The 114,097-nt window shown below is 37.1% G+C and overlaps 3 protein-coding genes, 3 long non-coding RNA genes and 1 pseudogene across 6 annotated transcripts; 2 read left to right on the top strand and 5 right to left on the bottom strand.

The window, feature by feature from the left end:
• Window positions 1-3,446: 3,446 nt before the first annotated feature.
• Window positions 3,447-6,215, bottom strand: LOC131627235 (uncharacterized). The gene is made up of 3 exons (XR_009291411.1): window positions 5,615-6,215; window positions 4,430-4,818; window positions 3,447-4,316 (listed from the first exon to the last, which is right to left on the bottom strand). It is a non-coding gene; the product is annotated as an uncharacterized LOC131627235 (long non-coding RNA).
• A 7,521-nt stretch (window positions 6,216-13,736) lies between these two features.
• Window positions 13,737-16,528, bottom strand: LOC131627234 (uncharacterized). The gene is made up of 3 exons (XR_009291410.1): window positions 15,909-16,528; window positions 14,724-15,112; window positions 13,737-14,610 (listed from the first exon to the last, which is right to left on the bottom strand). It is a non-coding gene; the product is annotated as an uncharacterized LOC131627234 (long non-coding RNA).
• A 7,506-nt stretch (window positions 16,529-24,034) lies between these two features.
• On the bottom strand, window positions 24,035-26,822 carry LOC131627233 (uncharacterized). Its single transcript, XR_009291409.1, has 3 exons — window positions 26,203-26,822; window positions 25,018-25,406; window positions 24,035-24,904 (listed from the first exon to the last, which is right to left on the bottom strand). It is a non-coding gene; the product is annotated as an uncharacterized LOC131627233 (long non-coding RNA).
• Window positions 26,823-28,222: 1,400 nt separating this feature from the next.
• On the top strand, window positions 28,223-28,897 carry LOC131627226 (uncharacterized). Its single transcript, XM_058898071.1, has one exon. The coding sequence runs from the start codon at window positions 28,223-28,225 to the stop codon at window positions 28,895-28,897; it is 675 nt and encodes a 224-aa protein (XP_058754054.1).
• A 153-nt stretch (window positions 28,898-29,050) lies between these two features.
• On the top strand, window positions 29,051-69,633 carry LOC131627225 (uncharacterized). Its single transcript, XM_058898070.1, has 2 exons — window positions 29,051-29,541; window positions 68,349-69,633. Exons 1-2 carry the CDS (start codon window positions 29,051-29,053, stop codon window positions 69,631-69,633), a joined length of 1,776 nt encoding a protein of 591 aa, XP_058754053.1.
• On the bottom strand, window positions 69,361-71,643 carry LOC131627199 (probable E3 ubiquitin-protein ligase RHA4A). The gene is made up of 4 exons (XM_058898039.1): window positions 71,593-71,643; window positions 71,213-71,496; window positions 70,908-70,993; window positions 69,361-70,216 (listed from the first exon to the last, which is right to left on the bottom strand). The coding sequence occupies exons 2-4, from the start codon at window positions 71,477-71,479 to the stop codon at window positions 69,916-69,918; spliced, it is 654 nt and encodes a 217-aa protein (XP_058754022.1). The 5' UTR covers window positions 71,480-71,496; window positions 71,593-71,643; the 3' UTR covers window positions 69,361-69,915.
• A 17,218-nt stretch (window positions 71,644-88,861) lies between these two features.
• LOC131627224 (bidirectional sugar transporter SWEET7-like) lies at window positions 88,862-90,025 on the bottom strand (annotated as a pseudogene).
• Between the last annotated feature and the right edge of the window lie 24,072 nt (window positions 90,026-114,097).

Here is a 114,097-nt window from a genome sequence, read left to right as displayed (position 1 = left end):
GTGCCTTGGAGGTACACCGCCTCCTCCTCTTCATCAACACCATGCAGACATCTCTCGCCCACTTTCTGATTCCAACCAACCTCCAAATCAGTATGTAACTAATTTCTTACAACCAACTAACTACATTCTAACTGAATTTTAAGTTGGTTAGTGATGTATGGATTGGTTATTATCATGTTCAAGGTTGACATGGTTTGTATGGTTCAATATCCCCTCCCAAGGGGAAGGTTGGTAGATGTTATCAACTTCAACTTAACTAACAAGACATGGAATATTTAAGGATGAAGAGATTTGGTGAATAAATATGAAAGTTGATTTTTGGACTTAACATGAAGGAGCTTTAAAATTCATTGGCTTTGCTTCTCACGAACAATGTGGCAATCGATTTCCAAGTGTTTCATGCGTTCATAAAAAACGTGATTTAAAGGAATGTGTAGCATTCTTTAATTATCACAGTGGATGGCAGGAGTCTCAGTACATTTGACATGTAGATTTTTCATGAGGTATAGAAGTTATTGAAGTTCACATGTGGCAGTTGCAAGGGCTCTATACTCAACTTCAGATGAAGAACATGACACATTAAATTACTTCTTTGTTCTCCATGAAATGAGGGGTCGACAAAGGAAGAAACATTGACCAGAAATGGACATGCGTGTATCAATGCACCCTGCCCAGTCAACATTTGAATAACCATGCAACTGTAAAGCTAAGTCTCGAGGAAGAAGGATGCCTCGAGATGGACATGTATTGAGATACTTTAAAACCCTACAAGCAGCTTTGAAGTGTGTAACTGTTGGGTTAGATAGAAAGTTGACTCAATTGTTGTGTACAAAATGTTTGGTCGTGCTGCATTTAAGTAAAACAGTCTCCCTAGGAGTCTTCTATAGGAAGGAATATCATGATAAGGAGTACTTGAATCTTTGTGTAACTTGAGGGTAGGGCCAGATGGTGTTGAAACAGGTTTGGAGTCGAGAAATTCTGAATCATTGAGCGAGTCAAGACAATATTTTCTTTGATAAAGAAGAATGCCTTCTTTGGAATGAGCAACTTCTATACCTAGAAAATATTTTAACTTTTCCATGTCCTTGATTTTGAATGTAGTATCCAAAGCTGCTTTGATCGAATGGAATTCTTTGAGATCATTTCCTGTTAAGATCACATCATCAACACGGACTAGTAATATTGTGATAGAATATGTGGTATTTTTTTTAAGGTGCTAAAATGCAGTTGCTGGGATTCAAAGGCGAGTCCCATGAATAATTTTCCCCTTGCTTGCCAACTCAACCGAGGGAATGTGGGTATTTTTTTGAAAAAAAATAAAATGTGACGCTGTTGCATCCTAAAATTTTCCCTCCTGATTTTACTTTTCTGGCTTAGGCTTTGCATATCATTTGCATACTTCCATTAGGACATTAACACAACTTTGCATTCATTTCCAAAATAAAAAATATATATTAGTAGCATGTTAATTTTACATTTTTATAATTAATAGTATTTTGTTTTTTGCTACTAACATTTTTTATTTATAATTTTAATTTAAAATTCAATTTATTTTTAAGAGCACGTTAAGCATCTGAAAATCATATTGTTAGTCTTATGAGATAAGCAATTGTTTGTAAAGCTCAGTTAGTGCGAGTTCTGGATGTCATAGTTGGAATTCCTCGTCATGCTATATCTCAAGGAGGTGTGGCAATGGATCCTTCGAAGGTGGAAGCTGTAATTGATTGGGAAAGACCTAAGAATGCGTCTAAGGTCAAAAGCTTATTAGGGTTGGCAGGATATTGTCGAAGGTTTATAAAGAGATTTTCCTAATTAACCATGTCGTTGAATAGACTCACTTGTAAGGATGTTCCATTCAGTTGGGATCCTAAGTTGGAACAGAGTTGAAGAAAAAGATAAATGTTGCTCTAATTTTCGTGATTCTTGAACCTAGTCAACCCTATGAGGTGTTTTATGATGCTTTTAAGAAGGGTTAGGGTGATGTGTTAATGCAGAATGATCCAATCGTAGCTTATGCATCTCAGTAGTTGAATTCTCATGAAGAGAATTATCCAACACATGATCTTCAGATAGCTGCTATTGTCTTTACACTCTAAGTGTAGCGGTATTATTTGTATGGTGTCCAGTTTGAGATGTTCATTGACCATACAAGTCTGAAATATCTCTTTGATCAGAAGAAGTTGAATATGCGTCAGCGAAGATGAATGGAGTATTTTAAGGATTATGACTTCGAGCTAAAGTATCATCCTGGAAAAGCTAATAAAGTAGCAGAAGCCCCAAGTAGGCTTGAAGGGCATACAACTGAGCTAATAATGCTTGAGTATGAGTTTAGATCTTTATCTTGCTTATAGTGATTTATCGTATAAGTTTAGGTCTGTGATGGATCTATTTCATTGATTATTCTATTTTTAGATTATGAGTGCATAGACTCAAAACAACAAATAATATATTTTATAACAAGGTTTTTACCTCAGTCAATAACATAACCGAGGTATAATCCTTGGGTGCGCCACGTTATATGGAAAACTACCGATAGCAAAAAGTGATAAGAAAGCACACTTTGAATCTCATTTCATGCAATTTTTGCTTTTGTTTATTTTTCAATTGGTGCATTCCAATTTTTTTCTTTCTCAATAAAAAATAACATATTCCCTCGGTTGTAAGAACTAACAGATAGAAAAGGTGAATCTGGGACTAAACTTCAAATCCCATCTTTTCATTATTGTATTAAACTCTAATTTTAAAAAGAAATTTTTATTAAAATAATTTTAGAAAAACAATATATTCAACCCCGTTCTAAACCATTCAGTGCATATTTTCCACCACAATTTCTACCTGGATTTCTGATTCTCTTCTTGATATGTGGAAGGTAAAAGGAATTATGGTAGGTGAGAGATCGTTGTCGGATCATTGTCCGATTTGGTTGGCGGGTAATTTTGTGGATAGGGGGCCAAAACCTTTTAAGATGTTCAAGTGTTGGTTCGATCATGAGCAGTTTCTTCCTGTCATACCCCAAATTTGTCCTACCCTTTAATTTCTAACTGGCTTAAGCATTGCATTCATCCGCATACCTCCATTAGGTCATCTAACATATCATGCATCATTAATCAATAAAAAAGGTGTGGGAGCAAGGATCTTGGAAGCTAGGGTCTTTGTATGTCGTTCAGGGTGGACTTCTTTCTCCTAAAGCTACAAGGTTTTCCTCCATGAAGATTCATCAGAGGCAAGAAGACTATGGTTCTTATACACAATGTCTACAATCGTCGATTCATCAAAGATTTGTTGGATTTCATGTCGAGGTGTCCTTATGTGCTTCAATACTTTCTTCCTCGAGGATTCTTCGATGTACTTTTGTTATGATGGATTGAAATACCGATGTGAGTCATGGCATGAGAGATGAACTTGTGGATTCATTTTGATCAGAGAAGTTTGGTTCTCATCATTTTTACTTGTTGCTTGCAATACAAGTTAGAGTGGACTTGAGTTTATTCTTAAAGACTTGAAATGGATTTGCATAAAAAAGGAGAGGAGTAATCGAAAGTGCTTGGTATTCCAGTTACAAGACTAAGACGTGCATGATTATTCATCAAAAAGATTTGTTAGGCATTGGTGCAATTCCATTCAAATTCATTCAACCATTCATTCAAGATCTTTACGTTTATGTTCATTATCATCCAAGTTTCAAGCCCAAGTCATGTGAATACCGATCATCATTCAAGCGTTCGATTCAAACTATCAAATTCCAATTCAAAATAACCACGTCAAATTTCAATACACAAGTTCAATTCATGTTACATAATATTCAAAAAGGTCCACATTCAAATTACAAAAGTCAAATACCCAATACAGAAAAATCATACAAAAAGAATATACCATTCAATGCCCTTTTACAAAGTTCTTTCACATTACACTTTCAATCATATCCAAAAAGTCCTATTCTACTCTATGAGTCAAATGAGCACAAGTCATAAACCGTTACAAAAAAAACTTTCATATTACATCACCAAAAAGATTTTACACAAAAAAAACTACATCCTAGTTTGACTATGGACTTGTTTCTCTGCCCGAACTCCAAGCATCTGAACCAAAGCGTAAAACCAGTGGAATTAACATACAGCTCACACTTTCTTCCACATCAAAGGAAAGCCTTGCATTACTCACACAATTGTCAACCTGCTTGCAGTCATATTTCAATTTACCAAACTTGCAGCATAGCCAAACAATTCACATCTAAACCAAAACGAGCTGCTTCCGCCTGAGCAGCAGCAAGGAGGTTAACCCATGTTCATACCATAAAACTTCTCCACATCCTAGACCTGTACAAGGAATAAACACACATCCATCCATTGGAAAATTCAATAAAAGATTTCTAACAATCATGCAACACAAAAACAGTTCCTAACTAACACATTTCAAACCACAAACTTACCAACAGCCTGTTGCACCATTTAACAAACTAACAGTTCCAGTCATACCATGTCCACATTCATATTCAAATAGCAAACTAAAAGAGGAGTGTAAACTAAGTTATAGCTACCATCACCATCATCCCCACTGAGTTATATTCAGAGATCCTTTAAGCAGTTTGGGTTCAATTCAAGTTCAATGGGTCTGAAGCAACGTTAAGTCTGCCACAAAGCTCAGTCTAAGCATAAATGCCCTAAAGGCTACTTACTTTATGCGTACTGATCATGTTCCAAAAGAAAGCGCAGAGAACCTCTATGTGTTCGACAGTCGCTCGTACACAATCCAATTCGTGTTTATGCTCGAGGTTTGATATCAAAATGAATGCTCCATGCTCACTTGAATCAAAATAACCTGCAGAACATAACCACACCTAATATCAGTGACAGTTTTATAACTAACTATTTCTATCAATCATAGCCACCTACATAGCAGCACTAATTGTTCTAATAATCTATTAACAGCTTTTATATAGCAGTAATAACACCTAACATTTTCTACTAATCAATTGTTGACTGACATTTCCCTCTTACTAGCATCTAATTGGTCAAACCAACTTGTAACTGCCCTAACCAATTTGTAACCAATCCAACTGCCATAACTAACCTTCCCTCTCATTTTCCAATTTCAAAAATGACATCTAACCTAAACTTCATCCCAATCTCTAACCATCACCAACAGAAAAACAGAATTAAAACTATCTAACTGATTCAATCTCAGCCCTCCAATCCATAACAGAAAACTCTCATCCTAGGGCTACTAATCACTCTCCTCTAACCGATTCAACCTCCTCTAACTGAATTCATCTTCAGCTCTCCTTATATAAACTACTCTTCACCATCTCATTCAAAACCTTCCACGCCACTTCCTCCATCATCACATTCCACATACATCTTCCACACGCCATTTCACACTCTCTCCAATCCACTCTTCTTCAACCTCTCACCAATTCTCTCTGCACTTTCATTCATCATCATCACCACTCCAACCTCTCAACAGAAACCTTCACTCATCACCGTCTTCAACCACTCTCTCAATCTTCATCATCTCCACAATCTCCAGAACAGAACACAAAAAACGAATTCAGAAGCTACAGATCATAAGAGAAGGAAACAAAAGAGGCGTAACAGAAATTGGAGAGAGAACTCACCGATAATCAAAGCGTAACAAACTTTGGCTCCAATCTTCATCTTCATCTTCATCTTCATCGATCCAGAGTTCTTCATCCTTCAATCACCACAAGAAAATCACACCTCAAGCTTCAAGTCCTCCATCGTTCATCAGAGAAATCACATAACAGAGACTCAACTCGTGACAAACTTTTCTCGATCTTGAATCTTCTTCATCTTTTTCATCATCCTCAACGAACCTCAACATACGCGCAAACATCAACGAACATCGTCGCGCCACTGCAACGAGTCTTCAACGCACGTCTTTGACACCATGACTGCATCATTCAACATTACGATTCGCAATCCATAGCGCATCAGATCAGGAGTCAGAAGTATGAAGAAGTAGACAGGGTCTTCGTCAGAGGAGGTTGAGTTCTCAGGTAGTTGCGGCAAGTGTTGAGTTGATTGGAGATCGTGAGAACGAGGTGCGAGGCGAGCAAAGATAAGAGAAGTGGAACCGGAGACGGAGGGCTCAAGACGGAGAAGCTCCGATCGGAGAAGGACTCGATTCACTGCGCCGTCGTCTATTTGTTCGTGAAGGAGAGGGTGGATTCGCTTGAGTTCAATGTTCATGTAAGCCTTTACCCTAACCCTTTATACATTTCTTTTTTTAATTTTTACTATTAAGAATACTTGAACAAATCTGCATCACAAGAAAAATATGTTGAATAATTCCTCGGGCCATGTACACGAAATTGCTATTGCTCACCCCACTAAGCCCATGCACCCCCATCTGTTTACACTAAAGCTGAAACAAAAATAACTATTGGGCTGAACTCAGACTGGGCCCTGCGCCCTTGCTACTCACCACTTCCATTCCATTTTCACCCCCTGTGTGCTTGGTTTTAGACCTTAGACTTAGTTAATAACTAGTTTGTTTTCTAACATTTTAGTTAATAAAAGCATGGTAAACAATAAAATCCATTAAAATTTGGTTAGATTTTTAGGTAATAAAATTGTAATAAAAATCATCCTTTTTGTTAGATTTTTTGGGTAATTTTTGGCACAAAAACTTTCATAAAAATCATATAAATAATAGTACTTTTAATTCACTTTTGTGCTATATTTTCTACTTGTTCTTTTTCATGCTTTTATGCTATTTTCAATATTCTACTTAGTGCTTTATTTCTCATGTTTCTTTTATTCCTAACCATAGGTAGAAACCATGATAACATTAGTAGAAATTCCCTTCATACTTAGGCTAGTTTCTTTTCTTTTTACAACATAAAACATCTAATAAATACTTGAATAAAATCCCATAAAAGATACAAAGAAAATACTTAAAAAACATTAATAAAAAAGTGAAAATCTTAAAAAGGGAATGGAAGCTTGAACATCCCTTGCTTTAGGGAATGTTCGAGTGCTTGGACCTCCCTTGCTTTAGGGTTCCGTTCGGGCGTAAGTTCCCAAATTCTAAAAAACACAAACCATAGAGTAACTCGAGTTTCCCTTGCTTTAGGGATTTCCTCGAAACACTCAAACTCTCTCTCTTTCTCTCCTTTCTTAAGGGCATTGTTATCTCCGCTCCATTGCATCCTAGGCGATCCCTTATGCAAGAGCGCGAGCGTTAACTCCGCCCAACTAAAAAACACAAAAACAAACAAAACTATGGAGCCGAACTACGGCGCTCTGATTCCTGAAAAGGATACGTAGGCATCAAGTCGCGGGGCTTGAACGAGCACATTTGTAAATATTCCTTCTTTTCCCCGTACTTCTTTTTGCATTCATTCGCATGTAGACATAGACATAGTACACACCCTTTAGATAGAAACAAACATAGGTGGATACCATCGAGTACGATGGGCGTGAGGGGTGCTAGTACCTTCCCCTCGCGTAACCGACTTCCGTACCCTGATTCTCTGGTCGCAAGACCCTGTTCCTTCCTTTGTTAGGTTTTCTGATATTCCTTTCCTTTATGGGATAAATATATTGGTGGCGACTCTGTTCATTTTTCGCGAGCGTGCGACAGCTGGCGACTCTGCTGGGGACTACCTAAGCAAGTCGATCCTAGCCTTTGTTTGTTTTTTTATTGGGTGTTTATTTGTTTTATGTCTATATCTTGTATATATGTTTGCATGTTTATTTTCTGCTTGCATATCATGTTTATTTCTGCTTGCACATCATGCATATGGATTATATTCTGTGTTCCTTGGGGTCTTCTGTTCTGTTTTGCAGGTGGGGGGTTTGTGTGAGGTAAAAGGCCCACTACCCAGGCCAGTGACACATAGGATTAGCGTGGATGCTCGTGTTGACTCCCGTGGCCCTTGCTACGATCGAGTTCAACATGGGGTACCACAACTGGGCGAGGTTCTTTCATGGAACACTGTGTCTGGCACCCTTGCTGCCTCAAACACTTTGTACCCCATGGGAACTGTAGACCCCAGTGACCATTAGGGACCACTTGTCCGTGTCTAGACTACATACCCGTGAGATTGGGGTGGGACAGGAAACCTTGACTCCTACATACCTTTGGCTCTTCATATTTGAGGTCGGACCTTTATTTGGTCTGTTCTCATGGCGCTTAATATTCTGGTATTCAAAAAGGCGTCGAACCTTTGATCCTGTGACACTTGGCCTGTACAGAAGCTTCACATCAGTTATTCAGAGGATTGTGTGGTGGTTACTCAGATCATATGGACCTTGATCCCATGCCTGCATTGCATAACATCATTGTTTTATCCACTTCATTTGTGAGGAATTCTAAAGTCTATTTCCAAAAAAGAAATGAAAAGAAAAAGGAAATAGAAAAGAAGAAGAAAGAAAAGAAAAGATATTCTATAAAAAATAAAGCTTTGGTTTCAAAAAGGATAAAAGAAAAAGTGTGTGAAAAGACTTTAGGATTCCTCGGAAATGAAACATTGCATTCATATCATCATGCATTTCATGGTTCCGTATCAGAAGCTAATTGGGGTCCCTTCAACAGATTTCTGCTTCATCATCAAACTTGACTTCCCTACATCTGTAGCATACGAGGATTAATCAGAAGAGAATCATGGACCGTCTTGAACAGAATCAGGTGGAACTTCGTAAGGACTTGGATACTATGGGGGAAAGGATGACCCAACTCTTTGAGACTCTCCAGATTGTTGTTCAAGGGCAAGAAGAGCTAAGACAAAGTGTTGCTAAATTGGCTAATAGTACTCCGACTACTGTTGCTAATAGAGGATCAAAACCTGTGCCCGTGGAAGTTCCAAATAAGGAGGATTCACATCATGAGAACGATTCTGAACTCGAAGCTTTCAAGTTCCCAATTGAGGAAAATGAGAGGAAATTTCATCTCTTGGAAGAAAGATTGAAGGCTTTAGAAGGTCGAAGCTCCTCAGGATTAAATGCTATTGATTTGTGCCTAGTGCCTGATATCAAGATTCCTGCTAAGTTCAAAGTCCCCAGTTTTGAGAAATACAAGGGTATTACTTGTCCGATGAGTCACATCAAGGCATTCTGCAACAAGATGGCACCGTATGCAGAAAATGATAAGCTTCTAATGCACTTCTTTCAGGATAGCTTAAGTGGGGCATCCCTTGAATGGTATACCCGACTTGAACGAACCCACGTCCGCACATGGGATGAATTGGCAGAGGCTTTTCTCAAGCATTACAAGTATAATAGTGACATGGCTCCTACTAGACTACAACTCCAAAGTTTAACTCAGAAGGTTGATGAGTCTTTTAAAGAGTATGCCCAAAGATGGAGAGAACTAGCTTCCAGAGTCCAACCTCCTCTTTTGGAACGAGAGCTTGTAGACATGTTCATGAATACTTTGAAAGATCCATATCTCAATATGATGGTTGGATGTGCTTCCTCCGAATTCTCAAGTTTGGTTGTCGTAGGGGAACGAATTGAAAACGCCTTAAAGATGGGTAAAATCCAAAATATGGACAATGCTTCTGAATTCACTGAAGAAGAGAAAAGTGAAGCAAACGCAATCTCCGAGATTGAAGAAGAGGAAGTCCCTGCTTATCCTCAGGTTCAGGTTCCTAACTATCAGATGGTCCCAGTTTCTCCTAGTCAGTATATTCCACAAGTCTTTGCCGCCACTATCAACCAACAACCCCAGATGGTCCAACAACAACCAATTCAGTATTTGCCACAAAAGCAATGTGTTCCACATCAACAAAGTCATCCGAATCAACGCCAACCTAGAAGTAATTTGGAACGAAGAAATGCTCCTTTGGACCAGATTCCTATGACATACACTAAACTTCTTCCATATCTAGTTCAAAGCTCATTGGTGGTTCCCAAATCTCTAAAGCCTCCACCACAACCGTTTCCACCTGGGTATGACCCTAATGTGCAATGTGGATATCACGCTGGATCAATGGGGCACTCAACTGAGGACTGCAATGCTTTCAAAGCCAAAGTACAACAGTTGATTGATGGGAGGCATATAACCCTTCAAGAAGGAAACATATGGGTGAATGGAATTCCTTTGCTCGAATAAATGCCTAGATTTCAGAAAGTCTCCAGAATCAACAAATTCTTTCCTCACAACATATAGCTTTTCTAAGTTCGACGGCCATGCAAGGTTCCTCCATGTTTGATGGTGATTACCACTCTAGCAACTATGCTTGGGGCTCCCGCACGAGGGATAAGCAAGACGTACTCTTATCTTGAGCATTGCATCACTCGCATTGCTCGAATCCCTAAAGTAAGACAAAAATTTACAACTCTTTGGTGATTTCGTTGGAGTTTTCTCTGGAAGTAATCTGAAGTGATCGGAAGGAACTACAGAAAGTATTCGAGATCAACAAGTCCAGACGGAGTCAAGCCTCCTCTACTATGGCAATCATCAATTCATTTCTGCATTTTCAATTGTAATTTTCCTTGTTTTGTTAAATGTTTCTTCCATGTAAATCTTGTTTGTTTTTAATAAAAATAAAAATGCATTGCATATGCTAGTTTCGAATCAATCCATTCGTGTTCACTCATATCTTTCTGTCTATCGATATCAAACTCTTGATTAAGAAAAAAATATCAAAAGGAGAATGATGAAAAATAATAAAAACGCAAAATCTCTAATTGTGTGCTTTTGAATAAAACCCCGCTGAGGATGTACAGGCATTGTTTCAAATCCCCAAACACTGGAGATATAAGGGAGATAAACCCTCGTTAACCCCTTTGAGCCTTGAAGTAGGAGTTTCTTTTCTATTCAAAAAACCCTCACATTTAACCCAGGGGCAGGGTAGCGTTCAATTAACCTGATCGAGCAATCAAAATTCATCAGGAGTGTGCATCCAAGGACACAACAATGGTTGTCTTTAAAAAGGTTGAGGAAAGTGAATACCACAATGATAATCCCTCATCAATCAAAGAATGAGGCAGTCACAATTACCTCCAACCAATCAGAGATTCAGGATCACACGACTTGTTCAAAAAAAAAAAAAATAAAGAGTGAATAAAAAAGAGAGCCCGCTAAGTCAACAACTTGAAAACAAGTGACTTAGGCAAAAATTAGGGCATCCCGCTGGACTCCAAAATGAAATTCAAAAGAATTTGTCCAGGCAAAATTTAGGGAAACAAAAAAGGATAAAGCAAAGCAGAAGCGAAAAATGAGGATTACAACATAAAGATCCTCATTAAAAGAACAAAGTCGTGTGATCAGACGCCAAAGAAGAAAGTGAGTGACTGCCATGTCCAAGAACTTCATTTGATTCCTCAATCATCTCAAACTCCTCTTGAAGGATGAACGCTCGTATCAGGTTAAGTTGAACTTAGGACTGGAGAACATCACGAAGAATGGGTGGGTTAGGTTAGACTTTGAGCCTTAAATCCTTTCTTTCTAAAACCGTGAACCAGGCCACATTACAACCCTTAAAAGACCTAATTGAAGCTGGGTTTATTTCAAGAGCATACTATACCAAGTTGCGTAAAGCTGACTCCTAGATGTTTGCTTACCATTTATGTTGATATCGATATGACAAATAATTCAAACACTGAATGTCACAACATCGTTTCAATAACTTTGATTTCGAAGCTAGCATAAACATTGCATCAAGATTATCATCTTCAAAACAAATATCTTTTACTTGTGAATAAAGACTTGACATCAAGGAAGATCGAACAATGAACAACTGCAGAAAAAGTTGATCGATTCCATGAGCCATTCACTTCAAAAGCTGATTACTCCAAGGGGCAAGTTGTGTGAAGATTCTGTCAACTGAGGCATCCATTCAAGCTTCCATCAATCTGGGGCAATCAAGTCGAGGAATCTCTCTTGGGTTCAACCAATCTGGGGCAGTTACGTCGAGACTCGACAAATCTCTCCAAAGATCCTATGGGGCAAATTCCTTCGTAGCTCACGAAGCTTGGGGCACAATCTTCTGAGTTTTACTGCCTTCTCCCTGATCATAGAAGTTTATTTCTCCTGGAACTTTGGCCTCTCCACATGAGTTTATTTCTCATGGGAGTTGTTCCGCTCCCCTAACCTGGTCTCCTTGTTTGAATCTCTCATCCTCAACAGGGTGAATCGAGGGAATCTCCTCGAACTCACCATCCCCAAGCAGTTCAAGGTGTAGGGAAGGTCAAATGAAGTCACTTCCTCCCCGACAAAGCTACATTCCAACCCTCAATGCGGTTGCTAAAGATCTTTGGTACTGTAGGGTTTCCAATACCGATTCATATTGATAGCTCAAGACAACAAGCGAGGGACTCCAACAATCATGCTTCTCTATCTCACCAAGGCCTTTATTTGGCACTTTGCATATAGTTTCCATTGCATATAACATTGCATCCTCAAAGGCGTAGCATATCCGTCAAAGCGGATCATTACGCCACAGAAAAATTCAAACATGCATACAAAGCATAAGCCAGATAATACAAATCCGCACCCAATCAAGACAACGATACTTCCCCACCTAAAAAAAATGTCCCTACAAACTCCGATTGATATCTGCTACTGCATTACAAATCTCCTTATGCCACGATGCCGATACCTGGCATCTTTAGTCACCTTTCAAAACCCAGTTCCCGTCCTGATAATCACTCTTCAAAGCCCAATTCCCGCCTTGGCAAACTTTTTCAAAGTCCAGTTCTCGCCCTGGCAAACTTTTTCAAAGTCCAGTTCTCGCCCTGGCAAACTTTTTCAAAGTCCAGTTCTCGCCCTGGCAAACTTTTTCAAAGTCCAATTCCCGCCTTGGCAAACTTTTTTAAAGCCCAATTCCCGCCTTGGCAAACTTTTTTAAAGCCCAATTCCCGCCTTGGCAAACTTTTCCAAAGTCCAATTCCCGCCTTGGCAAACTTTTTCAAAGTCCAGTTCCCGCCTTGGCAAACTTTTTCAAAGTCCAGTTCTCGCCCTGGCAAACTTTTTCAAAGTCCAGTTCTCGCCCTGGCAAACTTTTTCAAGGTCCAGTTCTCGCCCTGGCAAACATTTTCAAATTCCAGTCCCTGCCCTGGCAAATCCTTTCCTTCATTTTCAATCCTCGCCTGATGGTGAAGTCAGTTCCCGCCTGACAACCACCATTCATTCATATTTCTCCACCAGAAAAACCAAAAATATTCTCTTTTCCCCAGCAGATATCAAAACAAAAATAAAGATAACACTTACACCATCCTCTCTTCAGGACAAATTTCGGGTCTTGATATTTAATCTTCTTCTACCTTGAACGTTCGAAAGGCTAACGCCAATCTCACCTTCTGGTTTAAGAAGATTAAATAGGGGCAGCTGTCATACCCCAAATTTGTCCTACCCTTTAATTTCTAACTGGCTTAAGCATTGCATTCATCCGCATACCTCCATTAGGTCATCTAACATATCATGCATCATTAATCAATAAAAAAGGTGTGGGAGCAAGGATCTTGGAAGCTAGGGTCTTTGTATGTCGTTCAGGGTGGACTTCTTTCTCCTAAAGCTACAAGGTTTTCCTCCATGAAGATTCATCAGAGGCAAGAAGACTATGGTTCTTATACACAATGTCTACAATCGTCGATTCATCAAAGATTTGTTGGATTTCATGTCGAGGTGTCCTTATGTGCTTCAATACTTTCTTCCTCGAGGATTCTTCGATGTACTTTTGTTATGATGGATTGAAATACCGATGTGAGTCATGGCATGAGAGATGAACTTGTGGATTCATTTTGATCAGAGAAGTTTGGTTCTCATCATTTTTACTTGTTGCTTGCAATACAAGTTAGAGTGGACTTGAGTTTATTCTTAAAGACTTGAAATGGATTTGCATAAAAAAGGAGAGGAGTAATCGAAAGTGCTTGGTATTCCAGTTACAAGACTAAGACGTGCATGATTATTCATCAAAAAGATTTGTTAGGCATTGGTGCAATTCCATTCAAATTCATTCAACCATTCATTCAAGATCTTTACGTTTATGTTCATTATCATCCAAGTTTCAAGCCCAAGTCATGTGAATACCGATCATCATTCAAGCGTTCGATTCAAACTATCAAATTCCAATTCAAAATAACCACGTCAAATTTCAATACACAAGTTCAATTCATGTTACATAATATTCAAAAAGGTCCACATTCAAATTACAAAAGTCAAATACCCAATACAGAAAAATCATACAAAAAGAATATACCATTCAATGCCCTTTTACAAAGTTCTTTCACATTACACTTTCAATCATATCCAAAAAGTCCTATTCTACTCTATGAGTCAAATGAGCACAAGTCATAAACCGTTACAAAAAAAACTTTCATATTACATCACCAAAAAGATTTTACACAAAAAAAACTACATCCTAGTTTGACTATGGACTTGTTTCTCTGCCCGAACTCCAAGCATCTGAACCAAAGCGTAAAACCAGTGGAATTAACATACAGCTCACACTTTCTTCCACATCAAAGGAAAGCCTTGCATTACTCACACAATTGTCAACCTGCTTGCAGTCATATTTCAATTTACCAAACTTGCAGCATAGCCAAACAATTCACATCTAAACCAAAACGAGCTGCTTCCGCCTGAGCAGCAGCAAGGAGGTTAACCCATGTTCATACCATAAAACTTCTCCACATCCTAGACCTGTACAAGGAATAAACACACATCCATCCATTGGAAAATTCAATAAAAGATTTCTAACAATCATGCAACACAAAAACAGTTCCTAACTAACACATTTCAAACCACAAACTTACCAACAGCCTGTTGCACCATTTAACAAACTAACAGTTCCAGTCATACCATGTCCACATTCATATTCAAATAGCAAACTAAAAGAGGAGTGTAAACTAAGTTATAGCTACCATCACCATCATCCCCACTGAGTTATATTCAGAGATCCTTTAAGCAGTTTGGGTTCAATTCAAGTTCAATGGGTCTGAAGCAACGTTAAGTCTGCCACAAAGCTCAGTCTAAGCATAAATGCCCTAAAGGCTACTTACTTTATGCGTACTGATCATGTTCCAAAAGAAAGCGCAGAGAACCTCTATGTGTTCGACAGTCGCTCGTACACAATCCAATTCGTGTTTATGCTCGAGGTTTGATATCAAAATGAATGCTCCATGCTCACTTGAATCAAAATAACCTGCAGAACATAACCACACCTAATATCAGTGACAGTTTTATAACTAACTATTTCTATCAATCATAGCCACCTACATAGCAGCACTAATTGTTCTAATAATCTATTAACAGCTTTTATATAGCAGTAATAACACCTAACATTTTCTACTAATCAATTGTTGACTGACATTTCCCTCTTACTAGCATCTAATTGGTCAAACCAACTTGTAACTGCCCTAACCAATTTGTAACCAATCCAACTGCCATAACTAACCTTCCCTCTCATTTTCCAATTTCAAAAATGACATCTAACCTAAACTTCATCCCAATCTCTAACCATCACCAACAGAAAAACAGAATTAAAACTATCTAACTGATTCAATCTCAGCCCTCCAATCCATAACAGAAAACTCTCATCCTAGGGCTACTAATCACTCTCCTCTAACCGATTCAACCTCCTCTAACTGAATTCATCTTCAGCTCTCCTTATATAAACTACTCTTCACCATCTCATTCAAAACCTTCCACGCCACTTCCTCCATCATCACATTCCACATACATCTTCCACACGCCATTTCACACTCTCTCCAATCCACTCTTCTTCAACCTCTCACCAATTCTCTCTGCACTTTCATTCATCATCATCACCACTCCAACCTCTCAACAGAAACCTTCACTCATCACCGTCTTCAACCACTCTCTCAATCTTCATCATCTCCACAATCTCCAGAACAGAACACAAAAAACGAATTCAGAAGCTACAGATCATAAGAGAAGGAAACAAAAGAGGCGTAACAGAAATTGGAGAGAGAACTCACCGATAATCAAAGCGTAACAAACTTTGGCTCCAATCTTCATCTTCATCTTCATCTTCATCGATCCAGAGTTCTTCATCCTTCAATCACCACAAGAAAATCACACCTCAAGCTTCAAGTCCTCCATCGTTCATCAGAGAAATCACATAACAGAGACTCAACTCGTGACAAACTTTTCTCGATCTTGAATCTTCTTCATCTTTTTCATCATCCTCAACGAACCTCAACATACGCGCAAACATCAACGAACATCGTCGCGCCACTGCAACGAGTCTTCAACGCACGTCTTTGACACCATGACTGCATCATTCAACATTACGATTCGCAATCCATAGCGCATCAGATCAGGAGTCAGAAGTATGAAGAAGTAGACAGGGTCTTCGTCAGAGGAGGTTGAGTTCTCAGGTAGTTGCGGCAAGTGTTGAGTTGATTGGAGATCGTGAGAACGAGGTGCGAGGCGAGCAAAGATAAGAGAAGTGGAACCGGAGACGGAGGGCTCAAGACGGAGAAGCTCCGATCGGAGAAGGACTCGATTCACTGCGCCGTCGTCTATTTGTTCGTGAAGGAGAGGGTGGATTCGCTTGAGTTCAATGTTCATGTAAGCCTTTACCCTAACCCTTTCTACATTTCTTTTTTTAATTTTTACTATTAAGAATACTTGAACAAATCTGCATCACAAGAAAAATATGTTGAATAATTCCTCGGGCCATGTACACGAAATTGCTATTGCTCACCCCACTAAGCCCATGCACCCCCATCTGTTTACACTAAAGCTGAAACAAAAATAACTATTGGGCTGAACTCAGACTGGGCCCTGCGCCCTTGCTACTCACCACTTCCATTCCATTTTCACCCCCTGTGTGCTTGGTTTTAGACCTTAGACTTAGTTAATAACTAGTTTGTTTTCTAACATTTTAGTTAATAAAAGCATGGTAAACAATAAAATCCATTAAAATTTGGTTAGATTTTTAGGTAATAAAATTGTAATAAAAATCATCCTTTTTGTTAGATTTTTTGGGTAATTTTTGGCACAAAAACTTTCATAAAAATCATATAAATAATAGTACTTTTAATTCACTTTTGTGCTATATTTTCTACTTGTTCTTTTTCATGCTTTTATGCTATTTTCAATATTCTACTTAGTGCTTTATTTCTCATGTTTCTTTTATTCCTAACCATAGGTAGAAACCATGATAACATTAGTAGAAATTCCCTTCATACTTAGGCTAGTTTCTTTTCTTTTTACAACATAAAACATCTAATAAATACTTGAATAAAATCCCATAAAAGATACAAAGAAAATACTTAAAAAACATTAATAAAAAAGTGAAAATCTTAAAAAGGGAATGGAAGCTTGAACATCCCTTGCTTTAGGGAATGTTCGAGTGCTTGGACCTCCCTTGCTTTAGGGTTCCGTTCGGGCGTAAGTTCCCAAATTCTAAAAAACACAAACCATAGAGTAACTCGAGTTTCCCTTGCTTTAGGGATTTCCTCGAAACACTCAAACTCTCTCTCTTTCTCTCCTTTCTTAAGGGCATTGTTATCTCCGCTCCATTGCATCCTAGGCGATCCCTTATGCAAGAGCGCGAGCGTTAACTCCGCCCAACTAAAAAACACAAAAACAAACAAAACTATGGAGCCGAACTACGGCGCTCTGATTCCTGAAAAGGATACGTAGGCATCAAGTCGCGGGGCTTGAACGAGCACATTTGTAAATATTCCTTCTTTTCCCCGTACTTCTTTTTGCATTCATTCGCATGTAGACATAGACATAGTACACACCCTTTAGATAGAAACAAACATAGGTGGATACCATCGAGTACGATGGGCGTGAGGGGTGCTAGTACCTTCCCCTCGCGTAACCGACTTCCGTACCCTGATTCTCTGGTCGCAAGACCCTGTTCCTTCCTTTGTTAGGTTTTCTGATATTCCTTTCCTTTATGGGATAAATATATTGGTGGCGACTCTGTTCATTTTTCGCGAGCGTGCGACAGTTGGCGACTCTGCTGGGGACTACCTAAGCAAGTCGATCCTAGCCTTTGTTTGTTTTTTTATTGGGTGTTTATTTGTTTTATGTCTATATCTTGTATATATGTTTGCATGTTTATTTTCTGCTTGCATATCATGTTTATTTCTGCTTGCACATCATGCATATGGATTATATTCTGTGTTCCTTGGGGTCTTCTGTTCTGTTTTGCAGGTGGGGGGTTTGTGTGAGGTAAAAGGCCCACTACCCAGGCCAGTGACACATAGGATTAGCGTGGATGCTCGTGTTGACTCCCGTGGCCCTTGCTACGATCGAGTTCAACATGGGGTACCACAACTGGGCGAGGTTCTTTCATGGAACACTGTGTCTGGCACCCTTGCTGCCTCAAACACTTTGTACCCCATGGGAACTGTAGACCCCAGTGACCATTAGGGACCACTTGTCCGTGTCTAGACTACATACCCGTGAGATTGGGGTGGGACAGGAAACCTTGACTCCTACATACCTTTGGCTCTTCATATTTGAGGTCGGACCTTTATTTGGTCTGTTCTCATGGCGCTTAATATTCTGGTATTCAAAAAGGCGTCGAACCTTTGATCCTGTGACACTTGGCCTGTACAGAAGCTTCACATCAGTTATTCAGAGGATTGTGTGGTGGTTACTCAGATCATATGGACCTTGATCCCATGCCTGCATTGCATAACATCATTGTTTTATCCACTTCATTTGTGAGGAATTCTAAAGTCTATTTCCAAAAAAGAAATGAAAAGAAAAAGGAAATAGAAAAGAAGAAGAAAGAAAAGAAAAGATATTCTATAAAAAATAAAGCTTTGGTTTCAAAAAGGATAAAAGAAAAAGTGTGTGAAAAGACTTTAGGATTCCTCGGAAATGAAACATTGCATTCATATCATCATGCATTTCATGGTTCCGTATCAGAAGCTAATTGGGGTCCCTTCAACAGATTTCTGCTTCATCATCAAACTTGACTTCCCTACATCTGTAGCATACGAGGATTAATCAGAAGAGAATCATGGACCGTCTTGAACAGAATCAGGTGGAACTTCGTAAGGACTTGGATACTATGGGGGAAAGGATGACCCAACTCTTTGAGACTCTCCAGATTGTTGTTCAAGGGCAAGAAGAGCTAAGACAAAGTGTTGCTAAATTGGCTAATAGTACTCCGACTACTGTTGCTAATAGAGGATCAAAACCTGTGCCCGTGGAAGTTCCAAATAAGGAGGATTCACATCATGAGAACGATTCTGAACTCGAAGCTTTCAAGTTCCCAATTGAGGAAAATGAGAGGAAATTTCATCTCTTGGAAGAAAGATTGAAGGCTTTAGAAGGTCGAAGCTCCTCAGGATTAAATGCTATTGATTTGTGCCTAGTGCCTGATATCAAGATTCCTGCTAAGTTCAAAGTCCCCAGTTTTGAGAAATACAAGGGTATTACTTGTCCGATGAGTCACATCAAGGCATTCTGCAACAAGATGGCACCGTATGCAGAAAATGATAAGCTTCTAATGCACTTCTTTCAGGATAGCTTAAGTGGGGCATCCCTTGAATGGTATACCCGACTTGAACGAACCCACGTCCGCACATGGGATGAATTGGCAGAGGCTTTTCTCAAGCATTACAAGTATAATAGTGACATGGCTCCTACTAGACTACAACTCCAAAGTTTAACTCAGAAGGTTGATGAGTCTTTTAAAGAGTATGCCCAAAGATGGAGAGAACTAGCTTCCAGAGTCCAACCTCCTCTTTTGGAACGAGAGCTTGTAGACATGTTCATGAATACTTTGAAAGATCCATATCTCAATATGATGGTTGGATGTGCTTCCTCCGAATTCTCAAGTTTGGTTGTCGTAGGGGAACGAATTGAAAACGCCTTAAAGATGGGTAAAATCCAAAATATGGACAATGCTTCTGAATTCACTGAAGAAGAGAAAAGTGAAGCAAACGCAATCTCCGAGATTGAAGAAGAGGAAGTCCCTGCTTATCCTCAGGTTCAGGTTCCTAACTATCAGATGGTCCCAGTTTCTCCTAGTCAGTATATTCCACAAGTCTTTGCCGCCACTATCAACCAACAACCCCAGATGGTCCAACAACAACCAATTCAGTATTTGCCACAAAAGCAATGTGTTCCACATCAACAAAGTCATCCGAATCAACGCCAACCTAGAAGTAATTTGGAACGAAGAAATGCTCCTTTGGACCAGATTCCTATGACATACACTAAACTTCTTCCATATCTAGTTCAAAGCTCATTGGTGGTTCCCAAATCTCTAAAGCCTCCACCACAACCGTTTCCACCTGGGTATGACCCTAATGTGCAATGTGGATATCACGCTGGATCAATGGGGCACTCAACTGAGGACTGCAATGCTTTCAAAGCCAAAGTACAACAGTTGATTGATGGGAGGCATATAACCCTTCAAGAAGGAAACATATGGGTGAATGGAATTCCTTTGCTCGAATAAATGCCTAGATTTCAGAAAGTCTCCAGAATCAACAAATTCTTTCCTCACAACATATAGCTTTTCTAAGTTCGACGGCCATGCAAGGTTCCTCCATGTTTGATGGTGATTACCACTCTAGCAACTATGCTTGGGGCTCCCGCACGAGGGATAAGCAAGACGTACTCTTATCTTGAGCATTGCATCACTCGCATTGCTCGAATCCCTAAAGTAAGACAAAAATTTACAACTCTTTGGTGATTTCGTTGGAGTTTTCTCTGGAAGTAATCTGAAGTGATCGGAAGGAACTACAGAAAGTATTCGAGATCAACAAGTCCAGACGGAGTCAAGCCTCCTCTACTATGGCAATCATCAATTCATTTCTGCATTTTCAATTGTAATTTTCCTTGTTTTGTTAAATGTTTCTTCCATGTAAATCTTGTTTGTTTTTAATAAAAATAAAAATGCATTGCATATGCTAGTTTCGAATCAATCCATTCGTGTTCACTCATATCTTTCTGTCTATCGATATCAAACTCTTGATTAAGAAAAAAATATCAAAAGGAGAATGATGAAAAATAATAAAAACGCAAAATCTCTAATTGTGTGCTTTTGAATAAAACCCCGCTGAGGATGTACAGGCATTGTTTCAAATCCCCAAACACTGGAGATATAAGGGAGATAAACCCTCGTTAACCCCTTTGAGCCTTGAAGTAGGAGTTTCTTTTCTATTCAAAAAACCCTCACATTTAACCCAGGGGCAGGGTAGCGTTCAATTAACCTGATCGAGCAATCAAAATTCATCAGGAGTGTGCATCCAAGGACACAACAATGGTTGTCTTTAAAAAGGTTGAGGAAAGTGAATACCACAATGATAATCCCTCATCAATCAAAGAATGAGGCAGTCACAATTACCTCCAACCAATCAGAGATTCAGGATCACACGACTTGTTCAAAAAAAAAAAAAATAAAGAGTGAATAAAAAAGAGAGCCCGCTAAGTCAACAACTTGAAAACAAGTGACTTAGGCAAAAATTAGGGCATCCCGCTGGACTCCAAAATGAAATTCAAAAGAATTTGTCCAGGCAAAATTTAGGGAAACAAAAAAGGATAAAGCAAAGCAGAAGCGAAAAATGAGGATTACAACATAAAGATCCTCATTAAAAGAACAAAGTCGTGTGATCAGACGCCAAAGAAGAAAGTGAGTGACTGCCATGTCCAAGAACTTCATTTGATTCCTCAATCATCTCAAACTCCTCTTGAAGGATGAACGCTCGTATCAGGTTAAGTTGAACTTAGGACTGGAGAACATCACGAAGAATGGGTGGGTTAGGTTAGACTTTGAGCCTTAAATCCTTTCTTTCTAAAACCGTGAACCAGGCCACATTACAACCCTTAAAAGACCTAATTGAAGCTGGGTTTATTTCAAGAGCATACTATACCAAGTTGCGTAAAGCTGACTCCTAGATGTTTGCTTACCATTTATGTTGATATCGATATGACAAATAATTCAAACACTGAATGTCACAACATCGTTTCAATAACTTTGATTTCGAAGCTAGCATAAACATTGCATCAAGATTATCATCTTCAAAACAAATATCTTTTACTTGTGAATAAAGACTTGACATCAAGGAAGATCGAACAATGAACAACTGCAGAAAAAGTTGATCGATTCCATGAGCCATTCACTTCAAAAGCTGATTACTCCAAGGGGCAAGTTGTGTGAAGATTCTGTCAACTGAGGCATCCATTCAAGCTTCCATCAATCTGGGGCAATCAAGTCGAGGAATCTCTCTTGGGTTCAACCAATCTGGGGCAGTTACGTCGAGACTCGACAAATCTCTCCAAAGATCCTATGGGGCAAATTCCTTCGTAGCTCACGAAGCTTGGGGCACAATCTTCTGAGTTTTACTGCCTTCTCCCTGATCATAGAAGTTTATTTCTCCTGGAACTTTGGCCTCTCCACATGAGTTTATTTCTCATGGGAGTTGTTCCGCTCCCCTAACCTGGTCTCCTTGTTTGAATCTCTCATCCTCAACAGGGTGAATCGAGGGAATCTCCTCGAACTCACCATCCCCAAGCAGTTCAAGGTGTAGGGAAGGTCAAATGAAGTCACTTCCTCCCCGACAAAGCTACATTCCAACCCTCAATGCGGTTGCTAAAGATCTTTGGTACTGTAGGGTTTCCAATACCGATTCATATTGATAGCTCAAGACAACAAGCGAGGGACTCCAACAATCATGCTTCTCTATCTCACCAAGGCCTTTATTTGGCACTTTGCATATAGTTTCCATTGCATATAACATTGCATCCTCAAAGGCGTAGCATATCCGTCAAAGCGGATCATTACGCCACAGAAAAATTCAAACATGCATACAAAGCATAAGCCAGATAATACAAATCCGCACCCAATCAAGACAACGATACTTCCCCACCTAAAAAAAATGTCCCTACAAACTCCGATTGATATCTGCTACTGCATTACAAATCTCCTTATGCCACGATGCCGATACCTGGCATCTTTAGTCACCTTTCAAAACCCAGTTCCCGTCCTGATAATCACTCTTCAAAGCCCAATTCCCGCCTTGGCAAACTTTTTCAAAGTCCAGTTCTCGCCCTGGCAAACTTTTTCAAAGTCCAGTTCTCGCCCTGGCAAACTTTTTCAAAGTCCAGTTCTCGCCCTGGCAAACTTTTTCAAAGTCCAATTCCCGCCTTGGCAAACTTTTTTAAAGCCCAATTCCCGCCTTGGCAAACTTTTTTAAAGCCCAATTCCCGCCTTGGCAAACTTTTCCAAAGTCCAATTCCCGCCTTGGCAAACTTTTTCAAAGTCCAGTTCCCGCCTTGGCAAACTTTTTCAAAGTCCAGTTCTCGCCCTGGCAAACTTTTTCAAAGTCCAGTTCTCGCCCTGGCAAACTTTTTCAAGGTCCAGTTCTCGCCCTGGCAAACATTTTCAAATTCCAGTCCCTGCCCTGGCAAATCCTTTCCTTCATTTTCAATCCTCGCCTGATGGTGAAGTCAGTTCCCGCCTGACAACCACCATTCATTCATATTTCTCCACCAGAAAAACCAAAAATATTCTCTTTTCCCCAGCAGATATCAAAACAAAAATAAAGATAACACTTACACCATCCTCTCTTCAGGACAAATTTCGGGTCTTGATATTTAATCTTCTTCTACCTTGAACGTTCGAAAGGCTAACGCCAATCTCACCTTCTGGTTTAAGAAGATTAAATAGGGGCAGCTGTCATACCCCAAATTTGTCCTACCCTTTAATTTCTAACTGGCTTAAGCATTGCATTCATCCGCATACCTCCATTAGGTCATCTAACATATCATGCATCATTAATCAATAAAAAAGGTGTGGGAGCAAGGATCTTGGAAGCTAGGGTCTTTGTATGTCGTTCAGGGTGGACTTCTTTCTCCTAAAGCTACAAGGTTTTCCTCCATGAAGATTCATCAGAGGCAAGAAGACTATGGTTCTTATACACAATGTCTACAATCGTCGATTCATCAAAGATTTGTTGGATTTCATGTCGAGGTGTCCTTATGTGCTTCAATACTTTCTTCCTCGAGGATTCTTCGATGTACTTTTGTTATGATGGATTGAAATACCGATGTGAGTCATGGCATGAGAGATGAACTTGTGGATTCATTTTGATCAGAGAAGTTTGGTTCTCATCATTTTTACTTGTTGCTTGCAATACAAGTTAGAGTGGACTTGAGTTTATTCTTAAAGACTTGAAATGGATTTGCATAAAAAAGGAGAGGAGTAATCGAAAGTGCTTGGTATTCCAGTTACAAGACTAAGACGTGCATGATTATTCATCAAAAAGATTTGTTAGGCATTGGTGCAATTCCATTCAAATTCATTCAACCATTCATTCAAGATCTTTACGTTTATGTTCATTATCATCCAAGTTTCAAGCCCAAGTCATGTGAATACCGATCATCATTCAAGCGTTCGATTCAAACTATCAAATTCCAATTCAAAATAACCACGTCAAATTTCAATACACAAGTTCAATTCATGTTACATAATATTCAAAAAGGTCCACATTCAAATTACAAAAGTCAAATACCCAATACAGAAAAATCATACAAAAAGAATATACCATTCAATGCCCTTTTACAAAGTTCTTTCACATTACACTTTCAATCATATCCAAAAAGTCCTATTCTACTCTATGAGTCAAATGAGCACAAGTCATAAACCGTTACAAAAAAAACTTTCATATTACATCACCAAAAAGATTTTACACAAAAAAAACTACATCCTAGTTTGACTATGGACTTGTTTCTCTGCCCGAACTCCAAGCATCTGAACCAAAGCGTAAAACCAGTGGAATTAACATACAGCTCACACTTTCTTCCACATCAAAGGAAAGCCTTGCATTACTCACACAATTGTCAACCTGCTTGCAGTCATATTTCAATTTACCAAACTTGCAGCATAGCCAAACAATTCACATCTAAACCAAAACGAGCTGCTTCCGCCTGAGCAGCAGCAAGGAGGTTAACCCATGTTCATACCATAAAACTTCTCCACATCCTAGACCTGTACAAGGAATAAACACACATCCATCCATTGGAAAATTCAATAAAAGATTTCTAACAATCATGCAACACAAAAACAGTTCCTAACTAACACATTTCAAACCACAAACTTACCAACAGCCTGTTGCACCATTTAACAAACTAACAGTTCCAGTCATACCATGTCCACATTCATATTCAAATAGCAAACTAAAAGAGGAGTGTAAACTAAGTTATAGCTACCATCACCATCATCCCCACTGAGTTATATTCAGAGATCCTTTAAGCAGTTTGGGTTCAATTCAAGTTCAATGGGTCTGAAGCAACGTTAAGTCTGCCACAAAGCTCAGTCTAAGCATAAATGCCCTAAAGGCTACTTACTTTATGCGTACTGATCATGTTCCAAAAGAAAGCGCAGAGAACCTCTATGTGTTCGACAGTCGCTCGTACACAATCCAATTCGTGTTTATGCTCGAGGTTTGATATCAAAATGAATGCTCCATGCTCACTTGAATCAAAATAACCTGCAGAACATAACCACACCTAATATCAGTGACAGTTTTATAACTAACTATTTCTATCAATCATAGCCACCTACATAGCAGCACTAATTGTTCTAATAATCTATTAACAGCTTTTATATAGCAGTAATAACACCTAACATTTTCTACTAATCAATTGTTGACTGACATTTCCCTCTTACTAGCATCTAATTGGTCAAACCAACTTGTAACTGCCCTAACCAATTTGTAACCAATCCAACTGCCATAACTAACCTTCCCTCTCATTTTCCAATTTCAAAAATGACATCTAACCTAAACTTCATCCCAATCTCTAACCATCACCAACAGAAAAACAGAATTAAAACTATCTAACTGATTCAATCTCAGCCCTCCAATCCATAACAGAAAACTCTCATCCTAGGGCTACTAATCACTCTCCTCTAACCGATTCAACCTCCTCTAACTGAATTCATCTTCAGCTCTCCTTATATAAACTACTCTTCACCATCTCATTCAAAACCTTCCACGCCACTTCCTCCATCATCACATTCCACATACATCTTCCACACGCCATTTCACACTCTCTCCAATCCACTCTTCTTCAACCTCTCACCAATTCTCTCTGCACTTTCATTCATCATCATCACCACTCCAACCTCTCAACAGAAACCTTCACTCATCACCGTCTTCAACCACTCTCTCAATCTTCATCATCTCCACAATCTCCAGAACAGAACACAAAAAACGAATTCAGAAGCTACAGATCATAAGAGAAGGAAACAAAAGAGGCGTAACAGAAATTGGAGAGAGAACTCACCGATAATCAAAGCGTAACAAACTTTGGCTCCAATCTTCATCTTCATCTTCATCTTCATCGATCCAGAGTTCTTCATCCTTCAATCACCACAAGAAAATCACACCTCAAGCTTCAAGTCCTCCATCGTTCATCAGAGAAATCACATAACAGAGACTCAACTCGTGACAAACTTTTCTCGATCTTGAATCTTCTTCATCTTTTTCATCATCCTCAACGAACCTCAACATACGCGCAAACATCAACGAACATCGTCGCGCCACTGCAACGAGTCTTCAACGCACGTCTTTGACACCATGACTGCATCATTCAACATTACGATTCGCAATCCATAGCGCATCAGATCAGGAGTCAGAAGTATGAAGAAGTAGACAGGGTCTTCGTCAGAGGAGGTTGAGTTCTCAGGTAGTTGCGGCAAGTGTTGAGTTGATTGGAGATCGTGAGAACGAGGTGCGAGGCGAGCAAAGATAAGAGAAGTGGAACCGGAGACGGAGGGCTCAAGACGGAGAAGCTCCGATCGGAGAAGGACTCGATTCACTGCGCCGTCGTCTATTTGTTCGTGAAGGAGAGGGTGGATTCGCTTGAGTTCAATGTTCATGTAAGCCTTTACCCTAACCCTTTCTACATTTCTTTTTTTAATTTTTACTATTAAGAATACTTGAACAAATCTGCATCACAAGAAAAATATGTTGAATAATTCCTCGGGCCATGTACACGAAATTGCTATTGCTCACCCCACTAAGCCCATGCACCCCCATCTGTTTACACTAAAGCTGAAACAAAAATAACTATTGGGCTGAACTCAGACTGGGCCCTGCGCCCTTGCTACTCACCACTTCCATTCCATTTTCACCCCCTGTGTGCTTGGTTTTAGACCTTAGACTTAGTTAATAACTAGTTTGTTTTCTAACATTTTAGTTAATAAAAGCATGGTAAACAATAAAATCCATTAAAATTTGGTTAGATTTTTAGGTAATAAAATTGTAATAAAAATCATCCTTTTTGTTAGATTTTTTGGGTAATTTTTGGCACAAAAACTTTCATAAAAATCATATAAATAATAGTACTTTTAATTCACTTTTGTGCTATATTTTCTACTTGTTCTTTTTCATGCTTTTATGCTATTTTCAATATTCTACTTAGTGCTTTATTTCTCATGTTTCTTTTATTCCTAACCATAGGTAGAAACCATGATAACATTAGTAGAAATTCCCTTCATACTTAGGCTAGTTTCTTTTCTTTTTACAACATAAAACATCTAATAAATACTTGAATAAAATCCCATAAAAGATACAAAGAAAATACTTAAAAAACATTAATAAAAAAGTGAAAATCTTAAAAAGGGAATGGAAGCTTGAACATCCCTTGCTTTAGGGAATGTTCGAGTGCTTGGACCTCCCTTGCTTTAGGGTTCCGTTCGGGCGTAAGTTCCCAAATTCTAAAAAACACAAACCATAGAGTAACTCGAGTTTCCCTTGCTTTAGGGATTTCCTCGAAACACTCAAACTCTCTCTCTTTCTCTCCTTTCTTAAGGGCATTGTTATCTCCGCTCCATTGCATCCTAGGCGATCCCTTATGCAAGAGCGCGAGCGTTAACTCCGCCCAACTAAAAAACACAAAAACAAACAAAACTATGGAGCCGAACTACGGCGCTCTGATTCCTGAAAAGGATACGTAGGCATCAAGTCGCGGGGCTTGAACGAGCACATTTGTAAATATTCCTTCTTTTCCCCGTACTTCTTTTTGCATTCATTCGCATGTAGACATAGACATAGTACACACCCTTTAGATAGAAACAAACATAGGTGGATACCATCGAGTACGATGGGCGTGAGGGGTGCTAGTACCTTCCCCTCGCGTAACCGACTTCCGTACCCTGATTCTCTGGTCGCAAGACCCTGTTCCATCCTTTGTTAGGTTTTCTGATATTCCTTTCCTTTATGGGATAAATATATTGGTGGCGACTCTGTTCATTTTTCGCGAGCGTGCGACACTTCCTTTTATGGAGAAATAGTGGAAAGCCATGGACATTCGTGGCAAACATGGGTTCATTCTTAAGGAGAAGCTTCGCATTCTTAAAGTTAAGTTGAAAACTTGGAATAGGGAGGTGTTTGGAGTGCTCGATTTAAAGGTTGATAAAGCGGTAAGTACTCTTAATGATCTTGATTTGTTTGTGGCTAATGCGGGGAGGGGAGATTTTTGGTGTGATACTTTGTCGTCTAATAGAGTGAAGGCTTCTAAGGAAGTGTGGGAGGTGATGTTAAGAAGGGAGAGTATGTTATGTCAAAAGTCTAGATGTCGGTGGATTCAAGAAGGGGATGCTAATTCTAAATTCTTTCATTCTTTTATGCGTGGAAGATTAAGGAGGAATAATATTGTGAGTCTTAATTCGAATGGTGGCCTTTTAGAGGATGTCGAAGCGATCAAAGATGAGGTGTTTGACCATTTTAAACATCGGTTTTCGGAGCTGTGTATGGGTAGACCGGTGTTGGATGAAGTTGGTTTTAACGGTTTGTCGGTGGAGGAAAGTAAGATTCTTGAAGAGCAGTTTTCCATGGAGGAAATAAAGAATATTGTTTGGCTTAGTGATTGTGAGAAAAGTCCGGGTTTGGATGGTTTTCCGTTGGGGTTCTTTAAGAAGTCTTGGAGCTTTGTCAATAAGGAGTTGTTTTGCTTTGTTCAGGAGCTTTATAAGTGAGGTTCTCTTCCTAGAGCGGTTACGGCTTCGTTTTTGGCGCTTATTCCTAAAGTGGATTGTCCTCAAAGAATAGATGAGTTTAGACCGATTTTTTTGGTCGATTGTTTGTATCGGTTAATATCAAAGTTGTTGGCAACTAGATTGAAGGTTGTGATGGGGAAGTTGATCTCTAAGTTTCAATCGGAGTTTATCGAAGGAAGGCAATTGTTTGATGGGGTTTTAGTTCTCAATGAGGTGTTGGATTTTGCTAAGAGGAGTAAGAAGTGTTTGGTGTTGACGGTGGATTTTGAGAAAGCATATGATTGTGTGTCTTGGGGGTTTCTTAGATATGTCTTGAAACGCATAGGGTTTGGTGCTAGGTGGTTATCTTGGATGGAAGGTACAGTTTTTTCTAGTTCTATTTCTATTTTGGTTAATGGATCGCCTACAAGGGAGTTTGAGGCTTCTAGAGGTTTACGTCAAGGGGATCCTCTTTCTCCGTTCCTTTTTTTGTTTGTGGCGGAAGGTGTAGCAGGCATGATGCGTAATGCGGTTGCCGAAGGTAGTTTCAAAGGCTTTCAGCTCTCTTCTGATTTATCTTTTGAGATGCTCCAATTTGCGGATGACACGGTTCTCATTTGCGATGGCTCTAAGGAGAATTTGTGGTGTGTTAAGGCTTTGTTACGAGGGTTTGAGTTGGTATCGGGGTTGTGCATTAATCTGAATAAAAGTAAGCTTTTTGGTGTGCAATTGGAGGAGCAGATTCTTGTAGGGGCTTTGTTATACCCCAAAATTTGCCCACATCTTTTTCAAAAAGAAGGCAACAGACTTCTGTCTAAAAATTGGGAGTTTCATATAATCTTGAATTTTATTTCACAAATATCCTGATTTTTATGAATACTCGGTTTTTAGAATTTTTCTTATACGGTATTTTGGTTCGCTGTTGAATTTATTTTTACGCAAACGCCAAGTACTGTTTATCACTTTACACACGCTATCTATTTGAGATTTATTTACGGATAAATAGTACTAACGCAATTGGTACAGAATTTATTTTGCAGGCGCAGAGTCCGGAGTTTCAGACTGTACTGGTAACAATTAAATTATTATTGTTTCCCACTAATTTTTGTACTATATTCTATTATTTTCAAAATCTCTTTCTTTCAAATCAAATCCTAACTTTATTCTACACATTTCTCTTTTTAAACCCTACCATACACTTTCTTTCAAATCCTACTACCACTCAAATTTTCCTTTTTTGTACGGAATCACTTCATTCCCCAACGTCTCTATCCTTCTTTTCATTCTATAAATACCTCTCATTTTTTCCATAAAATCTCACATCAAATTTCATTCAATCTCTCAAATTTCTACCTCATATCTATTTTCTCTTCTTCCCCGGTAAAAAATGGCAAAGTGGATGGAGACACTTTTTCTTATAGTCATCACCATTGCTACGGTGATCATGTCCTTCTTTTGTCTGCATAGTCCTAAAAAATGTGGACATGCGATGGTTACACTTCCGATCATCTATTTTCTGTTGGTTATAGCATGGATTATTAATCGTCATATGTAAAGTTTGTCGTATCTTCTGTTTTTAGAATGTACCGTTCTTTATATTTACCGTGCTGTTTACTACGTTTTGTTTAGGTAATATTTGTACTGTCAGTATTAAGTATTACACTATCTATTATATCGTCATTTAACTAGTAAGATAATATTATATGTGTTTATTGCTAGTTAAAATATTTATTTTTTCTGTGCATTAAATCCTTTCAGTCTTATTATTGACGGTAATTTTGTTCTCGTACAGTGTACTTTAATTATTTATTATGTTTGTGTTTTTCTAAAAAATCATGTAAATAATTTCTCACCATTAACACAACAAAAACAAAAAGAAAAAGTTAACTTTAACTGTTGAATTATCACTTTAACTGTTACGTTAATATCCGAACAGCCAGTTAACAATCAAACCCGGTGACAGCACGTTTCTCCGTGTTTTGTACCATCAATCAAATCCATCTTTCACATTTCAAAATTCCAAGATTTTTGTCCTAGAAGTCTTCTGACAATCAAAAGATCAGCAAAGACTCAGCACTGCACAAAAATCAGGTACGCTCGACTGTCTCCTACACAAACAGTCCCTAACTAGGGTTTTTGTTTTTTTCAGGAGAACAAGTTTTTGAGACCTCAAATGGATTTCATGGACATCCATATATCTCAAAGTACCCCCATACAAATTTTCAAACTTCAATTCACTCAGACGCACAGTCAGCAGCTCAAATAGTCAACAGACGACCCGTTTGACCAAAAAAAGTCAACAGACAGTCAAAAATGAAATTTTTTGTCAACATCCATATTTTGTCAAAGGATTCATCATTTGACTAGTGGTTGATCAAAATTCATCAAGAAAGGCTCAGAAATCAGCAAAATCCTAAGTTTCAAAATTAGGGTTTTCTCCTAAAAAGTCAACTGAACTTTGACTGGTCATAACTCTCTCATCCTTCATCCAAAAAATTCAAACCAAAGCTGATTTTGAAGGAAATTCCATTATCTTTCAAATTCAATTGGTCCCATGGTCATTAGATTCACCATTTGAAAAATATGAACCAAGACATTACAGGTCATTATCGAAGTCAACAAAAAGTCACTTTTTTCAAAAGGACACACAAGGAGCATGGAAAATCATTTTGATATGAGACCAAAGGCATTGTTTATAGGACATCTTGAGGTTTCCAAAAAGTACAAGAACTCCTTCATATGATAAAAATTGAGGGATTTATGCCTTGTTGAAGTTGGCCATTTTTTGGGAAAATGCATGAAATCAACATTGATCAAAAATGTTTTTTTTCCAAAAGGGGCCAAGTTTTCATGATCCAAACATGTTTCCCATAATGTGAAGGGCCTCCCACGACCAAGACAAAGCCCATAGCATTTTTGTTTCTTTTTTGGTTTAATTTTATCACATTAAAGATTAAATTGAAAAAAGAAATGGAAGGATAATATGTAGCTTGAATCTTAAGCATGAGTCAACAAGAAACATTCAACACTCTGCCACAAGGAGCTAGTACAGCAGAAGAGAGTGGAAAAATCAAGCCATGGTTGCTTGAATTCAAAGCTACATATGTTATAATATTCAAAAATTCAACAAAGCACTTATTGCTTCTTAGCTTAGTTTCTAAGTGCTTCCTTGCCTATAAATGAAGTGCAACACTTCATCAATGAAAGAGAGACAAGATCAGAACCAAAGCTATGCTTAGAACACACTTGTAATCACTTGAAATTTTCAAAGAAATTCAAAATTTGAATTCTGAGTTTAAGCCATTTTCAATACAAAATAAACACTCAAACACAATCCTTGAACATCACTGAATCTATCCAGATCGATTGCAAGCCTTGAAACACTCAGAATCATCCACTTGAGCTCACGGTTTGTTCAAACCAAAACTGACTCGAATTCAACCATACATGCATGATTAGCACGATGTAAATGCATATTTATGTTTAGATAGGTGCTCTGAACGTTTCTGGAAACTTAATTGGCGTTTGGACACATATACGAGCAATTACCATTTTAGGGTTCTTGAACTCTATTTTAGGGTTTTTTGTTAGAGGCAAAATTAGACCAAATTAAAGGCATGGTTGAACTCAGTAGATCATGACGAATCAAATGAACTGGTCGCGAAAAATTTCTATACACGTTTACCCCTATTCGTTATTTTGCAGGATTGATGCTCACATATTACAGTGCTTTTTGAAAATAAACGCTGTTAAAAGAGGAGTCTGGAGGTTGAAGACGAAGACGTGGCTTGCCCTGGTTGGTTGGTTTGCGCGCGCGTGTGTTTTAAAATTCAGACCAATCACATGCGTTGCTTTCCACTATCATATCATGAGCTCTATGATCTCAGTCATTAGATTTCATTAATTCAAGATCCAACGCTCTAGCCTTGCTAGTCCATGCTATAGACTCTCCAATCCACCACACATGATCATATCTTTTTATATTTTCTATTTTATTTTATTTTCTTTACAAAATTAATTTAAAATAGTTTTAAAAATCAAAAAAATATAACAAAAATATTTTTAGGTTTCTAAAATAATCTATTATTTTTTGATATAAAAATATTTTATTTTTCTTAATAATTAAAATATTTTGTATAATTAATTAGTATATATTTATATATTTGCTTTTTAATTATTTCAACCAATCAAAAAATCATAAAAAATTGTTCTTTATATTAAATTTAGTTTATATATTATAGGCTAATTTTGTACATATTTAGAATATTTTTCTCTTTAAGTTTTAATTATTTATGTAATTATTTGCATAATTATGATAATTTAACTTAATAAATTTCAAAATCAATTTCAAAAAATAAAAAAAAATTAGTTTTATTTTAAAATTAATTGACAAGTATTTTGAACATATTTTAAACTTAATTTTTAGGTTTAAATTTTATTTCTACCTTTTTCTCATTTTACTTAAATTAATCATGCATTAATTCTAATTAAAATCAACCATACAAAAAATCCAAAAATATTTCTTTTATCTTATTGCAATTTAAAATTCCTAGATAAGTGTATAGGTTGTCAAATTCATGTAAATAGCGTAGTTTACATTTCCCGCACAATCGATGTAATAGCGTAGATTTATTTTCCGCATTTTATATTTCCGCATTTTAATTTCTGTATATATAAAACTGCGTGTATGTCAAAGCTAAAAAACTGAAGGGTTAGATCACTAACTTCAAAGATAAAATATCTGAATCAAAACACAATCACACTTGCACCTCTTAGGGTAATCCCTCTTTTACTCTTTTCAAAATCAAAATCAAATTCTATTGTTTCAAATGCAAAATCGAACTTTTGTTTACATCTGATAAAAGGAGAATTTTCTAAAGGAAATAGGAAAAGACCTTATAAATGTAGGATAGACCTCCTAATTGCTTGCTCAAATCAAAACAACAAATGTCTCACATATTCACCGTTTTTCAAAATAAAACTTCCAAAAAAGACAATACTTGGTATATATCCAAACAAGGATCATTACGAAGTTAAAGATCTTTTTTCAAAACATCTTTCGAAAAACAAAACACTTTGTATACATCCGCACAAGGATCATTACAAAGTTAATTTGCAAAGGTATTTTAAAACCACATACAAGCATTTAAAGGCAAGACAAACGATTCAAAGAAATGAGCCAAGCAACTAAGAGCCCATGGATAACCATGGATACAAAGGGTGCTAACACCTTCCCTTTGTATAACCTATCCCCTTACCCAGAATTTCTTAAAGGTCTTTTTTCTGTTTCTTTTATAAACCTTTCCTTAATTGGATAAAATAAAAGTCGGTGGCGACTCTCTGATTTTCACAACTCAAAAAGCAAAAAGAAGAGTCAGTTTGCGTCTCACAAAACCGAGTGCATGACAGAACTGGCGACACTGCTGGGGAATTCAAAAACAAAATGTTTTCAAAAAGGGATTACCTTAGAGATTAGGCCATTTCGATGTTTTCAATTGCTTGTCTTGTTTGCTTTATCTTTCAAAGGTTTGTTTGGGTATTTACTTGTGTGAAAGATTTAAACCTGAATCTCGAGATACCTTAAGTATGTGACAATAGACCAAGGAAACTGTACGGCATGTACCGATACGGTTGATCTTGTAGTCACTGTTAGTGCGACACTTTGGTTTATACTGATGTCCCTTGAAAACGATCAAGGAGTATGTTAGGCTTCTGAAATGTCATTAAACACTAATTTGTCTTAGAACCTTTTAGTTGAACTTGACTTGTGGCCTATTAAGTGGCTAGCTTTGAAATTGATCGAAGTTAGTTATCCTCGAGAAATATTTTGATCGGCCGCCCGAGTGCCGTATTAAGATGTTGTCTCCAAGGATCATAAAACCCGAATACTATTCTAAGACAGGTTTTAACCAACTCAACTTCAGTGGGGAGGGTATCACCTATCAAACTCATGCAAGCCTTTGAACCTAAGGCTATTGTTTGATTTGTTTGTGTTTGCCACATGTTTGACATCATGACATCATAAGCATCATAAGCATATCATTTTTCACTAATCATTTCAAGGATCAAAGAGTTTACCTTTGTTGTTGCAGGTAATGGCTCCCGCTACCAGAGATTATGTCCGAATCAACATCTCAACAGTACCATCCGAACTAAAGGACTTAATATCAGAATTTCCCAGGAATGCTCAGTTCACCGAAAAGCACGGTCACCTACTCCATTTGGTTACCTCAAAATTTGAAGAAGACATGATACGGGTCCTGTTCCAGTTCTTTGATCCCGAACATCATTGTTTTACATTTCCTGATTACCAGTTAGTACCCACTTTGGAAGAGTTCTCTGAACTGATTGGGTTACCTGTTCGAGATCGATTACCTTTCACTGGTTTAGAAAAGATTCGAAAGCCAGAAATCATTGTTGCTGCCTTACATTTGCGAAAGTCAGAAATCGAGTCCAATTGGGAAACAAAGAGTGGAGTCGAGGGTTTGCTTGCTAAGTTCTTAATGGAAAAGGCTCGGTTACTACTAAAAACAGAAGTTACCTAGCTATTGAAGATGTTGTGGCTCTTTTGATTTATGGGTTGGTTTTATTCCCTAATCCTGACCATTTCATAAGTGTGCATGCTATCGACATTTTCTTAACCCGCAATCTGGTGCCTACTTTGCTGGGAGACATCCTACATTCTCTACACACTCGTACCATGAAAAAACGAGGAACTCTTATGTGCTGTGTACCACTACTGGCTAGATGGTTTACCTTACACCTTCCCCGATCAGTGTTGAGAAACGAACAAAGGATGCAATGGTCTCGTAGAATCATGTCTTTATCTCATTCAGATGTCCGGTGGAACAACTTCTTTCAAAGAGACATCACTCTCATTGACCATTGTGGGGAGTACCCTAATGTGCCCCTCCTTGGCATTAAGGGAGGCATCACCTACAATCCCTCTTTAGCTTTACGCCAATTCGGATATGCACGAAGTAACGGTCCTCATGACATGATTATCCGTGGCATTGTGTTCGACTACGAAGATGATTCCCAAAGGTATCGACGAAGGTTTATACATGCTTGGGGCAGTGTCTACAAAGTAGAAAGCAAAACTTTAGGGCAATGGAATTCTATTCCTATGGAGCCATACCTGAGATGGGTGCGTACCCGTGCACAAAAGTTAATCATGCCATATCCCGCTATCCTACCTATGACTATTGAACCAGGAGTCGAAGGGAAGGAACCTCGAGTTATTCTACATCCGGACATGCCAACTGACTTGGAAGAGTTGCAGAAATCTTGGGTTCAGCTAAAAGAGGAAAGAAACACCTTCAAAGCACACTGTCAAGCCTATGAGAGGAAAGTGTTGGAACTCACCAGACAACTCCAAGAAGAACAGCAGATCAACACATTCCTGGGTGCAAAGAGAAAGCGTCCATGGGAGACCTGAGGGATCCTTCATTTTCTTTATTTTTCTGTTTTGTAAGCCCGAATGAGGCAAAGAAAAAAGAAAGAAAAAAAAAGAAAAAAATAATAATTGTTTGACTAACAAATGTTTGTTTTTCTTATGTTTTAACAAATCTAAATTCTAAGATCCTTGAAAACATTGCACATACATTTCATTCATAAACATTGCATATACATTTCATTCATAAACATTGCATATACATTTCATTCATAAACATTGCATATACATTTCATTCATAAACATTGCATAACAGGTTCACATGATGGGTTTCTCATCTCCTCGCTGTTTATTTCAGTTAGAAGAGATGGAATCCGAAACAAGCATCAAGAATCTCGAAGCACAGAACGCCCAAGTTCAGGTAGCAATTCTGGAATTAGCAAAGGGACAACAAGAACTGAAAGCCCTGATAATCAAGAAGAAAAAGAAGCCCAAAGGATCTGTAGGCTTGAGTCACCTGAAAAGGAAGATCAAAATCCCAGTCAAAAAGCCCAAAAAGCCACCGATCCCTGAAATAGTCAGTGATGGTGATCAGGAAGACAATCACAGCAACCAGGGTTCTGCCAAACCCTTTCTCTCTCTCTTCTAATGAAGAAGATTATCATTCTAGAGACGAACAGGATGATGACAAATACCAGCAGTTGGAAGAACGCATGAAAGCCATGGAGATACAGAAAATACCTGGTTTAGACTTCGACGACCTTGGACTTGTCTCAGATATTGTTATCCCTCCAAAGTTCAAAGTTCCTGTCTTTGCAAAGTATGATGGAGTCTCTTGCCCAAAGTTGCATCTAAGGTCCTATGTGAGGAAGATATTACCTCATACGACAGATAACAAATTATGGATTCATTTTTTCCAGGAAAGTCTGTCAGGTACTCAACTCGAATGGTACTACCAACTGGAAAGTACAAAAGTTCACACCTGGGGAGACCTGGCTGCTGCTTTCTATAAACAGTATCAATACAATGCTGACCTTGCACCAACTCGTACTCAATTACGAGGCATGACCATGGCACCAAAAGAAAGTTTCAAAGAATATGCGCAAAAGTGGGGAGATCTAGCTGGAAGGGTTCAACCACCCTTATCTGATCGCGAGCTAGTTGACATGTTCATGGGCACTTTAACTGGCCCGTTCTATAGTCATTTGCTGGGAAGCTCATCATCAGGTTTCACTGACCTGATACTGACTGGAGAGCGTGTCGAAAGTGGCATTCGAAATGGAAAAATTCAAGTAGGTTCTTCCTCTGGTACTGCAAAGAGACCCATTGGTGGGAAAATGAGGTCAATACAATGCAAAATCAGAAAAGTCGCAAAAGTGAACATCACCAATCTATAGGGGCTGTCTTGATCTCTGCATCTGCACCTCAAAAAGATCAACCGCCGAAGTATACGCATCGACCCGACGCACCGAGAAGGAATTTCACTAAAATCAATATGCCAATCTCTCAAGCATTGCAACACTTGTTAAAGGCAAATTTGATTATATTGAAAGATCCCCCGAAGAATGTCAACACTTCATCTCCTAGTTACCGCCCTGACGCAACATGTGCATACCATTCCGATTGTCCAGGACATGACGCAGATCACTATTGGGCTCTGAAGAACAAAATCCAAGACATGATAGATGCTGGGGAAATTGAGTTCGATCCTCCATAAACTCCAAATGTCATCACTGCACCTATGCCAAAGCACGACAAGACCGTTAATGCTATCATAGACACTGTTTATATCTATGATGTGAGAGAATTGTCAACTCCGCTCCTTGAAGTTAAAAGAAAGCTAATCCAAGCTGGTTACTTTCCAGGTTGTGACCCTGATTGCTTTTATTGTGCACACCTACCTGTAACTCGGTGAACTGACTTTTATCGATCAAAATGTCGCGGTTAAGCATGAGTCGCCACCGACTTTTATTTTATCCAAACAAATTCGGAAAGGCAAAAAGAAACAGAAAAAAACCTTTTAAAGAAATCTAAGTTCGGGGGGTAATTTATGCAAAGGGAAGGTGTAAGGCACCCTTTGCATCCATGGTTTTCCATGGGCTCTTAATTGCTTTGCTTGCTCGTTTGTCTTTAGAAAAAGTAGATGAAAGAAAAGGAAATGGACTTTAGCTCGTAAATGAGCGTAGCCAATTTTTTTGAAGGATTGTGAGAAAGAATATGGAAAATAGAGCATGGCAAAGCAATTAGGGGCAATTACCTTAAACTCAGATGATAGGTCTCTTTTTAGCCTTTCAGAATGAAAGGGTCAATCCTTGCCATAAGTGGGCAGGAAGCCTTTCGTTTAGAGGTTGAAGGGTCGTCGAGATATCATTCGCCCAAAGACTGACCCATGCCATAGAGAGGCAGGTAGTCTAAAGGGAATGATCAGAATAGCCTTTTTCGTAGGCAACCAGAAGATACCTCAGCCTTTTTCGTGGGCAACTTCCGAGGGTCGAGGTCATGTTAGTGTATCGAAGGCAGCATCATTTTAGGGTCTCATGACCTTTTATCGAGGCAACAGGGCTGAGGTATCTCATATTCGAGGGACTGGCTATTCTGCAAAAACGCAAGGCAACAAGGCAACAGGCAACAAGGCAAAAGAGAGGGTTACCCAAAAGCGTGCGTGTGTGCACCAATCACGTGATTATATTCAATTATATTATCTTGTAAATTAGTGAGGCTAATTCAATTTAATGGTGGTCACTCCCTATTTTACTAACCACGCAGATAATATAAGGCAAGAAACAGTAATATGGGGGAGGGGACAATGAAACCAGTGGATCCCTTAATAGGGTTTGGCATAAGTAATAATAAAACAGGAAAATATAAGGTTAGGGTTTAAGGTTACCAAACTCGTAGCTTTGGCGATCAACAACCCTGAAAATGCAAACCAATAAACAAATAGGGTGAGCGTATGGCTAGTTCGAAGGCGAACGAGATTATCCCTAAAATAAAGAATAGATAAGCTTAAAACAAATGATATAGGCAAAGGTACTTAGCTCTGATTTGATTTGATATGGTTGATAGGGCGCCTTTAAGGTTAACCCTGAAAAGAAACAAGGCAGAGAAAAATGAAGGCGGAACAAACCCTAATTCTAAAAATAAACCAAATAGTATTTAAATTAAATTAAATAGAGTACTTAACTTCGTATTTTGGATCAGGCGCGTAGTCGGAAGGCATTCGAAGAGTCGACCCTAAAAAAACATGAAAGAGAAATTTATCAGTGTAGGGCAGATTCTCGTAAACCCTAATTAGGGTTCGAATTTAAATAAGAAAACACAAACGATTTAATTAATTATTGGTCTCACGACCTAATTAATTAAATCAGTATCAGAAAATTAAATCGAGCGCAGAAATATTTTTTTATGAATTTTTATAGCTTAAATATGAATTATTATGAATTAAATATAATTATTATGAATTAAATCTAATTTACATAATTTAAATAAATACATGAGAAAATAAAATAATTATTAATTATATAAACGATTATATAAATAAATAAATAAATAAGAAAAAATTTAATAAAATATAATATAATAAATGTTATGTATTAATATAAGTAAAGAAAATAAGTATTATAAATATTTAAATAAATAAATAAATAAGGAAAAATATAATAAAATAAAAAGATATTTTTATTGAAAAGAAAGAGAGATAAAAAACAAAATCAAATTGATATATATATATATGTATAAATATAATAAGAAAAATAGAGGTTATGTAATAAAATATATAAAAAATTAAAAAATACTTAACTTTCATCCGGTGTGGCGCTCGCCTGTGGAGCATGATGGACTCGCAGGTTGTGGAGCGTCAGATTGGAGCAGCCAAAGATCCAAGGGTTGCTGTGACGAGTGCGTATGCCATGTGTGAGGCCGCGAAGCACCGGATCCAACGCTGGGATAACAGAACGCGCGCGCAAAGAGGATTCGAATCAGCCAACCGCATGATGACACCTCGTCATCTTCTCCACTCAGACCTGCAACAAGACCTTTTACACCGGTCTTTGCACATACGCTGCAATAGACCCTTACCTTTTACACCTGCCATTCACCAAGATCTCATACGCGCATGAAAAATAACAAATAAAACCACTATTCCGCTTATTTTTTCATCACGAATTCAATGGTACCTGTTTAAGAACCTAATTCCTCCTAAATCAAGGAACCCTAAATCAAAGGTTAAGAACCCTAGAATCGGGAACCATAGCAAACGCACATGAAAATACAATTAAACATCCAGAAACATTGTATGCATCATTATAAACACGATTATGCCATTGAAATATGTTTATGCATCGTGAATTAGAGTAAACGAAGAATTTTAAAGAGATGCAAACCGTGATGAATTGCGTATGTCTCTGGACGTGTTTCTTGCGTACTATGATCGGAAAAGCTTCAGTGAGCACCAAGGAATGCTTTGCAATCAACACAAACTCTTGAATCGTCCTGCAATTAAGAATTGGAACTTTTATTTTTTGAGTTTTTTGCTTCGGGTTCTAGGGTTCTTGGCTGCAGCAAACTCGTGAACCCTCACTTCTAAATGGTTTGTCTACTTATAGAGAGCCTATTAGGTCACTATAACTTGGGCAAATCTTGTTGAATCTTGTGATTGAATTTTTGAGAAATTTGATTGAAAAAATATTATGGAATCCTTCCAAATTTAGCTTAAATGATCCAATAATCAAGTGCACAAAATTTGATTTATTTTGGAGAATATTTGCTTGAATCTTTGGCTCATAATTGAAGAAACAAATCATATATTTTATTTTTAATATTTTCATGATTAAATTATAGTTTTTAATAAATAAAAACCATAAATATCAATAAAAATAATAAAAATATAAGAATATATATTTTGGGGCGTGCATGGGCTTGTAATGAAGATTGGGTGAAGAAGTCATAGGCCCATTTGGAGAATTTTGGATTTTGGACCTTTTCTTTTCACATTTTTTCTCAAAAATAGTCCAACTTTGACATGGTGTATCTCCCTCAATTTTTGAGGTATGGAGTTGTTCTAAGACATTCTAGAAACCTTAGAGTGTCCTCTAACCAGTGTCTTTGGTCTCATATCAAAATTATTTTCCATGCTCATTTTATGTCCTTTTGAAAAAAAGTGTCTTTTTGTTGACTTTTAAAAAGGACCTATAATGTGTGAAGCCATATCTCTTAAACCATTGACCTATGAGCTCTGATTCTTGAACCATTGGATAGAGGAATGAATTCACTTTAAAATGAGCTTTAGTGGGAATTTTTCTGATGAAGTATGAATATTTGATGAATTTTCAAAGTTTGGTTGACTTTTTCAGTTCATGCCCAAAATAGTAACTTTTGACTTTTGACTTTTCTGATCTTTCCTTGCATCATCATGATCAACCTTTGATCAAATGATGATTCTAGGGTTATGAGGATATTGTTGACCAAATATCTTAAATTTTGACTGTGCATTGACTTGAAATGACCATTTTGCCCTTGAGAGTCGACTGTTGACCTAGTCGAGGTTCGAGGGACTCAATTTTCTCTGATCGGCTTGAAACTTTGCATGGAGATTCTTTGGGATGTTTGTGACCCTATGGAACCACCTTGAGTCATTGATTCAGTGATTTTCATTTGAACAAACCAAACCCTAGTTTCTGAGCCTTGTTTAGGAGAGTGTGTCTTGAAGCTTGATTTGAAAGAATAGGAGAAATAATGTGGGCAAATTTTGGGGTATGACACTACCCAATGGTTGTGAGAATTTGAAAATGGGAATTCAAAAATGGATGGATCGTCGTGTCATTATGTTTGAAAGGTTCCCTTATATGGACGATTTATGCGAAGTTTTTGCAAACGGGATGAGAATAGAGGATGTCTCAGTGGTTTCCAACATACCATTGAAAATCCCTATCAAAGTTCCTTTCAAAATTTCTGCTGCACCCAAAGTGGCATCTGTGATCATTACCAATCCAACTCCGTTTCCATACTCCTCAGACAAAGTTGTCCCGTGGAAATATGACACTGAAATTTATGTCCATGGAGTTAAACAAAAGGAGGCCGTAAATCCAACTGTTGACAATATTGTGGGGACTAGTAAGATTACGAGAAGTGGAAGGATCTTTTCTCCAGAAATTTCTCCAAATGTTGCTACTACTCCAGTCCAGGTCCCAGTTTCTAATCAAGATGTCAATGCTCGAGGCAAAGAGCCACTGACCGAACCAGCTCAAGTACCCGTTGAAGTCCTTGTTGAAGATCCTTCGAGGCAAGAAATGGATGAAATATTGAAAATCATCTGCAAAAGTGATTACAATATTGTCGAACAACTGGGGCACACTACTTGAAAGATCTCAACGCTATCTTTGCTAAAGTATTCAGAAGCTCATGCTAAAGCTTTAATGAAATTCTTGAAAGCTGCCCATGTACCACAGGAGATTTCAATCAACCAATTTGAAAATTGCGTTGCTAGTCTTACAGTGCACAACGGTCTCGGTTTCTCCGACGCTGATTTAACCCCTGCTGGGAAAAATCACAACAAAGCCCTGCACATCTCTATTGAATGTAACGGCACCACTTTGTCTCATGTGCTGGTAGACAATGGTTCCTCGTTAAATGTATTACCAAAAGTAGTACTGGAAAAACTTGACTTCGAAGGAGTTATGTTACAACCAAGTGATGTGGTGGTAAGAGCCTTCGATGGGTCGACAAGAACGGTATATGGAGAAATTAGGCTCCCAATCAGAGTGGGCTCTCAGGTCTTTGATTCTACCTTTTCTGTGATGGATATTCATCCAACATACTTCTGTTTACTAGGACGCCCTTGGATACATGGGGCAAACGCTGTAACTTCTACCCTGCACCAGAAGTTAAAGTATCCAGTAAAAGGCAAGATCGTCACAGTCCATGGTGAAGAAGAATATGTGGTTAGCCACCTGAGTAACTCCAAGTATGTTGAGATGGATGGAGAATTCATTGAAACCCCCTGCCAAGCTTTTGAGGTGGTCTCTCCTGATGTCTCTACTGCCAAGCACATTTCTGTTAATCCTGCTATAAAAATAAATCCAACTATGGCTTCTCTCAAAGATGCTAAAGCTGTGATCGAAGAAGGTGGTGGCACAGCATGGGGACAACTCATTGATGTGCCTTACAAATTCGACAAGCTGGGTTTGGGCTATGCTAATGGAACTCAGAAGAACAATCAAAGTCTTCATTCTGGAGGGTTAATGACACATTTCATCAGCCAAGAAGTAAATGCTATTGAAGACGATGGAATGATTCAACAATATCCCAATGGAGTTCCACCTGTATCCATGGAAGTTTGGGACACTTTGGGAGAACCAAGTGGCAAGTATGACTTTATGGTAAAGTATACTGCTCCTTCGAGTTTTTCGATTGCCATCAAAGACATTGTCCCGACTGGATGGGATAATCAGTTCGAGGATCACAAAAGTTTCACAAGTTCCATTACTGAGCAATATCAAAATCCACCTAAAGAAGTTTGGGATACGCTAGGAGAGCCAAGTGGCAAATATGACTTTATGGTGAAATATTCCGCTCCTCCGAGCTCACAAGTCACCATTGAAGACATTGTCCCAACTGAATGGGATGAACATTGCGAAAACAATTTCACTCCTGGAGAAGCCTGGGAGATACCAAATAACGAGGGTTATTTTCTGTCACAGTACACTACTCAGCAGAATGCACAAGTCTCTATCCAAGACGTCATCCCGACTGGATGGGACGGCCTTATCGAGTATCTCTCTCAACCAACAGAGATACCTCAACCTGGATCCTCATATCCAACAGAGCATCTTGCTCATCCTGAAGGATCAACAGCTCATCTTGTCACTAAAGAAGTCAATGTTGTGGGAGACACAGAAGACAACTGCAACTGGGGCAACTGGATATTCCCCGCTCACAACAATGGGTTGAACAACTGGGAAGCTGAAGATGTCATCTCCTTTGATCAGGAGTAAATGCATTTTCCTGTTTTCACTGTCCATATGTTCAAAAATAAAAATGGTTCCTGTACTATCGAACCATGAGCTTGAAAGCCGTGTGCCTTGCCCGAAGCACACTGGTCCTTTTTATAAGGGTTTGTCATATCATGATCATATGTTCATATAATAAAATCATGGGACGTTTGCATGTTCAAATTATTGAGATCCTTTTTATTCATTTCTTCACTTTGTTTTCAAATAGCTATGTGTTCTTACACACCACCCACATAATAAATGCAGATTCACATTCACTCTGGATCCTGTCGATAACGATTCTGCTATTTCCAGTCATGACTTTGAAAATCCGATCTACCAAACTGAGGACGAAAGTGAGGAAGATTGTGAAGTACCTAGGGAACTTGCAAGGCTGTTAGAACAAGAAGAAAAAACTATACAGCCGCATGAAGAGCCAACTGAGGTTATCAACCTGGGCAGTGACGAAGAAAAGAAAGAAGTCAAGATAGGGGCTGATCTAAAAGACAGTGTCAAGCAAAGACTGATTCAAATGTTACAAGACTACGTCGAGATATTCGCTTGGTCTTATGAAGACATGCCTGGTCTCGACACGGATATTGTGGTCCATCGCTTGCCAATCAAAGAAAGTAGCACTCCAGTTAAGCAGAAACTACGGAGAAGTAGGCCTGACATGTCCAAGAAAATCAAAGACGAGGTTGAGAAGCAATTCAATGCTGGCTTTCTGAAAGTTGTAAGTTATCCTCCTTGGATAGCTAACATCGTGCCTGTGCCTAAAAAAGATGGGAAGGTCAGGATGTGTGTAGACTACAGAGATCTGAACCGGGCAAGCCTCAAAGATGATTTCCCTTTACCTCACATCGATGTACTGGTTGATAATACTGCACAATGCAAAGTATTTTCCTTTATGGATGGATTCTCAAGGTACAATCAAATCAAGATGGCACCCGAAGACATGGAAAAAACAACCTTCACAACACCTTGGGGAACCTTTTGTTACAAAGTAATTCCCTTTGGTTTAAAGAATGCGGGAGCAACCTATCAGCGCGCAATGGTAGCTCTGTTCCATGATATGATTCATCAAGAAATAGAGGTTTACGTGGATGATATGATTACAAAGTCCAACACCGAAGAAGAACATCTAGGTCATCTGCACAAACTGTTTGACAGACTCAAGAAGTACAGGTTGCGACTAAATCCGAAAAAGTGTACATTTGGAGTAAGATCCGGTAAACTCTTAGGTTTCATTGTCAGCAGCAAGGGTATTGAGGTTGATCCTGCCAAGGTCCAAGCCATTCAAGAAATGCCTATACCCCGTACCGAGAAACAAGTCAAAGGATTCTTGGGACGTTTGAACTACATAGCCAGATTTATTGCCCATATGACTACTACTTGTGTGCCAATCTTCAAATTGTTGAAGAAAGATCAAGTGGAAAGATGGAATGACAAATGCCAATTAGCCTTTGATAAGATCAAAGAATACCTTCAAAAACCACCAATCTTGTTACCACCAGTGGAAGGAATACCTCTGATAATGTACCTAACGGTGTTAGAAGACTCAATGGGGTGTGTACTGGGGCAACATGACGAGTCTGGCCGAAAGGAGCATGCAATATGCTATCTTAGCAAAAAGTTTACCGATTGTGAAACAAGATACTCACTGCTCGAGAAAACTTGTTGTGCCTTGGCATGGGCGGCTCGCCGACTAAGACAGTATATGCTAAACCATACCACTTTCTTGATCTCCAAAATGGATCCTATCAAGTATGTGTTTGAAAAACCTGCTCTCTCTGGAAGAATAGCAAGATGGCAAATGATCTTAAAGGAGTATGACATCCAGTACACTTCACAAAAAGCGATCAAAGGAAGTGTGGTAGCCAATCATCTGGCTCACCAAGCAGTGGATGATTATCAAGCATTGAACTTTGACTTCCCAGATGAAGATATTATGCTAGTCACTGACTACGAACAACCAGGACCGGAAGAAGGACCCGAGCCAGGATCCCGATGGACTATGGTTTTTGATGGAGCTTCTAATGCACTTGGTAATGGCATCGGAGCTGTGATCATTTCCCCGGTAGGAGGTTATACACCTTTCATTGCCAGATTATGTTTCAACTGCACTAACAATATAGCTGAGTATGAAGCATGTATTCTAGGTCTCAAAGCTGCAATCGATTTAAGAATCAAGGTCCTGGAGGTCTACGGAGACTCGGCCCTGGTAATTTATCAAGTCAAAGAGGAATGGAACACAAAGCACCCGAATCTAATTCCTTACAAAGAATATGTGCTGAGTTTGATTCCTTACTTTGAAGAAATCACTTTTGAACATATCCCGCGAGAAGAAAATCAACTGGCTGATGCTTTAGCTACCATGTCATCTATGTTCAAAGTCAGGTGGGACAATGAGGCGCCGATGATCACCATTTACAGACAGGATGAACTAGCCTATTGCAATGAGATTGATACCGAAGGAATGGAAGAAAAACCATGGTTCCATGAAGTAAAAAGATATCTCGAAGTCCAAGAATACCCTAAAGGGGCATCCATTAACGATAGAAAGTTTCTAAGAAGATTTGCTGCCAAATCCTTTCTAAGTAATGGAATCCTGTACAAACGCAACCATGACTCGACTTTACTTCGTTGTGTAAACAAGAAGGAAGCAGAACAGATTATGGAAGACATACATGATGGTGCTTTTGGTACTCATTCAAATGGACATACAATGGCTAAAAAGATCTTAAGAGCAGGTTATTACTGGTCTACCATGGAGACAGACTGCCATCATCACTCCAAAACCTGTCACAAATGCCAGATATATGCCGACAAAGTACATGTACCTCCAGTCCCGTTGAACGTCCTGACGGCTCCTTGGCCTTTTGCAGTGTGGGTGTAACACGGTGAACTGACTTTTTAATAATCGAAATGTCGCGGTAAGCAAGAGTCGCCACCGACTTTTATTTTATCCAAACAAATTCGGAAAGGCAAAAAGAAACAGAAAAAAAACCTTTTAAGAAAACTGAGTTCGGGGGGTAATTTATGCAAAGGGAAGGTGTAAGGCACCCTTTGCATCCATGGTTTTCCATGGGCTCTTAATTGCTTTGCTTGCTCGTTTGTTTAGAAAATGTAGATGAAAGAGATAGGGACTTTAGCTCGTAAGTGAGCGTTGCCCTTTTGAAAAATTATGAGAAAGAATATAATAAAAAAAAAATTTGAGCATTGCAAGGCAATTAGGGGCAATTACCTTAAACTCAGATGATAGGTCTCTTTTTAGCCTTTCAGAATGAAAGGGTCTATCCTTGCCATAAGAGGGCAGGAAGCCTTTCGTTTGGAGGTTTAAGGGTCATCGAAATATCCTTTGCCATAAGACTGTCCCATGCCATAGAAGGGCAGGTAGTCTAAGGCAAGGATCAGAATAAGCCTTTTCGTAGGCAGCCAGAAGATACCTCAGCCTTTCTTCGTAGGCAACTTCCGAGGGTCGAGGTCATTTTTGTGTATCGAAGGCAGCATCATTTAGGGTCGTATGACCTTTTAATTATCGAGGCAACAGGCTGAGGTATCCTCGTATTCGAGGGACGCGGCTTATTCTGCAAAAACACAAGGCAACAGGCAACAAGGCAACAGGCAACAGGCAACAGGCAACAGGCAACAGGCAACAGAGAGGGTTACCCAAAAAGGGTGCGTGTGTGCAACATTCACGTGATTCAATTCAGATTATATTATCTTGTGTTTAGTTATTCTAATTGATTCAGAGTTGCACTCCCTAAATTACTAACCATGCAGTACATAATAATATAAAGCAATAAAGGGGGCGGGAAATTGTAACCAGCGGAGGAGAGGGGATTTGTAACCAGCGGATCCCTTAATAGGGTTTGATACAAGTAATAATAAACAGAGAAAATATTAAGACAGAGTTACCAGTAACGTAGCTTTGACAATTGATAAACCTGACAAGAAAGAAGAAACAGAAAATTGAAGGTGAGTGCATAATCGGTTCGAGGGCAGACTTTATTAATTAAGAAAAATAAAATAATGAAATAAAGGTAAAACAGAGGGAGTGTACTTAGCTTTGGTGTTTGTCTGACAGGGTTGAGGGCAAGGGTTTGTCAGAAACATTGACTCTGATCATTAGAACAGGCAAGGAAACGGACAAGGCGTGAGTGTATCATTAATTCGAAGATAATCAGGGTTAACATAAATAAAATGAAAGAGAAATAAACTAATAATGAATAAATAGGGAATACTTAGCTTCGATTCGAATTCGATCTGATATGGTTGTTAGACGCCTTTAGGATTGACCCTGAAACAAGGCAGAAAATAGGTGAAGGCAAGGCAAACCCTAACCACAAATCAATTAAAAGAATAAAATTTAAATAAAGCAGCACACTTATCTTCGAGGTTTGTTGAAGGCGCGCGCTCGAGGCGAACCATATGGCTAACCCTGCTTACGCACAAAAGAAGACGAAATCAGTGTAGGAAATGATCGTCGTGAACCCTGATTAGGGTGCCAATTAAGAGGGATAATTTAATTAATTATTGGTCTAATGACCTAATTAATTAAATCGAATTGAAAAATAAAATCGGATACGAAATATATTTTTGGAAATTTTTTAGGAGTTTTAATGAATTAATATGAATTTTGAAAGGCTTTTTAAATAATTAAATCAATTTTAATATTTATTTATAATTAAAATATACAATAAATCCTTTATGAAATAAATAAAAAATATTTTTTATTACAAAAAAAAAAAACATATAATTTATATATAAAAACAAAATTTAATTGGCTGAAAATATATGTAAATATATATATATATATAAATATAAATAAAAGGATTTATGTAATTAAAAGTAAAAAAAAAATAGAAACTTAGCGTGATTATCCAGTGCGGCAAGGCTCTGAGTGTCTATGATGCATATGCAGCTCTGGGCACGTTGGATTGATCTGGGATGGCAACCATCGACTGAGATGAAGAGGGTACATGATATGAACAAAAGCGAGACGCACCGAACCTGGCTGGATTCAAAATCCTGACGCGCGCGCGAATGGCCCAACGAGAAGGCGCCACGTCTCCTTCTTCCTCCTCCATCCGTCGTCTTAGAGGATCGGGACTTTTAGCGACGGCAAGAAAACGTGGCTATTGATCCTGCAATTACGAATACTACAAGAACCCCACAAAAATATTTCGCGACCATGACGACGTGATCGTCCACACGTCCTGAGTCCAGATATACCCTTAAATATGCCTAATTTTGCCTGAAACGAGGAACCCTAATTTGAAGCTCTAAAACCCTAGCAATGGTGTAATGCTCAAATCAACGTATAAATTCAATTAACTCTCCAGAATCAGTTAGAACATCAATATAAACGTGAATATGCATTAAGAATACGCTAAATATACGTTTATGATCGAATCCGATTCAAAGTTCAAAGGGCTCGAAACATGACTTACAGTGGGATGTTCTTGATGCTTCAAGGTATGGGAATGATCTGGAATCCTTCAGTGGAACCCCTGGAACGTGTTTGAATCTCTAAGATTCTTTGAATCCACCTCGAATTCCAGAATTGATGTTGAAATTTCTTGAACCTTTATGAACTCGAATATGGTTCTTGGAGGCCAAATTTCGTGAACCCTTACACTCTGAATGTGTTTGGCATTTATAGGAGATGGATTAGGGTTGATAAAAATAAACCAAATCCTTTTGAATCTTTGATTGGAAGTTTTGCAAATTTGATTGAAATATTTCATTAAAACTTCTAAATTTGGCCAATGTCAACCTTTTGTTTTTCTCATCTTATTTTGCACGAAATTGTATGGATATTTTGATATAAATGTAAATTGGATTTGATTTCAATAAGATCTTTAAGTGAATATTTGAATTCCATATGATTTATATAAACTAATTATCATTTTTAAATGATAAAAAATTCATAAAAAATCAAATATTATTCAAAAATTCGTGGTAATTAAATATGAGATCTTGGATAACTTGTGGACCAAGATTGGGCCAAAAGAACTTGGATTTGTTTGAAACAAAATCCATTTTGAACCACTTTTCTTCACATTTTTCTCTTCAAAATTAGTCATCTTTGACAAGGCCTATCTCCCTCAATTTTTGAGGTATGGAAGTGTTCTAAGACATTTTAGAAACCTTAGAGAGTCCTTTATCCAATGCCTTTGGTCTCATATCAAAATCATTTTCCATTCTTATTTTATGACCTTTTGAAAAACATGTCTTTTTGTTGACTTTTGAAAAGGACCTGTAATGTATGAGGCCATAATTCTTAAACCATTGACCTATGAGCTTTGATTCTTGTACCATTGGATAGAGGAGTGAATTCCCTTCAAAATGAGCTTTGGTGGGAATTTTTCTGATGAAGTATGAATTTTTGGTGAATTTTCAAAGTTTGGTTGACTTTTTCAGTTCATGCCAAAAATAGTAACTTTTGACTTTTGACTTCTCTGATCTTTCCTTGCATCATCATGATCAAACCTTGATCAAATGATGATTTTAGGGTTATGAGGATGTTGTTGACCAAGTATCTTGAACATTGACTGTATTTGGACTTGAAATGACTATTTTGCCCTTGGGGATCAACTGTTGACCTAATCATGATTTGAGGGACCAACTTGTTCTGTCTGACTTGAAACTTTACATGGAGATACTTTGGGATATTAGGGACCTTATTGAACCACCTTGAGCCATTGATTCAATGATTTTCCCTTGAATCAGTCAAACCCTAGTTTAGAGTTTCTGTGTAGGAGACTGTGTTTTGGAGCTTTGTGTATTGATTAGCATGGGCAAATTTTGGGGTATGACAGCTGCCCCTGTTCAATTATCTTAGACCTGAAGATGTAGAGTGGTCTGCATGCCAGTCGGTATCTGAAGGTGGAAGATGATTGAACACTAGAATACCAAGAAATTTGCCCTAGCTGGAGTAGGGACTTTTGTCGGAGATGGGCTTAAAGATGCCATCTAGATGTTGAGACTGAAGTGTTTGAGAAGTAGTTGTTTAGAGATGGGCTTAAAGATGCCATCTGACTTGATAAACTCGAGAATTAGAACACGTCGTACGTTAGACTGTTTCTAGTTTGCATCATCAGATGTCTGGAAAACCGTGCGTTAGGTCGGAGAATGAATCGTGCGTTAGACTATTCTCAAATTGCATCCTCAGATGTCTGGAAAACCGTGCGTTAGGTCGGAGAATAAATCGTGCGTTAGACTATTCTCAAATTGCATCCTCAGATGTCTGGAAAACCGTGCGTTAGGTCGGAGAATAAATCGTGCGTTAGACTATTCTCAAATTGCATCCTCAGATGTCTGGAAAACCGTGCGTTAGGTCGGTGGATAAATCGTGCGTTAGACTATTCTCAAATTGCATCCTCAGATGTCTGGAAAACCGTGCGTTAGGTCGGTGAATAAATCGTGCGTTAGACTACCCAATTTGCATCCGTAGATGTCTGGAGCGCCATGCGTCAGGCGTTGCTTTGAATAAGATTCGCTTCTTTGTAATGTACCTGTCAGATAATATTCACTTGGTAATAATGTCAGTTTCATGCAATGTTCATGATGTATGTAATGAATGAGATGGAATTCTCACAAATAAATAGGGCGCTTTATATGTTATGTATGAATTATAAATGCATGCAAGGTATGAATATGCATGTGATGCATATGATGTATGGATATGATTTATGTTTCTCGAAGCATCTTGATTGAGAAGATAAATCTCTGTGTCATTGTGAGTTTGATGTTTTGATCTTTTCTTGGAGAGGCTCAGCTGTGGATTTAGGATTTCTTGCTTGGGGGTGATGAGTAACTTGATGTACCCCGATTGGGGGATTTAGAGATATTAATAAACCGTGTTGGAGAAGAACAAAGTGTTGGAGAACCGATAGTGTCGAAGATGTAAACTCTGTTGGGGAGCCATGTCTTTGTCGGGACGAGAGCATTTGAAGATATCTTCTTAATGATTACTCTGTGGGGATATGATCTCGTGAACCCGGCTCTGTGGGAAGACGTGGATATCTTGAATGTTGCCCCCAGTATTATAGTACCTACCATTCCTGGATTTGATTAGGACACGTCACTGAGTATTGGTCAAGATGTCGAACTGGACTTGCATAGATTTGCCCCAGTTAGTAGGAACTTTAGAAAGATTTGCCTCGCGAGGACTTTGTGAGATGTACACTATGGGCGATATGCCCCTAGTAATCATAGGCTCAAGACAATGCCCCATGTTGGTTGGAAATAGATTCAGATTTACTTGGATGCATGCCCCTTATTACTTTTGGCATCCTTGAGAGATTCTCGGAATCTTGACTGGATTGCCCCAGATTGATAGGGAAATAGTTTGAAACCCATTTGAGATGCCTTCCTTTGATTTTTTTTTTTAGAGATTCTTTGAATCTTGACTGGATTGCCCCAGATTGATTGAGCAAAACGTGTCATGCCCCTTGGATTCTTGGAGTAATATTGTCTGTCGGGATAACTTTCAGTCATTAGTTGTACCCTGTGCAAGTTCTTTATGATGCTAACATTTGAAATTATGTAGCAGAATATGTTTAATAATGAATTCATGAGATGCAATGCATACGTCTGTCTTGAGTTTTTGAAAAAACATTAAAGCAAGAGATGTAAAAGTGTGTTATTTGTAAAACATGATATTTGTAACAACGTGATGTTTGTAAAAAAGAAATATTGACTCAGCATTTGTGATAAACCTTAAGGAGTCAGGATACCTTTGTTGTGACAGTATGCTTTTGAACTAACCATGCTTCAGTTAGGACTTTCAAGGGTTGTAACGTGGCTTGGTTCACGGTTTTAAGAAACAAAGGACAGTGGCTCAAAATTTGATTGTACCCACCCCTCTTCGTGATGATCTTCAGTCCTAAGCTCAATTAATTCAACTTGTGCATTCAGGTTCCAAGAGACTTTTGGATTTACACCTTTGATAATGATGATGGTTCATAAGTAAAGAGAACTTTTTGAGATGGCAGTCCCTTCTTCCTTTTGGTAGTCACAACATTGTGTTGTTCAGGATTTTATTGACTTCTCTTTTTTCATCTTTTTGATATCCCTAACTTTTGCCTGAACTGTTTATTTCTGAGATTACAGTCAGCGGGATGCCTTGATTTTGCCTAAGTCGTCTTTTGATTTTTGACTTAGCAGGCTTTTCTTTGTATATGTACTTTTCATTCATCATTTTCTGAAAGATATTGACTGCCTTGTTAATGACTGATGAAACATCATTGGCTTTTGATTGACATCTCTAATGCTTCTTTGATGTATGCGGATGAACGCTTGTGACTGAAACATTTGTTGGAAGGTGTAAAAATAATGATTCTCTTAAAAATAGGATGCACAGCCAAATTAAATGAGAACTACCCTGCCCCAGGTTAAAAATGCGGTTTTTTGTACAAAAGAAAAACTTCTACTCCTTAGGCTCAAAGGGGTTGACGAGGGATTATCATCCTTATATCTCCACTGTTTTGGGAATTGAAACAATGCCTGTACATCGTCAGCATAGTCTGTTCAAAAGCATATTGTGTGAGGTTGCGGTATCATTTTCGTCATCCTCCCTTAAAAGGCTTACAGCTTAGCAGGAGTTGAGTATCACAAAACATATGCAGAGTAAAGACATATTTTAAGAAAAGTGATAGCGAAATAATTTATTCAAGACAAACATATGCAGTGCACTGATGATGATTATTAAAACAAATAATGTCTATCATAATTTGAGTGTTTAAACAAACAGAATAGAAATTGCAAGAGAAAGTAAATCTAATGATCTAAAGATTCATCCTTCTAGCCATCCATAACATTAGCAATCTTGTTGTGATTAGGCATGGGAGCAGTGATCACATTAGGAGTTGCAGGAGTGTCGAACTCAATTTCACCAGCTTCTATCATATCTTGAATCTTATTTTTCAATGCCCAGCAGTTGTCGGCATTGTGTCCAGTAGCATTAGAATGGTAGGCGCATGTAGCCTTGGGATCATAAGCTGGACTAGCAGTGTTGGTAAACTTCGGAGGATCCTTTAGGGTGATCAGCTTAGCCTTTAGTAGATGTTGTAAGGCTTGAGACAAAGGCATGTTGATCGGGGTGAATTGTCTCCTTGGTCTATCAGTTTTGCGTTGATACTCTTGTCTGGGAGATTGTTGAGATGTTGGAGTAGAGATGAGGACGGCACCAACAGACTGATTCTGATCGTTCTTATCACGGCCCCTCTGACTATGGACAACATTAGACTCATTTTTTCCATGATATGGATTCTTTGCAGCACTAGAGGATGCGCCCACTTGAATCTTTCCACTTCGGATACCACTCTCAACACGTTCTCCAGTCAAGATAAGATCAGTAAACCCAGACGAAGAACTACCCAGTAAGTGACTATAGAATGGTCCAGTTAGCGTGCCCATGAACATGTCCACCAACTCCCTATCAGTCAAAGAAGGTTGGACTCTCCCAGCTAAATCTCTCCACTTTTGTGCGTACTCTTTGAAACTTTCTTTAGGTCCCATAGACATGCTTTGTAGTTGCATGCGAGTTGGTGCGAGGTCGGAATTATATTGGTATTGCTTATAGAAGGCAACAACTAAATCTTCCCAGGTATGGATGTTGGTACTTTCCAGTTGATAGTACCATTCGAGTTGAGTTCCAGATAAGCTTTCCTGAAAGAAATGAATCCAGAGCCTCTTATCAGCAGTGTGAGGTTGAATCTTCCTTACATAAGACCTCAAGTGTAGTTTAGGACAAGAGACTCCATCATACTTAGCAAAGGCGGGAGTTTTGAATTTTGGAGGAATAACGACCCCAGGCACAAGTCCAAGCTCTTCAAAATCCAGCCCAGGTACCTTCTGAATTTCCACAGTTCTCAGGCGCTCTTCTAACATTTTGTATTTGTCATCGGGATGTTCGCCCTCATGGTAATAGTCCTCTTCTTCTTCAGAGAGTTCGGCAGAGTCGTGGTTACTTTTTGCATCGGTTTTGATACTAGCATCATCATCTTGCTCATCCTCATTACTGTCTTCAGAGGTTTCAGCATCCCTGAGTTGCAAGATTGGTCTAAACTTTTTCCCTCGAGTCTTCTTACCCTCTTTGGGAGCTTCAGCTTCTTCAACCTTTTTGAGGGGGCCTTTGAACCTTCTTCCCATATTGAGAACACCTTTAGGTTTCTTGGTCTTCTTTTCCTTCTTAGTCAGAAGGGATTTCAGCTCATCTTGCCCCTTGGACAAATTCAAAATCAAGGCTTGGAACTCAGTGTTTTGAGCTTGGAGATCCTTAACTGATTGTTCGAGATTCATGATGCTGAAATAAACAGCGAGGAAGGATGAGAAACCCGTCATAGGAAACCTGTTATGCAATGTTATGAATGCAAATGAAATGTTTTCAAGGATCTTTAAGGAATTTAGTTAGCAACTTTAGAAATTTAATCAGTCACAGCTTCGTCTGAAGAACTTTGGCTTTCATTTTTAAGCGTCCTTCTTTAAGAATCAAGCTCACCATATCGGGTGGGTCATCGCCTCTGATTCAGGATACTTATGAATTTGAAGATACGTGGCCAGAGGAAAATAAATCCTCTTGCCCCTTGATAGGTATCGAGTCTCTGAATTGAAAGGCACGTGGCAAGAGGAAAATAAATCCTCTTGCCCCTAGATAGGAATTCAGTCCTTGATAAGAGCACCTGAAACTGTGCGCCCTAAATTCCTAAGATCCTTGAAAGGGTTAGTTAAATCATGTTATGCTTATGATGTCATGATGTCATGATGTTATGCGAATGCAGTTCATTAGGCATAGTGTGAGATAGTAAGGGCAAACACGTCCTTTTAACAAAACCTGCAAAGAACAAAGGTTAGTAGCAAACACAAACAAGTCACACAAGTCACACAATTTTTGGCTTAAGGCTTGCATGGAGTCTGATCAGGTGTCCTTCCCAAGGGTATTTCTATGGATAAGGAGATTTCAGCAACGGGTTCTACAAGTTATCCAGAATTGTCAGCCCTTCTAAAGCACCCTCGGACATGATGCATTCGCACCATGCAATGATACTTTGAGAAAGAACCTATCTGAATTGTAGTATCGGGTAGCGACTAGTCCTTAACATTTGTCAAGGGTAGTCCCCCCACTACGTTCCTAAAGGCCATGATGGGTTAAGGGTAACTAAAGGTCCTTGAGCTCCGGCGCACCCACAGACACATACATAGACCCCCCTCATTTGAGAAAGGTGTGCATATGCTATGGAGTCCTAACTCAAGCGTGAACTTCATATTGACTCATCTCCCACATATGTGAAAGAGGTCGCCATGACTATGCCACTCCTAATCTTAAGTGTTCTTGAATCCGGGAATAGGATTCGTCCATCAGTTAATTCCCAAAACGCCCCTGAAAAATAAAACAAACAAAGCAAACAATAGAAAACATTTAAGGTGAATCCTAAACTTTTAAGGTAACCCCTCTTAATCGAAATAATCCCCAGCAGAGTCGCCAGTTCTGTAACACGGTGAACTGACTTTTTAATAATCGAAATGTCGCGGTAAGCAAGAGTCGCCACCGACTTTTATTTTATCCAAACAAATTCGGAAAGGCAAAAAGAAACAGAAAAAAAACCTTTTAAGAAAACTGAGTTCGGGGGGTAATTTATGCAAAGGGAAGGTGTAAGGCACCCTTTGCATCCATGGTTTTCCATGGGCTCTTAATTGCTTTGCTTGCTCGTTTGTTTAGAAAATGTAGATGAAAGAGATAGGGACTTTAGCTCGTAAGTGAGCGTTGCCCTTTTGAAAAATTATGAGAAAGAATATAATAAAAAAAAAATTTGAGCATTGCAAGGCAATTAGGGGCAATTACCTTAAACTCAGATGATAGGTCTCTTTTTAGCCTTTCAGAATGAAAGGGTCTATCCTTGCCATAAGAGGGCAGGAAGCCTTTCGTTTGGAGGTTTAAGGGTCATCGAAATATCCTTTGCCATAAGACTGTCCCATGCCATAGAAGGGCAGGTAGTCTAAGGCAAGGATCAGAATAAGCCTTTTCGTAGGCAGCCAGAAGATACCTCAGCCTTTCTTCGTAGGCAACTTCCGAGGGTCGAGGTCATTTTTGTGTATCGAAGGCAGCATCATTTAGGGTCGTATGACCTTTTAATTATCGAGGCAACAGGCTGAGGTATCCTCGTATTCGAGGGACGCGGCTTATTCTGCAAAAACACAAGGCAACAGGCAACAAGGCAACAGGCAACAGGCAACAGGCAACAGGCAACAGGCAACAGAGAGGGTTACCCAAAAAGGGTGCGTGTGTGCAACATTCACGTGATTCAATTCAGATTATATTATCTTGTGTTTAGTTATTCTAATTGATTCAGAGTTGCACTCCCTAAATTACTAACCATGCAGTACATAATAATATAAAGCAATAAAGGGGGCGGGAAATTGTAACCAGCGGAGGAGAGGGGATTTGTAACCAGCGGATCCCTTAATAGGGTTTGATACAAGTAATAATAAACAGAGAAAATATTAAGACAGAGTTACCAGTAACGTAGCTTTGACAATTGATAAACCTGACAAGAAAGAAGAAACAGAAAATTGAAGGTGAGTGCATAATCGGTTCGAGGGCAGACTTTATTAATTAAGAAAAATAAAATAATGAAATAAAGGTAAAACAGAGGGAGTGTACTTAGCTTTGGTGTTTGTCTGACAGGGTTGAGGGCAAGGGTTTGTCAGAAACATTGACTCTGATCATTAGAACAGGCAAGGAAACGGACAAGGCGTGAGTGTATCATTAATTCGAAGATAATCAGGGTTAACATAAATAAAATGAAAGAGAAATAAACTAATAATGAATAAATAGGGAATACTTAGCTTCGATTCGAATTCGATCTGATATGGTTGTTAGACGCCTTTAGGATTGACCCTGAAACAAGGCAGAAAATAGGTGAAGGCAAGGCAAACCCTAACCACAAATCAATTAAAAGAATAAAATTTAAATAAAGCAGCACACTTATCTTCGAGGTTTGTTGAAGGCGCGCGCTCGAGGCGAACCATATGGCTAACCCTGCTTACGCACAAAAGAAGACGAAATCAGTGTAGGAAATGATCGTCGTGAACCCTGATTAGGGTGCCAATTAAGAGGGATAATTTAATTAATTATTGGTCTAATGACCTAATTAATTAAATCGAATTGAAAAATAAAATCGGATACGAAATATATTTTTGGAAATTTTTTAGGAGTTTTAATGAATTAATATGAATTTTGAAAGGCTTTTTAAATAATTAAATCAATTTTAATATTTATTTATAATTAAAATATACAATAAATCCTTTATGAAATAAATAAAAAATATTTTTTATTACAAAAAAAAAAAACATATAATTTATATATAAAAACAAAATTTAATTGGCTGAAAATATATGTAAATATATATATATATATATAAATATAAATAAAAGGATTTATGTAATTAAAAGTAAAAAAAAAATAGAAACTTAGCGTGATTATCCAGTGCGGCAAGGCTCTGAGTGTCTATGATGCATATGCAGCTCTGGGCACGTTGGATTGATCTGGGATGGCAACCATCGACTGAGATGAAGAGGGTACATGATATGAACAAAAGCGAGACGCACCGAACCTGGCTGGATTCAAAATCCTGACGCGCGCGCGAATGGCCCAACGAGAAGGCGCCACGTCTCCTTCTTCCTCCTCCATCCGTCGTCTTAGAGGATCGGGACTTTTAGCGACGGCAAGAAAACGTGGCTATTGATCCTGCAATTACGAATACTACAAGAACCCCACAAAAATATTTCGCGACCATGACGACGTGATCGTCCACACGTCCTGAGTCCAGATATACCCTTAAATATGCCTAATTTTGCCTGAAACGAGGAACCCTAATTTGAAGCTCTAAAACCCTAGCAATGGTGTAATGCTCAAATCAACGTATAAATTCAATTAACTCTCCAGAATCAGTTAGAACATCAATATAAACGTGAATATGCATTAAGAATACGCTAAATATACGTTTATGATCGAATCCGATTCAAAGTTCAAAGGGCTCGAAACATGACTTACAGTGGGATGTTCTTGATGCTTCAAGGTATGGGAATGATCTGGAATCCTTCAGTGGAACCCCTGGAACGTGTTTGAATCTCTAAGATTCTTTGAATCCACCTCGAATTCCAGAATTGATGTTGAAATTTCTTGAACCTTTATGAACTCGAATATGGTTCTTGGAGGCCAAATTTCGTGAACCCTTACACTCTGAATGTGTTTGGCATTTATAGGAGATGGATTAGGGTTGATAAAAATAAACCAAATCCTTTTGAATCTTTGATTGGAAGTTTTGCAAATTTGATTGAAATATTTCATTAAAACTTCTAAATTTGGCCAATGTCAACCTTTTGTTTTTCTCATCTTATTTTGCACGAAATTGTATGGATATTTTGATATAAATGTAAATTGGATTTGATTTCAATAAGATCTTTAAGTGAATATTTGAATTCCATATGATTTATATAAACTAATTATCATTTTTAAATGATAAAAAATTCATAAAAAATCAAATATTATTCAAAAATTCGTGGTAATTAAATATGAGATCTTGGATAACTTGTGGACCAAGATTGGGCCAAAAGAACTTGGATTTGTTTGAAACAAAATCCATTTTGAACCACTTTTCTTCACATTTTTCTCTTCAAAATTAGTCATCTTTGACAAGGCCTATCTCCCTCAATTTTTGAGGTATGGAAGTGTTCTAAGACATTTTAGAAACCTTAGAGAGTCCTTTATCCAATGCCTTTGGTCTCATATCAAAATCATTTTCCATTCTTATTTTATGACCTTTTGAAAAACATGTCTTTTTGTTGACTTTTGAAAAGGACCTGTAATGTATGAGGCCATAATTCTTAAACCATTGACCTATGAGCTTTGATTCTTGTACCATTGGATAGAGGAGTGAATTCCCTTCAAAATGAGCTTTGGTGGGAATTTTTCTGATGAAGTATGAATTTTTGGTGAATTTTCAAAGTTTGGTTGACTTTTTCAGTTCATGCCAAAAATAGTAACTTTTGACTTTTGACTTCTCTGATCTTTCCTTGCATCATCATGATCAAACCTTGATCAAATGATGATTTTAGGGTTATGAGGATGTTGTTGACCAAGTATCTTGAACATTGACTGTATTTGGACTTGAAATGACTATTTTGCCCTTGGGGATCAACTGTTGACCTAATCATGATTTGAGGGACCAACTTGTTCTGTCTGACTTGAAACTTTACATGGAGATACTTTGGGATATTAGGGACCTTATTGAACCACCTTGAGCCATTGATTCAATGATTTTCCCTTGAATCAGTCAAACCCTAGTTTAGAGTTTCTGTGTAGGAGACTGTGTTTTGGAGCTTTGTGTATTGATTAGCATGGGCAAATTTTGGGGTATGACAGTGGGGTATTGATATGATTGGAGAAATCAAGCCTACTGCCTCCAATGGACATCGCTTCATACTGGTCGCTATTGACTACTTCACAAAATGGGTAGAGGCAGCCTCGTTTGCTTCAGTTACCAAGAATGTTGTAGCCCGGTTTATCAAGCACAATCTCATTTGTCGGTATGGCATCCCTGAAAGGATCATCACGGACAATGGCACAAATTTAAATAACAGGATGATCACTGAACTCTGCACACAGTTCAAGATCAAACATCATAATTCATCTCCATATCGACCAAAGATGAATGGCACGGTGAAAGCTGCCAATAAGAACATCAAGAAAATCATACAAAAGATGACAGTAACCTACAAAGACTGCCATGAGATGTTACCTTTTGCTCTTCATGGTTATCGCACATCAGCGCGTACTTCAACAGGGGCAACTCCATTTTCCTTAGTCTATGGTATGGAGGCAGTTCTTCCAATTGAAATTCAGATTCCTTCCCTAAGGATGATGAAAGAAGCTGATCTAGACGAAGACGATTGGATTCAGACTCGGTTGGACCAGATAAACTTGATTGATGAAAAGAGGCTCGCAACTATTTGTCATGGTCAGTTGTACCAAAAACGTATGATCAAAGCCTTCAACAAGAAAGTCAAAAGTCAGACATATCAAACCGGTGATTTGGTTGTCAAACGCATCATCCTACCACAGGGTGACCCCAGGGGCAAGTGGACTCCCACCTATGAGGGACCATTTGTAATCAAGAAAGTATTCTCCGGCGGAGCTATGTTGCTTACTACTATGGACGGAGAAGATTTCCCACTCCTGTAAATGCGGACATAGTCAAAAAGTACTTCGCTTAAAGAAAAGAAAAGCTCGCTAAGTTGAAAACCCGAAAGGGCGACTTAGGCAAAAATGAGCGTCTCGGTGGATTGAAAACCTGAAAGGGCGATCCAGGCAAAAATTAGAGACTAAAAAATAATTATCCCGGTAGGCTGAAAAACCTGAAAAGGTAGCCTAGGAAAAAGTTAGGGAATAAAGCATACGACTATGTCCCGTTTGGCTATTTACTCACATTCAAGGTTCAACACATCAAAGGCACTAATCAGTCCAATCATTTTCTTCCAACAAGTGAGGGATGAGATACTCGAAGACAGATTGGCAATAGCAGAATTGAAACTTGACTGGATTGTTTCCACATAGCTATTTTACTTTTCAAAGTTTTATGACAATTTCCTACTACTAGGATTGTTGTCTCCTTGTACTAATCCGCCTGTTATGGCCCTCTTTCAAAATCAACACAATTCACGCTCAAAATCAATGTTTTCACTTTTTCTGTTTTGAATGCATAAACGTCCCAATGATAATTTTGAATGAACATATGCATTTGAATATGATTAACAAGAAAAACAGGAATAGCATTCAGGTAATGTCCCAATCATCTGGACATCGTTCCAACACCAGCATCGGAAGAAAATTTCCCCAACAGAAGTGCATTTCTCAGCAAATTCCTCTATGAGATTTTTCTCTCCAACAAAATGATTCGAGAAATCTTATTCCCCAGCAGGGCTGTTCAAGATCACTATCCCCAGAAGGTGTGATCTCCACGCCAGGACTTGGTCAAATAGTGCATCGGAGGATTATGCATCTTCCTCATTCCCACTTTAAAGGGCATCAAAATCAGAACTTTCAAATTACCTTCATCCCCAAGTGGTATTCCAAGATCCTTCAATAGAACATTCTGGTTCGTAAGAAAGTTCCCCAGCTGAGTGTACTCAAGCAGGGTAGCGAAGATCGTCAAACATTCATAATGCCATCGTTTCCAAAATAGCAAGCAGGGATTTATTTTCCCAACTAGAAGTTTGATACGCTCTAAACTGCATAAATCATACATCATACGCATATTCATACATATCATATAATGTTTCATGGCAAACTCATACATAACATACACGGATCCATTTAGTTTGAGAATCTCAACATATACATTACATGCATCATGACATTGCATATCACTAACTTGATTTTTCAGGTGGACGAATATCCTCAGCAAGTTATCTTTAATCACGAGCATTCCTCTCAGATATAATCAAACCAAAGATTCACTCTGAAGAGCTCTAATTCTAAACAAGCAAAGCGGATCTAAGTTGATACCTTGGACGGTTCCTTCATGATGTACCTTCAGATCTAAGTTGATACCTCGGACGGTTCCTTCATGATCTACCTTCAGATCTAAGTTGATACCTTGGACGGTTCCTTCATGATCTACCATTCAGATCTAAGCCGATATTTCAGACGGTTCCACGACGATCAATCTACAAGATCTAAAAGCAGATACCTCGGACGGATCTGTAACAATCAGCATTCAAAAATTCGAAGCAGAAACTTTGGACAGTTCTGTAATAATCAACCTCAAAGATTTAAAGTGGTAACTTCGGACGGTTCCGTAACGGTCAACACAGAGGTTTTCAAATCCTTCATCAAGATATAATCAATGGATTCATTCTGATGAATAAACCATCAATACATTCAATAGATGGCATCTGAAAGCCCATCTCAGGTAATGTTTCGATCTGCCAACAACATTTCTAAGACAACAGTCAAATGCAATTTCCAACATCACGTCCGATGGAGGTAAGTGCAAATTTTCAGGGCATCTAAAATATTCAATCATCTTCTACCTTCAGATTCCAAACAGTCTCTTCAGGTTTAAGAAGATTCAATAGGGGCAACTGTTATACCCCAAAATTTTCCCATATCTTTTTCAAAAAGAAGGCAACAGACTTCTGTCTAAAAATTGGGAGTTTCATATAATCTTGGATTTTATTTCACAAATATCCTGATTTTTATGAATACTCGGTTTTTAGAATTTTTCTTATACGGTATTTTGGTTCGCTGTTGAATTTATTTTTACGCAAACGCCAAGTACTGTTTATCACTTTACACACGCTATCTATTTGAGATTTATTTACGGATAAATAGTACTGACGCAATTGGTACAGAATTTATTTTGCAGGCGCAGAGTCCGGAGTTTCAGACTGTACTGGTAACAATTAAATTATTATTGTTTCCCACTAATTTTTGTACTATATTCTATTATTTTCAAAATCTCTTTCTTTCAAATCAAATCCTAACTTTATTCTACACATTTCTCTTTTTAAACCCTACCATACACTTTCTTTCAAATCCTACTACCACTCAAATTTTCCTTTTTTTGTACGGAATCACTTCATTCCCCAACGTCTCTATCCTTCTTTTCATTCTATAAATACCTCTCATTTTTTCCATAAAATCTCACATCAAATTTCATTCAATCTCTCAAATTTCTACCTCATATCTATTTTCTCTTCTTCCCCGGTAAAAAATGGCAAAGTGGATGGAGACACTTTTTCTTATAGTCATCACCATTGCTACGGTGATCATGTCCTTCTTCTGTCTGCATAGTCCTAAAAAATGTGGACCTGCGATGGTTACACTTCCGATCATCTATTTTCTGTTGGTTATAGCATGGATTATTAATTGTCATATGTAAAGTTTGTCGTATCTTCTGTTTTTAGAATGTGTCGTTCTTTATATTTACCGTGTTGTTTACTACGTTTTGTTTAGGTAATATTTGTACTGTCAGTATTAAGTATTACACTATCTATTATATCGTCATTTAACTAGTAAGATAATATTATATGTGTTTATTGCTAGTTAAAATATTTATTTTTTCTGTGCATTAAATCCTTTCAGTCTTATTATTGACGGTAATTTTGTTCTCGTACAGTGTACTTTAATTATTTATTATGTTTGTGTTTTTCTAACAAATCATGTAAATAATTTCTCACCATTAACACAACAAAAACAAAAAGAAAAAATTAACTTTAACTGTTGAATTTTCACTTTAACTATTACGTTAATACCCGAACAGCCAGTTAACAGTCAAACCCGGTGACAGCACGTTTCTCCGTGTTTTGTACCATCAATCAAATCCATCTTTCACATTTCAAAATTCCAAGATTTTTGTCCTAGAAGTCTTCTGACAATCAAAAGATCAGCAAAGACTCAGCACTGCACAAAAATCAGGTACGCTCGACTGTCTCCTACACAAACAGTCCCTAACTAGGGTTTTTGTTTTTTCAGGAGAACAAGTTTTTGAGACCTCAAATGGATTTCATGGACATCCATATATCTCAAAGTACCCCCATACAAATTTTCAAACTTCAATTCACTCAGACGCACAGTCAGCAGCTCAAACAGTCAACAGACGACCCGTTTGACCAAAAAAAGTCAACAGACAGTCAAAAATGAAATTTTTTGTCAACATCCATATTTTGTCAAAGGATTCATCATTTGACTAGTGGTTGATCAAAATTCATCAAGAAAGGCTCAGAAATCAGCAAAACCCTAAGTTTCAAAATTAGGGTTTTCTCCTAAAAAGTCAACTGAACTTTGACTGGTCATAACTCTCTCATCCTTCATCCAAAAAATTCAAACCAAAGCTGATTTTGAAGGAAATTCAATTATCTTTCAAATGCAATTGGTCCCATGGTCATTAGATTCACCATTTGAAAAATATGAACCAAGACATTACAAGTCATTTTCAAAGTCAACAAAAAGTCACTTTTTTCAAAAGGACACACAAGGAGCATGGAAAATCATTTTGATATGAGACCAAAGACATTGGTTAGAGGACATCTTGAGGTTTCCAAAAAGTACAAGAAATCCTTCATATGATAAAAATTGAGGAATTTATGCCTTGTTGAAGTTGGCCATTTTTTGGGAAAATGCATGAAATCAACATTGATCAAAAATGTTTTTTTTCCAAAAGGGGCCAAGTTTTCATGATCCAAACATGTTTCCCATAATGTGAAGAGCCTCCCACGACCAAGACAAAGCCCATAGCATTTTTGTTTCTTTTTTGGTTTAATTTTATCACATTAAAGATTAAATTGAAAAAAGAAATGGAAGGATAATATGTAGCTTGAATCTTAAGCATGAGTCAACAAGAAATATTCAACACTCTGCCACAAGGAGCTAGTACAGCAGAAGAGAGTGGAAAAATCAAGCCATGGATGCTTGAATTCAAAGCTACATATGTTATAATATTCAAAAATTCAACAAAGCACTTATTGCTTCTTAGCTTAGTTTCTAAGTGCTTCCTTGCCTATAAATGAAGTGCAACACTTCATCAATGAAAGAGAGACAAGATCAGAACCAAAGCTATGCTTAGAACAGACTTGTAATCACTTGAAATTTTCAAAGAAATTCAAAATTCAAATTCTGAGTTTAAGCCATTTTCAATACAAAATAAACACTCAAACACAATCCTTGAACATCACTGAATCTATCCAGATCGATTGCAAACCTTGAAACACTCAGAATCATCCACTAGAGCTCACGGTTTGTTCAAACCAAAACTGACTCGAATTCAACCATACATGCATGATTAGCACGATGTAAATGCATATTTATGTTTAGATAGGTGCTCTGAACGTTTCTGGAAACTTAATTGGCGTTTGGACACCTATACGAGCAATTACCATTTTAGGGTTCTTGAACTCTATTTTAGGGTTTTTTGTTAGAGGCAAAATTAGACCAAATTAAAGGCATGGTTGAACTCAGTAGATCATGACGAATCAAATGAACTGGTCGCGAAAAATTTCTATACACGTTTACCCCTATTCGTTATTTTGCAGGATTGATGCTCACATATTACAGCGCTTTTTGAAAATAAACGTTGTTAAAAGAGGAGTTTGGAGGTTGAAGACGAAGACGTGGCTTGCCCTGGTTGGTTGGTTTGCGCGCGCGTGTGTTTTAAAATTCAGACCAATCACATGCGTTGCTTTCCACTATCATATCATGAGCTCTATGATCTCAGCCATTAGATTTCATTAATTCAAGATCCAACGCTCTAGCCTTGCCAGTCCATGCTATAGACTCTCCAATCAACCACACATGATCATATCTTTTTATATTTTCTATTTTATTTTATTTTCTTTACAAAATTAATTTAAAATAGTTTTAAAAATCAAAAAAATATAACAAAAATATTTTTAGGTTTCTAAAATAATCTATTATTTTCTGATATAAAAATATTTTACTTTTCTTAATAATTAAAATATTTTGTATAATTAATTAGTATATATTTATATATTTGCTTTTTAATTATTTCAACCAATCAAAAAATCATAAAAAAATTGTTCTTTATATTAAATTTAGTTTATATATTATAGGCTAATTTTGTACATATTTAGAATATTTTTCTCTTTAAGTTTTAATTATTTATGTAATTATTTGCATAATTATGATAATTTAACTTAATAAATTTCAAAATCAATTTCAAAAAATAAAAAAAATAGTTTTATTTTAAAATTAATTGACAAGTATTTTGAACATATTTTAAACTTAATTTTTAGGTTTAAATTTTATTTCTACCTTTTTCTCATTTTAATTAAATTAATCATGCATTAATTCTAATTAAAATCAACCATACAAAAAATCCAAAAATATTTCTTTTATCTTATTGCAATTTAAAATTCCTAGATAAGTGTATAGGTTGTCAAATTCATGTAAATAGCGTAGTTTACATTTCCCGCACAATCGATGTAATAGCGTAGATTTATTTTCCGCATTTTACATTTCCGCATTTTAATTTCTGTACATATAAAACTGTGTGTATGTCAAAGCTAAAAAACTGAAGCGTTAGATCACTAACTTCAAAGATAAAATATCTGAATAAAAACACAATCACACTTGCACCTCTAAGGATAATCCCTCTTTTACTCTTTTCAAAATCAAAATCAAATTCTAATGTTTCAAATGCAAAATCGAACTTTTGTTTACATCTGATAAAAGGAGAATTTTCTAAAGGAAATAGGAAAAGACCTTATAAATATAGGATAGACCTCCTAATTGCTTGCTCAAATCAAAACCACAAATGTCTCACATATTCACCGTTTTTCAAAACAAAACTTCCAAAAAAGACAATACTTGGTATATATCCAAACAAGGATCATTACGAAGTTAAAGATCTTTTTTCAAAACATCTTTCGAAAAACAAAACACTTTGTATACATCCGCACAAGGATCATTACAAAGTTAATTTGCAAAGGTATTTTAAAACCACATACAAGCATTTAAAGGCAAGACAAACGATTCAAAGAAATGAGCCAAGCAACTAAGAGCCCATGGATAACCATGGATACAAAGGGTGCTAACACCTTCCCTTTGTATAACCTATCCCCTTACCCAGAATTTCTTAAAGGTCTTTTTTCTGTTTCTTTTATAAACCTTTCCTTAATTGGATAAAATAAAAGTCGGTGGCGACTCTCTGATTTTCACAACTCAAAAAGCAAAAAGAAGAGTCAATTTGCGTCTCACAAAACCGAGTGCATGACAGGCTTCTTTGTTCTTGGGGTGTCAAGTGGGGAAGGTTCCTTTTGTGTTCTTGGGAATTCCGGTTGGCGGTAACCACCGAAGGAAGGAATTATGGTCTTGTTTAATTTCTAAGCTTAAAAAGAGGTTGAGTGGTTGGAATGGTAAGCATCTTTCGTTGGGAGGTAAAGTTACTTTACTTAATTCGGTTCTTAATAGTATTCCCATTTTTATCCTATCCTTCTTTAAAGCTCCGAAGAATGTTTTCGATGAATTTGTCAAAATTTAAAGGGACTTTTTATGGGGAAGAAGCGAGGGTCATCGAAAGGTATGTTGGGTTAGCTGGGAAAAGATTTGTCGCCCGCGTAAAAAGGGTTGGTTAGGAGTGAAGAATATTGAGATTTTCAATCTTGCTTTGATGAGTAAATGGGGGTGGAGATTTTTGTCGGATAGGGAGGTGGTTTGGTATAAATTTTTGGAGTTTAGGTATGGTGTGGGGATGGAGGCTCTTTGTGGGGTGATTCCGGATAGAGATTTATTGAAATCTTCGTTGTGGTGGAGGGATGTTCGTAATGTTTGCGGGTTTGAAGTCAACGATATTCCATGGTTTTCTAATTGCATTTCAAGGAGACTTGGGGATGGTGAAGGTACTCGGTTTTGGGAGCATGCTTGGTTGGGGCCTACGCCTTTTAAGGTGCTTTTTCCTCATCTCTTTAGTCTTTGTTCTATGCCTAATTTTAGTTCTCCTTCTTCTTCTTCTTCTTGTGTTGCTAATATGGGCGGTTGGGTGGATAATGTTTGGAAGTGGGATTTGGGTTTTTCGGAGGATGTTTTGGAGGGGGGTGTAGCTTGTGATCGGAGTAATTTGTTGAACCTTTTGGAAGGGGTGGCGCCTAATCCGGGGGTGAAAGATAAGTGGATTTGGTGGAGGCATGGTGAGGGGTTTTCGGTTAAAAATTGTTTTCGGCGGATTTATTCGTTAAGGAGTTTGGATGTTGTTTTGAACGATGGGTGTAAATTAGAGTTAAAAAGATTATGGGAAGCTAGAGTTCCTAGTAAATTTCAAGTTTTCGGGTGGAGGTTGTTGTTTAATTCTCTACCTACTCGTCGGGCTCTTTGTATTCGAGGTATGGAAAGAATTGTTAGTGATATTTTATGTCCTTTATGTGGTTTGGAGGAAGAACCGGAGGGTCATCTTTTTCTTGTGTGTGCCCATACGAGAAATGTGTGGAAGGAGGTGTTTAATTGGTTGGGCTCCGATTTGGAGGTGGATGTGGGGGCGATGGATGATACCTTAGAGAATGAGATGGGGTTTGGGGTGGTGGATTATATTTGTGAGAAGTTGAGGGGGGTGGTCAAACCGCTATTTTTTGCTTTTCTTTGGCTTTTGGTTTGTTGGTGCATTTGGTTGGAAAGAAATAAAGTGGTTTTTAAGGAATGTTGTTGGAATCCTACCGAAATCTTGATTGTAATTAAGAATTTGGGTTGGGATTGGTTATCTATTCTTGCTAAAGGTAGGGGAAATAGCACGAAGGAGGTTTGGCTTTGCAATCCTTGCGCTTATGTTGGTGTGTAGGATAGTTTTATTTTCTCTTTTGCCGTTGATTGTGTTCTTGTCCGTTTTCTTTTGTATATTGGGTCGCACCCCTTGTGCGTTTAATACAAGTGCTTATCGGGAAAAAAAAATAAACAAAGAACTCTAAAAGCAAATATAAAAAAACATACTACAATTTTGGTTACACAAGACAACAAAGTACAAATTCATAATACTACTTGATAACAAAATTGAATGCACATCAAAATGCATTTCTATTTGCTCATATTATTCATAATAATTAATTATAATCAAAATAATGCCTCATTCTCTTGACACAACAGTTGTGGAAGCACCAACAGGTTCATCTTCTAATGATGAAATTTGTAATGGAGAATCAGAATTGATAGGACCTTGATGTGGTGGGTCTGATATAATAACATTAATAGGAGGTGGTGGATCAAGGAACTTGGTAGTAGTGGGAATGATGGAACATCTACAAAGTGGACAAGTTGAATTTGTTTGTAGCCAATGATGTATGCAATCAATGTGGAACACATGCTTGCAATATGGAATCTGTTGCAACTCTTCTTTCAACTCAAATTCTCCCAAACATACACAACATCTGTTTCAACACTTGCATATATTAGCTTCATTTCAAAGCTTCACATATATATATAAAAACAGACAATATTATATAGTAGTTTATTAAATCAATATAAAGTCAGAGATTGAATAATGGTATTTTTTTTTAATTAAAAAGAAGACAAACATATAATTTTTTTGTGATTCTATTCTGTTTAAGACATAGACCCCTTTGACAAATATGTTATTTTCTCCATTGTTGAAAGAAGAAAAAAATCATTAATTCTTATATTCTTGTTATCTCTTTTACCACCTTTCTTTTCATGTTGCACTTTTTATAAATAAAATAGTGGACGCCATTAAATATTCTAATTAGTGATTCATCAAATGAAGATTCTCTAAACAGTTTTTTTAGCTTTCTAAAAACAACATTAGTTGACTATGTAATTTTAAGACAAACCATAAGGTGATTAAATAGAGATAAAAAAAAATTATTTATGGACACCAAATTTTTCATACATATACGATGTGGTTTATCTCATGCAAAATTGTAAGTAATTCAGTTAAATAATTAATCAACTTACATCATATTAAAAATTGTGGATAAAATTAACCATAATTTTTTTTGGATTAAATTAACAATATTTTTACTCAAATAAAAATCAAATCAAATTAAAACAAGAAGAACAAGATCATATATTAACATGGCAAAAAATAACACAGAAACTTACACTGAATCCCTTGCTTGTAAATCCTCATCAAACAAAACTCTAGGAAGTTTCTCCAAGAATTGCACAGCAAAATCCAAACGACGAGGCTATGAGATTATGTAAATAATAAGATAATTTAATTAACCTGTTAATAATAATAATAATAATAATAATAATAATAATAATAAATAATAATAATAATAATAATAATAATAATAATAATAATAATAATAATAATAATAATAATAATAATAATAATAATAATAATAATAATAATAATAATAATAATAATAATAATATAATGAAGTAGTAACAAATAAACTTACTGAGGAATTAGATGAATAGTAACGATAGGTAGTTGGAGGATTAATCCTTGGAAGCAAGTGTGGAGAGAAAGAAGAAGCTCTTCTCTTGAGATAAAACAAGTAAAATAGAAGAAAAAGAATAATAGAAAAAAGTATAGGAATTGAAAATATAAAAGCTTGATAAAGCTTAAGTTGAAGTTCTTCTGGATACATATGTGGAGGAGGAGGAGAAGAATTTGCAGTTTGTTGAACACTACTCATCATCATATCATTCTTTCTTATATTCATGATTTATCCTTTTGCCACTGCCTCATATATAAATACAATTTATATAAGTATATAATATATTTGTATTTAATTGAAAAAACTTTAGTTGAAAATATACATATACATATGCTTACCAAATAGAGTCGAGTTTCTTTGGTTCTTTTGGGACAAATATTTCTTTTAACTTCCAAAAAGAGACAGAAAGATCATATATATAATATAGTTTTTGTGTATTAGTTATTTTTTAATTAAAGATTGATTAAGAGAGGTGTAGCAATTAATTAGAATTGTTAATTTATAAAGTGAGAGTGATATATATTCTATATTTTTTTAATGATGGGACAAGGTCATGACCCCTCCACTAGCCTCACGTCAAGTATCGTAGTATTGTTGGCCAAAATCTGGGTTGCTTTCTCTCTGCTTCGTTGCTAGTGCTGACATTCTGTGAAAAATTCATTAATTAATTAATTACTTAAGTGCTTAGTTAGTAGTATGACTGCTACATTTGTAACTGCTCGACTCAATCAAGTTGTTTCAATGATATCATCATTGTCAAGTTGATGTTTTGTGAACTGGAAGAAATATTAAGGAATAATCACTCCCTAAAAGATTGTGGCACACTCTTAAGTACAATATATAATAAAATATTAATGTTGTTTTAATTTTTAGAGAATTTCTTGAATCACCCTCTACTTTTTTGGTTATCTCTGGCGAAATTTTAAAAATACCTTCATATTTTAGAAGTACACTTCCGAAACTCTAAAAATGGGTGATTTCGAATATGCATCTCCGAAATAATTTCTTTTTTATAGAAAAAATAGATGTTTTTGGAGATACATCTTCGAAATCAATTTTTTTTTTAAAAAGAGATGTTTTGACAGATACATTTTCAAAATCACTTATTTTTAGAGTTTCAGAAGTGCACTTCGAAAAAAAATTCTTCTCCACATCAATTTCCATAAACCTGCAAAAGACAGATCCAAATTTCATCACAACCAATCCATCACTAAACCTTCATACTAAACCTTCATCATTATCATATAATCTTCAAACCTTCACCATCCAAAAACTTCCATCAGAAAACGACTTCCAAACAACTTCTATCCATACCTTCCTCAAAGCTCATGGCTCAAACTTTTTTAGAAAAAACACAAACACGACAGTATTACAAATAGTCGAGAAGAATAAGAAAATTGAAATGGAAATGTGAATATTATTTATGAAGAAAAGGAAACAAGTTGAGGGATGATTATACCTTCTACTACTATTGGATTGTTTATTGCAGGATTATGGAAATTGATGTGGAGAAGAAATATTTTCGGAATTACACTTCCGAAATATCAAAAAACGAGTTATTTTGGAAATGCATCTCCGAAAATATTCTTTTTTTTTTTAAAAAAAAATGATTTCGGAGATGCATCTCCGAAATCTTTGAAAAATTGAAAAAAAATAATTCGGAAGTGCACTTCTGAAATATAGGGGTATTTTGGAATTTTCAGCGGAGGTGACCAACCTAAAGGGGTGATTAAAGAAATTCTCAATTTTTATACCTTTTACTATTTTTTTTAAAGTAATTAATAACTTTTTCCTAATCTATACAAATTGTACTATTTTTAATGTGTAATTGATAAGGTGACATATATTATACTTAGACAGATATACAAATTGAATCTAAAAAAATAGAGACTAGAAAGAAGGGAAAAAATGGGCTTAAATGCATTTTTGGTCCATGTAAGTTAGTGGATTTTTTATTTTTGCTCCTGTAAGTTTTCTTTTTTGTCTAAATTCCTATATCTTACTTTTTGCTTGTGGTTTAGTCCCTAAAGTCATAATTCGCAGGAAAATCTATAGGTTTCCTGTGGATTTTCCTACGAATTTTGATTTTAGGGACAAAAACGAACGCGAAAGTGAAATATAGGGACTCAGACCCAAGAAAAAATTTACAGGGACGTAAATCAAAAATTCGCTAACTTACAGGGACCAAATGTGCTTTTAAGCCAAAAAAATGATACTCTCGAAAAGAAGAGTCATTATGTAGCTTTAGTTACCTAAAAAGAGATATTAAAATGTTCTTCAATCTGGTGTTGTAGAGAATGGAAAAAAAAACTGATAGCCAAAAGTTATTCGAGAGAAAGTTAAAATTAAGCAGTTTGGGCTAGTGGTCAGTCTTGCACACATGACATGCCTTAAAACCTAGGCATCTTAAAATGACCTCTAATGTTTTCCCTTCTTTCATGGTTTTCCACTCAAAATTTGTTCTTGACCTCCAAAGGTGAATTGAAGTAGACTCGTTCAAGATTACTATGCAAAAATAATGGGCTCAAAATGATAAGAAATGAGCAAGTTATGATCCTTTGAAGTGGACACACAATTCCTTGAACTTTCATAGGAGGACCTATAATGTCTTCTCACTTTTGATGACTTTCTTCACAAACTTTCCTCTTGACTTGTAAAGAGAAGTTGTTGAAGGTGTCAAAGAGAGACATTTGCAAAAAGAAGCACTCAAAAATGTTGAAAATTGAAAGAGTTATGTCCAAGGACTTGTCAAATTAGGTCAAACTTCTTAAATCAAGTTTGAATCTCTTGAACTTTCCTTGAATTTATAGCATGAGGATATATATGAGACTTTGAAATGATATTTTATTAAAACACACTTGATTGTAAGGCTCATAGCTTGATGAAACTTGTTGAAGAAGGCATGGAAATAAACACATGAACCTATGAAGTTTCTTGATGAATCAAGCCTCATGATCTTGAGATCAACTTGATCAAATGAAGTTAAGAGATGCTCAAGGTATAACAATTGATGAAGAGGACACTTCCTTTGAAATTCAAGTCAATTAGCTTCCATGAATAATCAATTGATTGAGGGTCGATCCTGAAAACCCTAACTTTAGGAGAGAGTATGATAGCTCTTGGTTCAATCACCTACAATGCAAAGCTTTGAAAGACAGAGACATCTTTTTTCTATTTTGGTTAGTGTAACATAATAAATAAGTGTTCACCATTTAATCAAACATGGGTGCTTGGTGATTCCCCTAAAGCATGAATGAGCACAAATCTAAAAGTCAAACTCAAGATGGTGATCTTGATTATGGTAAGAACGTAAATGATTGGAGAATCTTAGGGTCAAAAATTGGGATATGGAATCTATAAAATTCGTGTATGCTATGAATGGATCTAGGATTTGCATGACCTAGTCTAGAGCTCCAAGTGGGAACATTATTTGCATTACTAGGCCTATGAGCAGCAGTAGTATTATTTACAACAAGAAACAAATTTTGAAATGTATAACTTATGAACTTGCTTGAGGGTCTAAAGTTATATTATTAAAACAATATAATCCACTTTCATGAAGGAAACCTTCAAGCAGCACCAAGCTAGATGCATGTGATTTGACATAGCATTTGTCATAATGAAATTCAAAATAAACATCATTATCCTTGAAAAAATTAAAAACTAAAATTAGATTTCTAGTAATGCTCAGAATATGAAGTAAGTTGTTTAACTTCGTTGAATTAGACACAAGTTCGAATCTAAATTTAGAGAAATCAACTAACTTGACTGCTAAGTTATGACCATTATCAACTAGAAAATCATTTGGACCTTTCTATGATTTTTTATTATGTAAATTAGAAGATGGACCTTTACATGATTGTTTATTATGTAAATTAGAAGCACTAGATGTAATATGATATGATGCACCTGATTCTACAAACCAGGATTGAGATTTAAGCCATTGAAGAACTTAGAGATTGTCCTGATGAGTTGAAATGGCAGGTGCTTGTGCAAATTAGGTGGAGACTTGATTATTTTGATTTTCATTTGAAACAAAAGTATCATAAATGTGCTTGAGAATTTAGTGGTGGAGGCTCAAAGTACTCATCATATTTGTACCAACAATCTATCATTGAGTGACCACTCATTGAATTAGTTCAATACAAAGCATGAAGATTGTTAGTAGTATGTATTTATACAAGTTATGAAGTTAGTTATTCTAACCAATTCTAATTAACTTTTCAAAAGGAGTTATTCTACTTTTAGTTGTCTCTAATACATCTTATTGGAATCCGAGTTTTCAAAAGTCAATTTAGTCCAACCGTTTCATGCTATTAGGAACAATTAATAACAAAAAAAAATATCAAATGAAATGTGAGCATTTGAATCATATGTTCATCCATATAAAGCGTATGTACTCTACAACAAAGGAAGTACACAGTGAGAGCTAGCTAGGAGAGCAACATGCAATTAATCTGCACTATGATGCAATCCCAAAGCTGCTTTTAATATCTTTTTCCACTGTACGCTAGCTAGCTAGCTTTGTGCCACTTTTATCATCCTGTGTTGAAATAAAATGCATTTTGATGTGAGGGAAGAGTCGAGTATAATTTTGTTACTGTATTTTATGGTAAGTGAAGAGGATTAATCTCTTTTTCTTCAACTTGGCTTGGGTTCAGATTTCAATTCTAAAACTCCACTTTTACGTCATTTTCCCTTTCCACATTATTTTATACGAGATCAGGCTTCGGTCCATTAATCGAGAATCCAAATGAAGTTATATGACCACACTTCCAGCTATAGTAAATCCAACTGAAAACAGTAGTCACTAATGTGAGCAAACACACTGCAGAGCGATAGGCACAACTCAGTTTTCATGTGAAAAATATTTCGCAAATTTGACCAATTTCACGTGGTAAACATGTCTTTAATTTCTACATAGACTGTAAATTTACTCAGCTACGTGTCAAATTCCAAATTTAGGTACAAAAGTAGGATGCAGTATTGATAAGTTTGCGACGTGATAAACATGCCACAAAAATAAATATGTGTCAGATTTGCGACGTGGTAAATACGTGTCGAAATTTCGCCACATAAATCTATTTCGCATAATATATTTTAATAAAATAATTAAATAATTATTAATTAATAAAATACAAATAATTAATGATTAATAAAAAAAATTTGTTTCTCATTTTCAATTTTTTTTGATACAGAGAGGGCCTAAGCCCAAAAAGAAAAACAACTACAAAAGATCCATATTGGAAGCAGAAAGCCCAATAGAATCAGAAACAAAATAGTTGGATATAAAGGAAGGAACATTGTTATAAATAACAAATTTCCTATCAAGAAGAGCATGATTTGCTAACATATCCACACAAGCATTCGCATTACGGGAAACATGGGAGACCACCACTATATCTAACTCTAACATAGCCTCCAAAATCTTGCGAAGAATAGCAACACAGTCCACTTGAGCCACTTTCCCATCTTCGATAGCTTTGACCACCACCAAAGCATCAATATTAATCTCAATATGCTTGTAACCACATTGAACGGCTAAATTAATACCTTCCAAAACTCTGCCAAAAGAGCATTGCAATTCCCCACGTATTTACTAAAACCTCCCTTCCAATTACCTTTGTAATCTCTTAATACTCCACCACAACTAGCAACATTTGTATTGTCACTAGCACCATCAGTATTAAGTTTCATCATACTCCTAATAGGAGATGTCCAGCCTATCATAGATTTTAAAAAATCTTCTTCCCGCACAGCTTTGTACAAAGACATCGCCATGTTATAGTCATCTTCTCTTTTCAAAATCTGAATAATTGGCTCCGGAGGACGCAAGTAATTTTCATCATGTTCTTCAAGATTCCTCCATGTCCATATAGCATGACAAGCTATAATCCAAAAATTGCTCCAACCTTCTTTTCTACTTCCATGATAATTCAGATATAACTTAATCTAATCCTCAATATCAACTAAAAAGAAGTCGATGGCCAAATCACTCGGAATCAAGCTCTTCCAAATTTGAATGGATTTGCAACAATCTTTCAACGCGTGTAAACTCGATTCGAAGACATTGCCACACGACTTACAAGCGGCACTTCCCATGCCTTTTTTATTTTTACTGGAGTTTGTTAGTAGTTGATTATGCTTCAGGATCTACATAAAATTTTTACAACGCTCAGGAACCGTAGCCTTCTAAATTTTATTCCAATCTTCGTCCGTTGTATCGAAGCTGAATCCTCCGATCGTGTTATACATTTCCTTCATCGAAAATTCATTATTTCCTGTTCCTGCAAAACAAAAAAGTCAGTACAATCCTCCCTGCTAGGAGACACCATGGATTTCAAGCTTTCTATCCAATCGATCGGCATCCAACTTTCCAAGATATTAAGATTCCAATCTCCATCCGAGTTGATTAAGTCACAAACTCTGGCGTTCTTCATCCTCTCAGGAATAGTTATGTTGAGATCTTTCACTCTACAACCTTGTCTTATCCAAATATCCTCCCAAGCATTAACGTTTTTTCCATCACCAATAACCCAAAAGCCTGTGTTCAACAAACTTGGCATGATTTTGACCACTGCCTTCCACAAACTCGAGTCTGTGTATTTAAAATGCATACAGCCACTATTAGCTTGAATTTTGTACTTGTTACGCAAAACCTCACACCAAAGCTCGCTGGAATTATTATACATGGCCCAACCCAGTTTCATCAAACACACTTGATTCAAAACATGCAGATTTTGCAAGCCAGTCCCACCAATTTGCTTAGGCAACGTGACCGTATCCCATGCAATGGCATGCAGTTTCCGCTTATATTTCGTGTCTCCCCACACAAAAATCCTCTAAAGAGCATGAATCTTATCAATACAGGATTTAGGAAGTTTGGATGTCATCATAGGGTATAGAGGAATAGCTTTAATAACGCTCTTTGCCAACGTAATTCTACCTGCTAGCGAGAGGTTGTTTCTCTTCCAACAATTGAGCTTCATAGCAACTTGTTCCACTAAGTACCGAACATCATTCCTCTTAAGATTTTTCCCACTCAATGGCACCCCCAGATATTTGCCAAATCCAGTAGTTCAAAGAAACTTGCAGATATGCTGAAGCTTGGCTTGCATGCTTCTACTAACATTTTTGGAATACATAATGCTCTTTTTTTCCTGGTTAATCTCTTGTCCAGTCATTTGGACAAAGATATCAAGAGTCTCTATAATGCAAGCCATATTAGTTTCGGTTACCTCTCCAAAAATCAGTAGATCATCTGCAAACATGAGGTGAGATATCGTAATTCCATTTCTCCCCAATTTAATACATTTCCATTTCTTGTTCACCACTAATTCTTCAATTAAGTGCGATAACTTGTCCATACATAAGACAAATAAATAAGGGGAAATAGGATCCCCTTGACGAATGCCTCTTTGGGGACGGAAAAGTTCATTTCTAGTTCCACTCCAATTCACATTAGTCCCAACACTAGTCACCGAATGCATTATCACATTTCTCATATTTTCTGGAATCTGAGTCTCCTGCCGCACTCTCCAAATGCATTCCCAGCTTAACTTGTCACAAGTTTTAGATAAGTCCACTTTAATGGCAAAGAAACCTGTTTTTCCTTTCTTTCTTTCCATCGTATGCATGACCTCTCTTGCTATGATGATATTCTCATGAATGAGTCTGCCAGGAACAAAGCCCGTTTGGAAGGGAGAAATAAGCTTATCCATATGAATTTTCAATCTACCAACAACAATCTTGCTCAAGACTTTATAGATTGTATTGCACAAAGATATTGGCCGGAAGTGTGAGACCAAACACAGATTATCATTCTTTGGAATTAAACAGATATCAGTTTTGTTCATTGTCGCTATATCTGTAGGCTGCTTCCACATATTGAAAACAATATCACAAACACTATCTCCTACCACTCCCTAGGATTTTTGGAAAAAACCTGCTGGAAACCCATCAGGGGCCAGGAGCCTTCCATGGTTTCATGCTAAAAACATCTTTCTTAACTTCTTCTTTACTAATAAAATCACCCAGCTTGCAAATATCTCCCTCATTTAATCTCGGAAAGGAAATAGCAGTATGATGCCAAGCAATCATGGTATTTCTAATGGAGAAAAGTTTTCTGTAATAATCATTAACCATGCTATTGATCTAATTTCTATCCTCAATCCAATGACCATCATCATCCTTTAACATAAGCACTTTATTTTTCCTTCTTCTGTTAATAGTTTTCAAATGGTAGTATTTTGTATTACGATCTTCGTCAACAAGCCAATGCGCTCGAGACCTTTGAAACCACACCAGCTCTTCTTGCCGCAAAATCATTTTGAGTTCACCTTGCAACTTTTTCTCTAAGCGAATCAGCCCCGCTATATTCTGTCTACCCTGAATATTTTTTTGAATTCCCTGCAGTCGCGCCATAATACTACGTTTAACCTTTTGCACATGCTAAACTGAACACATCTTCCACTCTTTAGCACCAGACTCTATTCTTTGCATATTTTGAAGGAGGTCATCCTGCCTTATCCAAAGACCTCTAATTCTATCAATGTACTTATGATCCACCAACCATGAACTCTCAAAACGAAAAGGCTTAGAATTCCTCTCAAAATTACTACCCGTAAGAGCAATTAAAAGAGGATGGTGATCAGAAAACACAACATGAGTTAAAACTTTAATCTGAGCTTCAGTAAACAACAAACGCCATTCTTCGTTACAAATATCACGATCCAGTCTCTCATAAATACATTGTCCCCCATGGAAAATAGGTCCTCGCCAAGTAAACCTAGGCCCATGAGCACCCAGATCAGTTAAATTATAACTTTCCATATTCTCTCGGAAGAGAATGGATTTACGAGCACTAACAGGTCCATCACCTTTCTTTTCATTAATCCCAGTTGTAATACGGTGAATTGACTTTAAGAGAAAATGTTGCGGTAAGCAAGAGTCGCCACCGACTTTTATTTTATCCAATATATAGAAAGGCTAAAAGAACAGAAAAAACCTTTTAAAGATTTTGAGTTCGGGGGGTAAGTTATACAAAGGGAAGGTTTAAAGCACCCTTTGTATCCATGGTTATCCATGGGCTCTTAATTTCTTAGCTCACTTTTGTTTTCAAAAACGTTTGAAGTGTAGTGTGTGAATAGTAAAAACTTTGAAGAAGAACTTTAGCTTGTAAATAAGCGTAGTCTTTTTGAATTTGATTTGAAAAAGAGTGGGAAAGGATTTTTGAATTTAGAGCAAGCAATTAGTAGCAACTACCCTAAATTAGAAAAAAATTTCTTTTATTCTTTCGGGCGAAAAGGTCTATCCATACCATGAGAGGGCAGGAAGTCTTTCAATTGGATGTTGAAGGGTCATCGAGAAAGTATCGTTCGCCATAAAACTGTCCCTACCATATAGAGGGTAGGTAGTCTTTAGGGAAGGATAGAATAGTCATTAGGCAACAGGCGAGGATACCTTAGCAATGGGACAATCATCTTAATTTCCGAGGCAGCATCGAGGGACAAAATCTTATGATGATTTCAATGAATTAAGGTAGCACTTGCTTTAGGTATCCTCCAAATCGAGGGACTTGACTATTTTTAGTATAATTAGAGGCAACAGATAATAAGGTAACAGGCAACAAAAAGGGTTACCCTAAAGGTGTGTGGGTGCACAATCAAGTGATTAAATTCAATTATTTATCTTGTAATTAGTTATCCTAATTCAATTCAAGGTTGCACTCCCTAGGGTTACTAACCACAACAGAAAAATAAAGCAGTTTAAATGTCCTACGCTATTACAATAAACACCTGCGGGGAAGGGGAAATAAAGGCAGAAAATAAGAGGGAACAATAATTAATCAAAATCCTTGAATGCCTTGATCTTCCTCGAACCCTCGATCAATTCTGAAAATTAAAAGGAAAATAAAGAATGGTTAGCGTATTACAGATTCATTGACTATTGATGCAAAACCCTATTTTAATCCAAAAGGCAAAATAAAAAATAAAATGATGTTAAACAAAAATTTAGAAACTTAGTTTTTTGATCTGGTGTGGCGCGTGGCTGAAGGATCTTGGTTAACCCTGGAAATTGGGCACAAAGAAGAGAAATGTTAGTGCATTAAAGACCTCAGCAATTATAACGTGACAGATCAAAAATTAAAATGGTAATAATTTAGGCAGACAAAAAAAGCATGGCAAAAGGCAAACCCTGAATGGGCCAAAATTTAACCAGGGTTAATAGAAGAAATAGGTAAAAACCTAGACTAGGGTTAATGGGCAACACCTACCAGTAATGGAATTTTTAGGGTTAAGGAGAAACAGTGATTAGTAGTCATGATGAAAAATAGTTAACTAAAATAAAATCAGGATTTAAACACATAAGAATATTTAATTAGCCCAAAATTAAATTATTACCCTAAAATAATTATTAGCAGATGTGAAAGACAATTATTGTAAAAGAGATTTTGATGTTATGGGAAAAATCGGGTTTTCGATTAAATAAATTCAAAGGTCATGAACATATTTTTTTTACCAAATAAAAGATATTTTAAATAGTTTAAATAAAACATATTAAAATAGGAAAGAAATAAATAAACAAAAAAAGAAGATTTATGTAATTAAAAAAAAATTAAAAAAAAATTAGAGGAACTTAGCTTTGATTAGATGTAGGTGAGTCCTGAAGGTCCATGGTGGTCTTTCAATCCTGGTGCGTTGGATTTGGCGAAGGGAACGATCTGGTGGCTGCTGGTGGAGGGTTTATGGTGTGCGTGTGTTGACTGGTTGCATAGAATCTGTGAATAACAATCATCAAAGAAAATTGAATAAAATTATTGCCACAAGTGGGAATCGAACCCAGGTTTGTCAATTAACTAGCAATTCGCTTCAGCCAACTGTGCTGTGTTTTCAAGTTGTTAATCATCCAACCAGAATAAATTAAATAGAAAAGTAAAAGTTAGTGGAAGAAAAGTCAAACGCTGGTAAGAGTGGGTCCCATAGTGGACTGCTTTATCCAATAAAAAAATGGAGAGAGAGAGAGAGTTGGACTTTTTGAACATCCAATCAGGCAATCCCATGCATGGAGAGAGGGAAGGATTTTGCTGACCCACGAATGCTAGCGCGATACGCATGGATGACTGGCCCTATCCACTGTTCATCTTCTTCTTCACATACACCTGCAGATTTTGTTGCGTTTTCAGCCACGACTTTACCTGCGGATTTTTCCGCAGGTTCTTCTTCAATTCACCTGCGATTTGAAACACTTGCAAAACACGATCCAAACATACATAAGCGTGCCCAGATACCCTAAATCAAACTCCCTGGATTCAATGATGATCTCGTTGGGGACTGAAACGGCCTGCATGTAAGGGTTCGAAGAACAACGTGGTTCTTGCCCTAACAATGGTGTCTACCATACCAAGTACCATACCTTCGGTTTAGTGGCTCAAATATCCTCTATTAGTCATGAAGAACTCGAACAAATCAACAAATCCCATTAAAAAATCATGATATATTGAAAACGAAAGGTAAATGCATGTATTCATGGAGAATGTGTAATACGAGTTTTGAGCAACATGGGACATGATAAACACATTAAACTTACTCTATATTACCTTGAGGGACGATTGGAATGATTGCTTGTACTAGAATGTGGCTGCAACAAGGAATAAGGATTTTGCAACTTTCTTGAAAATTTGGTAGCTTTGAAACCCTAGTAGCTCTCCTCAATTTCATCCCCTAACACTATGTGCCTGTTGTCTATTTATAGAGGAATGAAATAGGGTTAGAATATGTTGAGGGAATCAAATAAAAATCAAGTGTTTTAATGGTGAAAAATTTGATTGAAATTAGATTGGAAAGTTTTTATTTTTGTATCAATCTCTTGCCAATCCACTTCGTATGAAATTTTCAGCTAATATGGAGCATTTGGATGATTGGATTTGATTTAAAATTAATTCTTCACATTTATAATGATTTATTCATATTTAAATGAATTAAAAATTCAAATAAATAAGATAAATATTATAAAAATAAAATAATTAATTAAATGGTAAATATAAGACCCATGGACATGTTTGAAATCCAAAAGTTAGGCCCAAAGGTTCAAAAACCTCAAACTTCTCCACTTTGTATTTTATGCATTTTCTCAAAATCGCCCAACTTATGCAAGCCATAACTCATTAAATTTTAATCATATGGAGATGTTCTAGGACTTTTTGGAAAGCTCAAGATGTCCTCTACAAGCCACTTTGGAACATATTTTTCATTTGGAGATTTTATCTTGATGATATGGCTCCTGACCAAAAACAGCTTTTTGCGATCTTCTAGAAGGACCTGTAATGTATTGGCTCATATCTCTTATGCGGAAGCATTGCTTGACCATGGGCCCAACATCAAAGTTGTAGAGAATTGAATTTACTTGAGAATGAGCTTTGGTTTTGAATTTTCTGACAAAGTATGGGGGAGATATGTTCAGTCAAAGTTGGGTTGACTTTCTCCTTAAAAACCCTAATTTAGAAACTTGGAGATTTGGTGATTTTGGAGCTTTCCTTGATGAATCATGATCAATCCTTGATCAAATGATGAATCTAACATTAAAATGTTGATGTTGACCAAAAGTCAGGAGCTTTGACTTTACTTTGACCACAGTTGACTTTTAGGTCAAACTGATCGACCGTTGATTATCTGAGCAACTGACTGAGCAATCTTTGGAATCGAAGCTTGTACTTTGCCATAGAGATATTTTGAAACATCATAAGCCATATGAAATCCCTTGGAGACTTTGATTCATTGATTTTCTTTAGCGAGTTCAAAACCCTAGTTCATTAAGCCCTTGTCTAGGAGGATGTATCTTTGAGCCTTGAACTTTGGTATGAGCTTGAATAGGAGAAAGAGATGAGAAAATTTTGGGGTATGACACCAGCTATATCATTGAAGTCACCAGCTACAAGCCAAGGAGTATTATTGTTAGATGCCAATGTTCTTAGATTGTCCCAAAGAATCTCCCTATTACTAGCATAGACCACAGTAAATCTCCATTCATGCCCTTGCCTATTCTGAACCTTCATATGCACAAATTGATCTCCTCTATTTAACATATTAATTTGAAGATTATTATCTTTACATGCCACAAGAATACCTCCTGCATAACCAAGGTTTTCTACATTTATAAATTGTTGAAAACCAAGATTTTTTTAGAGGGTGATGTAACTTGCTTGGCTCACATCTTGTTTCCATAATAGCAAAAATTTCAGGCTGGTAAATATCAATGTAATATTTATAAAACCTAAAAAAAATCTTTACCCGCCGCTCCACGACAATTCCAAACAATGATATTGATTTGTTCATTCATCTAAAACAATAGCATAAAAATATACAATTCCTCGAAAGCAACTCAACATCTGTCGGGTGTCTCAACAACAACTTCTTCCTCTATATCCTGTATGCTCCTAGTGGCATTGTCCCTGATTGAAGAACTTATGACTATTTCATCTTCATTTTCTTTAATTCTATCATCTCCATTAGTGTCCTTCTGGTTATGGCATTCATCTGGTAGTTTTGGTTCTTGCTGAAATGAAAACATGAAGGCATTTCTTTTGGGTTTTAAAGAAACACCAGCATAAATTTCACTATCCATCTCCTTCATTTTGACTTGTTTAAATTGATCAACATGATCAACATTGTACATTCTTTTTGTTGTTGAAAACTAGCATGCTTTTCTGTTAAAAAAATCAACTCTTTTTCCTTCTCGAACACCACTTCAACAACCTTTTTCATTGCATATGTGTTTTTGTTTGTTAACCCTATTTTGCCACGTGTAGCTAAAATACTCTCCTTTTTATTCCTTCCTTTATTTTCCACTTGTTTTTTCCTATTTTTGTCGTTACTGAATCGCTTTTGTTGACCCTCATTCCTTTTCTCATCATTGGGCCCACAATCAATAATTTGATTATTGTTTTTATTATTTGTTCCCTCTTGACCAATGATATTATCGCATAATCCATGCATAAGATGCAAATCTTCATTTATGTTACTATTATTCTCCTTTCCTTTTTTGTGGTGTTATTATTATTTGTTTCCATTATGGTTTCTCCATCATCAATGCCTACTTTTATTGTACCACTAGTCTCGCCTTCCTCAATCAGGGTCTCAAAATAGGATCCCATTTTCAGATTACCTATGGGAGTTTTTTGATACCTTTTCTTCACCTCTGGATTTTTTTCGGCCTCTTCTCATTTTCTAGACTATTTTCCAAGGACCATCTTCCTTATTATCAATCATCTTATTGACATTGGAACTATTATTGATTTCCGCTACGCCTACTGCTTTCACCAGACTTCCAGTATTAACAGATTCCATGTTCTGACAGCCATCTTTATAGTGAATGAACTTCCCACAACTCAGACATAACATGTGTAATCCTTCATATTCAATCTTATAGAGACTATCTTTAATAGAAAACATGGAGAGAAGAGGTTTTGAAATATTAACTTCAACGTAAATTCTTGCATATTTTCCTCTTTCACGTTGCAAGGTATTTTAATCCACTTTGATAGTTCTCCCAGCCAAATCGCCTATAACATGTAACACTTTCTAATCATAGTACTCAATCGACAAACCTGATATCCTGATCCAGACAGCCACGTTAACAATACTTTCACTCTCAGGATGGAAATTTGGAGTCCATTCTTTAATTGTTAAATAGTGATCATATATGAACCATGGCCCATCAGATAAAGCAGCATTCTTATCGTCTTCATGAGTGAAGGCAACCAAATAATAATCATGGCTCAGATATATTATATTGCTTATTCCTTTTCTCACCCACATTTGTTTGAGCCTTGTTTCCAGTGCTTTATACCCTATTCTCCTCCCCATAAGCTTCACGATCACACCTCTTCTCCAAGGACGATGGATCATATTCTCCTCGTAGCTGGATAATGATATGAGAGAGCAGTCATACCCCCCCCCCCCGATTTTGATTTTGTAACCTTAATACCATTTAACATTCCTTCCAATTCAGCATCCCAATCTTCATTATGCGTCTGATAATTTTCTTCCACTTCCTCTTCATCACAGTTCAGCATACTGTTATCATCACTAGTAACAATATTCCTATAAGAGATATTGCCACTATTATGATTTATTCTAGCGTCAAATGGTTGAGCAAGAGGTGGCACCGGAGGCGTCACCGGCAACGTTGGAGCCATACTTCAGAAACCCTAGCAGAGCGCTTAAGTCATATATACCCATTTTCAAATATTTTGCCACATGATTTTTCGTTTCCGAAATATTTTCAAATAATTAATTGGGTTTTCTGGATTTGGGTCCTGGCTTATCACTAGATATTATACTCCAATCCCCTAAGCGACTTTGATCCTATTTAACTATGTAATCAATTAGACAAGCACTATCGATATCATCTAACTTATGTTCCTGTACACTGCATTAAGCATGACGGTTTACAGATTAAGCGAAGCTAACGAAGAAGCTAGGTTAACACTCAATTAAAATTAGGAACATGCATACAATTGAATTTAATCAATTATATCCTATGAGCAGCTATCGAATTAAGCAAGGGATAGCAATCGAATTAAGCAAATGAATTCCACAAATCAGTAGAATTAGCCCCTATAGCTTATTCGTAATCAATTATTTTAATCGCATTCTTAATCAAAACCAAAAACTCCCATTGTTATAATCAGTTTGTTAAATCATTCAAGAGTCCTTGCGATACGACTTAAGTGTCGCTTCCTAAAACTACAATTTATTTGCTCGTTTTTGACCTGTGTGCGACAACGGATCAAATTTGGCGCCGTTGTCGGGGATTGGAGTTACAATAGCCATTAATAAGCCGAAACTCGAATCAGTAGAATTAGCCCCTTTAGCTTATTCGTAATCAATTATTTTTATCGCATTCTTAATCGAAACCGAAAACCTCATTGTTATAATCAGTTGGTTAAATCATTCAAGAGTCCTTAATGTAGTTTTTCACATCCCACAAAGGTATCCTCATCCTTCATGTAGTCTAGTTTTCCACATCCCACAACTTACTAAAGTTCTTCTACAACAGTTGTCAACAAACTCCCCCAATTTTTTGGTACGAGTCTTCACAAACAGTTCATTAATTCGTGGAGGTCTCCCCTTCTCATTAGCCTAATTAATATAATTATTTTTAATTAAAAATATATGATAAATCAAAATATAACCTAAAAAAATAGTTATAATTACCTTCCATCGAACATGTTTGTCGATACTAATACTTCCTACTGAATTAAGGCAGCCCCCCGTTTCATATGCTCTAAATTTCTTTGTCTTTTCAGATTTTACCTTAAAATCATCTGAATCCTAATAGACAAGAAATTCTTCAAATACTCCCTTCTTACCCAATTAGAAAAAATACTTTGTTGTTCTCAACCAAGTCTAGCACGCCTAAGCATGTGAGAAAGTCGGATTAATGTTCTGTTCCAAAAAAAAAATTAATCTTATATTCGTCCATTACGTCTCATGTTCACTTTTCTTGCAATTCACGATGGCATTGTTGAGACTAAAATATGAAGAGCTACGCTCAGAGTCACAGAAATTTGCATCAAGGAGGAGTGTTGAAATTGTTACAAATTTCTAGAATATTCTTAATATAATGTGTATAAAAATGGTAGAGGAGTCTAGGACTATAATGTATATGATAATGGTAGAAAAACCTATAACTATAAGTGTATGGAAATGGTAGAAGAACCTAAAACTATCATGATATTAATCTATCATGAAACATCTATAAAGAACTAAAATAATGTAAAAATATTCACCACGAGAGATTGGTGAATTGAGTTACAGACAATTGACACTTTGTAAATCGGCATCTAAAAAAATCAATATCATATCTTTCTATCTAAACATTTTTCTAAAACGATCTATATGCCACTATCAACTATTCAAATACCAATACTTATCGTACGTTTAGATTTTGGCTACAAACAATTGATGTCTTTATAAAAAATCACATTATTAATTATTTTCTTACAATTAATAAGAATCGCTCCCGGTAAGTAACATTGTATTCTATTGTGCTGGCGTACATGTTGGAAATTCATTTCCTAGTTACAAATGATTTTGTTGCCGGGATAAATAGTAATCAATAGCAACACTCTCTTTTCAACATTCTCTTAAACACTCACTTTTTTATTAGTTGAAACATGTGTGGGTCTCTCACTTTGAAAATAGGTCTCACATAAAATGGTAAGACCCACACATGTTTCAACTAATAAGAGAGTGAGTGTTTGAGAGAATATTGAAAAGAGAGTCTTCTTAGCATTTCTCTTTAAATAAATCATCAACAAACAAATATTTCTTCTTATTTTGTTGTCATCGAATTCTCAAAATAAATATTATATCTGAACCAACTTGATTCTTACATGTCTGTCACAAATACCTCACTTATATATTGCATTTAAAATTATTACTCACTGCATCAATATATGGAATTGAATACCATTTAAGAATTTAAAAGCTAAAAGATAAGCTAGTAATACAAGAATTAATCCAAAAACAATAAGATACTAATAAATCAAACACTACTCAATGTGTTAGGCAGAGGAAGAGAATACAAGAGTGACATTAATAGTCATTGGACAATGGGAGTTATCTTGATGATGTTGGTTTCATCTTGGACAGTAGCAGTAGCATTACTAATGCCAATTACCAATTCTGACACATTCGTCTCTCCTTTTCCATTCTTCCTTGCTGCTATCTGTTCTTTTGTTTATAATATGTTGCATACAAAATCAGTTGTACAACAGCAAACATTGTCCCAATCCCATTCGGTATCTGACAAAAAAAAAATCATCCATTTACTATAATAAGTAAACTAACACAGTACATACATTTTAATCAAAGAATTAAGCATGGTAATTCTAATTACTATTCTTACAGCAATGAATGGATCAAAAGGGATGAGAGCATAAATGGTCCATGACACTCCATTGCTAAATGAAGCTAAAGAGAGAAAAAACGGCATGAATTCAACACTTTTGCTCTTGATCACTAATTTCTATATGCAATGCAACCATAGATATTAATTAATTAAGATCATATAATTAAGCCAATTATTAGACATTATGTTAATATATACTAACCATGATGGATAAAGGTGAAGCATACATGGCAACATTGAAGAGCATGCAAATAGTTCCAACAACAGCAGAACGTTTGGTAACAGTATGTATCATAGTTAGTGAAACAAATGAGAGAAGAGAAATGAAAATAAGCTCCAAGAGTAAACCAGAGAAGACTTTGAGTCTCTTTTTGTGGTCAGAATAGATGAAGAAGAGTGTGATATAAATGATCTCAATCACGCATCCTGCACCGTTGATGGTTACCACAAGTAAGCTGTGAGGGTGCACCATAGGTAGCCCGTAGAGAGTCCAACTCCAAACCATGCAGTTCATTAACGTGGCTAGGTATGGTACTGCTGAGTACTGTTTTACTGATCTTTTCTTGCATAATGCATATCCCAACAAATGTTGGCCTGTAGAAATTTATTTTGTGTTATGAAAAATTCTAGCATATATCATAGTTTTATTAGACCTGAGAAATAAACTTACAGTGGAGACAAGAACATGCATCCGGCAATGATATTTCCTGAAATAAATAAATAAAAGCCTAAAGTGATAAATCAATAAGATGTGGAAATTATTCATAATCCAAATAATGAAAACACAGAAAGCAAATTATGATATCACCCACCTATGATGCCCACTATAGTTCGAGCAATTTCTGCACTAGTCATGTTTTCTAGCAGAAGAAGTGAGAAAACGGACTTAGCTGATATGAATGTAAAAATATGATCAGTTCTCCGAAAATTTCTGTGCTTCATTTGAAAGTAGAAACTTCACGCAAGAGATGATTAGTTATTGGCATGTCGGTTCCCAAAAACAAATGACAATAGGTATAATTTTCAATGAAAAGGTATAAAATTGATTTTTACAAGTTTTCTTTATGAAAATATAATTGTTTATGTGTTACTTTTTAAAAGACAAGATGGCGTGAAAAAATAGCACAAGAAATGATGGACAAAATCAAAATTCATCATAATGCACAAAGAACACAGAAGTACTCCGAAAGCAATTGAACAACAAAAAATAAAGGTAAATATTCTTACTAAAACATTATCCGGTTAATTTTTTTTATGCTGGTCAGTTGGATCACAAAAGTGTGAGTTTTTGAAAATGAATGAACGATTATCATTGTTGGGGTTCAAGATTTTCTCGTGTCTTCCTCTTTTTTATGTTATTCATGGGTTGCCCTTTCTTTGTTTGGACTTAAGAACCTATTTATATTGCAAGCCTTTTCTCTATGGATACTGAAGAGACGTGTTTTTAATAGGGTTTAGTATCCAATAATTACTTGCAGGGCCGGTCCTGATATTTTAGAGGCCCAGGGCAAAAATTAAAATTTTTTTTTAAAAAAATCATCCATTTAAATTATAAAATATAAATCATATTTAAAAAATCAAAGTTAGTCATTTATCCATATAATTAACATACAAAAGTACCATATTATAATCAATATTCGGTAACAGGATTGGCTCTATTTTAATTTTAAAAATAGGTGTTTAGTAATATATATTTATCAAATTTATTAGTTTCATTTTTATTCAAAAATATTTTAAAATCTACTAATTTAATTATATTTATTTAATCATAATAATTTAGTTAAAAATAATATTAATATTAATAAAATTTTAATATAATTACAAAGTAACACTATGCATAGGATCGAACACACAAGTTACTATAAAAGGAGGACAACCGTTGCACTGCAAATACATTCATGTTGAATTATGCAACATAAAGTATTCATAAATAATTTACTTTATAATTTAAAAGCCCAAATCTAAAAAATATGAGGCCCCCATTTTTTATGAGCCCATGGGCTATGGGCCTGCTTGCCCTGGCCCAGGGCCGGCCCTGATTACTTGTAGAATACTCAACCATAATCCTTTTTCTAACGGATTTCGGACATCAACCATTTTGTAACAAATTCGATCATTGATTGTTCCAAAAATATCATAACGGCTCCATTTTGGATGGTCTTTCAAGAACACGAAAAATTGAGTCTGAAATGTGCATAGAACTCGCCTTCCAGCCTCATAAAAATCTACATAAGCCCCAAAGCATAAGGCCTGTAAGGGTGAAGTGTTTTGAGTTTATCCCGGATCATGTAAACTTTCATAACCAGATTTTAATCGAGTAAACTTTTCGTAAATTCATGGTCTCGATGATGGATCAATTTCTGAAAGATTTACCCTGGCATATATTGGGAAGATCCACGACTTTAATGAAGTCGAAAAAATAGCTACGATTTTAATGGAGAAGCCGAAGAACCCTGGTGGATTTGCAATGTAGAGAAATTGGAGAGCCCATGTTAGATCTCGACCCACTGAAGTCATAGAACCCGGTAGGTTCTAGACATAGAGAAATCTGAGAGCCCCAGAGGGATATCGTCCTGTTGACGTCGTAGAACCTGGAAGGTTCAGGACATAGAGAAGTCGGAGAGTCCCAGTGGGACTTCCACATGTTGGAGTCGTAGAACCTGGTAGATTCTAAACATAGAGAAATCGGAGAGCCCTAGTGGATTCTTTGGCCTATTGATGTCGTAGAAACTGGTAGATTCTAAACATAGAGAAGTCGGAGAGCCCCAATGGATTCTCGGCCTAGCTCTTGGCATCCTAGAACCCTGTAGTTTCTAGACATAGAGAGGTTGGAGAGCCCTAGTGCATTCTCGACCTATTGGTGTAACACCCCAAATCTATCCAACGTTATATTTAAATCAGAATGCGGAAATTTCAAACATTAAACATGAGGCATTACATTCTCAACTTATTCCAACAAACAACCAACCTATATTTGCTTTTATTATGATACATAGCATTCGGCGTTCACAACTTATAAATCATATACAACTTTATCCAACTAAAATCAAAACTTCAATTTATAATTATTCAAGAATTATTGTAATAACAACAATTAGAAACAATTTCAACAACAAATAATAACAACTATTCATCGTCTTATAATAACAACAACATGACCGACATAAACAATCATAATCCCATCCCGAGTGCTACGTATCAGAGCAAGACACCAATCGACTAACAGCAACTAAAGACTTCATAAAGTTACTTCGCTTCCACAGCTATTCTTGAGTACCTGCTCAATTACCCATAATAGGTAACATCATTACAGAAGGGGTGAGATATCATACAATATAAACAGGTGTATGATAAACAGTATATTAGATTAGGATTATACAAATTCTACCACTTTACATAGCAATTATACAACAACGAGTAAGCGACTTAAATCAATACAACTTACTAGCATCAACAACTTAGTAACAACAACTTAATAACAACAACTTAGTAACAACAACTTAATAACAACAACTTAGTAACAACAACTTAATAACAACAACTTAATAACAACAACTTAATAACAACAACTTAGTAACAACGACTTGATCACAACAACAACTTAACAGTAATGACAACTTAACAGCAATAACAACTTAATGGCAATCATAACTTATAACCAACAATAACTTAATCACAAAAGCAACTTATAACCACATCAACTTATATCAAACGACAATTTATCAGATAGCAACAACAACAACACGATAACAACTTAAACATCGACAACAACAACAACGGTAACAACTTAAACATCAACAACAACAACAACGGTAACAACTTAAACATCAACAACAGCTCAGACATACAAATCGAATGTGACTCAACTATGCAAATGCATGTGGTACCATTTGGAGTAAAACTCCCAACGTAAACATATGCCAGGTTATCGAGGCATTTCAACAACGTAAACAGGGTGCCATCAAGGCCAACGTAATCAGGTGCCATCTAGGCCAACGTAAACAATGCAAATGTATGCATGCGACAACAACCACAACGTCATAACAACAACAACGAAACAACAACAACAACGTAAACAACAACTTGAACATGCAACAGATGCATCAACTTAATCCAACATTGGTCATACGACCTACAACTTAAACATGCCCACAAGTCGGGACAATAACAACGCTGAACAACATAATCAATTTTCAACTTATTCAACATTGGCCATAGGCCTACAACATCATCAACGTAATTAACGACAATTCAACAGCAACGTATAACAACAACATTTCAACATAGTAATAACAACTTGTTCAACAACGACAACATATTCCCAACAACTTACTAACAACATATTCAACTATATCATGTTCAATAATAACATACTAGAAACAACATAACAACAACAACTCGACCCAACGCTTACTCATACCGACTATTATTATAAGTCTTATTTATACTACTTAATAGCAACATATACTACATTCTACTCAACAACTTATACTTAATTGTCCACCAACTTACATCATCGGTCCTTATACTACTACCAAATTATTCCTACCAAGGTTGTAACAACTCTGCAGCTATCAACTTAATATTCGCTATCAACATATACCACTAAGGCACCAACAACTTAATTATTATTATTTGTTAATTATCAACAACTCCGTTACTTGAATTACCGCTACATAAGCCATCATTATTGCTACAGTTACTTTTATCGCATTATAATTAGGTTACCGATTCAGCCTGCTACTTTATACTTCTGCCATTGCTCCTTCGTGTTATTTTCCACTTTCTGCAACTTATACCACATGCCAACTATTTCTAATAATAAGCATTACTACCAATTCATTTGATTGAATTTCTACAACTTAATTCAAGAACACAACATTTATAACAGCAACATAACAATTTTCCACCACTAAAACACAATACAACAGCAACCTACAAATCATCCCCAAATCAACACGGAGCAACCAATTATGAATAACAACCAAGGACTCAGAATCAACCACATAATCAAACACCGACACTGAGGCAAATTCATAAACCCCATCCCACATACGTGTTCATCATAACCCCGATTATAGAGTAAGAACCCCATCCTTACCTTTGGATTGGAGATTCCTCTACTCTCCCGGTTGCCATAGCTTATGCCGCCGCTTCCAACTTTTCTCCGAAAATCTTTTCTAACAACGTGCAGAGACGCACCAAAAACCTGTTCGGAAATCGTTTTTTCAGACGGACTTAAAATCATCAAAACGAAAATCGCTCCGGTCAGAAGTTACCTCTACGAGTCTGGAACGCTCTGTCCAAGAACCGCGACGATCCAACGGTTGGATCGGGAGAAACGTTTGTTTTGCTAAGGTGTCTCACCACAGAAACTTGCTGCGAAAATTGGACTTCCCCTGGCTTTTCTCTTCCGCCATGGCTCTCTTCTTCACCTCTCCTCCAAACCCTTATTTTCTTCGTACAGTACAACAAAAACCTATTTCTTTTCTTTTTCTTTATTTTCCAAATAATCCAAATAACTCCTATAACTCTGATTGGGCCAATCATTCACACTTCCTCATTGCTATTTACCACACACTAATCCAACCCAATTCACTTAAATCAATTAGTCCAATAAATAAATCATATTATTCTTACTATTAACCTCCAATTAAACCGACTAAATAAATCCGACTTAAACTTAATATCTTCGATCAGCATAACAATCCAATTTCAGCTAAATCCAATAAATAATTCCTTCCATAATTTAATTAACTAATTAATTAAATTCGGGGCGTTACAACTCTCCCCCACTTAGAATATTTTCGTCCTCGAAAATCTATCCGACACAATCATCCTGACACCTCACGCTTCAGCTGCGCAACTCTGATCATCCAACCTTAGTTCACTGTCCTCATTAAAGTTCCTGCCAACTTATATGATTCACAAGCTTCAACCAAGTTTCATTCACATCCATCACTTTACACACCATTAAGATAGTAAGATAAGTACATAACATCCAATACAATTCCGTCTACTATTAACAAGAGATTAAGGGTGATCAGTTCCTCAATTTGTCAATAGTTAGCCGACAATCATGATGAAGTATAACCCATCATTACTAAACTATAATAGCGCACTTTATCACTTGGCTCAAGTCACCTGAGCATAACGTCCAAGAATTCACTCCATAGTTTCCTCGACGCACGCAGCACAACACAATTCTTAAATATCTTCTAATACAGAAACGTCACTATACCAAGTATAATCCAAATCACTTTGCTCCACGAAAATTTATTCAAGTAGAGAACTTAAGCAATGTCAATAAATCCTTAGTCTTATAACTTCGCTGATCTCCACAATCTCGCATTTTATCGTATTCTAATCACGATCTCAACATCGTCATCTCATCATTCGGTTAGCGACAAAACTTCCAAAATTTTCTTCTAGTTGACTCTGCAATCCACTTATATGATCCAACAACAAAACCTGTAACAACTCATCTTTACATCATCATCCAAACGTCGACGTCACGAGCAATTAAATTCCACTGACAACTTCGCAATTCACCATCACCGCTGAAACATCGCAGCCTTTTAAAATTCTAACAAAAAGCGATCAACTGCCAACACAAATATCTCCCTCGATACAGACCTTCCTGATACAAAATGATATACTAAACTGAAGAGAATTTTATGTAGATTCCAGAAATTCAAGAATCGCTTAAATCCGAGTTACGAGTAAAAAGTTATCACTTGTATAACATGGCTGGTCAAGGAATCCCGTATACCAGTCTGTACTAAATTCAGCATCAGACCCAAAACTTCAAACGCATCTTTCTCCCTCGTCGAAAACATGTAGCAGACAAAGTTTATATGAAAACTGTAGGGAATTTCGCGAGCTTTCCGAAAAGTCCAGAATCGTCTCCATCGGAGTTACGAGCGAAAAGTTATCACCTGATTAGTGAAGGCTGTTCCATAAATATGAAAATACAGATTGGAAGTGATAAACATGGGTTCTACCTTTCTCCCTTGCTTCCAAAAATTCCTAACCATCCTCACCGGCATAAAAATCCGCATCGACTCATCCAAACAATTCCTAACTTCGCTTGGTTTGACTTCGAACGGTTAACTCCCAAGAGTATCTTCTAATTAATCCAACCTCTCGTCCAACGACAAGTCACAGTTATTCCATCTCAAGGATACATCAACTCTACCGCGACATTAAAATCTTAAATCCGTGCTTCCTTCAAAATTGGAAAAATCATGCCATCTCGCCAATACTCGCACTTATGCAATTCCTATTACACCGAACCAACTGTTCACACTTGAAACATCCAAGAGAAGCGCTAGCTTCTCCCCCACTTGGCTTCAAGCCCACTCCTACAAACAAACGACTAGAAAACAAACAAGTACCGACAGTGTTGTACACACTTGTCGCGTACCAAGGGATAAATAACATTATACACACTGGCCGGACAGACCGACCTGCTCTGATACCACTAATGTAACACCCCAAATCTATCCAACGTTATATTTAAATCAGAATGCGGAAATTTCAAACATTAAACATGAGGCATTACATTCTCAACTTATTCCAACAAACAACCAACCTATATTTGCTTTTATTATGATACATAGCATTCGGCGTTCACAACTTATAAATCATATACAACTTTATCCAACTAAAATCAAAACTTCAATTTATAATTATTCAAGAATTATTGTAATAACAACAATTAGAAACAATTTCAACAACAAATAATAACAACTATTCATCGTCTTATAATAACAACAACATGACCGACATAAACAATCATAATCCCATCCCGAGTGCTACGTATCAGAGCAAGACACCAATCGACTAACAGCAACTAAAGACTTCATAAAGTTACTGTTGAAAGTATTTGTGGGTAAATATTTTCTGTAATATATCGTATCCACAGGGATTGGTTAATATCACTGCCGTTCTATAGTTGTTTATTTTGAGTTAAGAAATTTGGTTTGGTTTGTTTTATACTAATAATAATATCAAAAGCAAATAATAAAATAAAAGCGAGTAAAGGACTTTGTGTTAACAAATAAAGAAAGATGTTGAGTCTTTAGGGTTCATCAACCTAATCCTATACAATTATCAATTAAATCACAATAGAACAATCCTTTGAATCATTATCTTCACTTATCCTCAAATAAGATTTCATGTCTGCAAATCAAATTAGATAACTTTTACCGGTATGAGATTCGATCTCTCCAAATCACAATAACGATAATAGTAATTAAGAACGATAATTATGAAAACCCAATTACAATTCCATCTCTGCAAATTGCAATTGAATCAATATAGTAACCTAGGGCAAAAGTTAAATCCTTTCTTTCGATCAAAGATTCAACAATGATGTAAATTAAAAACAAGGTTTCTTATTGATAATAAATTCAAACAATTGTTCACAGGGATTAATCAATGGTAATGTATATTCATAGGTTAACTACTACCTTAGACTCAACAAGAGGGATTTAGCTCTCCATAGACATGAAGAACATACAAGAAGCAATGGAGGAATTCATCTTCATCAATAGAATGCCTTCAATTGGTAAAGAATCCACCTTCTATTGTTATTCTCCGCTTCAGAATCAGATTCCTCTCCTAATTTCGCTCCCACAAAGTATATATAACCACTTGGAAACTAGGGCTTTAAAACAGAACTTTTGGGCTTTTAACGCCGAGGCCGCGGCGCGGCAACGGGCTGGCGCGGCGCGCCCCTCAAACAGAAGTATTTTCGCGGCGCGCCTAGGAACTCTCGCGGCGCGCCCTTTGTACTTTCCATCTTTTCCTTCAGCCTTTGAGACTTCCAGCTTTCTTTCCTCCTCATGTTCTTCTTAAGTTCTTATTCAGCTCAAAACCTGCAACAATAACACCCACAAGTGATTCGATTTGCTTTACGCACGAACTAAACTTATTCAGTTCAATTCTTAATAAAAACCTATGGATTCATCACATTTTTGCATTGGTTTAGAGAAGAAATCATTTATATTAACACATGAATTTACCATTAATTTACTCCTAACAAACTCTCCCCAACTTAGAGTTTTGTTTGTCCCTAAACAAAATTACTTACCTCCAGCAAAGTTTACCGACAATCAAGCAACAAGTTTTTTTCAAAAAGTTTTTCTCATGTGGTTCAATCCAGTAACCAAGTCAAATACTCTTCTTCTACATGCAAACTCAGAACATCCACATGAAACAAACGTTGAAAGCAAATTACCTCCAGAAGTTCAAAACACTACACAATTGTAATTGAATCAGCACTAATCACTCTCATCAAAAAGTATGATGAATAAAAGAGGGGTTAAACACTCATCCAAACAATTAAATCAACAAAGATCCATATCATACGTTCACCAATTTGCTCGCATCAAGCCTTGTGGAATCTGAGAATCAGAAGGTCTTTCTATGGTTGTAATGTGGTTTAGATTCAAAGAAAAGAAGATAATCAAGGGTTGTTCCTAATATAGGGAAGCATCCAATTCATAACTTATTTCTTTTTCTCTAAAACTCTACTACCTTTACCTGTCCATCTTTTTTTCATTCGTTCGTAGCTTGATTCTTCTTTTTCACTTTTTTTTTCAACAACTATTATATTCCAACGTTGTTCTTTTTCCATCAATTTTCTCTTCTTTTTTTTTTTTTCAAGCTACGAATTCTTTAGCCTTTCACCAATTACCACATATACTTACTCTTCTTTTGAGAGTGACTCTCCCCACTTGAAGATCAACCTGTATTTAGATTATATGAATGCTCCCCTACTTTCTAAAAAAAGGTCAAAGAGAAAACACATCACCAAATTTTATGGTTGATGGTCCAAAACAAAACTTTTTATTGAGATCAAACTCACCAGGTATTTCCTTGGTGCATATTATGATACTTACCTTGACCTCAGGCTTAAAGAATGGTTAGCAAAGGATCACACTCTCACAGAAGAGGATAATTTTTACTGTGGAGTCGGCTCAAAGAACTCTCAAATTCAAACAATTGCCTAAATCACTTCCACAGATTTCCACAGACGATGCAACAACCGGTTTAGCATGATACGAACACGTCAAAATAATTGATGGTCTCCTGCATATAGTAAACAATGGAAAGCTTTCCTCACAATGGTTAAGGCTAAGCTGATCCAACAAACAATGTACCATAAAGAACTTCTGACAGTATTTACTAACACCTTAAGTTTCCTTGCACACATTAAGAGTTTGAGTTCAAAAATTCATACCTGCTTTGTTACTTATTGAAAAAGAGAGTGAAACTCAAAAATTTTGACCATTCACTTACTACCACTTTCATACATGTTGCTTCATTGTTGATACTTCGCTTGAGGTTCTCGCTTTGTTATGGGACTACTTACTCTAACTGGAAAAAAAACTAAAACTGAAAGAAACAACGAATTGCAAAACTTACCATAACTTAATTCAAACAAAACAAGTCATAGTGACCACTACGGTTCACTAGAGTCTAGATCAGATAAACAGAAAACAAAACAGCAGTCTTATCATCAACTCAATTACCAACACAAAACAATTTTTCACTCACTCGTACATCTCCTCTCAAATCTCAAACAAACATGGCATCAATATCATCATCAATATCCGCCTCATTATCCTGGCCTTGGTTATCAGCCCCAGCAGTACCACCTGCATCTGCACCTGTACCCGTGCCTGCATCCCCCCCAACAGGAAAAGGGTTGGTCTCCGGCCAACCACAGTAAGTGAAATAGCTTTCCCTGGTTGGAAAAGTTCTCTCTTCAGGAGCTACAGACATGTTCCTGAATTGTTGCTGCATCGCATCATGCAGAAAAATCTGGGATTTCTGATTAGCTTCGAACATAGCGGAGTAGTAATGATGGGCCACCAAAGGGTCAAACGGAGATGCATTACCTTGAGGAGGTGCTGCAGGAACAGAAGGTCCAGCTGGAGGAGAATCGGCTGCCTGATCTCGGTAATATGGCTTTGCACAAAACCTGTCAATAAAAATATCATCAATAAAAGTGTTAATAACGTGATGTCCCTGTGCAGGAATCTCTACTCCGGCGTCTTTACAAAGACCCATAATCAATCCAGGTAATGGCAACACACATTTGGCATTAATGCCATGTTGTGTGTCACTCAAAGCAGCTCGTCGCAATTCCTGCGAGAGGATGAAGGCGACATCAACAGAATTTTCCGTCATGATTGTGGTTATTAAGAAAGCCACATCAAGAGGAATGGTGGTGACATGAGTCCTTGGCCGGATGTTGTAGAGGATCACCGATAGAATTCCCCTTGCTGAAACCTTTAGATCTTTCCTGTTGTAGTGAGTCGGGTTCCCTTGCCGACTAAGCTCTGGTCCTCGCCCCCTAGTACAGATTGTCTCAGTCATCAGTTCCACAAAGTCGACACAGTTGTTGACATTCTGCCGGTAGAAGCATTTTTCATTTTCACCCAGTTGGAGTGGTTCCCCTAAAAATTCACTGATTGACTCTCTGTCAAACGCCACAGTTTTGCCTCTTACATAGGACTGATACGAGTAAGCGACAGATTCATCAGTAGTCTTGATTGCATTGGCGTAAAATTCCTTGACTATGTCATAGTCAATCACAGTGTGTGGCTCGAAAACTGTTTCCCAATTCCTGTTTTCCAGAAAACCCCACATGTTAGCATAAGGAGCATCTTCATCTCCCCGAGGTACCACGACTTTCTCAGCCAGGATGGTTCTAGAGCCCAGAGCCTTGAACCTGTCTGCTTGAGCCCGACCTAAAAACTTATCAGCTTGATTTGCAGTAGTACGGGATCCTCTAGGACCAGAGCTTGTGGACTTGGTGCGCACTCTCTTGGCTGGATGCATCTGCAATGATCACAAACAATGACAGAGCAGCATAGAGGGTTAGATAAACAAAACAAAATTTGTCAACAATCTCCAGCCGCGGCGCGACTGCGGTTTCCCGCGGCGCGGCTGCGGCGCATCTAAGGGTTCCTCCCCTGCACCGAACCTTCTTTGAAGGTCCTAACGCCCTTAGTCAGACCATAGCAGAGCAATTGGACAATAAAACAATGTCTTCTACCCTAGGGTTCACACAAATATCATTTAATTCTTAATACCTCATGATTTAGGGTTACCTTCAAGTGAAACACAGCGGCTAGAACACAAGAGTGGAGAGTGAGGAACATACCTTGCTGTAGATTGAGTAATGATGGGCAAAAATAGCGAACTGGGTGATTGATTGGAGCTCTGAACCGGAGGTTGCGCTTTTGGACTTGGAAGTTGTAAAAGATAGAATGAGGGGGAAGTGAGGGTTTTCAAAATAAAACCTATTTTTAGCCTTGTACCGCGGCGCGCAAGCGTACCTCCGCGGCGCGCAAATATTTCTGTTTTGCGTCGCGGCGCGCGCTTAACGCCCGCGGCGCGATCCTTTTTAAAAAATTTCTTTTGTTCCTTGTTCCCCCACTTCGCTCTTTTGCAACTTCCCTTGTGCTGATGGCACTGATTGATGATAACTGAATAAACTAAAAAGATAAAAGAAAATTACTTAAATTGAAAGATGCTTACTCTGTTGGGTTGCCTCCCAACAAGCGCTTCGTTTAACGTCGCATGGCTCGACGGTTAAACCCCTTTGACTAGGAGTTCAACAGGGAGATTGTGCATACTTCTCTATCAAACTCTCCCCCAAGGTAGCTTTTTAACCGTTCTCCATTAACGGTCCAACTGTCTTTGGTCTTACCATCTTCAATAGTAATGGCCCCGTAGGGTTTAATTTCCTTGATTATAAACGGTCCTGACCACTTAGACTTCAATTTGCCTGGGAAGAGCTTGAGTCTGGAGTTGAATAGTAATACAAGGTCGCCTACCTTGAACTCTTTCTTCTTGATTCTCTTATCATGGTACCTTTTCATGTTTTCCTTATACATTTTATTAGACTCATATGCTAGGTACCTGAATTCCTCAAGTTCATGGAGTTGATTCTTCCTCTTCTTATACGCCAAACTATCATCTCTATTGAAGAAACGAAGGGCCCATAGTGCTTTGTGCTCTACCTCCACCGGTAGATGACATGCCTTACCATAAACCATTTGAAAAGGCGATGCACCCGTTGGTGCTTTGTATGCTGTCCTATATGCCCACAAGGCATCATCTATCCTTACCGACCAGTCTTTACGGGATTCTGACACTGTCTTCTCGAGAATGTTCTTGATTGCTCGATTGGAAATCTCTGCTTGCCCGTTGGTTTGGGGATGATAAGGCGAAGCTATCTTATGGTTGATATGATATTTGTCCAGCACTTTTGCCACCTGTTCATTAACAAAATGAGATCCACCATCGCTTATGATCACTCTAGGCATGCCAAAACGTGTGAATATGTTACGATTTAAAAATTTTAGCACTGTTTTGGCATCCGCCTTTGGTGTAGCGATGGCTTCAACCCACTTGGAAACATAATCTACTGCAACTAAAATATATTCGTTAGCAAAAGAGGGAAGAAATGGCCCCATAAAATCAATGCCCCAACAATCAAAAACTTTTATTTCAATGATGGTTTGAAGTGGCATCTCATCCCGTTTGCTTATCCCTCCAACTCTTTGGCATTTGTCACAACTCTTTGCATGGTGATGGGCGTCTTTAAAAATTGTTGGCCAGAAAAATCCGGATTGGAGGACCTTTGTTGCTGTCCTCCATCCATTAAAATGACCACCACTTGGTGAATTATGACAATGCCACAAGATTTGTTGGGCTTCTTCTTCAGTCACACATCTTCTTAGAATTCCATCCTTACCTATCTTGAACAAGTATGGGTCGTCCCACACATAGTACTTTGCATCGGCTAATAACTTTTTCTTTTTGTTCCAGTCAAAGTCCTCCGGTATCATACCGGTTGCTTTATGATTAGCCAAATCGGCGAACCATGGTCTTGTTTGTATTTCAAAAAGTTGTTCATCCGGGAATGTCTCATTTATTTCAGCTTCTTGGTTGGTGACATTTACATTGACCAACCGAGATAAATGGTCTGCTACCACATTCTTTGACCCTTTTTTATCCCGGATTTCTATGTCAAATTCTTGTAAGAGAAGGACCCAACGAATGAGTCTTTGCTTCGAATCCGGTTTGGTGAGCAAATATTTTATTGCTGCATGGTCAGTATAAATCACCACTTTTGACCCAATGAGATAGGATCTGAATTTTTCAAGAGCATACACTATAGCTAAAAATTCTTTTTCTGTGGTAGCATAGTTGACTTGAGCGTCATTTAGCACCTTGCTTGCATAGTGTATGACATGAAAAACTTTTCCTTTCTGTTGGCCTAACACCGCACCTATGGCATAGTCGCTAGCATCACACATCAATTCAAAATGGTTTTTCCAATCTGGTGCTACTATCACAGGTGCGGTAGCTAGCCTTTCTTTCAGGTCATTGAAGGCTTTAACACAAGATTCATCAAAATTAAAACATGTACCTTGGTTGAGTAGATTACTCAAAGGCTTGGCAATCTTGGAAAAATCTTTAACAAACCTTCTGTAGAATCCTGCATGACCTAAAAAGCTTCGTACTCCTTTGACATTGATTGGAGGTGGGAGTTTTGAAATTACCTCCACCTTGGCTTGGTCTACTTCAAGTCCCCTTGAAGATACTTTGTGTCCGAGTACAATTCCTTCTGTTACCATAAAATGGCACTTCTCCCAATTAAGAATCAAGTTGGTCTCAATACACCTTTCAAGTGCCACGTCCAGATTATTCAAGCATGTATCAAATGTCTTTCCGAACACTGAAAAGTCATCCATGAATACCTCAATACTCTTTTCAATAAGGTCAGAGAATATGGCTTGCATGCATCGTTGAAAGGTTGCTGGGGCATTGCATAGTCCAAATGGCATCCTCCTATATGCGAAGATTCCAAATGGACATGTAAATGCTGTCTTCTCATGATCTTCTGGGTTGACTACGATTTGATTGTATCCGGAATATCCATCCAGAAAGCAATAGTAATTCTGCCCCGATAATCTCTCAAGCATTTGATCCATGAATGGTAATGGAAAGTGGTCTTTTCTCGTTGCTTTATTGAGTCTCCGGTAATCTATGCACATGCGCCACCCGGTCACAGTTCTAGATGGTATGAGTTCATTCTTGTCATTCCGGATTACCGTCATGCCTCCCTTCTTTGGAACAACTTGTACCGGACTTACCCATGCACTATCAGAAATTGGGTAAATCATTCCTGCTTCAAGGAGTTTGATTACCTCTTTCCTTACTACCTCTTTCATTGTTGGGTTCAGTCTTCGTTGTGGTTGGGCCACTGGTTTGAAGTCTTCTTCTAACATAATCTTGTGCATGCAATATGCGGGGCTGATACCTTTCAAATCTGCCAATACCCATCCGATTGCTGCTTTATTCTTTTGAAGGATTTGTATGAGTCTTGCCTCTTCGGTCGCATTTAACTTTGAGCTAATAACGACCGGCTTTCTTCCTTCTTCATCTAAAAATACATATTTCAAATGAGTTGGAAGCACTTTTAATTCTAACTTCGACTCTTTCACTTCTTTTTTCAGCTCCAAATCCTCCACTTTGTCTTCTTTGTTGGATGTGTTGCCACCTTTCTCTAATTCTTTTAGAAACAACTCAATTTCTTTTTCTTCTTCTTGAGTGAGTACATTAAATGAATCAACAAGAGACCTCTCTAAAGGGTTAGAAAGATGAATTTGGCTTGCTACTTCTTCGACACTTGTTTCAGTTACATCCATGCGAAAACAATCATTCTTGTCTTTGGGTTGTTTCATGGCATCAAAGAGGTTAAAACATACCTCTTCATCTTGGACTCTTAGCTTCATTATACCGTCATCGATGTCAATCATCATCCGGGCTGTTTTCATGAATGGTCTTCCAAGAATGATAGGTGAGTCTTTATCTTCTTCCATATCGATTACCACAAAATCTACCGGGAACAAAAATTTGTCAACTTTCACTAACATGTCTTGTGCAATTCCATATGGGAGAGTGGTAGACTTGTCAGCTAGTTGCAAAGTCATTCTTGTTGCTTTCATCTCAATATTTCCCAGCCGCTTTACTATTGATAAAGGAATTAAATTTATGCTGGATCCGAGATCAATCAATCCATTCCCAATATTTTGATTCCCTATTGTAACCGGTAAAGTGACTCTTCCAGGATCTCTCGCCTTTTGAGGAAGACGCGATATGATAGCACTACATTGTGCATCAAGTATAACAACCTCTTCTTCTTCCGGTCTTTTCTTCTTTGTCAAGATATCTTTCATGAATTTCGCATATTTTGGCATTTGGGCAATAGCTTCAGAGAATGGAATATTAATTTGTAGTTGCTTAAAAATTTCCATAAACCTGGCATATTGTCTAGCGTTGTCTTTCTTTGAAGGAGCATGAGGATATGGCAAATGTTGACTTGGAATCGTGTTGTTCGCCATCTTATCTTTAGCACTCCTTCTTTTTAATTTCTCCTTCTTGACTTCTCCACTCAAATCTTCCTCTTCATCCCCCTTTCTAATAATTTCATATTCTTCATCTTCTCCATCATGTTTTTCATCTTCTTTTTCTTTATCGTCTTCAACCTCATTAGTTTTCGTTTCATCCTTGCCACCTTTTTGTCCAGACCTTGTTACCACTGCTTTGCAATGTTCTCTTGGGTTCTCTTGAGTGTTGGCCGAGAAAGTTGCATTTGATTGATTAGTTGCAATCTGCTTAGCAAGTTGGCCCACTTGAGTTTCTAAACTCTTTATAGCCGCTTCTTGACTCTTTTGATTTGTCGTGGACATTTGCATAAATTGTGTCATAGTTTCTTCTAGCTTTGATTGTCCTCCTTGTTGTGGTGGTGGTTGGGTGTATGGTTGGAATGCTTGTTGTTGATACCCTTGATTCGGTGACCTTTGTTGGTACCCTTGGTTGTTGTATCTTGGTGGATAACCTTGTTGGTATGGCTGATTCTGATATTGATTCTGCCTTTGTCCTTGGTTATTATTCATGTAATTCACTTCTTCTTCTTGCACTGGTGGACAGAATCCTGTTTGATGATCTCCCTTGCACAATTCGCACCTAGCAACTTGATATGAATTAGATACCCCGTTCAGCTCCTTGATTTGTTGTGGTAGTTTAGACATTTGTTGTGTCAAAAGTTCCACTTGTGAAGTTAGCAATTTGTTCTGAGCAAGTAGAGCATCACTGTTGTTCAACTCTAACATTCCGGGTTTCTTATCTCTTACCGTTCGATCATGATTGCCTTGACGATCATTTAGAGCCATTCGCTCTATTATCTGAGTAGCTTCTTCAGGTGTTTTGGACATGAGAGAACCACCAGCTGTGGCGTCTGTGGACCGTCCTTTCGGGCCATACCCCTCCCGTGGGTGGGATACGTGAACTGACTCTTTTTTGTCGATCGGACGCTTTCGCGTCGCTTTTGAAAAAAAGTTTACAGAGTCGCCACCGACCTTTTATTTTATCCAATGAAGGAAAGGTTTATAAAAGAAACAGAAAAAAGACCTTTGAGAGATTCTGGGTAAGGGGGTAGGTTATACAAAGGGAAGGTGTTAGCACCCTTTGTATCCATGGTTATCCATGGGCTCTTTAGTTTGCTTAGCTCATTTGCTTTACTTTTCAATTGATTCGGAATGCTTTACCTGTGTTTTTGAAATACCTTTGCAAATAGAATTTGTAATGATCCTTGTGCGGATATATACAAATGCTTGTTTATCTTTCGAAAGATGTTTTGAAAAGATCGTTAATTTTGTAATGATCCGTGTTTGGATGTATACAAAATATTGTCTTTTGGAAAATTCGTTTTTAAAAAAACAACAGTGTATGAGAATTTTGTTTGTTTTGATTTTGAGCAAGCAAACTAGGAGGTCTACCCTGAGTTAGGAGGTCTTTATCCTTGTTCCCTTTAAAAATCTATCCATTCGTCGGATATAAACAAAAGGTTCGATTTTGTACTCGAAACAGTAGAAATGTAACTTTGATTTTGAAAAGAGTGAAAAGGGGTTACCCTAGGAGGTGCAAATGTGATTGTGATTGAATTCAGGTATTTATCTTTGAAGTTAGTGATCTGACGGTTCAGTTTTATCTTTGACATACACGCAGTTTATATGGGTGCTGGAAATTAAAATGCGGAAATGTAAAGTGCAGAAAGTAAATCTACGCTATTACATCGATTGTGCGGGAAATGTAAACTAGCCTATTTACATGAATTTGACATCCTATACATTTATCTAGGAATTTAAATTGTAATAAATAAAAGGCATGTTTTTGTATTTTTGTGATTTATTTTAAATATAATTAATGCATTATTAATTAATTTAAAAGAAAGAAAAGATGGAAATATGATTAAACCTAGCAAATAAGCTTAAAAATATGTACAAAATGTTTGTTAATTGATTTTAGAACAAAACTAATTTTTTTGGAATTTTTGAAATTTGTTTTTGGGTTTTTTTAAGTTAATTAAGACATAATTATATAAATAATTACACAAATAATTAAAGCTTAAAGAGAAAATTATCCTAAATATGTACAAAATTAGTTTATGATATATAAACAATATTTAACACAAAGAACAATTTTTTTTATGATTTTTTGATTGGTTAGAATAATTAAAAAGTAAATATATAAATATAAACTAATTAATTATGTAAAATATTGGAATTATGAAGAAAAATAAAATATTTTTATTTCAGAAAATAATATATATTTTTAGAAGTCTAAAATATTTTTTGTGGGATTTTTTGGATTTTTTAAGTATTTTTAATTAATTTTGCAAAGAAAATAAAATAAAAATAGAAAATGAAAAAAGATACTGATCCTGTGTGGTGAGGAGCTGAGGCTCCACGGTGTGCATGCATGTCAGATGCGTTGGATTGGAATATTGAATGAGATCAAGGGCTCAGATTGCAAGACACATGATGTAATGATGGGATTGCATGTATTGAATTGGTGGGGAGACCAAAGTCAGACTGGCCCCACCTCTTTCTTGCGTGGACAACGACCGGTTGACTGACGAACCACGCTGGGACGCGTGGTCGTCTTCAACCTCCAGACCTCACGTTTTTATATACAAATAGCGGGGGTTTTAAACCTCCCCTATTTTTACGATAAAATGCAACTTTTGAATAGCTTCATCAACCTGCAAAGATAAGCATTAGTAGCAAAAGAAGGCAACCCAGATCCACTAAACATGATGTCCTGAGTTCATTGGTGGTGTCAGTTTCTTTGTTTGAGGCCTGTAGCCATGGGTTCGAAGAGTTTAAAGTATGAACACTCATATGCACTTGTTAATGGCATGAGGTGATTCTCACGTGGTAACTCTCATGTTAAAGCCCAGATCACTCCTATAGGACCTTATGAACATATTAGGATGGTTAGTTTACATGGAAATTGATTGCATATAAGAAAACGAAAGTCAAGTGCATATGTACATGAAGAACACTATGCTCACTATACGACTCTCATGGGACTATGTTAGGAGTTCAATCTTACTCTATATGATTTGAGAAGATGATTGGAAAGCTTTGTTTGTATTAATATTGCTTGGAATATAGAATTTGAAAATTACAAAGTGTATGTATTTTTTGGAGAATTTTATGATAATGATGGCTATGCTCTTGCCCTCAATTCGTGTCTCCCATTGGTGCTGAAGTAGAATAGCTTATTTATAAGCCAAAGGCTGCTTGGAAGTGAAGCAAGAAGCTTTGATTGCTCTTGTTGAAAATTTGATTTTTAAAATATTAAAAATCTTTGAATTGTTGACCAAGTCTTCTTCTACTCAATGCACTTGTCTTGGGCATCAATTTTCTGCAGAAAAATGAAGACTTTGGAGGTGTGTCATACTTGGAGATCAAGCCATCAATTATCCATGCAATTTCCTTTAATTTTAATCTTAAAATAAGATAAAATTATGTCAAAAATGGATAATATAGATGTGGGCTTTGTCTTGGTCGTGGGAGGCCCATAGTAACATGGCAAAGATGTTTGGACCATAAAAACTTGGCATCTTTTGGAAAAAAAACATTTTTGAGCAATGTTGATTTCATGCATTTTCCCAAAATTTAGCCAACTTCAACAAGGTGTAAATCCTTCAATTTTTGTCATATGAAGGAGATCTTGCACTTTTTGGAAACCTCAAAGAGTCCTCTAACCAATGTCTTTGGTCTCATGTCAAAATGATTTTTGGTTCTCCTTGTGTGTCCATTTGAAAAAAGTGTCTTTTTGTTGACTTTGAAAATGACCTGTAATGTCTTTGGCCATATTTTTCAAATGGTGAATGCTATGACCATGGGATCAATTGCATTTGAAAGATAATTGAATTTCCTTCAAAATGAGCTTTGGTTGACATTTTTTGGATGAAGGATGAGAGAGTTATGATCAGTCAAAGTTGAGTTGACTTTTCAGGCAAAAACCCTAATTTTGAATCTTAGGGTTTTGTTGATTTTTGATCTTTCCTTGATGAATTGTGATCATCCAATGATCAAATGTTGAATCCTTTGACAAAATATGGACTTTGGCAAAAAATTTCATTTTTGACTGTCAGTTGACTTTTTTGGTCAAACGGGTCGTCTGTTGACTGTTTGAGCTGCTGACGGTGCGTCTGAGTGAATTGAAGTTTGAAAATTTGTATGATGGTACTTTGAGATGTATGGATGTATATGAAATCCATTTGAGCTCTCAAAACTTGTTGCTCCTGTTAAAACAAGAAAAACCCTGATTAGGGACTGTCTGTATAGGAGGCAGTTAAGCGTACCTGATTTTTGTGCAGTGCTGAGTTTCTGCTAATCGCGTGATATTCAGAAGACTTCTAACACAAAAATCTTGGAAATTTGAATTGTGAATGATTGATTTGATTGATTGTACAAATCACTGAGAATTGTACTGTCTGCAGTCTGGCTGTCAACTGACTGTTCGTGTACTGAAGCAGCAGTTAAAGTGAAAAATCAACTGTCAAAGTTAATTTTCTTTTTTGTTGTTATTTTTGTTTTTGTTTGGTGTGAAGCATGAAAATTTATTTACATGACTTGTTAGAAAACAGAAACATAATAAATAACTGATATTTACAGTATGTGGGCAAAATTACCGATAATAACCTGAAAATTATTTACTGCACAGAAATAGAAATATTTGACTGGCAGAAAACACAAAAAATATTATCTTAGTAATTAAGCAATATTATGACAAATAGTACAACATTTAATACTGACAGCATAAATATTACATACTATTGAACAGTACGACGAATAGACGGTACGTTTAAGAAAATAAGAAACACGGCAAACTTTAAAAATGACGGTTGATGAACCATGCTATGATCAATAACATGTAGAGGATTGGGAATGCAACTATTGCAGGTCCACACTTCTCAGGACTGTGTAGGCAGAAGAAAGTCATGATCACCGTAGCAATGGTGATGACTGTAAGAAACAGTGTCTCTATCCATTTTGCCATTCTTGCTAGGAAAGAAGAAAGAAAATGGATGATGAAGTAGAAATTTGAAAGAAGATTTAGAATTTGATGTGAGATTTTATGGAAGAATGAGAAGTATTTATAGAATGGAAAGATGATAGAGACGTTGGGGAATGATGTGATTCCGTACAAATGGAAATTTTGAGTGGAAGTGAGATTTGAAAGAAAGTGTATGATATTGTTGGGAAAAGAGAGATGTGTAGAATAAAGTTGAGATTTGAATTGGAAAGAAGAGATTTGAAAAGATTTTGAAAATAATGGAATATAGTACAAAAGTTAGTGGGAAACCAAAAACAATTGTTACCAGTACAGTGTGAGTTTCCTGCTTTTGCGCCTGCAAAAAAGATTTAACCCTGCATGAACTGTGTTAGTACTATTTATCTGTAAAATAAATAAATAGTATTTGTGAAGTAAAGAACAGTATTTGGCGTTTGCGTAAGAATAAATTCCACTGTAAGCCAAGCTACTGTATAAGAAAAGTTTCTGAAATTTAAGTACTTCATATGCTAGGATATTTGAAATAAAAATCCATGATTATATGAAACTCTTAATTTTCAGATTGGAGTTTTCTTGAAAAAAGATGTGGGCAAATTTTGGGGTATAACAGTTGCCCCTATTCAATCTTCTTAAACCTGAAGAGATTGTCTGAAATCTGAAGGTAGAAGATGATTGAATAAATAGATGCCCTGAAAATTTGCACTTACCTTGATCAGCAGAGATGTTGGAAGTTGCATTTGAATGTTGTCTGTGAAATGTTGTTGGCAGATTGAAACATTACCTGAGATGGGCTTTCGGATGCCACCTGGACAATGTGTTGATGGTTTGTTCATCAGAATGAATCTGTTGATTATATCTTGATGAAGGATTTGAAAGTTGATCATTGTGGAACCGTTTGAGGTATCACTTTAGATCTGCAGTGTTAGATCGTTCTGGAACCGTCTGAGGTTTCGCCTTAGATCTGAAATGCTAGATCGTTCTGGAACCGTCGGAGGTATCGCCTTAGATCTGAAATGCTAGATCGTTCTGGAACCGTCGGAGGTATCGTCTTAGATCTGCAATGCTAGATCGTTCTGGAACCGTCTGAGGTATCGCTTTAGATCTGAAATGCTAGATCGTTTTGGAACCGTCTGAGGTTTCGCCTTAGATCTGAAATGCTAGATCGTTCTGGAACCGTCGGAGGTATCGTCTTAGATCTGCAATGCTAGATCGTTCTGGAACCGTCGGAGGTATCGTCTTAGATCTGCAATGCTAGATCGTTCTGGAACCGTCTGAGGTATCGCCTTAGATCTGAAATGCTAGATCGTTCTGGAACCGTCTGAGGTATCGCCTTAGACTAGCAATGTTAGATGATAAATGAGTTGAGAATGAGAGTTCTTTAGAGTGAATCTTTGGTTTGATTGTATCTGAAAGGACTGCTTGTCTGAATAAGATTCAGGATGAACACTGCATGTGAGTGAGAACATCTTTGCTGAAGACATCTGTCTACCTGAAAAATCAAGTTAATAATATGCGATGTCTATGATGCATGTATGATATGAGATCCTCGAGCTAGAGGAGAAATATGCAAGTTATGTTGTGTATGAATATGCGTATGATGCATGATTGTGAATGTGAATATGAGTGTGAATGTGATGCATGGTTTATGCAGCTTAGAGCGTGTCAAGCTCCTGATTGGGAAAATAAATCCCAGCTCAATCGTCAAGAAATGAAGGCATTGTGATTGGGAAAATAAATCCCTGCTAGCCATTTGGAAGTGAAGGCATCGTGGTTGTTGATGATCTTCTGTCTCGCTTGAGTACCCTGGGTTGGGGAAATTCTTTGAGAACCAGGATGTTCTATTGAAGGATCTTTGATTACTGCTCGGGGATGAACAGTAGTTTTGAGAGTTCGGACTGTGACGCCCTTTGGAGTGGGAATGAGGAAGATGCATAATCCTCCGATGCACTATCTGACCAAGTTTGGGTGCGGAGATCACACCTTCTGAAGACAGTAATCTGGAACAACCCTGCTGGGGAATAAGACTTCTTTCGAAAGAAAAATCTTTTTGAGGGATTTGTTGAGGAATGTGTCTCCATTGGGGAAACTTCCTTCTGATGCTGGTTTAGGATAATGTCCAAATAATTGGGACATGTCCGGAATGCTATTCCTGTTTTTCCTGGTAAACATCAATCATATTCAAATGCATATGTTCATTCAAAATATCATTGGGATGCTCGCGTATTCAAAACAGAAAAAATGAAAATGTTAGTTATAAGCTGCATTGATTTTTGAAAAGGTGCCGTGATAGGCGGATTAGTATAGGGAGACAACAATCCTAGAAGTAGGAAATTGTCAGAAAGTTTTGAAAAGTATTTATGAAAAGAAATAGCTATGTGAGAACGATCCAGTCAAGTTTCAATTCTGCTATTGCCAATCTGTCTTCGAGCATCTCATCCCTCACTTGTTGGAAGAAAGTGATTGGACTGATTGGTGTCTTTGAGGTGTTGAACCTTGTCGGTGAGTAGGCAGCTGAGCGGGACATAGTTGTATGCTTTATTCCCTAATTTTTGCCTAGGCTGCCCTTTCAGGTTTTCAGCCTACCGGGATTGTATTTGTTTTGTCTCTAATTTTTGCCTGGATCGCCCTTTCGGGTTTTCAATCCACCGAGACGCTCATTTTTGCCTAAGTTGCCCTTTCAGGTTTTCAACTTAGCGAGCTGTATTTTTTATTTTTTTTTTTTTTTTTTTAAGCAAAGTACTTTTTGACTATGTCCGCATTCACAGGGTGTGGGAAATCCTCGCCATCCATGGTGGTAAGCAACATGGCACCGCCGGAGAATATTTTCTTGATTATGAATGGTCCCTCGTAGGTGGGGGTCCATTTGCCTCTGGGATCACCTTGTGGTAAGATGATGCGTTTGATAACCAAGCCACCAGTTTGGTATGCTTGACTTTTGACTTTCTTGTTGAATGCTTTGATCATGCGCTTTTGGTATAGCTGGCCATGACAGATAGCTGCAAGTCTTTTCTCATCGATCAAGTGTATTTGGTCGAATCGAGTTTGAATCCAATCGTCTTCGTCTAGATCGGCTTCTTTCATGATCCTTAAGGAAGGAATCTGGATTTCGATTGGGAGAACTGCTTCCATACCGTAGACTAACGAGAATGGAGTTGCCCCTGTTGAAGTACGCGCAGATGTGCGATAACCATGAAGAGCAAAAGGTAACATCTCATGCCAGTCTTTGTAGGTTACTGTCATCTTTTGTATGATTTTCTTGATGTTTTTGTTGGCGGCTTCGACAGCGCCGTTCATCTTTGGTCGATATGGAGAAGAATTATGATGTTTGATCTGGAACTGCGTGCAGAGTTCAGTAATCATTTTGTTGTTTAGATTCGTGCCATTGTCAGTGATGATCCTTTCGGGGATGCCGTACCGACAAATGAGATTGTGCTTGATAAACCTGGCTACCACATTCTTGGT

The sequence above is a fragment of the Vicia villosa genome, unplaced genomic scaffold, assembly GCF_029867415.1.
Source record: "Vicia villosa cultivar HV-30 ecotype Madison, WI unplaced genomic scaffold, Vvil1.0 ctg.000352F_1_1_1, whole genome shotgun sequence".
Classification (NCBI taxonomy): domain Eukaryota; kingdom Viridiplantae; phylum Streptophyta; class Magnoliopsida; order Fabales; family Fabaceae; genus Vicia; species Vicia villosa.
The sequence above is the reverse complement of the archived record's forward strand: the minus strand, read 5'-3'. Positions and strand labels throughout refer to the sequence as shown.

Excerpts from the sequence above, each read along its gene's own strand:
- LOC131627225 (XM_058898070.1), top strand. The coding sequence starts at position 29,051 with ATGGGGAAGTTGATCTCTAAGTTTCAATCGGAGTTTATCGAAGGAAGG. Across the intron at positions 29,542-68,348 it reads GGCTCTAAGGAGAATTTGTG|GGACTTTTTATGGGGAAGAA; the intron begins GTGTGTTAAGGC and ends CAAAATTTAAAG.
- LOC131627226 (XM_058898071.1), top strand. The coding sequence starts at position 28,223 with ATGGACATTCGTGGCAAACATGGGTTCATTCTTAAGGAGAAGCTTCGC.
- LOC131627199 (XM_058898039.1), bottom strand. The coding sequence starts at position 71,479 with ATGAATATAAGAAAGAATGATATGATGATGAGTAGTGTTCAACAAACT. Across the intron at positions 70,994-71,212 it reads ACTATTCATCTAATTCCTCA|CCTCGTCGTTTGGATTTTGC; the intron begins GTAAGTTTATTT and ends ATAATCTCATAG. Across the intron at positions 70,217-70,907 it reads TTACAAGCAAGGGATTCAGT|ATGTTGTGTATGTTTGGGAG; the intron begins GTAAGTTTCTGT and ends GTGTTGAAACAG.